This window comes from Urocampus carinirostris, chromosome 3 (genome assembly GCF_059441175.1).
Source record: "Urocampus carinirostris isolate Australia breed hairy pipefish chromosome 3, RoL_Ucar_1.0, whole genome shotgun sequence".
NCBI classification, from domain to species: domain Eukaryota; kingdom Metazoa; phylum Chordata; class Actinopteri; order Syngnathiformes; family Syngnathidae; genus Urocampus; species Urocampus carinirostris.
This window is the reverse complement of record NC_142351.1, coordinates 57768373-57912225: the sequence shown is the minus strand read 5'-3', so window position 1 is coordinate 57912225 and position 143853 is coordinate 57768373. Positions and strand designations below refer to the sequence as shown.

Here is a 143853-nt window from a genome sequence, read left to right as displayed (position 1 = left end):
AGGGACGCCAAAAACTCGCTACTGCTGATAGTTTTCCTCCGTGTTTTATTTTGAAAGGCATAACGCGCACATTCCCACTTGACATTCAAATCATTGCAAAGTTGTGTGGGTCGTAAGATGCATTCATAACGATTTAATTTTAACCGCATGTGTTAAAAACGACATAGATTTACACACAGCGTAGACTAACATACCCGGCTTCCAAAATTTCATCGTGGACCGGATGCCCGCCATCTTGAATTGGGCGTCACAGTGTGTGTGCTTGTGTGTAATGACGTCCCGTGTTTTGCTTCCGTTTGAATATCGCCTGCTGTCGTTTCATGAATAAATGAATGAATGAATGAATACAAAAATTATTTCGAACATGAGCAAAGAGAACAAAATAAAACAAAAACAAGATTAATGTAGCATGTCCGAAAAGGAGTCGGATGAAGTGCAAGCGTATTTACTTCGACCCCTTTAACTTCCTTAATACTTACTCAAATTAGCTTTTCTGGGTATTTACATATAACAACAAATACGTTGATCTATTGTCACATAGGTTCTTCGTACAAGACACTTGGAAAATAATAATAATGATAATAGAGAGTAATGAATGTATATCCCGCTCTGAGCAAAAAGTAGACAAAATAAAAATAAAAACAAATAAATAGTAATCACATAAAGGAATGTGAAAAAAATAGCACGAGAGGGGAGTGGGTCGCAGTTATGCTTTTTTTGGTCCCACCCCTTTTCAGTTTTATAATTAGTGGATGCATTCACTTCATCATCATCATTATTGTCACCACCACATTGTTTGCCCCCACTGTCATAAATATTATCATTGCTGGCCCATCCATCCATCAATTATCTGCACCGCTTATCCTCAGTAGGCTTGCCGGGGTGCTGAAGCCCATCCGAGGTGTCTTCGGTCTTTAGGGCAGTGGGCAAGGGTCACCCTCAACTGGTTGCCAGCTAGTCTCAGGGCACACAGAGACAGACAAGTCACTCACTCAGTCACACCTAGGGACAATTTTTGACCGCCAAATGAACCTGACATGCATTTTTTAGAATGTGGGAGGAAACCGGAGTGCCCAGAGGAAAACCACACAAGCACGGGGAGAACATGCAAAAACCACACGAGGAGGCTGAATCCTGAACCTCTGAACCGTGGGGCTTCGCGTTAACCACCCAGCCGCCGTGTAACCCATTGCTGACCCATCATATATAAATAGAATATCTATTATAATATTGTCCGGTCCAAATTGTCCCAAAGGGGGTGAATGAGCCAGTGAGTTGTCTGTCTCTGTGTGCCATGCGACTGGCTGGCAACTGGTTCAGGGTGTCCGCTGCCCACTGCCCGAGGATAGCTGGGCTGGGCTCCAGCACCCCTGCAACTCTAGTGATGATAAGCGGTGCAGATTAGTAATGAATGAATCTATAATAATAATAATAATAATTTTCTTTGGTGCTTTTGGTAACAACTGACAGTTTTGTTTTTTGTGTTGACCATCAAACAAGGTATCCTTGACCCTCTGCTAGAGGGGAGGCCTCACCAATGCAGCAGGATTACCCATTTCTAAGTGTCCATGTTCTGTGCTTTACAAAGACAAGACATGGGAGCTTGAGCCAGATACCTCCAGAATAAAGCTCCCACTTGTCAGCCCTAACTGTGAGCCGTCTGATAAATGTTTGTTTTGAATTCTTATTAAAAGTTATCTCTATGTGAATGTGTTCCCATTAGTTTAGTTTTTGTTAAGTTTTTACCATCACCAGCATATTCAGTCACCTCGTATAGGTCTAAAATGGAATTAATTTGCATAATAAAATGGTGACAGCAATTTAATAACAATAACTGCGTTCAAAAACTACAGTAATAATAAACATATAGTTGGTACTAATAACAAAAAAGATAGTAAAAATCAAACGACAGAATAATAGCTATAATAATTGAACATTTCTAACCGTTTGTATTGCCTAACAATTAAATTCAATAAAAAAAAGTAAGCTGCAAGCCTAGGGACAGACTGATGGTATGATGAAAATTCGTAAAATGACGCATATAGTTCAGTGAACCCAATTAACATATATCGTGCAACAAAATTGGATAAATAAAGCAATATTTTCAGATTGCTCTCTATTTGCTATCTTTAATGTTAATTAGGTACAATAGACAAATATCCTTCATAAAGAAAACCCCATTACATAAACGTTAAATAAAAGAAACCTGTCATGGTCGCCTTGGCGACCGGTCTGCCCCGCCCCCTGGGCACCAGCTGAAGCAGTTCAACTAATTGCGTGTCTGCTATTTAAGGCTGGATTGTGGGTTTTGCGGGTGCTGGCTCATTATATACCTTTTCTGTTCTGTCATGCCTTGTCCTGTTTAGTTGAGTTGGAAGAAACCCTGTCATGCCTTGTCCTGTTTAGTTGAGTTGGAAGAAACCTGTTTTTGCACGTTTTTGTTATAGCCTGTTTGTTCTGTCTTGTCCCATTTTGGTAAATAAAAGTTTTTGATCGTCACGCAATTGAGTTCTCCCTTCCTGCCTCCGGTCCGGTCCGGTCACCTCTTCCACCCCGTGACAAAACCAGTACCATCGGTAGCCTATATTTTAGCAAAAGGGGGCTAAAATCAATTCTAAGAAAAAAAAATGCTATTTTATATTATTCACTAAATTATAGTAAAATAAAGCGCAAGAAGTAACATACTGCAAAACTAAAATACAAACATTCCTGTACTAGGATACTGTAACGTCTTATATTTGTAACTGTTGTTCCTGTTCACTCATGGTCCCTTTAAGAAAGGCCGTGTCGCGAGAGAGGGGGGAGGCGAGGTAAACGGTGTGAGTTCGACCAACAGTAGCACTTGTGTGAATGTTTATACCGCCTGTAATTTTGTTATCAAATTGTCGACGAGACTTAATCAGCGACTCAGTGCATCATTGATCACACAGAGAGGCATTACAATGCAATAATCAAGATCATCTCAGGGGCCGAAGAAAACATTCTCAGTGGCCGGTTGTTGCCCGCATTTTATTCTCTATACCAGGGATCGGGAACCCGATGGACCCAAATTTGGAGCCACAAAAGCAAATATATATATTTTTTTAATTGTTGTTCTTGAGAGGGAGACACACTGTATATTATAAGACAAAATGTAAGAAAATTAAACAGAATCACCAAACCTGTTCGCCGGAAAAAAAGCTAATTGTTCAGCACATTTGATTCCACTGTGTGACATTTGATGATCTGTTAAAATCTAAGAAAAACTAATACTGCCTGAGTCTGTGTCCCTTGTAGATATAAATATGCTGCTCAAAATTTGTCTCCCTCCCACAGTAACTTAAGAGTGTTGAAGCTCATTTTTACTATTTTTCCCAAAATAATAATTTCAAAAAAGGTGCAGTTATTTTGTAAAAATGTCACAAAATACAGCAAATGAAGAAAGCAACATATTTACCTTTAAGTGCAGATGGCCCTGGGCGAGAGGGAGGAGTGTGTGCGTGTGTTTTGTGTATAGCTCCGCCCATTCCTATCACTGATCCAATCAAATTACTCAAGGTGTTTTTCTAGTTTTGCATGTTTACAAGTTATTCTAAGGCTTTTAATTGTAAAGTGTTTCAACAATAAACATTTATTGCCTGATTAGCTTCCATAAAAAAAGATTAACGTATGCTATATATTATTAATATACAGCAAAAACAGTTTGGTGTGACACTTTGTAAACTGTAGTTGAGACCGTGGCCGATATATACACTGGACTGAACCTTTTAAATGGTCAAGTCAAGTCAAGTCAAGTCATTTTTATTTGTATAGCCCTTAATCACAATAAGTCTCTAAGGGCTTCACAGATTAGTACACTATGTTACACAGACTATTTTTCAGCCGACAAGAAGAGTAGGTTATTATTCATATGCAATGGAGTAGAAGTGAGTTTTAAGTTTAGATTTAAACATTTCCACTGAGGTTGCAGATCGGATCTCAGGGGGAAGAGCATTCCACAGCACCGGTGCCCGAATGGAGAACGCTCTCGAACCAGCAGAACACTTCTTTGCTCTCGGGATCACCAGAAGACCGGCACTCTCAGATCGTAGGCTTCGGACCGGGACATAGGGGCAGATCAGATCTGAAAGATAAGAGGGAGCAAGTCCATGTATGATTTTGTACAATACTAAGAGAACCTTGAAGTCACATCTTTGGCTAACTGGGAGCCAGTGCAAGTTAGCCAAAATCTGTGTTATGTGATCGTACTTTTTTGTCCTAGTTAAAAGCCTCGCTGCAGCATTTTGTACTAGCTGAAGAGACTTGATTCTGGACTTCGGGAGACCGGAGAGTAGTGCATTACAGTAATCGAGACGGGAGGTAACAAATGCATGAATTATAGTTTCCGCATCAGACTGAGACAGTATTGACCGGATTTTGGCAATGTTACGAAGATGGAAGAAAGCGGTTCTAGTAATTTTCTTTACATGCATCTCAAAGGTTAGATCAGGGTCAAATATGACACCTAAATTTTTAACTGAGTCACTCTGTGTGATGTGACATTTGTCAATGTTCACAGCAGTTTTTGAGAATAAGTCACGGCATTTAGATGGACCAATGACTAACATTTCGGTCTTTTCAGAGTTAAGACGCAAGAAATTGAGTGACATCCACTCTTTTATCTCAGTGAGGCAGGCCTCCAAATTTCCACAGTTTAGTGTGGAAGATTCCTCCAACGGAAGATAGAGTTGAGTGTCGTCTGCGTAGCAGTGGAAGCTGATATTGTACTTGCGAATAATGTCACCTAATGGAAGCATGTAAATGTTGAAAAGAAGGGGGCCAAGCACTGAACCCTGCGGAACACCGCAGGTAACATTAAAGGGCTCAGATGTCATTTCACCATATTTAACACAGAGCGTCCTATCTGAGAGGTAGGATCTGAACCACGAGAGGACGGTTCCTGAGAGACCAATCCATTTTTCCAACCGTTCTAGTAGGATATTGTGGCGCACTGTGTCAAAAGCAGCACTAAGATCCAGCAGCAGCAAAAGTGATGAAGCGCCAGAATCCATTGACATTAGGAGATCATTTGTTACCTTGATCAGAACTGTCTCAGTAGAGTGGTTAGCCCTGAATCCTGATTGCATGGATTCAAAAAGGTTATTCTCGGATATGAAAGCATTCAGCTGCTGTGCCACTACTTTTTCGAGTACTTTAGAGAGGAAAGGTAGGTTTGACACAGGTCTGTAATTACTTAATATTTCTGGATCAAGGTTGGGTCGTTTCAGTGTGGGTTTAATAACGGCGGACTTAAAAGCTGCTGGAACTACACCTGAGGAGAGTGATATGTTTATAATATTTAGAACTGAAGGTCCAAGGACGCCAAAAAGACTTTTAATAAGTGAACCTGGGAGCGGGTCGAACTGGCAAATTGTCGGTTTGGCCGCATTTACCACCTGTTTGAGATCATCAAGTGACAGTTCACTAAAACCGGCCATTTTCCCAAGGCTCTGTTACAGTTAAGGCTCTGTCGTGCATCTGTAAATTTCAGTCCTTTAATATGTGTGGTATTAATAATTTCTTTAGCAATTTCTTCCTGTATGCATTGAATCTTCTTAGTAAAGAAGACCATTAAGTCCTGAGCAGAGTGTGTCGAACTATCTGCGATAGTCTGTTGCCTTGTAAGCGATGCTACAGTGTCAAAAAGGGCTTTGGGGTTGTTCTTTTGAGACGCAATCACCTTCGAAAGGTAGGCCGATTTTGCAGAGGCAAGGGCCGCTTTATACTTTAACAAGCTGTCACACCAGGTTTGATGGAAAACCTCAAGCTTGGTAGCGCGCCATTTTCTTTCCAATTTCCTGCATTCTTGTTTAAGGGTTCTAGTTTCATCAGTAAACCAAGGCGTGCGTCTTTTAGGACGTGATTTTAGTTTTATGGGCGCTATTGAATCCAGCACACTAGTCAGGGTGGTATTGAACTCATTCATGAGTGAGTCAATCGAGCCATTGTATGTAGGAAAGGACGCAACTGCTCCAGGAAGGAGTTCAAAGAGCTCAGAAACTGTGCCAGTGCTTATATTGCGTCCGCTAAATACTTCATCTTTTTTAACACTACTCTTAGCTTAGCTAGCACCTCAAATGTAACTAAATAATGATCCGAGATAACGGTAGTATACGGTAACACCATAATGTTTGAGGTTAAAACTCCTCGAGTCAGAATCAAGTCTAGCGTGTTCCCATTTTTATGGGTTGGCAAATCAACCAGTTGATTAAAGCCAAATGCATCAATTAGAGACCTAAACGCAATAGTAAGTGAATTGAGTGGGGAGTTCATATGAATGTTAAAGTCTCCCATAATTATAATTTTGTCTGCATAGGTTACTTGTTCAGACAAAAGTTCAGCAAATTCGTCTAAGAAAGTTGTGTATGGCCCAGGTGCACGATAGATAGTTATTACATAAATTAATAGAGAGGACCGCATCACAAGAGCCTCAAACGCCTTGTAATTATTAGAGGTACGTGGATTAAATTTGAGCGATTTTTCAGAAATTAGCGCAACACCACCACCCCTTTTCAACGTGCGTGCTATATGGCTACTCTCGTAGTCTGGGGGAGAAGCATAATTTAGCGCTAAGTACTCATCCGGGCGTAACCAAGTTTCACAAAGACCCATACAGTTAAGTTTATAATCACGAATAATGTTATCAACAAGTAAAGCTTTTGGAGCAAGCGATCTAATATTTAACAGACCAAATTTCAGCTTTGCTGAATCATTTGACTTAGCTGAACTCTTTGTAGTCTTTGTCGAAATCTTCAAAAGCTGCCGCTCTTGTGGCTTTTCGTGTGGGTTGTCCGGCGAGGGATGAATGGTGGAATTAGTTACATCCTCGCGTCCTTCCTCGCGTCCATCTTGCTGCTTAGACTTCGCACGCTTCACACATCTACCTGCACGGCAACCACGCTTCTGTTTTCTGTCCTTACGGCGCCGTTGACGTCGTTTATTAAGCGGAATAGCCGTCCACAAGGATGACGGGTCTCTTTGAAGTTTGCTCGGTATATCATAGGCGGTATAAAAAGTGCCCGAAAAGTCGAAATTTAGACGCCCACCCAACCGAATAAGTTCGTCCCTACTGTAAGTATTTTTGGCCACACATGTGTCCAAAAGTTGTCAGTGTTGTCTCAGTTGCGCAAAAGCACAATCTGCTCCTCATTAAATAATGCAGTAAATCAATGGGCAATTTTTATTTGATCTCCGAGCCACATGTAATGAAAAGAGCCATATATGGCTTGTGAGCCATAAGTTCCCGACCCCTGCTGTATACCATTTGAGGTTTTTGGGAAATATCAGATCCTATGAAATCAATAGTATTTTTTTTTCCTCTTCTTCATGGCAGAGTAAAAAGATCAGAGAAACATACTTTTTTTTTATTTTGTTTTAAATAAAAAGAACAATGTCATTAAAAAGTGTGGCCAAACGTAGCTCAATGATTCCAAAAAGATGTAATAAGAGAAAAGAAGTGATCTTTTCAAGCACAATTTGCATATTCGGACAAAAATCTCATTCCATCACACCAGGTTTGTGGGAACTGACAAGAAAAGTTCCTGCTTAGAAAATACTTGAACAATGTTTCATTGTGCACGACATAACGCCAGTTCATACATTTGGGCTTGACAACAAGTTCATTAAAAATAATTCTTCACTTTGATTTCAAACAAGAGGTAAGACTCTGATCTGGAAACTACATTATTTCTACCCTCTTTTACTAGTTAATATATACAAACAGTTTGCTGTGTTCACAGGCTAAATTAGGCGTACATTTTTCAATGTTTTCCCCCCTCACTGGATGGACAGATGATTGAATTCCATATATTGGATTACAGAAAATATTTAAATCCACACATTTTTAGACTGAAACACACTGGAAGCAGAAATTAGAAAATATCATCGTTGAATTAAAAATTTTGTATGATTCTAATGGATGTTTTGTTTCAATGAAAAACATACATAGACATTAAAATGCAAGTATGAGGGGTTTCTGTTCTGGTGTCACTGAAGCGTTCAAAGCATCATCACATCTTCTGTAACACCAGTCCACATCTCTTGCCAATGCACGTTGTATGACAGACATCAACAGTATTAACACTAATTTTGTGCGACGACTGTGATTCATACTATAAATAAATCGTGCCAACGCTCCCAAAAGAGCTGTCAGGTAAAAAAATGAGATGAGTTGTGTCTTGAAACTTGAGGGAAGAGCTCAGGAGTCGTACTGCTCACATACATATTCTTAGCACATCTGGATGGCATAGCATCCGCACTCCCGCGTCCTATATTTGACTCATTTCAAACAAAACCTGAACCAGCGTACTATATTTACTAGTGTTTTGTCAGACATGTTGATAGACACATGGGAGGGAGAATGACAAACAGTAAAACAATTGTCACCCTTCAAAAGCAGCCCTGGAAAGAGACAGACGGAAGTCTATTCCCACTCTAACACATAACGGGGAGTCATACTATTTATGGGTGGCTGGTCGGGACCTTTTAAGCCATTGAGTTCCTGCTTAATCGCACAAATGTTCGTAAAAAGTGTTAGGTGGAATCCTATCAGTCAAAGTGTAGGGCTGTGTAAAAGATGATCCAAACCACCTGAAAGAGATGACAAATAAACAGGTATTAGCAATTGAGCCAAGTACAATGACAGTCATTGACAGATGAGGCATTTACACACAGAAGAAAAATGCACTCTCTCTAACAAATATTTCTATTTTAATATACTGTAATACCTCGCTACTTCGGGCTTTGTACTTTACAGCCTCAATGGATCACTGGGTAAAATATAATCCACAATTCTCCATTTCAGTGTGTATCGGCAGAGTGCATATTTGTCAGGTTTGGTGACCATTTTATCCACCGTCCCTTATTGCTGCAAAAGTAGACCAGCAGAGCTCATTTTCGTCTGACTTTGTTTTCAATTATTTTCACCTAAAATTAACTTCACTTGTGCGGCTGCAATCCCTTATCCTCAATTCTGTAATGCTGCAGGCGCAAACCAGTGAAAGGAACTTTTGTTGAGAAGCATGTCATTTTGGCCTACTTAAAATGAAATGCACTGTTAAGGTTGGGGTCCATTATCCCGGTTAACCATTGCCAAGAGCAGGGGCAGAGTGCTTTTTTTCGGTCTGGGACATTTAAATGTGCACTCTGGCTGGCCAAATATAAAATGACGGTTTTGCCTGCGAACAATTATCCCAGTTCAACTATTGCCCGGAGCAGGGCTCAAAGGGAGCAAATTTATTGTCATAAATGACGGCCCTATTTTTGTTGTGCTGAAACTATTTACACCCCTTTTCATAATCAGTAGTGCAATGAAGCAGGAATTCATTTTATTTTAAAAATTATTATTTCACAGTTTGTAAAAATAAATTCACAAAGTTCAGTACTTTTATTTGTTGTTTAGAATGTTCTATTTGTATTAACATTTTTACACCACATTATCGTTCCCCAATAACGTGCACATAATCACGACAAAATATCCTCTTAAGTAAAAAAGTGGTGTCCTAAAGAAATGTCAACTCCTTTTCTGAATAAGTAGAGAAATATAACAGCAAGATGGTTTTTAAAATTTTAGTTGACAGTACAGAATTTGTCAGAAAAAAACCTTTATAAAGTACAGTACTTTTTATTTGTTAAATGATTGGTGTTTTTTGTTTTAATGTGTAATAATTAATGAACAATGGCTTGTAATTTGCAAATTTTTACTATCTCGAGTTCTTTTTGGAACGCAACAAAACAAGAGATTACAGTATGACTTCATTAGAACGAATATTTTTTTCAAAGAGTCACATCACAAAAATATCTTCTTACCAGAAAGAGCGCAAAAGATGTCATGAAGCCTTCCTTTGTGAGTTCCCACGTTCCACCATACTCTTCCTCGTCGATCTGCTGAAAGCTGCTGAAGTAAAGGTAAAGGACGCCGGCGTTGATGACGCAGAATCTAACCAGTCAAAAACAACATGAGGTCAGCAAGTGCTAGGCCGCAATGATCAAGAACCAGGTTAAACAATACGTACATGGCGAGTCCAAGAAATCCTTTCAGCGGGGCCACACCCCAAATGACCCCAAGGATTACCGCAATGATTTGCCGGAGCCAGTAAATCACATCTAAAAATTCGTCCTGGAAATATAAAAAAAAAAACCCACACATTTCATTACCGAAACACTGCATTTTAAAGATCTGCATAACATATTGTCCATTTGTAATTGTTTGCGTCCATCAGTTTATAAAAACACCTTTTTTTTAGAATTCACCCATATCAGAAAGTGGCAGCAGATTACTATTTATTTTTATAAATTGTCTGCAAACAAGATAGAACAGGGAAATATATTTAATACATTATTTTTGTGGATGAAACTGTTAAAGATTAGACTGAAAAAAATAAAAGTAAAAACTCTTGGACATAATTTTTATTTTTATATACTGTTAAAAAAACTGAAAACAGTAACAACGTTAAAAAACTGTTCCAAGGAACATCATTTTTACTCATTTTGAGTATTATCTCTGTTCTTTTTGTACAAAAAAAGATAAAGATAGAACTTGAAAATCATAAACATAAAAACATGAACATATGAAAGCAAAATAGATAAGACAAGTTACCCCCTGAGCAATTTTCCGCGGGTCTGAGCGTTCACACAAAGTCGTTGAGCAACGCTTGAAACAACAGCAATCCCAAGTGTGGCAACTAATCCATTATCAAACATGTCCAAAACTTGACATCAAGTTACATTTTGCTGAGTTTCCGGCAATGCAAAATTATTTTTCACTTTTGAATGAATTGACTAATGTACTATTGCAAAGGTTGTACGGCCTGCAAATGTCATTTGTTTTTACAATTCTTTCACAAGATTTAATACTAATATTGTGGGGGGCTTATTTAGTCGCACGATACAGAACTGTATTTAATCACATTTTTCAGTGGAAGTACAATTTTGGCAACAAGATTGACTTGATATAATTGGAAATTATTTGAATGCAATAAACTTTTTCCTCCTTTACCCTGTTTTTTTCTCCTTTTAAAAAAAATCTCATTGTGTTTATTTTTTTCTAGCTGTTACTTTTTTCTTGCTTTTTTGTTCTTCATTACCCCTTTTCCCTATATTTGCTTCTTTCTTTTTTTCTGGCTTTTTTTCTGAAATTTTCCTGCTCTTTTTTTCTATTTTTCTCTCAGTATTTCACTACTTCTTCATTTTGGTATTTTTTCCATCCCCCCTTCCTTTAAGTCATTTTGTGCACAATTTTACATAATATTTGGTCGTGTAAGGATTAAAGAAGCAAAATCAACCTGAAGAGCCGTTTGGGACCCGAAAGAGCCGGTTCTTTTTAGTGAGCCGAGCCGAAGAAGGCGGTTCTCGAAAAATATTGACTTTACTCAACTTCGTTTTACTTCGACATTGACTTCAAAATACCGCATTTGGAACACAGCGTCAGGGGAACCAGTGTATTTTTACCTTCATGCACTGTAACTTTGACTTAATTCGCTTCTTAATTAGCAATTTTGAGCCCTCATTTTTGAGAGCTGGCTAGATTTTCTTGTGCGCCGAGAATGTGGGGGCAGTGCGCAATTGCACACGCGCGCAGCTAAGAGGGAACATTGCCCTTGAGCCTCAGTGAGCACAAATTATAAACTTAAGAACGGGGGCATCAAACTCATTTTAGCCCGAGGGCCACACAGTAGAAAAGCCTACTCAGAGTCCAGACTGGTAAATTAATGGCATAAAAAGTGTGCTTTGGCTGGAAGGCAGAGATTCTGTTTGGAAGCTCACAATTAGATTATGATTAAGACACGTAAGATTTGAACATAAAACGATTGAGTGTTTTCTTCCCCTCAATATTTGTTTTCCATCCTGTGTTTTTCCTTCTCCAAGCTTTAATTTCCACTATAGACAATAGCTAGAGCATATACAGCTACAGTGGGTGCTTTCTGAGGAGCAGCTGATTTTGGTAACATCCAGTGGACAGGTTCAAAACTGCACGTCATTGCTTGATGCAGCACATGTTTCTCTTGTGCTTCTCAGCATGGTCTCACATGCTCCAAAAAATGAAGTGCCGGGCCACATTTGGCTGACAGCCCTTGAGTTTAACACATGCCATTTACGGAAAAATGATAATTTAAGTTTAAAGAAAAAAAGAAGAGCATGAAACTGGTCCTGGGAATTAGTTATTAAACATCCTCGAATGTGTTCCTGGAGAGATTTTTAATAGGGGGACAAGGTGGGCTTTGGTTCAAAAAAAGGTTGTGAAACACTATTAGCGTCTAAAAAGAATATGCAACCTGCTGCCACCTGCTGATATGACGACTGATCATTGGAGGAAACAAAAGATACAGTACTTAACGACACACTGCAGTTATAAAACTGGGTACATTCATGCAACACACTAGTTGAAAAATAATGACTTACTACACGTTGTATGTCAGTGTTTTATCACCGCAAGATATACAGACTTATAAGGGGCTTAACTTAAAGTGAAGCTGCAGACTAGCTGGCATCTCTGCTCGGTTTTGATTGTTTTTAATCCGTCCTATTTCAAGTCGATTGTGAAGTGCGATGTGCAAAATCAAAATGCCGTTTTTTACCAAAACTAAATATGGCAACTTCAGGGTTTTATTTGAAGAGCGCTGCAGACTGACCTTCTCCTCCCAGACCGCGTTTCCGTTGAACACTTTGCTCCATGTGGGCTGTTTGACAGCCCCATTCGCCAGATGACTTTCTTCTTTCCGTTTCAAACTGCTCGTCATTATTCCCGCTTCCTTCCAGCGAACGCGTCAACAACGAAAAATAGCCACCTTACGTAAATTGACGCAATCTACAATGAGCGAATGGAATGAGTTGTGTCGCAGAACGCGGAGTATTAACTGTATGGATAGTCCGCTGATCTGACAGAATCCGGACCCTGGCCTCGAAAGGAAGACTGCGCATGCGCTTGATCGTTTGACCCCGGCTAAAATTAGCCAATCAGAGAGTGCGACGTCCTCGTGTCTTTTTCGGGTAGAAAAGTTTAGAAAAGATGCAGCGACATTAAGTGGCCAGTATTTGTAATGACAGCCCCAAGATTAGTGATGGAGATGATGGCTTTTTTTTTTAGAGAAACGGGTTTTTTTGCTCGGCTCACAAAGAGCCGGCCTTTTCGGATATAAACGGTTATACAAATGTATTTGTCATTTTAATCCACATAATAACAAGTACAGTATTGTGTGTCATTATGCAATAAATGGTTTGGAACAGGGTAAAATAAGGCATAAAAGAGAAAATAGAGACAAAGGGGAAAAAATAAAAAAGGAAATCATATTATATATATAAATATATATTATATGCTTACTTTTTTTTACTTATTAATCATTTGTATTTTTGTTTTTATTTATTGCATGTGGAGTAAGTAGTAATTTAATCTATGCTGCATGATGTGCATATAGCATATTTGACAATAAAGTTTACAAGTGAGAACAAAAAGAGACCAATAATCAATAACCAATATTTGACTAAAATGTAATAATTGGGAAATGGCGTTTAATTTTTCATAGTTTAAACATATTTAAATTTGGAATATTTATACTAAACTTACTATACTTAAGGCCAGGCAACTCAGAATCTCATCGCAAAAACAAAGAAACTATGTAATATAACAATAAACTTTACATTTTTTGAATAAAAAGCTGTGAAACACATTACCTCTGAAAACCACAATAAATTCAAAATCAAAATATTTACAGAGCTATCGATTTAAAGATAAAATAGAAAACAATTTAACTTTTTATATACACAGCAATTTAAAGTCGACAACACAGAATCCATGAAAAATAATATTGACCAATCAATCACATGAGAATAAAAACGTCTAGAAGGGAAACGGCTCTTTTTTGGTGGGAAGCTGACTTTAAGCAGGCCCGTTCGTGAACGACAAGTAACTGCTCAAGACCATATATGAGCTATGGTTACTTTTTTCAATTACACACACAAAAGGATTTCCATTTTCTTTTTTAAAAAGGAACATTTTGGGTAGAAATGTTTGCATCTGTTCCCTAAGTTGTACACAAATCACTGCTGATTGTAATGAGGCTGTTGAATAAGTTACCTTCACCTTGTGAGTAAAAGTCAGCGACACGTCAGCTATCTAAATGTTTAAAGGAAAAAAAAAATCAGCAACTTGATGCTTTTCATACATAAGAATTAAGTGACCCACCTGTAATATGCCATTTTTGTGTGTACTACGAAAGTGTCTCGATCCTGTAAGTTGCCCTCTGATTACCCTCACCTGCGCTCACTATTTCAGCCCCAGCGGCCACTTGTGTACTAATTATCCTTCTCCCTCTTTAAGTGCTTCCTCTCCGGTCACTCTTGGGGAGTCTGTCAGCGAACTTTAGCACATGCAAGGCAAGCACTTTTGACTCCCGGTTTGATTCCCACCTGTTATTGCATCCTGCGACCTGCTTGCCCACCTCATCTTCCTGCCTGTTTCCTTCCCCTGATTTCTGTTATCGGTCCCCTGCCCTTGGCTTCCAGATTGTCTCCGGTTCCCTGACATGCTTCCGTTCCCCGACCAAACTATGTTCTCCTGTCCCAGCTACCTGACTTGCTCCGATCCACGATCACGCTCTGCACTCTGGCCCCGGCTGTTAGCCTCACCTCTTGTCACCGGCCACGGGGGCTTCCTGTTTCACCCGTCCAGCGAGCACCAGATCGCTGTTTTTTCCTCTCTCCCTGATCCCCCCAGATTCCTTAATAAAGTGTTGTGTGAAACGTTACACATTTGGGTCCACTGTTATGGTCGTGACGGATACCCAACCTAAAAATACATAACACTAAGAATTGTCTTGTCTTGTGACAACAACTTAGGGAATATTGTTTACAACAGGATTATAGTTTCCACTCTAGGATAAACATGTAATAAAAGACCTAAAATAGAATAGGACTAAAGTAAAATGTTAGGATAAATAAGCAAATATTTAAGAGTCTGGCCTGTCATTAGAACAATAGTGGAATGGCATTAGCAGCAACATAATCGCATAGTAGTAGTTGAGAAATGCAATGCATGTTCATTCTTCTATACCTATATATATTTTTCGCCTTTTTACTTATTTTTTCAGTGATTTGTAGCTCTGCTAGAGGTCAGCGAGTCAACGAGGTGGTGTCCTGGGTGATAGGATTCCTTTAAAAAGTTGGTGGTATAGCGTGCCAGCAATATCTTCCAGACTGGGCTGAGAGCAGCTGATGATTTTCTGGGCTGTGTTGATGAGTTTCTTATTCTCTTTATTGCATATGATTAGAAAGAGAACAACAACAGTGCTGTTATTTAAAATACGTTTTGAAAGACTTTAGGGGAGAAAAAGGCTCAAAGTTCAACAACGATTAGAAAACCAACAAAAAATATATTTTAACTTGATTCAACCAGTTAAGGCATGCAATTGTTCCTGAAAGTGAAAGTTAGGCAATGTAAATATGAACCCAAACACAATGTATAGTGGTTTTATATTTCTAAATAAGATTACAGCATCCCATGACACAATGTGTGACGGGAATCATATATTAAAAAACACATCAATTTGTTTTTAACTGAAAGACATTCAAGTACTTTGTAAATGAAGGGATTGATGAATCTCGTAAGGGTGACAGTGTGGTGGTTTATACGGTAAGTAGAAAGAAAAGTACAGAGATTGATTTCATTGGTTTTCACGGTCAATGAGGACCAGAACCTCTCGCGAAAAGTGAATCAGCGAAGTACTGTCGCACTTTTTTTTGTGCGGCCTTCATTAGAATGGACTTGCAGAGAGAGAGAGAGAAAGAGAAAGAGAAAGAGACCTAAATTAAACTTGGTACCTATTTAAAATTAGTGGCTTTTTTGGTTGGGGCGGGGAGGGTGCACTGATCAAAGCCCTATGAAAATAAAGTCAAGCGAGAATGGAGAGTGAGAAAAAGAGAGGGAGAACAAAGGTCGACATGACAAGGGAGCAGGAAATAAAATCTTAAGAGAGATGCAGGAGAACACACATCAGGTGTCTGGTCACACCTGACACTATGATATGAATTGGCATTGGAGAGCTCAAGTTAAGGGGGTTCTGGCCGATTGGCTTGAATCTTGTACAGCTTTTAGTATATTTGAAGGATTATGTGTCAGTCGTGGTGAAGGGAGTGCTGGAGCCCATCCCAGCTGTCTTTAGGCAGTGGGCAGGGGACACCCTGAACTGGTTTCCAGCCAGTCGCAGGGCAAACAAAGAAAACTAACTCACTCATCCACACCTAAGGACAATTTAGACAGACAACTTAAAATGACTTGCATGTTTTTGGAATGTCGGAGGAAACCGGAGGAAATTGGAGAGCCCGGAGGAAACCCACGCAATCACGGGGAGAACATGCAAACTCCGCACAGGAAGGCTGATAGCTGGATATGATCCCATGACCTCAGACCACTCAGCAGCCATGCCGCCCGAGTCACATTTACAAAAAAATAACCAACATCTAATTTATCATTTGATTGAGAGAGAAAGAAAGCAATATATAAACTGTAGGGAAGAGTCTATTACCTTACCTTAACTTATACATTAAGTCTACCCAGCCCTCTTTCGGAATAAAGGCATCAAAAGACAGGTAATCTTTCTTTATTTAAAAAAAAAAAAAGTCCATGCAACGAGAAAAAAAAATAAAGACGGATGGCTTGTTTTACTGTTAAGTTTCTAAAGGGGTGGGTGGGTGTATTCCTTAACCACAAGGGTGAAAGGGGCATGATTTTCTGTGGTGTCTTGGGCAAGTGAAGCCTGGTGGCGCCCATCCCTCACCAGGCCAACAGCATGCTAATACGGTCTCTAATTCTAATGTTTAGGGCTGAGATGTACGTTAATAAACCTTGAATTTAGTATCGCTCTCTGCCATGTGACAAGAGAATTGCGTGCCTCACTCTGCATCTGCAGATGCTTAGCACAGTAATAACTTACATACTAAATGAATTAATAGTATTCATAATGTGAAAACTTTTTAAAAGACAATGCTAAAGTTGTGAAGTTAAACGATAAATAATAGTAACACTAAATAAATATAATCATTTAATATATTTTTATCCTTAATTTCCATGAGCAACGGTTGAGGCAAAGCCTCTCCAGCCTCCCTTGACTGAACGTGACTGATATGTGTGTACAGATGTAGCTTTCCATCAGTTGCAACAAGAAAGAAGTAAATATTAGAATTGCATTAGCCTATGTTTATCTTAAGTTTAGGCAAACGGGCTGTTTGAATAAGCAATGAGTGGAAGACTGCCTAAAACAATCAAGTTTTCAGTACAATCTCTGTTTAAATTGACCCACCCAAAAGCTAAACTATAAGAAAGCTATTTCGAAAATTAAATATATTGTAGGTGTTCTGATTCATTTTACCTTATATTGTTTAGAATTGAATTTCTGGGCAGGGAGTGTCTTACTTATCGTACCAACAGAGGAGAGCAGGGATTCACCGCAATGATTAGTTTTGCAGAGGAAATCTAAATTCAATAATCCATCCATTATCTGCACCGCTTATCCTCAGTAGGGTCGCGGGGGTGCTGGAGCCCATCTCAGTTGTCTTCGGGCAGTGGGCAGGGGACACCCTGAACTGGTTGCCAGCCAGTCAGAGGGCACAGAGGGACAATTTGGACCGGCAAATTAACCTGACATGCATGTTTTTGGAATAAGGGAAAAAACCGGAGTGCCCGGAGGAATCCCACGCAGGCACGGGGAGAACATGCAAACTCCACACGGGAAGGCTGCGGTAACTGGAATTGAACCCTGAACCTCTGACCAGTGGGGTTGCGTGCAACCCGTTGCTGACCCATTATATATAAATAGAATATCTATTATAATGACAATAATAATTGTCTTTGGTGCTTTTGGTAATAACTGACAGTTTTGTTGTTAGTGTTGACCATCAAACAAGGTATCCTTGGACCTCTGCTTTAGGGGAAGCCTCCCCAAGGCAGTGGATTATCCATTTCTAAGTGTCCATGATCTGTGCTTTAGTCTCGTAATCTGAAGGGCATAACCCAGTACATTCATTTGTATTTTTACTTTGAATTATCAATTTTGCAGTTCAATAATTTTAATAGATAATATTAATCCTAAGAAAATTTTAAACATACAGCAGCATACATTGCTTAATCTAACAAGTGTTTGGATTTTTTTGCACAATAATTCAATAATAAAACATTTCAAAAAGACCAACTCACCACATTTTTAAGAAAAATGGTCAAATTTGGAAGGAAGAGGTGATGGTTTACATTGGGGATATACTGTGGAAGTTGAGCCAATAAACAAATGTAATGATCACTGATTTTCTATGGCATGTTCAAATCATATGGCCCTCAGCACAAAAAGGCAGTTGTGCATTTTTTTCTTATTTCCTTAAGAGGACAGTGTTGGATTCAGGGTAGTTGAGACTCTCTCTTTCCCTCTTCTGTGTGGTGGTCAAGCTAGAGAGAGCAAAATAGAAGAAACAACTGGTAAACTACTGCTACTACTGCTAAAGTACTTGAAAAAGTAGTGGCAGCATCTGAATGATTTCATATCTGAGAACAATCTTTTTGAATCAATGCAATCAGGATTCAGGGCTAACCACTCGACTGAGACAGCTCTGATTATGGTAACCAATAATCTCCTACTGGCAATGGACTCTGGCGCTTCATCACTTTTGCTGCTGCTGGACCTTAGTGCTGCTTTTGACACAGTGGACCATAATATCTTACTAGAACGGTTGGAAAAATGGATTGGTCTCTCAGGAACCGTCCTCTCATGGTTCAGATCCTACCTCTCAGATAGAACGCACTGTGTCAATTATGGCGAAATTACATCTGAGCCCTTTAGCGTTACCTGTGGTGTTCCGCAGGGTTCAGTGCTTGGCCCCCTTCTTTTCAGCATTTACATGCTTCCATTAGGTGATATTATTATTATAATATCAGTTTTCATTGCTACGCAGATGACACTCAACTATATCTTACGTTGGAGGAATCTGCCACACTAAACTGTGGAAATTTGGAGCCCTGCCACACTGAGATAAAAGAGTGGATGTCACTCAATTTTTTGTGTCTTAACTCTGATAAGACCGAAATGTTAGTTATTGGTCCATCTAAATGCCGTGACTTATTCTCAAAAACTGCTGTGAACATGGACTACTCTCCGGTCTCCCGAAGTCCAGAATCAAGAGTCTTCAGCTGGTACAAAATGCTGCAGCGAGGCTTTCCACTAAGACAAGAAAGTTTGATCACATTTCCCCGATTTTGGCTAACCTGCATTGGCTCCCTGTTAGCCTAAGATGTGATTTCAAGGTTCTCTTAGTATTATATAAAATCATACATGGACTTGCTCCCTCATATCTTTCAGATCTGATTTCCCCCGATGTTCCGGTCCGACGCCTTCGGTCTTCTGGTGATCCCAAGAGCCAACAAGTGTTCCGCTGGTTCGAGAGCGTTCTCCATCCGGGCCCCGGTGCTGTAGAATGCTCTTCCCCCTTGAGAGCCGATCTGCCACCTCAGTGGAAATGTTTAAATCTAAGCTTAAAACACACTTCTACTCTATAGCATATGAATAACCTATACTTTTCGTGGACAATGTCTCTGTATTATTTGTGATTGCAACATCCTTTGCTGTCCTGAAAGGGGGATGCCACATGTGCGGTCCCATCTCAAGGTTTCTTAATTTTCCTCATGTTGAGGTTTTTAGGTTTTTCTTTGCCTTCATGTTAGTTCCAGATCAGGGCATGGAGTAATAATAGTCTGAAAAAATAGTCTGTGTAATAACCTGTGAAGCCCTTTGAGACTTTTTGTGATTAAGGGCTATACAAATAAAAATGACTTGACTTGACTTGGTGGGTAAGCAAAACCGATTGCGGCTCAGAGTCCAGGAAAAGAAAGCGAGGCAGACTTTGCCACCACCTTTCATATGCTTTGTGACACCATATACGACCAGAAACGTGTCTTTGGACATTGTTACATGAGTTTTCCCTAAGGTACTGGAGAATAAACAGAATAAAGCATCTTTATTATCAATCTGTAGAGGCTGGAACCGAAAATGTCGTCCGTGAGCAAACTTGCAGACACTTTTTGAAGCTTTCCGTCACGGGCGTGGGGAGAATGGCGTAGAGACTGTATTGCGACTCAGTTCATTGCGAGTGCGACGAGACTAACGTGGGGAGACGGCGCCGGTGGTTCACTTCTTTGCGGTTGTGGAGACTGGCGTGGGGAGACTTGCGTGGCAAGGCAGCTGTAATTCTGTCCATTCCGGGTGTAGGTCCTTCATCAGGCGGTCGAGATGGTCCAATAATCCGAGAAAGGGGGTGTCTTGGCGGAAGAATGCAGAGTCTTTCAACGTTCCTTCCTTTTGACAGAGTCTGTAGCTGGAAATAGGGAGTTGTATTTGAAGCAAAGGGGTTCATTCAGGGGCAGCACGGCGGCGCAGTGGTTAGCGCGTGTGCGGCACAGTTCTAAGGTTTTTGGAACCACCTGTGTGGGTTCAAATCCTGCTACCAGACTTCCTGTGCGGAGTTTGTATGTTCCGTGCTTGCGTAGGTTTCCTCCAGGCACTCCGGTTTCCTCCCACATTCCAAAGACATGCATTTTCAGGTGGATTGGCCGGTCCAAATTGTCCCTAGGTGTGAATGAGCGAGCGAGCTGTCCATCTCTGTGTGCCCTGCGATTGGCTGGCAACCAGATCAGGGTGTCCCATGCCCACTGCCCGATGATTGCTGGGATGGGCTCCAGCACCCCCGCGACCCTACTGTGAGGATAAGCGGTGCAGCTAATGAGAGAGAGGGTTCATTCAACAATCTTAAACAAAATGTTCTGTCAGGTTCTATGTGAGCTCTTTTTGAATACAACAGAATCCCTCACAAACACCAAAACCTGTTCACCGTTTGCCTCTTTGTATGAGTTGTGTTTTCTTTCTAAGTTTTGCATGAAATGTTTCCCCTCACGCATTCAAGGTGCATAGGCTACGTGCTTAACGATTCCATTACATTCCCCCGAAAATTAGATACGAAGATATTTTAGGAACGTTCCCAGCGCATGCAGGAGTGGTAGTTGGGTAAATTTCCGGCACAACACAGACAAGCATGTAAGTGTGCGTATTAAAAAATACAGTGGTGGCAAAACTAACTTTGGTTGTGGTTCATTTAAGTATTCATTACAAAGTAAAACACACAGATAAAAATGTGTTTTCAGCTTCCTCCAACTTGAGAACCTTCGATTCATTAATCTTCAATACTATTGCGGCAACTGCGCGGTTGCCATGTTTTTGCGCCAAGCGAAGGAATCAACTGACAGGGTGGATAAAACCACAGAAAGCATTCAATGGAGGGAAAGTGAGCTTTTGAATTTCATTCATTTTGGGGGGGACAACTCTCTTCAGCCTTCGCTAGCACAATAACTTTCAAATTGCTAGATACGCTACAGCATTAGCATCCATGAGCACCTCCGCTAACATTGCATTGCGTTTGACGTCACGCGTCCTGTTCTACGCAAGCCGAATATGATGTTAGTTTTATTTTTTTCTATAATAATGGGCCCCAAGAAGGTTCCTGATGAGGGGAAGGACAGGTGGAAAACAGTGACAACAACGATCAAGTCAAAGAAGTAAACAATTGCAAAGTATGAAAATGGTGTACAAGTGTTTGCATTAAAGTGCTGCTTGAAAATTGAGTAAATGGTTCAAAAATGTTCTTTTTTTAGCTTTTTGCCAATATTTTAATATATATCATTGTCCCAAATAATTATCATCGTCCAGATACACATTTTTTAAATATTTTGGGTAGAAACTTCCATTAGTATGGGGCTATTTTAAAGCAGTTTTGGGTGGTTGCTCTTCTGAAAGTTTATACAGTACTTGAAGTCATTTTGTTTTTTTGAAAAGTGTAGGGAATTAAATATCAAAATGTACCGTTTACCAAATTGTTCGAATTAGTTATCTAACTCCATTAACCAAACACAACCTACATTCACCATACAATTTATGCACGCTCGTTTCCTGAGGGAAAATATGAACAGGAAGCCGACATTTCCACACGGGGGCAGATTTATTTTCCCTATCAGTTCAACTAAGTGTACTCCATCGTAAACGGCCGAATTAGCGACGTTGGAGTCTCTGGGAAGCCTTTTACTCAAGTCCTTTAGCTTTCTCCTATTGGCCATCTTCTCCCCGCATAATGACGTGCCAATTCCTCACATAGGCGCGCCAAGGAAGCCCCCTGGGCTTCACCATCTCGTAGAAGAGTCCCAATGTCTGGGGTACTCAAAAAAACATCGAGCGTTTCTACGTCATCAGGGCCTTTCTTCGTCACCAGCGTCTGGATGTGCTGATTATCAGCTGTACCTGTAAACAACATTTTCCACCAGGGTGCCCTGACCTCGCACCACAGCCCAGTCGGTGAATATATTTTGCATTAAATGTAATTTGTATTCAATCGTATAAAATCCTTTGTAGTCCAATGTATAAAATTCTTCAAAAGTCATAGCAGTTGAGAACCACCACTTTAAACTTTTAGAACTGCTAACAGTTATTTGAGGCAATAACCTCTGAGAAAGAGCTCCTTTAAAAGGACACCACTTGTACCCCTTTCACTAAACAGTCAGCAAAACACATAACTAACATTGGTGTTTTGGAACAAATACGCAACTGGTTCTGTGTCTTTAAATGAGGTCACCTGGGGCGACAGGTGCGTTCATGGCGTTTTAGTGCAGTGTTAGATATTACCTGCTGATTGGAGGCTCAGCCGATTTTGAGGGTTCCAATGGGGCAACAGTACCCGTTCCCTCTCACTGAGGGTGGTTCGGTTGGCTTCTTTCACGCTCTCACGCCAACTCCACCGTCACTGACGTCAGCGTCACGTGGTCGCTTCTTTCCCTCTCGACGTCCGCCGTATTTTTCCTCCCCTCTCGCCGGAACCACTCGAGATACAGCCAACGGGTCCGAACCGAACTGGAGCGGGGGTCTCGGGGCGCTTTGGGGTGTTTCGACAAGCGGCTGATGGACGGAGGAGCAGCTGGCACCTTTGAAGTTGCCATCAATGAGACGCAGACCTCCCGTCGGCGTCCTGGTTCCGCTGAGCTGCTGCCATTGAAAACTTTTTTGGGGGTGTGCGTTTGTTTTGTTGGCCGCGCACGACATCGCGAGGTGAGTGTTGTTTTCCTGCTTCGCATTTCGCTCCGGTTCGGTTGAGCCCAACTTCGCGCCCACATTCGCCGGGCAGCTGCACCGTACGTCGCCTGCTTAAAATGGCGACAGCCGACGGGCGGGGTGGAGAAGGTTGTTGGAGAGCCGGGGACTCGTCTCGCTTCTTTTATTCTTCCCCAACACGAAGGTTCGAACACGAAGGTTCGAACACGCGTGGTACCGAAAGGTTCTTGTGCACGAAGTTGGCAATCACTCCGCCTGCAAGTTGAGCGGACGGAAGATCAGCACGCATCGTAATGGGAAATGAGTGATGATGACGTCCACGTTCGGCGGCTGGAATTTATTTTATAGATTTTTTTAAATATGAAACGCAAGTAAAATACTGGGCCATTTCAACGGTTTGATATCCGTTAATAATTTATATATTTTATATTAAGTGAATACTAAGTGTCATATCAAGACATCTGTAATGGGACACTTATTCATTTTTTTTTGCATTCAGCCTAATCAACTATAATTCTTAATACATACCTGTCAACCTCCACGGCTGCGTGCCCTTACAAACTGTCGTATTTTCCCTTACAAAATACAAAATAATCTTACACCATTTTTTTCCCCAAATGTGTTTATTTGTATAGTTTAACATGTTATATTGTATATGTGTTTCGTTATACCATATATATATATTGTTAATTAACATATTGTTGCTCGACATGAATGAGGTTTATTGTATAAAAGTTCAAAAATGAAGTAGCTTGGACGTTCACTGTCGAAGGAAAAATACATGCAAATATAATTAACTAGACTAATACATTTTCTTATTCAAATTATGAATTCATTTTCTGCATTAAATTATTGTTGGTAATATCAGTATATTAAAGGGATAACCACAAACCTGTCTTTTTTTTCATTTTCTCATTTTATACTTCCTTTTTTTCTTACCTTCTTTATACAACATAATAATTCGTAATATAACGCATCAAAGCAAAAGAGCCGTTTGAGAGCCGTCTCTCTTTAATGAGTTGAGCCGAAAAAGCCTGTTCTCTAAAAAAAAGAGACTGACTTCCTTTCACTACATCAAACCGCTCGCTTCGTTTGCAACAAAAAAAAAACGATGCCGAGATAGAGGCTACCGCGGCGAACTCGTTTGACGTGATTGATTTGCCGTTTGGTGATAGACTGTATACCGGATGGTACCCATAATTGACAAATTTTCTTTTTTCCGTACTGATTTTCTCATACGTCATACACGTCTTAAAATGCTAATAATAATAATAATAAACGTACTTTGTACGGCAAAACCATATAGGTTGAGGCAAAACTTATAATTTTCGTAGCTCACACTTGAGTTTGTATAGCATGGTGTGTTGATTAATGTGTAAAGATGCATTCAATAAAGAATAAACCAATCATAACACATTCAAGGCCAAGCACTAAAATATTTTTCCCCATTCTTTGTGAATAAATGTGTTGTGATTAGAAAAGATATTTGAGTGATAAATCATAATCATGGAAAAACCTAAGAATCTGGAGTTGAAATTCTTTTAATGACCGTCTAAGAACAGAAAGAACGTGTGTAACTGGCCCCAGAACCAAACTAACGTTGACATCCCTGATTTAAAAGGATAGTCTGTTAAGTGGCTCCTAGTGGTTAAAAACTCCATTAAAAATAACTATTGATTTAAATCAGCGGTCACCAGCCTTTTTTTTTTTTTTTAGCTAAGAGCTACTTTTTGTTACTGACTGGCACGATGGGCCACCAGTTTGATATGCATTTCCAAACTGACTATGTTACTATATTACTATGTTGTTAACAGGTTGTAATTATTAGCAGTCTAGTTATAATAGGCTTAGTCAGTCACTAAAACATCATGCAGGTTAGAAATTAAATTTCCTGGAAAATCACAAAGACCCAAAACTCGTGAGCTATTTTCTAAACCTGTCAGTGGGGTACTTATGTGTCCTTTGGGGGTTAGCTGGTGTTTCAATAAAGAATTTTCCCTCTCAAACATCAGTACATACTAATGAGAAAATAATCTACTCAATGATTTGATGAAAATGTATTTATCAATAAAGTTAAAAAAAAACATGAACCAAATTATTTAAAAATAATCAAATATGTGTTGTGTGTTTCATAAACACAAACCATAAAAATGTCTCTTAAATGTTCAGTACATGAAAACACTAGAGATTTTTTAATGTATTGTTGAGCTGCGAATCTTTAAATTTAAAAGAACACATTTTCTATTTCCGTACATATCTTGCAAAAAGACTTCCCACCTAATTGTTTTCTAATTATCTTTTATTTTCCATTAGATATGTTTTTTATTCTTTAAATGTATTAATAAATGCAATTCCTAAGTGTATTATATTGTGGTGTGCTATTTTTAGCAATTTAGAATTGTCTTTATTGTCAATGATAACAACATAGTGAACATTGTTTACAACGAGATGAGACATGGCACTCCATGGTAAGCATGTAATAAAGACGTAAAAGAATAAGCTAAAAATAATGTAAGGATAAGAGGCATAAAGGTGGACATGGTAGTGCTTGGAGATTCACAACATCACATGCAATAATATTTAGCAGCAAAAAACAAAGAGGTGGTGACTTTGTTGAGAGAAGTCCTTTATAATGTTGTTAGCTCTGTTGTGGTAATGCAACGTGGCAATGTGCTCCAGACTGTACAGAGATCAATCAGCCTGGACCTGTATGGATTCGGAGGAGCTAGAAAGAACACTGTGTTTTCTTGCCAATGTCTAAAAACTGCTTTTGCTATGGAATGACCATTTAATACAGATGTTGCTGTTAAACCTGATAATATTGGAGGAAAACGTTTTGCCCTGCAGTATAGTTGATAAATTTATTTAAATTACTCTTTTCTTTTTAAATTGTAGGTAAACACATATATGAGTATACTTGTCACGTTTAAGGCCTTGAATCAGAATAAATATTGCATCGTGCCTGCTTTATTGTGATATGCATGTTATTGTGAGATTGTTTGTTTGCAAAACCCAGTCTTTGTTTGATTAATCCCTGTTCCAGTCACAATGACACACATGGAATAGCCTTTTCTGTATCTGGCACTTACTGATGTCGACCATGTTTTTGTTCCCTCCATAATGTTCATATTTTGCCTCTGATGAAATGTTTAACTCCAAGAAGCTCGACTGTTGATTGTGATGTCTATTTACCAACAGCGGGACAGCATGCAGGCACTGCTGTGAAGGCCAAAGGCAGCGGCATCTGAGATGCACTTTAAGCCTGCTTCGTTTCTTTTATTAACTTTGCACGAAATTCACTGCGGTCGACTTGACACCTTTCCAACTTGCTTTATGGGTTAAAATTTCACCTTGTGGATGAAACAAATTAGAAACTTTTCTTTTACCCATTTATTCTTCAAATTGTATCTTCAGTCCTCACTTTCGAGGCGTGATTTCAGCACACAGTGACGTCACGGCACGCTCTCTCCCCGCTGTCATGGCGACTACATATTCGCATATCCCCCACCAGGCGTTAACTGCACGCAGAGAGTCTTTCTCGATCTTGGTGCAACTGTGTCGATTCATTTCAGCTTCGGGCCGCACCACTGACCCTGGTCCTGCGTTTCGCTGTGAAGAATTGACTGCTTGTGATGTCAGCCATTTTAGGTTGGGCTGCATGGAGCACGAGGCGTCAACCATTTTTTCTTCTCTCTACCCTCTCACTACTTGTTTGTCGCTCCCTATTCAGCAGCCCGGTTCTGCATGCCCCGGCAGAGGCCACAGCAATGCGGCCCTTTTGCAACCCACACAGCCATCTGCTGTGTGACCTGAGAGTCACTCGGAGAGGATGGGCCAGCCCAGTAGGAAACTGACGCGGAATGTTCTGCTGTTGGCAATGTCAAGCTAGAGTCCCAGTCGAATGAACAGACTCCTTCAGATGTTTGAATGTCCGCAAAGGAGTAACTGATCATAACCTCTGAGGGTCGTCAGATTAGGTCTTTAAAGTTTTTTTGTGCCTTACTAGGCTTCGGCGCAATACCTGTATACCTGTGCAAACTAAGCCAAAGACAGACAATTAATGCACCCCCTAAGGGGAGAGTAACCAAGGCCGATGCCTGAAAGCCCACTCGGTGCCATATGGTTGACTCAAAGAATCATTATCTCCAACCATAACTTTCAAGGTGACCACACCTATCTGGGAAACACTAAAATTGTCAGTCTGAGCAGGCGGTTCAAACTCAATTTACTTGGGCACGCCGGTAAAAAAAGATTCTATCGGGTTTGCCAAAAGATTAAAAAAAAATCCTCTATTCTCAAATATCTTTTTTTTACACAAATCAAGAGATAAAAAGTAACCATATTAAAAAATAATAAGAAAATAAATCAGCAACCAGTAAATAATAATAATAATAATAATGATGATAGGCAACATAGTGAAAATGAATACAGTATGTGAGTACAAAAATAAAACTAGTAAGAATGTGCATGTGCTCTCGCTCTCGCTCGCTCTCTCGCTCTCTCTCTCGCTCTCGCTCTCTCATGCTTTTGATGGGAACAGCCAGCAAAGTAAAATGACTTTCAAATACCATTTTTAAAGCACACCGCGGACAGAAGTTTCATTATCCTACGTGCACTGTATTGTTGACTGCATTTGGGAGTGAACTGTGCCCGATTTTGAGCCCTGCCTAACTAATAACAATGGAGGTAGCATCCATAATCAATCTTGCGCAGGCTACGCCAAAATTAAACATTCATATTAAAGCAGGGGCCTTAAACTATCATCATGTGTGCTGCAAATGGCCCGTCGGCCATGAGTTAGAGACCCTTGGTCTGAAGTGCAAAGTGCAAGCAAAGAGTATATAGCCATTTAACAAAGGGACACGGATGGCATGAAGTAGTTTGAGCACATTTAGTGTTTGTCTGGTGTGGAAGCCAGCGTTTGGGGTGAAGGGGTAGGAGGTGGTTGCCATGGGGACAGTAACACACCAGTGGCGCTGCCGACCTGTCTCCCTTGGCCAAGCATGCTATGAGAAGGAGTGGGAAGAACGGTGGGAAAGAGGGAGGGCCAGAGGGGAAGTAGAGGTTGGGGGTGTATCTGATTGACGTAAAAGGACAAGCAAGGAAACTCCAAAACCGAGTAAACAAGCAACGAACGTGCGTACGCGCGCCTCTAGAACGCTGCTTTGTCATTAGTGACTTGTGTTTTGTGTTGCTCAGCCTTCATCTGAGCTGGGCCTGCACAGTGTGCTATTATTGGCCTAGACTCTGTGGATCAGGCCGGGGCCTGTGCTAAAGTCAGGCAGCGCTATGAAAAGAGGTCATGTTGTGCAGAACCGTCAAACAGGCATTGAATGACCGGCAGAACAAAAACATCTTTCAGTCGCCATTAAGAAAAATGAGCTGTCTGGGTAGCGCTGCTAAACAGCTTTCGCATGCATTCTCTGGGATGCAAGCAGCCAGCCCCACACCCCACACACAGACAAATGTAAGCACATATGTTCCTAGCTCACCTGGCTAGCGCACCCTCTGCCCTGCAGTTCATTTGCTTCGCTCTACATCTCACAGGAAACCCAAACATGCAAATGCTGGGGAGCAGAAACCAACTCGCCATTGCTGCAAGATGTAAGATACAAATAGATGGCCTTCAATTCATACTCTGTGAGTCAACAGGGCGCCTGGGTGTGGTGCAGCCAGGACAGGGCTTTGTTTGCAATGCATCTTTTCCTGATTGAGGCCCACACTATGCTAGTTTTTAGGTATTGGATACTCTTGCAAGGTGCCAACCTCAGTCACTAGTACTTAGTGGTAGGGTGCATCGCTTAAGGTGTCCTTAAAAGGTTGAAAGTAGAATATTTTCTCTGTTAAATATGTGTTTAAAATGCCCAACTGAATTAAAGGAGCCCTTAATTTTTTTCTCCCACTGCACCTTTATGCTTTTATCAAAGCTTGGTAGGACATTGTTGTCATGCTTGTTGTTTATTTATTTATATTTGTTTGTATTTGTTAATGTAACATGGAAATGATGAAAGTAAAGAAAGGCCTGTTTCACATGGCCTGTTTCACATAGAAGCCAAAAAACAAGAGTTTGTGCACTTACTTGCATTGCATTTGTTGTAGTAGTGGCTCTGCGTCTTTGACAAACTTTTGACAATTTGGTCAATCAGTATCTCTGCTTCACTATGGTTTTTTTGGGGCACAGTGATAAATGTATTAGATGCCTTCAGATTAATTGCCTTCCAATTATAATTTGCCAATTATGGCCATTAAAGTATTCGCCTGGGTCATTAGATTTGGTTTTAAAATCTCAAAATATAACTAATTTTAGAAAACCAAAATACTTAGATGGTGAAATTACTTTGAGAGCACTGTTTTGCTTGTATAGGACCCTCTTAAAAACTACTTTTTTGATTCTGTTATCACTATGAGCATCAGTTAGACACTACTACAGGATTTCCAGTCAGTATCAGCTAATATTGAAGCAGGAACATTGTATGGCCGATTATCTGCCTATAAGTGGTATCGAACATCAACATTTAGCAAATCGTACTCGGTGAAAACTTTGTACTGACTTTGATCTGATGAAAGTAGTATTAAACAAACAAAAATCAATTGAGTGTATGGCGACTGACTGAGGAGAGCTCCTTGCGTCGGAACATTCCAGTCTGAGCAAGCACAGCAAGAACGGAAGGGGGGGGTGCTTGGGCGACGCGGTGTAGCACGGGGCAAAAGGAACGGGGGTGGAAAGGGTGTGGCACTTGGAGGATTGAAGGGGGATCGAGTTGGGAAAATTCCTCTCCGAAACACCTCGCCGCTTCCTCTACGACAGTTAACACCCCTAAGCGGCTTCCCCACCCCCCACGTCTCACCCGACATGGCCGAGTAATGGATGACTGGGACTGTCCACCCAGAAGCTTTTGTTTCAGTCACGTGACTGGTCCTTCTTGGCAGAACTGTGCCTCCTGATACAGAACTGAATTGCAGAGAAGTAGGAGGGGTGTGGAAGCCCAAGACGAGGGCAGCAACTCCTCCCGGGGGGTGTTTGATGGAACAGGGGGCATCACGTTCCTTCAACAGTGGCCCATCGTCATTTTTCGCACTAATGGTCTAAGTCATGGGGGTAAAAAATTTCACATTTCTATTAAGTTGAGGCTTATTTAGTTTTCAATCACCTTGAGTGTTGCGAAAGTAAATTTTAGCATTTCAATGAACTAAGGTTTGTGTATGGGCTCTCTAGTGTGAGCTCGAGTCTGAGACTGACGTAGCATGACCTTTTTTTTTTTTTTTTTTTTTTCAAGTAAACCTTTTGGTTGTTTACCTGTAGACTCAAAAGAGAGCGAGAAGGAAAGCCATGACCGTTTTTGGAGAAGGGCTGGTTTGTGCTCTGGCTAATGGTATAATTTGCCATATCTACCGGCAGAATTTCCTTGTGTAGCAATAGAATAGAATATACCTTTATTGTCATTGTTACAAAATGGGTTTACATATTGTGACAACGAAATTGGGCATGACACTCCAGTTTCACACGTTCACAGTGAGGTAAAAAAGCCAAGAAGATAAAGGAACAGAGAAGAAAAGGTTATAAAACAAGGAGGATAAGGTTATAGTTATAATTTACACAATATTTACACAAGAAATGTCGGCATGTAGGATGTTACATAGAGTTTGATATCGTATCGTCGTGTACTTTTAAGAATATTTAAATATTCAAGGAGAAAAAATGTTTTGATAACTGAGGAAGACTGAGACATTTAACACGAAGCAAAGTTGAGCAAAAATTAGCTCAGGAGATAGAGCGCCCGTCTTAAAATCAAGAGGTCGCTGGTTCGATTCCCGGCTTCTCCGTGTTGTATGTCGAATTGTCTTTGGGCAAGACACTGAATCCCTAATGCCCCCGATAGCAGGTAGTTGCGAATAAAGGAGGACTGTCTGATCTCTCCCTAATAAAAAACTTCATTACAATATTCCATTTGAGATGTAATCCAGGCATAGTTTACCATTTGTAAGTGATGATGGCGGCAAAGGAGAGGCTTCACTTTACAAGGCTCACCAATTCGACAAACTTACCCAAGAAATATGACGAAATTTGGAGTGCGTAAGGCTAATATAATTGAATCAGGTCATACAACAGTGTGTTGGGTTTTTCCCTCAAGTTTTTGAAAAAACAACATTAAATGTGTGTTACCAATTTTGTGCTGGCAATCAACTCCCCCTAAAAGGTTTCCCCACTAGTGCTATGAGTGGGGTATGAGGAACAAATTTTCTTGACAATTTTTTAGAATCATGTTCCAATTTCAGACCCTAGTTCAAGACTTTTTATATATTATTAAGATTTAGATTCAACAGGTTACGATGAACAAGGCCCACTGGGGGAGCGACCAAACACATTCTCTTGTTCAATAAGTCTTGTCTCATCTAGGTTTGAATTTAATTTTTCAGTATACGCTTATGTAAGGATATTATAGTTTAAGAAAGTGCCATTATTCAAGATTAAGTCACTCCTGGACTTTTTTGCTGTTCTATTCACCTCTCCTTCTCACGCCGCCAGGGGAAAGTTGGGAGGAATGGTGAAACTCCTCCCCAGGAGCCTCGCCATTTTGTTTGTAGAAGCCGTAAAATTCACTGATTCGTATTACCAGATAGGTTACAACCAATGTCAAGTTGAACTGTAACATGTCACCTTTTATTATTAAGGTGTGCAAGGGTTTACCTTGTCTCCTCTTGTATACGTTTACCCTGAGTTGGGGGAGGGGGTATTGAAGGTGGATAAGTGAGACATAACGGCGCGGGGGTGGGGAAAGGAGGGGATCAGACAGGAGCACTCCAAAATGGCTTTGGCAAGGAAGCCAAGCTGGTTTCAAAAAAGGATTTCTTTCAGTTTCCTCGTAATCATATTTAGATACTTGATGGGTTTTAGTTATGAATGAACCTTCACATAATAATTGCTGCTATCCTCTTTCTCACGCAATACCTTTGCCTACCTAAAGGCTGGAACAAGTTGCTAGTGTACTTTTCCTTTATCACTTTATCACCAAATGTTTTGTTTTTGGCATATTTCCTCTCCAGGCCACCATGCAAGCTCCAAGCGGACGTACAGACGTGCTATGCGTGGGCTCTCCCTCTGCAGCTGGCCTATAAGCTGCCAGAAAGCAACCATCCTCCTGGTCACACCCCCTCACACTTCATTTGAGTGACGCTCCCCACCGTGTGGCCACAACATGGCCAGCAAGAGGAAGTCCACTATTCCCTGTATGATCCCAAGCAAAATCATTCCCCAATTTGTGGACGTCGACACAGACATTCCGGTACTTAAGCGTCAGACTGCAATTTCCGGCAGCGGCAGCGGGAAGAACAGCCCGCCAGAACTGTCCGTCACTCTTAAACCGGAAGCAGCGGAGCCTATCGCAGATGATGCGGGGAACTACATCTGCAAGCCTTGCAACTTTGAGACCTATGACCTCAACTTGTTCTTAGACCATGTGTACGCCGGGCACCCGGAGTTCCGCTTGGATCCGAGCTTTCTCTGTGTGAATTGCGGCTTTTCAGCGTTGAAATTTGAAGGCCTGGCCCTTCATAACGCCAGGATTCACCCCAGCACCTTTAACTGCCCGCTTCAGTTGAGAAGGAGGGACCGAAAGGCAGTGGTGGAGCAGTTGATAGTAACGGGCTCAGATGAAGGCACTGATAACGAGATCTCCATCAGCAAAACCCCAATAATGAAGCTACTGAAGGGCAAATCAGAACTCAAACGGATCATGATGTCACAGCCGCCCTCCGACTCCCATTTCTTAGCTGGCTGTAAGGACCCTGAAAGTAAGGAGACTGTGGCATCCGCACGCACACCCACTACTGTCCAAAAAGGACCAACCAAGGTCACGTTACCTTCAGCCATTCAGATTGTCAATGGGTCAGGAACTTTACCTATGCTCAAGTCCCCCGTCACACAGGTAACTTTATTTTTTAAGTCGTATGTGCAGCTTAAAGTAATATTTGTTATCAATACAGATTTTATTAGTTGAATCTTTTGTCACAACTTAAATTTCCAGTCTTATAAAGCAAAACAATCCACTTTATACCAAAAAGTTATTACAATAATATTAATAATCCTAATTTAGTACTCAAAACTCCTCCCACATTTTGGAATTGACCACAAAGGCCTTAGTTTCTTGAAGTAGGGTTTTTACTTTTAGGCCCTAATTTTGACTCTGGGAGCTCTTTTCCTTTCGGTTAAATCACAAAGATGTTTTAGAAGACTGCAAATATTTGAAAAAATGGCCGGGATTGAAACGTTCCTAAATTGGAACACGGTTTTAAAAATGGCAATCATACTGCTGGGATTGAAACGTTCCTCAATTGGAACATGGTCTTGAAAACTGCAATCATATTAGTAATTTCAAAAGTTGCTCATTTTATCCAATGTATGTGTAGGTGCTGTCTGTTCAGACCAAAAACCAGCATCAGTCCACCGCAACAGACGTTCCCAAGGATGCTTTGGCTTCCGAAAATCTCCCAAAAGTAAAAGTTTTAATCATAGCTCCTTTAACAGTCTGTTGTTTGCTTGTAAAGGTCCTGCTCATTTTTCCAACTGTTCCTATCCAGGTAATGATTCCTCTGAGTAGCATCCCTATCTACAATGCCTCCATGGACTCTTCATCCTTTTTGAAGACTTCCTTCAGCAAATTCCCGTATCCGACCAAGGCAGAGCTCTGCTACCTTACTGTGGTCACCAAGTTCCCAGAGGAGCAGATCAAAATCTGGTTCACAGCTCAGAGACTTAAACAAGGGATCAGCTGGTCTCCTGAGGAAATTGAGGAGGCCAGGAGGAAAATGTTCAATACCATCATTCAAACCGCATCTGCCAGCAACCCCAACCAGGTGCAGAGTTCTATGCCTCACACAATCACAGTCCTCGGGCCCACTGGTATTCCGCAAATTCTACAGGGCTCACTGGTTGGCCAAAGCGGGGTCCTGGTCACGCAGCCATTGATGGCCAATGGTATTCAGGTCAATGGTACCCCTGTCGCTCTGGCAGTCACTCCAAAGCCGCAAGCCGCGGCCTGGCCTATGATGCAGGCACGACCCGCCGCAGCCTCTGCTGCCGATAAGGAAACTGGCATGTTGGTAGGCTTGGCAGCCAGCAGCAGTTCAGAAAACTGCGTAATTGACAGCAGTAAGAGTAGTAAAAGTGGAGGAAGGGTCATGAATAATGTTATTAGTAGTGGAAGTCAAGTTAGTGCTATTAACCTTACTCTGGGAAGCAACAATCAGGGCAATTCAAAAGTGGGCGGGACCAATGGGAAAAGCAACAGTACTCCTCACGGCAAGGGCAAAAGTGATGTCAGTAAAAGTGCAGACCTACCCAAAGTCAACGCAGAGAGCAAGCCTTCAAATAGCAGCAACACAGTTGACAACAACGGACAAAAGAGCGCACAAGCGGACACGAGCGCCGACAAGATTAAAAATGTCGCCACCAGCGCGGATTTGGATGACACAGACAAGAGCGCAAACAACTCTATCAAAAAGGATGAGGCGTCATCCCCTTCCTCCAAGTCACTGTCGCCGTCTCCTGTGGCTACTGTCTCCCTGAGCTCCCGTGGCATTAACACCTTCCTGGACCCTGGTTTTTGCAAGGGCAAGAAGTCCCAAGAGCAGCTTGGCACTCTCAAGGACAGTTTTCTGAAAAACGCATACCCCGACCAAGAGGAGGTAGACCGCCTCATCTCACTAACGGGACTCACAGTGCGTGAAGTACGCAAATGGTTCAGTGATCGACGCTACCATCTCCGCAACCTCAAAGGCCCGCGCTCCGGTTCCGCAGTGGCAAACAAGTCATCGGCAGGAAGCAGTGTGCCCGCTGCCAATGAGGGGAGTCCCGGGCCCATAGACTTGTCTGAAACCAGCAGCGGCAACTCTAGCACCAAAACGCCACAGCACACTGTAGCTCCTCTGAGCCCAACTCCGACGCACACGCCCACGTCTCCCTCCACGCCCATGCGAAGATTGCCCCGATCACCTTCTCCAGATTTTACACTCGTCCGTTACAAGGAGAGAGAACCTCATCAGGTAAGTGTATTGACAGGGCAACAGTACTCAAACAAAACCAAAACGCTTCCTGACACAACTGTCAATCAGAAGCAAGAACATTGTCATTCAAATTTCACTTGTTTAATACACGAAAAGAAGTTTAATTATTTTATCTTTGGCAAAAGCCTGAATAAGCACAGTTTTGCTTGAATGTGCCGCAGTCCCAAAACTTTGATCACAGACACACATTTGCTGCCTACATGCAATCTAAATTGACTAGTCTCGCGGAGTACTTCTGCCTATTACTGTAAAAATCTTGTGCTAAGACCATACACAATTTGTCTGTACAAGAGATAAATGCCGACATGACATACAATTGCCAGTAAAATAGTCTAATTTTTTATTTTCATTCCTCATTTTCAAGATCAAAGCTTTAGAGGCCAGCTTTGCACTGGCTGCCGAACCCTCGGGAGAAGAGGTGGACCGACTCCGAAGTGAAACTAAGATGACCCGAAGGGAGATCCACAACTGGTTCACTGAGAGGAGGAAAAAAGCAGCAGTGGCTGAAAAACTGAAAGAGGAGGCCACACGTGCGTCAGGGATTGGGACAGACGCTGACGAAGAGGATGGGCTAAACGAGGACTCTTCCGGGGAACTCAAAGTCAACCCAATTAAAATCAATCTAAAAATGCTGAAGGTGACTGAAGCCAACGGGAAACCGGAGGACGAAGCACCGGACTCTGTCAGCATGAGCGCTCAATCCTGCACAAATGCCAGCCCCGCGCTACTTGTCGCTAAAGCTGCCAGCCTGCGAGGTAAAAAGACGGCGGAGCAGCTTCACCTGCTCAAGCGAATTTACGCACGAACGCAGTGGCCAAGCCCTGCTCAGTACGACGAGCTCATTTCTGGCACGGGGCTGCCACGGCCGGATGTGGTGCGCTGGTTCGGGGACTGTCGGTACATGCAAAAGAACAGCCAGCTCAAGTGGTTGGAGGCTTACCAGAACACGGCCCTGGAGGAGGAACTCAACAAGGACAACGAACGCTTCCTTCAGGCTCACCTCGATAGCAGCGGCGGTCAGGAAGAGTTGCAGGTACTGACCACAAACACATCAGCCCAAAAAGCAAGGATCTTTCAAAGAGGCAGGCAATAATATCTAAAAATAAAAGATTAGAGACTACTCGTTTTGAGGCTTCAAAAATGTTAAATACCCCGCCTTTGTTTTTGTGCAAGATTTAATGGAAACGTTAAAAAGAAATACAAAAAGGCCACATTTTAGACTTTTAACACATTTGAAGCCCGAGCCCGACCCCCATTTCAGGACAAGTTGAGCTTGAAATGTCAATCATTGTGTTCAGGCCAGGCTTCTCTCTTGCTTGTTTTGTTTTTTATCTTACGCAGCCTTTGTTGTTCTTTGTCTCTCTGCCTCTTTCTCTCTCTCTTTTAAAGTGCCACGCTAGCTTCTTAAGGACGTACTGGTTTATGGCCCAATTTTCAACAGTTTAAAATGCCTTAAAATTTGCTGGTAAACTTTCTTGGTAAAATTGTGGTTTAATGTAACCTCTGCAAACTCAAAAATATCCTCTCAAATAAAATATGAAAGGTCATGTTTTTTATAATTGCAGACACGTGGGGTGGGACTAGATTTTTTTTAGGCCCAAGCTTACCACCTGAAAAGGATGGCTTTGAGATAGTCGAAAATGTTTTTTTAAAAAATCAGGAAAGCAAAGATGAAAAAAACGTTGTCTTCTAGTTATTATTGTCCCCTTTTTTGTCAGGAGAAGCATATAATGAATCACTTCAAACTCAAAAAGAACGGTTAGCGAGTATAGGTTTCCCCTCTTTGTTTTGATGACAAGGGTTTTCTCTAACCTATTCTCAAGTATCGCACTAATATCAAAGATACTAGGAATTTAGAATATTTTGATAGTTTATTATTTTCTGTGAAGCACCTAAATCACCAAACAGTTCATACTTTCTGATTCATTACAAATCCATGAAACTTTGGCAGGCCTTTTATTGTTTCATTATTGGTGATTATGGCTAACAGACTACTAGCATACTTTTTAATGTTATTTTGATATTTAAGATGGATTATTTGTGTTTTTGCAATAATCTGTAATATTAAAATAATAAAAGACTTGCAATATTTCCGTTTATTTTTAATGAGTTTAGACTGTATGATATTTTTACCTTTTTTATTTGCATTAGGGGAAAACAAAGACGTATCACAATACTTCAATTTTATTCTGTTGTAAAACTCCCATATTTCCTGCACTATAAGGTGTCACCAAAAATAGTCTTTTGTCAAACAGCTTAATATATAAGGCGCGTGTAATCAAATATACAGTAAGAGCTTCCTTCTTTATCAGTGTATGGACTTTGCACAGTATATATATTGGTGCCAGCATTTATTGAGTCAATAAATGTCTCTGACCCAAATCTCAAATCATTATATGCAACGGGTCGCGGCGGTGAGAGGGCTAAAATTTAACCAGTGGACAACCATTGATACAAATGACATATGAAAAGGCCTAAGATTTTATCCCATTGATACACTCTTTTTACTCACCATGCCAGACAGTGCCAGAAACAAATCATAGAGAATGGATCAAACACAAGGTCGTCATGAAAGATATAAATAAACTAATCACTGGTGGGCTACTTAGGTTAGCTTACAGCGCTCTCTTCATTGCAACCTGGGTTCGATTCCCTTTGCTGACAGTGTTTTACGATTGATCAGGTTATAAATGCTGCTGAACAAAACAATTGTATCCACCGTGATTGCCGATACATAAGGCGCTCTTACACATCTTTGGCCAATTTGGGTTTTTATGTGCACCTTTTAGTACGCAAAATAAAGTGCATTCAAAAATATAAGATTTTTGATATTTTGTACAAACTCTCATTGAAATGAGCAACAACAAATACTGGTTCTTCCTGTTGCAGTTACAGGAACTGGCAAAGACGACCTGTTTGACAACAGATCTGGTGAGACACTGGTTCGCTACGAGGGCCTCGGTGCCTCAACCAGAGCAAGCGTCTGCCCCAAAACCAGAAGCGGCGACAGCTGAGCCGCTTCTGTCCTTGTCTTACTCCTCCCCAGTTGAGCCACACCCGAAAGGAAGCAACGAAAAAATTGAACAGTCGCTGTGTGGCCAAGGAGAGAGCAACACAACCAAGTCTACTAAAGGTACTAGATTTGCCACACTATAAAGCCCCCCTAGATTAAAGGACACCTCCAAAAAATATTCTTGTCATATAATGTATCATATATATATATATATGTGTGTGTAATGTGAACTGGACTATTAGACTCAGGGAATTAAAATTATAGTAAGAACTACTGTATTTATTCGGGTATAGCTGTTGCATATTTTAAACACTTACTCTATATATTAGTGCAATAACCAAGAAGTCCAAAAATGACTCTGGCCAAAATCGCAAAAAATTGGATGCAATGGGAATCGCACCCGGGTCGGAGCAGTGAGAGAGCCGTAGCCGAACCACTAGATCGCTCGTAATACAGATGACTTACAAAAAGATATAGATTTTATTTCATCGTCACACTATTTTTACCAAAAATAAATGTTAGAGAATGCAGAAAACCGAAAGACGTCCTGAAAGATCTAAATAACAACGCTTTGGTGTATCTGGTGATAAACCAAACTTTGCGTTTATTTATATCTTTCAGGACAACTTTTGGTTTCCTCAATTCTCTAACATTTGTTTCAGGCACAGTGAGTTAAGATAGTGTGATAATGTGATAAACCCTAGAGCATTTTCATATGTAATCTGTAACACTTGCGGCCCAGTCGATAAGTGTCTCTCACCGCCATGACCCGGGAATCAATCCCGCAGCATACAACCACTTTCTGCAATGCTTATCCTCACCAGGGTTGCAGGGGTGCTAGAGCCAATTCCAGCTGTAGCCCAGACAACTCACTCACTCATTCACACCTAGGGACAATTTGGACCGGCCCATTAACCTGACATGCATGTTTTTGGAATTTGGGAGGAAACTGGAGTGCACGGAGGAAACCCACCCACGCAGGCAGGGGGGAACATGCAAACTCTGTGCCACCCTCCTGTTGTATAATGTGTTTTGTGAGTTTGGTCAGCAATGCTTTTCTATTGATCAATCATTGCACAATTATGGTAGCATACGGTAAAACCTTGTACACATACATATGCTGTTTGCATTTTCAATCTTATCCACCGTATTTTGCAGTGTATACAAGACGATATGGTTATAAGGCATACTTTTTAAATTTTTGGCCAATGTGGGGTTTTAAGGTGATCCTTATTGACCAGAAAATGTCTGTGAGTCAAATTGGAAATGTTCCAATCTAATTTTGTGTCTTGTTTGACTCACTGCAGGAGCTCCGCAGATCGACAAATGTGACAGGATTACTGCAAGTGACGGACCTTGAAGTTAAACCTCCAGGACCATTTTCTTTACGACACTCAAATAATGGATAGAAAAAAAGGACATCAGTTAAATAAAAGAACGGTGGGTTGGAGTAGGCTCATTCACAATGGACGGCAATTGTTGCTGGATGTGTTTCCTGAAGTCATAACTGTCAAACTTGCCCAAGAATTGAGCAGTTGCTACTGAAGTACAAGATAATCTTCAACATCACAAGTGAAAAATGTATGTTTTTCAGATTTTTCGTTCGTCTGTACATTGTGAATAAAAGTATTAAGGATGGGATGTATTCATCCTCAGAGCAGAAGTCAGCAACAAATGATGGCAAAAGTTGAACGTTTTGTTTGTATCGTAGAAATCAGGTAATCTTTGACATCCTCGAAACGAATGAACAATTGTATTTGAGTGCAGCAGTTACATGATGTAAATTTGACTGTAAAACACAACTTCTGCAGGGTTTCTCTCTTGGGTTAAGTATATTCTTTTTACATTTGCCTTTGCAGAATAAACTGAATGTCAAACTTTCAATCATTCCAAATGAACATGTCGCCAAATGCCACCGAGCAGGGGATAGTCCCATTCAGAATCCGGCTTTTGGAGCAATCTGAATAATTTGTTCCAAGTGATTTACGTTACATTCGGTTACGCGGTATTCCAGAACAATCTATTTGGAAGGAACAAAGCACGAGCGACGTTTAGTCTGTTTTTAAAGAAACTGTGTTATTATTTACCCTAGCCATCACCAATGGAGAAAGCCATCCAGAGTTGCGTCCTCAGCGGTGGCCCAACGACCAAGGTGGTTATCTGTGAACCATGAATAATTTCAATCAAAATTGTATTTTTTTTTTTTTTTATCAGAAGTAGGAACTATCACATTAACATGCATTTTTACAATACGTTTAGATCGAGAAATTTATTTTACTTATGGTTCCCGCAGATCTGTGAAAAGTCTTAAAAGGCATTGAATTAATGATTTTTAAAATCAGGCCACAATTGCCATTAAAATGTCTTAAATGCAATATTTGAAAGTCTTAAAAATGTGAACACCTTATTAAGAATGATATTTGTTTGAACTATAAAGATTTAAAAGCCTTTATCAATTGACATTTTTTAATAAGTTACCGATTTTACTTTCGGGGCAACGTCACGTGACCACAATAGCGGCACTATCAAAACAGTGATGTGGTTTCAGTTGGGCCTTTTAAAGCAGACTCCATGTCTTGGGTCTACCCACAATAGACATAGTAACTACAGACAGAAACGTTTACTTTGGACCATGCCTGGAAAGTGGGCATTTAATCAGTAAAAAAGTATTGAATTTAACTTGCTTCAAGCTGTAATAACCCTGTACATAATGGGAGTCTAAAGGGAGCTGACATAATGGTCCGCCAGATTGCTGCTAAGGGTACCCAAAAAACCTCATAAGGGCTGATCGTATAAATAAGAAGTAAAACGGTGAGTTTTGGTCGCTTTGCATCTCTGTAGGTTTATTAATATTTATATTAATGTCCTTAAAACAATTGAGTAGCGTAGATGTATCATCCTCGCTTCAAAATGTGCCTCGGTTCTGCAACTTGTGTTTACAGGTTGTGCTTGTATGTTGATTGCAATAAGCATGGACTTAAGTGAATGAATGGCCTTAATTGTCATTACGTGTAAGGAAATTGAGGGTGGGAGATTTCTTATCAGCACAAATAAAACTAGTCAAAATGTGCAAATTTATATATTTTGTAACTTCTTTCTAACGTTTAAAAACTATGATACATACAATGTGACATGTTTGCCATCTGGACAGGGGAAAAAAGTATATATAGCCGAGGAAATCAAGTATGCACATAAGCTCATCAACCAAATGTGTTTACCTGGATCAGTGTTACGTTTATTAACAAAATAATCCATCCTCTAGTTGTAAAAATGATCACATAAATGCTGAAAAGAAGGGAACCAAGTACTGTACTGAGCTCTTCGGAACGCCTCAGGTAACACTAAAAGGCTTTCAGGCCGTCATCACCGTATCTAACACAATACGTCCTATCTAAGAGGTAGTATTTGAACCATTAGGGAAGAACAAAACCATATTCAGATCAGTTTCTGTGTGTGTTTACGTTGCTTTACAAAAGTCAAATATTGGTAATGTTCTGATTGAAATCTGCCCATTCAGTGTATGTAACTGCATCGTCACTGCAAAACAAATATGCAATAATAGTATTGTATGAGATGTTCTTATGATGAAGTTGCAAAAACAAAACTACTGAGCATCCATTACCTGCCGCTTATCCTCAGTAGGGTCGCGGGGTTTCTGGAGCCTATCCCAGCTGTCTTGGGGCAGTGGGCAAAGGACACTCTGAAACCGGTTGCCAGACAGTCGCAGGGCACACAGAGACGGAGAATTTGCTCGCTCATTCAAACCTAGGGAAAATTTGGACGGGCCAATGAACCTGACACGCATGTTTTTGGAATGTGGGAGGGAACCGGAGTGCCAGGGGGACACCCACGCAAGCACGAGGAGAACATGCAAACTCCACACAGGTACGCTGTTTTCTGGATTTGATCCCATGACATCAGAACTGTGCCGCGGACGCGCTAACCACTAATCCGCCGTCCCGCTACCATTGAACTCATAGTACCTTTTAGAACCAGCAATTCTGTGGTGTAGTAAGTTTTTACACTGTCTAAGGACGACTCACCTACAACGTCCCGCCCCTTCTGCACCTCGGGAAATAAATTAAAGATGAAATTACTGTGTACCAGGAATTAACATACTGTAAAATAACTTCAAATGTACATTTAATCACCCACCAAATTAGAGTTCCAAATGGTGTGCCAAATGTGACCTTCTTTTATCGCTATCCAAACCTTTATTACGTTTGACTTTTTTATGACGTGATGGGCAACGCGAAACTTCCTGACTTGTGTTGCCCATTTAAGTTGTCATTGTTCTCCATTTGGAATCTTGTTTAGCCACATTTTATCCAGCAAATACTGTGTTTTCTTTGTGCATTTCTTGTTCATCTTCATTAGGTATTTCCATAACTTTATTCATTTTCTGTTCATCTTTATTGGGTATTTCCATAAATTTATTAATTTCTTGTTCATTTTCATTTTGCATTTCCATAACTTTAGTCATTTCATTGTTTTTGTCGTCTTTTTTCATTTCATTGTCTTTGTTGCATATATTAATTTCATTATCTATGGTTTCTGACATCATTTCATTGACATCAAATATCCCAACAATTTCCTAAAATAAAAAATCTAGCCACACAATCTTTGCAAGGGATCAAAACATCTGCAATTACTCCATTTAAAAAGCAATTCCGAGCCACCTCATATGTCTCCTCTCCTCAGAGCCGAGCCTCACAGCCGGAGCACACTTGTGTGCCGTGAGAAATTGCCCAATTTTATCCTTGCAAAAAACATTGCCATTATTCTTCTTTCCTTAATGCATCGGACTTGCAGATGTTTTGATCCCTTGCAAAGATTGTGTGGCTAGATTTTTTATTTTAGGAAATTGTTGGGATTTTTTTCCGAGGCTCACTCAATTGGCCGTGCGCGTGCGAAGGGAATTCCCTTCCGCGGAGTCCTGCCATGGCCGGGCGTTATGCCAACGGGCGGAGACATAGTTGCGTGCGATTCTTATTCAAAGATGTAGGAATGTCAAGACTTGATTTTATGAACAAGTTTCTTGATAAAATTCTGAAGTTTAAAATGGAGGACTTGCATTGCGTCATAACTTTGACTTCTGGCAAGGGCTTTGATGTAAGTTTTGTAACGGCGGCTCTTTATCAAGAGTTTTGGAATCGTTTTGAGGGGGTGAGGCCCCAGTTTTCTGGTTTTATAGTGGAGAAGCTGTCTGATAATGCCAACAAGATAGTTATTGTCAGGATGTTTAATGAAATGGTGAATGCTGAGGACATATGTTTTTTGTTGAGTAGATATTGCTTGATAAAAGGACCGGCTATGAAGGTGAGGGATGAGAAAGGCGTTTGGAATTGTGCCTGGAGGATACCCATCCAGCAATTGCAAGATCCTCAGGGCTTTCAGGGACTGAAACAGCTCCCGTCGACTATATTCCTGGGGGAAAACCGTGGCTTTGTCCACTATCAAGGTCAACCGAAACTCTGTCGCAAATGTGGTGAGCATGGACATCTAGCTGAGGTATGTGATCGAGTTTTTTGTGGAAAGTGCAGGACAATTGGACATTCCTTTGAAGAATGCACCAATAGCAGAAAATGTAATCTCTGTGGAGAAACGAACCACCTCTATAGGAACTGCCCAAAGTCGTTTGCTAACAAGTTGAAAGCTAGGAAGGCAGTTAACAAAGACAACAAAGACAATGAAATGATGTCAGAAGACAATGAAATGATGTCAGAAACCATAGATAATGAAATTAATATATGCAACAAAGACAATGAAATGAAAAAAGACAACAAAAACAATGAAATGACTAAAGTTATGGAAATGCAAAATGAAAATGAACAAGAAATTAATAAATTTATGGAAATACCCAATAAATATGAACAGAAAATGAATAAAGTTATGGAAATACCTAATGAAGATGAACAAGAAATGCACAAAGAAAATGAACAAGACAAACAAATTGAAAATACACCTCAAACCTCTGGAGGAGAGACCAAAGAATCAATTTTGAGTCAGGAAGGAACTGAAAATTCTAATTCGATTTTTCATCAAATACCTGAATTTGGACAAGACAAACTAATAGAAAAGACAACACATATTAATCAGGAAGGGCCTGGAAGACAGTCCAAAATAACAAAATGTTTTACTACGCCACTACCGGAATTTGAAAAAGACAAAAAAATTGAAAAGGTGAACGACTCTCCAAAAACCCCTACAGGCACTGGAAAGAGGGGTAAAAGTAAGACAAAATTGGGGGTGGTGAAAACACCGGAAACAAAGGGAAGAGATTTAGAAGAAAGCCGATTGCCGATAAAAAAGCCCACAAGGGAATTGTATGAAGTTGAGATGGAGGAAGTCGGGGAGGGAAAAAATCTGCCCCTTTGTGGGCAGGGAAGTAAAAGACCCCTTGATAGGTCCTCTGGCTCACCCCCTAACCCAGAAAAAAGGGGAAGACATGGAACCACAGACAGAGAGTCAGAGGATTCCAGAGTTTTCCCCGGTGAGTCTCCAAATGAAGTACTACTCTTAAGTGATATGTCTGACACAGGTGACACTCTTGATGATCACCAAAGAATGGACTCAGATCCCCCGGTTTTGTCTAACTAGTTTAAATACTTTAACCACAATTATGAACATTACATTCTCTACTATCAATGTGAGAAGTGTGAGATCAAAGATTAAGGCTCACAGTGTTTTATCGTTCTTAAAAACTATCAGAACAGATGTGTTTTTACTACAAGAATGCTGCATCCCCTTTCTAAAAAATTATAAACAGTGGGAAGAGATTTGGCCATATCCTTCATTATGGAGTGGCTCGAATGAAAACCGTAACGATGGGGTAGCCATTTTAATAAACAACCCTCAACTCATCATAAAGGGGAGTACTGTGATGAGAGAAGGACGCGCAATCTTAGCAAAACTTTCTTATATAGGGAATGATTTTAACCTAATTAACATATACGGCCATGCCGACAGACATCTCAGGTACGAACTTTTAGAGGACATCCAGTCGCATATGCTAGGCCATCAACCACTAATCGTGGGAGGAGATTTTAATTGCATCCTAAGTCGGAAGGATAGAAAGAGGACCGATGAGGAGTTTAAAGTAGATAAAACATCAACTTTATTACAAGACATTTGCCGGACATTTAAACTGGTGGACTGTTTTAAATCCATACATCCAGGAGAAGAGGGCTTCACCTGGTTCAGTAGTGACAATGCCAGAGCCTCTCGAATAGACTACATATTTACAAGGGGTTTAGCACAGAGTGATGCAAGATTAATTCCTGTTTTTTTTCGGATCACTTGCTATTGTCCTGCTCTCTCTCATTCTCTTCAGGTATGACTGTTGGGAAGGGTTTGTGGAAGTTAAACTGCTCTTTGCTGGAGGATGAGGCTATAGTCACACAATACAGAGAGCTTTACAAAGACTGGCAGACCCTTCAAGACTCGTATGATTCACGAGCAGAATGGTGGGAAGTGACAAAGAAACGAACACAGACCTTTTTTAAAAATGCAGGGAAAAACAAGAAACTTAAAGAGATGAAACGCATGTCGGGTCTACAAAGAAGACTCCAACGCTATTTCATCCTAACAGAAAAGGGGATGGACTTTAATGATGAAATCAAAGAGACCAAACAAGAACTAAACGCTTTGGCGGAAATAAAGAGTAAAGGCATCATAATAAGAAGCAGAGAAAGAGAAATAGAAGAAGGGGAAAAATGTACACGCTACTTTTTAAAAAAAATTATGAGCAAAAATGAGGGGCTTTTTAAACTTCAAAACGAAAACGGGCAAATAACAAAGGAAAGTAGTGAAATAACCAGATTGGTCGAAGACTACTACAAAAAATTATTTGAAAAGAAAGAAACACATGAGAATGAAATGGGGCATGTACTGGATCATATTTCAAGATCAGTGCGTCAAGACCCCTTTTTAACGTCAGACTTTATCCAAGAACAACTGAATGATTGCATAAAAGCTATGAAAAAAGGCAAATCACCTGGGGAGGACGGACTCAACCTCGAATTTTACCGGACTTTTTGGGATATTTTAGCACCAGATCTGATTACGGTTTTTAACGAATTTTCCAGTCGAGACAATATGCCAGACAGTTTCAGAATAGGGATAGTTACTCTATTGCACAAAAAAGGAGACAAAATTGACTTAAAAAACTGGCGACCTATAACACTTTTAAATGTGGACTGTAAAATTTTCAGCAAGCTTCTAGCGACACGAATGTCTGTAGTCTTGGGAGACTTGGTTGATCCAGACCAAACCTGTGCCATTGTGGGAAGGAAGATCAACGACAGTCGCATGCTGATCCGTGACACCATTTGTTATGCGAGAGACAGAAACATGCGACTAGCGGTCCTAAACCTAGACTTTGAAAAAGCCTTTGATCGAGTCTCGCACCAATACCTCTTCAGGGTATTGCAAAAATGTGGTTTTCCCCAAAAATACATCAAGTGGGTAGGACTGCTATACCGAGACATCTTCAGCAAATTCATGATTAACGGGAATTTATCGGAAGCAATCGAGGTCAACTGCGGTGTACGTCAAGGTTGCCCTATGTCTCCGCTTCTCTATGTTCTTTGCATTGAACCTTTGGCACAAATGTTAAGAAAAGATAGATTTGTCGAAGGGATCAATATCCCAGGAAGTGGGGGACAAATTATCAAGTGTGTTTTGTACATGGATGATTTTAATATTTTATGTACTGACCGCGCATCTGTTGGAAGAGCCCTTGACTTGACTGACCTGTTTGGAAGGGCGTCTGGGTCAAGGCTAAATAGAGAAAAATCACAAGTAAAGTTTTATGGAATGTGGAAAGAGACAGAAAAGGCAGGACTCCCGCTGACGGTATTAAAGACAGACCAGAAAATCCTAGGGATAAAATTCAATGCGGATGGAGGAGGCGAGACCAACTGGGATGACATGACAAGGAAAGTTAAGCAAAGACTTGTTTTTTGGTCACTGAGAAAACTGACAATAGAGGGGAAGGTCCTTATCATCAAAGCGATCATCCTACCAATGCTTTTGTCAATCAGTTTAGTTTTTATGCCCAAAAGAAACGTGCTATTACAACTGGACCGAGCCATCTTTCGCTTTGTCTGGGGATCAAAGTGGGAAAGGATAAAAAGAGATACAATGAAAAAGAAAAAGGAAAAAGGGGGAAAAGGAGTACCTGACCTCCAGCTTTTCCTGGGAAACAAATACAGTAAACCTCGGATAAGTCGGATCCAGATGGACCGGTCATTTTCATCCGACTTATCCGAGGATCCGACTTATCCGAGGTCGCAAAATTTCGAACTAAGAAGAAATTTAACTCTTAGAAAAGTGCATACTTGTATATGTAAAATGAAATCATTCCAAACTTCGCCGCGATGTCTTTTTGCTTCATGTGCTGATTCTTTTCTTGGAATTCAATGATAGCGAGCTTTTCTTCATACGTTCTAGTCTTGAGACTCCTGCCTTTGGTTTTAGAACTTGAGGCCATCGCCACACCGTAGACCGCACAGACCGCAAGGAAGTCCAAAGAAATTCACACAAATTCAATTTGAATGCTAGCACTACTGTAATAAGAAACAATGGGATTATGATTACGAGGCTTTGTTCTATGACCGCGTGCTGTGATTGAGAGTGCTATCATTCAACACTGAGGAGGAGTTTGATGAATAGCCTCTGCCAATCACGGAACGCCACGTCACATCAAGAAATCTTCCCGGAAAATCTGGGAGGGGTGAAAATCTTCCCGGAAAATCTGTGAGGAGTGAAAATCTTCCCGGAAAATTCCATCGCTTACTGCCACTGGAGGCTGAAATTTAGAGCATTTGGGAGATGTCCTAGGCGACCTGATACCGATCCGACTTATCAGAGGCGAAAACCATTAAAAAGGGTCAATTGTACGGAAAAATCCATCCGACTTAGGCGAGGATCCGACTTATAAAATCCGACTTATGCGAGGTGTAATACTACAGAAAAGCCTAGAGAACAAACGTTCCACGCAATTTGTCCGACTTATCCGAGAATCCGACTTATGCGAGTCCGACTTATCCGAGGTTTACTGTATGTCTCTCTCCACTTCCAAAACGCTGTGGGCCCACCCAACAACCCGAAAAGTCAAGCAATGACCCGGTTTTGGATGGGCTCATATTTGCGGAAGCTAAAGCTTGTACCAAACAATCGTTTGATTCCAGTTTCATTTAACTTGCCACCAACACATCTCTTTATTAGGGATTTTTTAAAGAAGTTTGATTTGGAAAAACAAGAATGTCACAATTTACAAAACCACAGGGCCCTTATTGCTATTGTGCAAGAGCGAGCAACAGTAAGCCCTGTGCGGGGGCTTGCGTTTGGCGAACCTACAACGGTTTGGAGAAACGTGAATCATCCTGCCCTCCCAAACAGACTAAGAGACTTGTCATGGATGGTGGCTCATGAAGTTCTCCCAGTCAGAGCCGTAATGCACCACCGAGGTATGTCGGCGACTTCGACGTGCCCTCGACCTGGCTGTGGCGCCCAGGAATCGGTGAGGCACCTTTTTTGTGAGTGCAGCGCTGCCGAGGTCTTGTGGACAATGGCCGACCAACTAGGAAAGTTCCCGGACTTGCCAGCAGGGGAGGTCCCTGATGCACAGTACGTGCTTTACGGGGTGAGTCGGTCGATGAGGTCTCAGAACGACTTTGCCAGGGACTGGCTCACTCTCGCAGCCATCAAGGACGCCATCTGGACCTCCAGAAACCTGTTGGTATGGAGGTGCAGGCAGATCCCCCCCCGTGGCTGTGCTACAAATGGCTGCGGATACCATACAATCTGCGAGCGGCGGGGCTAGGACGCAGCCATAAAGAAGACTCGTCTGCACCCACCCAGAGGTAGGAACCGGAACTACACTGTGGGAGTCCCGGCAGCAACGGGAGATATACTGTGGAAGTCCCGGCAGCAACGGCCTGAGAGGACCCACTGTGGGAGTCCCGACAGCAACGGAAGCTACACTGTGGGAGTCCCGGCAGCAACGGCCTGGAGAAGACCCACACAGAGGACTGTAAGAGTGCTGCTTGGGAGGGTGGGATGGCAGAGCTACGCCCTTGCACAATAGTATTGCCTTTTACACGCTGGTTAACTACTGTTGAAAGAAAATAACTCTGAAATTGTTTAATTGATGTCGGTTTTGTTTTTGCTGCTGTTGGTGTCGGTGGATTTTTTCAGACCAAGGACAATCAACTTTGGCCTGGACGGATCTATTGACACTAACAAAGATGTTATATAATGAAATTGTGAATATGCTTGATTGCTATTGAGTTTTTCGAGAAAGGTTGTTCAAACCTCACATTGTGTTTGTTGTTAAAATCGTCATATTGGAATATAATATTGTGAATATGCTTGATTGCTGTTGTGTTGGTCATAATTGTTTTCTGTTGTTGGTGATCTATTGACACTAACAAAGATGTCATATAATGAAATTGTGAATATGTTTGATTGCTAATAGGATTTTCGAGAAGGGTTGTTCAAATCCTCACTATGTGTTTGCTGGTAATAACATCATATTGGAACATAATATTATGAATGTGCTTGATTGCTGTTGTGATTGTCATGATTGTTTTATTTTAATATTAGTGTCAATAAATTTGTTCAAACCAAAAAAAAAAAAAATACTGTATAATAAAACCAGTATCCGACTCCCTGCAAAATCCTCCGTGAACGCGCATTCCGCTGCGCTTCCGACAAAAGCGATCGTATTCTATATAATGAGTTAATTGAAAACAAAGCGAGCAAATTAAAACAATTAAGCGATCGTAATCCATATAACGCGTTTATTAAAACAATAAAGCGCGACCGTGTTCTATTAAATGCGTTTGTTGACGCAGATGCAAAAGTGACCAACACCGGAGACGAAACAATGAACGCTACGATATCCACGATCACAACTAATTGTACATGAATAGCCTTTATTTGATGTCCTATAATCGCGATATGTAATTTATTTTTATCCTGAGTGAAACCCCTGTTGCATTGGATCCTGCGGTGTAAACAAATTGTTTTTTTTTATTTATTTAAAATTGGACTTCCCTGCCAATACTGTTGGCAAAGTAAGACACAACTTTAAACCTATTGTGTTTTTTTGGCTTTGGGATCCAACTACAGCGGAATGCCCCCACTTTGTGATGTGTTACTGAATAGGTGTTCGACAAATCTAGTTCGTTTTTATTACTATTATTGTTAATAGTAATATTATGAGAAACATATGAAATACTTCAAAATTACTGTGCTGACATGTTGACGTCATCGAAGGTTAATCTAGAACAGGGGTAGGGAACCTATGGCTCGGGAGCCATATATGGCTCTTTTCATGAGTACGTATGGCTCCAAAATAAAATGTAACTATTGCACATCTCTCTGTGGCCTTCCAAAGTCAAGTGATTTCATCCCGATTTTGGTCCATATAAAGCCGAAGCAACTTAATGCAGAAGTTCGATAAGAAACCATTCAAACTGATAAATAATAACGCTGGCAAACGACATTGATTGGGTGACCAGTATGTAACGGGACACAGGTGGATGGTCTAGCTCCAGCTGGTGTTACACATTTGTTTTAGATATTTTTGGGGGGTCTTTTTTTGGTTATTGTTGTTTTACCTGCAAAATAGATGGTAAATGTCAGTCTCACACGGCACCATTTACTTGTTGACATTAAGAGTGATTTATTGAACAAGTCTCATTAAATCACGTGAGGTCCCGTTTAACATATAAATACAAAATATCATTGCCATCAAATGGTACTTTTCAAGAATCATTTAACAAAAACACCATAACTGTACCTTCCAAAACAACTCACTTTGTGTTATATGTGTAACGGGTGTAATAATAACTTTTGTTTTATTGAAATTCCTGCTGAAATATGAGTATAGTTTTTGGTAAGTGTTCTGCAATGATGAGTCCAACAGTGCCACCTGTTGGTATGGGGTAGGGTTTGTTTTGGCTTTTGACATGTGACCGGAAGGCAGGGTTTTGTTGGCAGTCTACAGAGCGACCTGCCAACGGTAAGACACATCTTTTGGTGCTCCAAAAAAAAGTTAATTTTAAACACTATAACCACAGCTGACAAATCTCTCAACATGCACAGTAATGTGATTGATGTTGACAAGCTGTTTGGATTTATTTTTGTTTTGTTTCTGTTGTGCTAAAATGTTAATTCCCCTTGTAGAGATCAAAGAGATCAAAGCCAGCAGAGAAGCTAATCACGTGTTGTGACTCATTTCATTTGCAGGTAAATTGTACCCGTTTTTATACTCATTATTGTTCTTATTTCTATTTTCTCATATATAAAAAAGGATGATGTTGGTTGAAATTCAGACTAAAGAAAAATATGTTGAATTCATTGTAAACGTTAAAAAAACACTATATGATCTTTTGTTAAAAGTATCTTGTTAAAATGGATGTAAAAATGTATTGTGATATTCTAAAATGTATTTTATGTAAATTGAAAAGAAAGCTCTTTGATATGCTTTGGGCAGTCTACAGAGTGAGCTGCCAACAAGATTAAAGAGATCAAAGCCAGCAGAGAAGCTAATCACGTGTTGTGACTCATTTCATTTGCAGAAACTGTAATAAAAACCTCATCATCCAGTCCAGCGTGAATGTGGATCTTTGGTGGGACAGGTACACCGCGGTTACATATGGGAACCAAATATACATATTAACATCACAGTACACTCTTAACCCATTCCCGCATAACGTAGCATACCTCACTCTGTTGCTTATGCTAACGGACGACTCACTCTTACTATTTCACTTTTTGTAAACTTTACATCGCAAACATTCTTTACAAACATATTTTCACATATTATCCTCCTCACAGTAAGTGTGTTACCAGTATAAACACCTCACCTGCAAATTAGATGGTAAATGTCAGTCTCACACGACACCATTTACTTGTTGACATTAAGAGTGATTTATTGAACAAGTATCATTAAATCACGTGAGGTCCCGTGAGACTTGGCCCAAGCACCCTTCTCTGACTTGTGAGACTATGCCATTTAGTGCTGACATACTGGTACTTCACTTTTTCTTCTTTACAAAACAACATAAAAATCCCAAAATATAACATTTTAACCAGTCAGCAACCCTTGTTGCGCCACAAGTACAGGAGGGCAGAACCCTGCACACAGCGCAAGGCACTTCCTTCTCTCTCTCTCGCTCAATGCAGTCTACACCAAAAGTGAGTATGACGATACGCTCATCGTTTGCAGTAATTTGTTTTGAAACCGTCATTAAGGACAAATTTCAAGGAAAAAATTGCCTCAACACTTTTAACTGAAGGTGGAAGACAAATTGGCATATTTACATTGGTTTGGGACACAGGATTTGGCATTATTATCATTTAATACATTTGATTAAATCATCAAATGACACACAGTGAAATAAAATGTGCTGAAGAATTAGCTTTTGTCTAGAGAGCGTGTTTGGCAGTTTTTTTCAATTTTGTCTGAAAATATATGATGTGGCTCTCTCAATTTCTTTTTAAAACATTTTTTGCTTTAATTGCTCTTTGGGTCAAAAAGGTTCCTGACCCCTGATCTAGAAGTTACAAGTCTGTATCTCTAACAGGGTCCATTTTAGCAGGGGGGTCAGATTTTGGCAGGTAAAATCCCTGCCAAAATTCTCCCCCCACCCCAACTCCTGAATAAAAATTCCGAATAACCCCAAAATCACTGTGCTGACATATTGACGTCACAGGTTACCGTAGAAGCCACGAGTCTGTATCTCGAACCCTTCGAATAATATTGATATTTGTTTTCAGTTGGATCCTCTGCAGTTCAAATACATCTTTGGGATCATCAATGAGAACAATCATTTCATTCATGCCGACCGTAATGATAAATATTACCTCGTTCATAAATAACCATTCTTCATTAATTCTCCTACTGTATCCAGTGCTGTCTACATTCCATTGTAAATAAGTATTTTTGTGTCTACAGTGAAGAAAATAAGTATTTGAACACACTGCTATTTCTCCCACTTAGAAATCATGGAGGAGTCTAAAATTTTCATTGTAGGTGCATGTCCACTGTGAAAGAGATAAACTAAAAAGAAAAATCCAGAAATCACAATGCATGATTTTTTAACGCTTCATTTGTGTGATAAAGCTTCAAATAAGTATTTGAACACCTGTGTATCATCTAGAATTCTGGCCCTGAAAAACCTGTCCGCCCATTAGAAGTCCACCCGCACTCCATGTATCGGATTTTGGCACTACACCAACATTAATTGTTGGATAGAGACCCATCCGCCATATTCTTTTGTTATCTTTCTTCACGTTCATCCCACTACATAAAGTTTTTTATTTACTAAAAGCTTTCAATGGGGAAGATAATGGGCACAACACGTGTTAGACTACCTATCCTTTTTATCTAACTATTGCTGTATTCCCCCCCCCCCCTGTTGTTTGGTTTAACTTTGTTCATCCATGTCTGTAAACAGGCAAAACAATATTTTTCACGCTGTTGTTCAATATACGTCAAGGGGCTCTGGTGCACAGCAAAATCCACTGACCTCAAAGAAAGTTCAAAAATTTCGTGTTTTTTAAAACGCCGATGGCCGTTTGAGGCTGTTATTTAAGGCTATACGGTACAAAAAAACAAACGACTTGTCCATGGTAGTCGAGTACGCACACACGACAGTGTCGTCCGGGATTAGTGTACATTACGTCATACTGGAACAAACTACGTAAGTAACTCCGCTTATTCCTTTCCATTGTCTAAGACAGGGACAAAAACGACACCGTATTAAGTAGTATTTTATTCTCGTATTTGAATATGTTTCTTATGAAAGGCAAATCTAAAATGAACAAACTCCCTCTCCATGGCTTAGGCACATTACAGAAAGGCAACAAGACTGTCAGTGAGCATTTATTAAAAAAAAAAAAAAAGACACCGAGGGGCCCAGCGCGCAGATCCAAACAAATTTGGTGAGATGCTGCATGAATTTGTCAAAAAAAGGCATTCAGCCAATAACACGCACAAATAAAAGGCCAGGGGACATTACATCAGTCAAAACAAGTGAATATACCCTGACTGCAGGTAAATGCTGTGGGCATGTAGGCAGACGGTACTGCAACATCAACGAAAGTTGGGTTTAAAGATTGAACTGATAAAAACATGTTTACTATGCAAAGTTGCCGTTTTCAACTCCTGCTCTTCATGGTACCTTTATGGCTTGGGGAAACACTGTGCCCAAACACGGAAGTACAATACTGAAGTTACATCATGACAGAAACCAAATGAGCAGATTTGGACAAAAACTCCAAACGGAACCACGCAAGGCCCCTTGATGTTCATTCCAAAGAGCTGCACCCGCCCGCTTTGTGTTTACAGACGTCTACAGTCAAATTTGCTTGTTGACATTTTAATCTAAGCACAACGGTAGTGCAACTTGAAATCTCAAATATGCATGATGGCAGTTAAGTCAATGAAAACCTTTCTTTAAATATGGCATCCTTTACATTCCTACAGGTTAATTACCCCTAAAAACGAGCAATATAACATGTTAACAATAACAGAGTACTTTGCGATCATTATATTGCGTTCCGTTTAAGCTGGATACCACAAATGGACTTGGCCAAACAAAAACGTGATTCAGCAGACAAGTTGGGCAAATCAACGGGAAAAAAAAAATCCAAGCAGTGTGACTGACCACAAAAACGCAATCGTGTGCAAGTTTATGATATCGGAATGTAACAAAAAAAAACAGCTGGCTACATCTGCTGCCTCACCAGCTATGACTTATTCCTGATGTCTTTCACAAAAATAAGATAAATATGTGAGGAAGTGGATAATACACTCCAATACACAGAAAGACATTTAAAAACAGTCACAGAGCCCTCGTGTTTTACACATATACATAGGAGAAAACAGAGAGATCACATTTTGAATTTTTAAATAAGTGAAATCATTAAAATCACGGGAGATGGGAGCTCTTTAAGAGCAGGTTGGGGTGCCGCTGTCCTCTCGCTGACAGCATAGCAGGAATAAATACGTTAAATTCAGAAATGGAGATGAGTGAACAGCCAGCGACAGGAAACACAAAATTTTCATGGAGCGTCTTTTTTTCTTCTTCCTGTGTACAGCGATTGGCTTCCTCTCTGGTGTCGTGGCTGCTCCCTATCAGACGATGAGTGGGCTGGGAGGACAGGGTGGTTGGTTTTGTGATGTAAAGGTCCTTTAAACTGCCTGAAATGTAGGCCAAAGCGGCGCTGTGTGTTTCCAGGGAAACAGTGTTCATAGCAGTCAGTGACATCATCAGTACGGGCAGAGGCGTGTGGATTGAAGGGGGGAGGGGGGGGGGTTTGTCCAGATTTGGGGTGGTCTTTTGGATTCAGACACGGTTTTCTCCGCCTACTCTAGTCCGCCGCAGCATCCTAGGACACAAGAGACCAAGAACCGTCACATCTAGAATGTTCAAATATTACTGGAATTGTTTTTTTTTTCGATTTGCCCGATGCTCTCAGAAACAGGTGCTGAGATAATGCATTGTTTACATCTCAATTACTGTAATGTATTACTTCCTGCTCTCCCGATGTCTAGCATCAAAAGTTTGCAGCTGGTTAAAATATGGCAGTGAGACTTTGGACTAAGAGAAGTAAGTTTGATCATATCACCCCAATTTCAGCTGACTTGCGCTGTCTCTCTGTCTGATTAAGATATGACTTTAAGTCAAGTACGAGTATTTGTATAGCCCTTAATCACAGGAAGTGTCAAAGGGATGTACAGATCACAATGAGACCATCCCCTGATGAAAAACTTACATGAAGGCAAGGAAAAACTCAAAATCTCCGGATGAGTAAATGGTGAAACCTTGAAGGGGCCACGCATGAGGTAATTCCCCCTTCCAGAACAACCAGGCTGCAACGGATGTTGCAAGGGCATCAACAGACAATACACAGACATCATCGACATGAAATAATAGGTTATAGCAAAATGTCCAGTTGATAGCTTCCAGAGGTTAACGTTATTCATAAGGTTCTGTTACTAACAAACATACAAAAGTTTTCATGGACTTGCCCTCTCTTATTGTTTTTATTTGGTTGTGCCCTATATTCCTGTTTGGAGCCTCAGCTCTAGAAAAATGCTGTACTACTTGTAACTCCAAGAACCAAAAAGAAATCTGCAAGCTCGAGAGCCTTCTCCATTCAGGCCTTGCTGCTGTGGAATGCCCTCACCCCTGAAACAAGATTTGTAACCTCAGTGGAACAAGAAACCCCTCTATTTTATAGCTTAAGATTGATGCCGACATCACACTTTTGTTTTCATGTTCTTCCCGGCTGGTGTGAGCGGACCAGCACCTGGACCTGAGACATGTCATCATCTGCATTGACGAGCTAAGACGGGAATGTGATTGGAAGCTGCTTCATCGCTATCTTGGAGTTCCTGAACAATTTTAGTACCTATGTTTATTGTTGATGTTGACTATTGCAGTCTGGTCATCCATTAGAGGAATTATATCATGTGGCCTGTTCAAGCTTTCTTATTTACATTCATGCTGAGGTTTTAGACTTTTTCCCTTGTTGACATGTGACATTAAAGCCTCCCCCAACCAGGGGACACGACGCACGCACCTTCTGTTTTGTGGGTCCATGTGGTCGAGCAGCACTTCCTGCGACACCCTGAAGTCATCCAGTGGCGACTGATAGCGAGAGTCAAAGGAGTCTTCCCGACCCCTGCAGGCTGCCACGGCTTGGCTGGGGGACTGGGGCACGAGCGCCGCACTGGAACTGGCCGACGAAACCGAGCCCTGCTCTCCAAAACGTTCCCGTCCGGCAGTGGATGAGGACACACTGGCCAACGTCACGGCAAACGGGTGCGACATGTCGCCGTTTTCGCTCTGCAGAGGGACACATTGGTTATGTTGCGTGCGAGGCCAAAGCAAACTCCTGGGGGCGGGGTGGGATCATAGGTCAACATTTTTCACCAAGCATATATTGACAAAGAATTTCCCAGGAAAAAAAACTTTAAGCAAAATCCCATTTAGACTGATACAGAGATCTGGATTGCAGGACCATGGCAAATACTTGAATTTATAAGCAAAATGTCGCAACCATGAGAAACAGTCATTTCCACAAGCATCTCTTGTTTACATTCAATGACCTGTCATCTTACAAAATAAAGTCACTTCAAAAGGCTATTGTATATTTATCTTCCTTGTCAACTTTGTTTTTCTCCCCTGCTGCAGAAACTTAATTGGTCAAGTAGCAGGACAATGTGCCGCTTCCCTCTTGTGGCAAATGGTGACGTTCCAATAAGCACGCATTAAATGAGTGGCACGGGAGAGGACATTAAATGGCTTGAATTTATACAGCGCTTTTCAAGTCACTCAAGACCTCCCAAAGCGCTTTACAATGAGCTTGACAATAACCCATTCATATACACACTTGGCCAGACATAAATTGATCATCGGGCAAACTTGAGACCAGGGTTTGCTAACCTTTGTGAAACAGAGCTACTTTTTTGTAACTGATTAAGAGAAAAGGGGTCCCAATTTGAGATGCATTTCTAAAATAGCAACTTGGTATTAATGTGTTGTTATGTTATAATTATTTTACGCCAGAATGTAGTTATTATAAGTATGGTTAACATTAAAACAATCAACCACGAAAACATTGTTTTTAAAGACGCTGATCAAGTCAAGTCGAAATGTATAGACAACAAATTGCAAATCATGTCATGTCGACGAGTTCTCATTCCAGTTATAAATCAACTTTCCAAAAAAGTCTCTATGACCCATCACTGGCGAACTATTTTCAGAATCAGTTTGTGGGCTACTCAGATCCTCTATGGGGGCTACCTGGTGCACAGGCACCGCGTTGGACACCCCTGCCTTAGTTTGTTCTATAACCCGGAATGTTAGTCAATGAAGCCTACGTTGCCTGAACATGAATGAGTTTAAATTTAGATTTGTGTCTTATGTGAAAAAAAATAGCTCAATATAAACATATAAATGCTTACTCTTCCTCTGATGACGTTCATGTGGACCAACAACGAGGCCAATTCCAGATCCTCGTTGAAGCTGTTCTTTAGTGGGACTGACCGATAACCTAGAACATTGAACAAATAAATGTACAGTGTAAGTCAGGTTTCCTTACCAGAGTGGTTTATGGCCACGAAATTAATGATAATATTCAGTGTACCCGTTTTCAGGCTGTGAATGGGGAACGTGGCCTGAGCCAGGAAGTTCTGGTCACTGAACATGTCGATCTCATAGACCACAAATCGCAGAAAAGCAAAGGTCGAGTTGCTCACTACGAACTGGAATGGTTTCCTGGGCCACGTTGGGTTCAGGCCATTATCAGCTGAAACAGGAAAGGGAGACAAGGTGCAGTGAAAATGAGCAATATTTGCATGAGTTGTGATGGCGGATAATGTGTCAGACAAGCAAAACGTTTTTATATTTCTCATTCAGTTTTGTTTTGGACAAGGAAGTCATATTTGTACAAAATCAAAATATTCAGCAAAACCAAGTACAGCCTCCAAAAACTAACAAAAAGAGGGACGATTATGTGACACAATAACTGTCCAAGAGTGAAAGGAAAATAATGTCCATTTGTCTAGCCAAGAACATAACAACTGGTTAAGTGTTGCGAGTCATTTCTCACCTTCTGAATCCGTTTTTTGCTTGGCACTATCATACTCTGCCCCACAGACCTCAATCTCTATCAAGGGGCAAACAATGCCACGCCCGTGTTTAGGAAGGTGTCTTGCACCCAACACCTTGAAGAAAAAAGATTTAGTGTTAAAATTGAACATTTGCGATAAAAAAAGGGATAGAATGCTTAAGATGGTTGAAATCATTAGGATGGGTAAATGCATACCAGAGAGAATATCAAAAGTAAACTTGTTTTATCTCATTCAAATAATCCCAAAAGGGTAAAACCAAACCTATTATAGTTTACTGTATTGAAATGATGTGCAATTGTTGATAGTGATGGTTCACAGATCTTGTAACCATTTCTGTCGTATGAGCACCACTTCCTGTGGTGTGTCTTGGGCAATTACAGCATGGCAGTGCCCACCCCTCTCTGGGCTGTTTTTGGGATAGGGGTTTGCTCCCCCACACGAAACAGATGGTAAACATGGAACCCAGTACTAATAACAGGAGAAGCCTCCTGATCTGATTCAGACAAAGCACCTTCATCGTCTGGTTGCTGTTCTTGTTCATGTTATAACATATATAATATTCATTTATTCAATACCTATACTAGATCAGTGAAGTAATATCATATCGGACAATACGTTTTAGGTTAAATATTCAATCATTTATAACCTTCTTGAAATTTTTAATCTTAAAATAGGCCTAGTGCATCATGTCACCTCAACAAGACATTATCCAAAAGATGTTCCCCAGAACATTTAAATATTCTAGAGATGTAGATGTGTTTTCTTTAGCAGCAAAAATGATTAAAAAAATCAATACCCTCACACAAGTGCCATTATGTACATGTTGTAATTGGTAATAGGATTTTTTTTTAAATGATATATTTTTTACAGCTAAATAAGTGGGGGTCACTTACATTCACTAAAATAAATTTAAATGAGCAAGCTGAGACTTATTTATTGGAGAATTAACTTAAAAATATGTCAGCAATGATATGGGTGGTATGCCTACTGCCCCAACAAAGGATTTAGATTCATTCATATTGGATAAAAATTGGGCAGCAAAATCAGTTCTTCAAACACAATACAGGTGAGATGTGATTGATTATGACCGGAGTCCTGAGCAACAGTGATTTTTAGTTGACACTACATAGCAAAATGGCCGTCTCCTGAGATTGATCTTTAAAAATGTTTTTCCATAAAGGCCATAGTACAGTCATCAGAATACTGCATTTATACTAGCTGGGCTGAAAAATGCATACACTTGGGAATAAAATGTTTGTTTTGATTGTCCTTTGAAAGTTCAGTTAAACTAGGTTTCTTGTGGGAATAAAAAGCAAAAACAAATAACCCAGTCTGACTAAAACCTCTGTCCTGGTTATTTTTCCCTCAGCTTTCAACAAAAGCTGCTCTTTGTTGAAAGAGGAGCGAATCCTTTAATTTCTAGGAAAAATACTGCGAGGTTATCTCAGCAAATCACAGGACACAACAGGCAATATCATGACACCAGTTAAAAGAGGATGAGGTTGCCTCACAATTTGAGTAGGTTTAGGAGTATCGATGAGTTGAAAAATAGAAGGACCTCGTCATGGTTTTAATAAAAACGCACGATTGTCCAGATTAATATCAACAGAAGTTTTCTCCAACCCAACTGGAAATTGATAAAACAAATACCTGTGTGAAGACAAAAACGAAGTGGCATCTCACAGGACGACCTACCTCGATCTGGAGAGTGACTTCCTCAAGGCCTCGTACTGTGTGTCTGTCAAAGGGATCAAAGTTGTCATCCCTCATGACGGGGGGCTGGAGGACATAGCCGCTCCTTCCATTCAGCATGAACAAGGCCTGGTTCATCTGCATGGGCTTGTCTGGACAAAAAAGAAAAAAACAAGCTGAGAGCATTAATCACTCGTTTTGGCTGGAAAACACATTATCGACTTAAAAGATCAATTGGATCTGGGCAGGTCTGCGGCGATAGAGCTCAAAATGGGAACGTACCGGCCGTCTGGAAGTTAAGTGCTACAAGTTGGGAGCCGCAGAGCCACATGGGCAAAGGGTCGTAGTTGGAGGAGTCCAGTCTCTGGCCTCGCGGGTAGATCCTGGACAGCTGCCGCCGATTGTACTGGAGGAACCTTTTCCCCTTTATCTTATTGACATATTTCTCCGCTTTTGTCTCTGGAAAGGAGGACATGTCCCGGAAACAAGCACGCTCCGTGCCAATCTCTGGAGGATGCGGAAAAACAGGTATATGGTTAACTCACCTGGACTAAATTGTCTAGACTCAGCCTTGCTATAGATCAAAGAAAAACTGACCACAATATTGACACCGACGAAATATCTATTGGAATTGCTCGTTTTGATAAAAGGGACACATTTTGCTGCATAGGGGGTTGCCGTTTTAGAGGTTTTCTACCTCAAAGAATGGTGTGCCACTCACAATCATGGCTAAACTAAGCCACCTCTAATATGTAGGGAAAACTTAATTTTATCACTCTTTTCATTGATTCTTAAATCCATTGATTGTTTTGTCGAACAATCGATAAAGCCAGTAAAAATAACCATGCATTTGAAAACAGGCCAAAAAAGTAAAAGAATATCAAACGGAAACGGGTCGATATTTTCTACCTAATTGATACGATTATTCTGTTTTTAATATCGAACACTTGCAAAGCTGAATTCTTAGGTTGCCAGTTCGTTATGTTGACTATCATAGCACAGTGTTCCAATCTGCTTTTGTAGACTAGGAGATTCAGAAAAAAATAAAAGGCTCAGTGGAGTACCAACTTTCTTCCTTAGACTTATCTGAAGGTTTCACTCCCTGTCCTCATTTGCAAGCTCAAAATCATTTGATGTCTTCTCTCAAATTTGCATGTCAACTAAACCTTAACCCCTGAACATTCCTGCACAATTGGCCTAAAATCCCAGCACAAGATGCACCCAAAGTAAATTGAATGCTCTTCTTGTACCATTTGGAAAATATGGACGTTTGGGTCTTTTTTGAAAGGCAAGTTTTGTCCCAACTGAAATAATTACCGCAAGTGCTAGTAAACGTGAGTAATCTAAGTTGGAACACACAGAAATAGGTTTCTATTCTCGCCTGCCTTTTTTTTTTTTTTGGAACTAAATGTTGCAGATGAGTATAGCATAGGCATCTTAGCTGGAAAACAGGTGAGACAACAGCTTGAAGTCTTATCTGGTAGCTTGTCATATCTGATCAAAATCTGAAAAACTAAACATTGTATTTTACACATTTTTCTAAGGGTAGGGTTTTTGTGGACGACCACTTTACTACAATAAAATCTTTGCAAATTGTTATTTTACTTTGGTCAGTTTTTAGACATTGTGAAAGAGTTACAGATGTTTTACTTCTCATTCCAGAAATCAATGATTGTGCACAAGTGCGCATACTAATGGTGCATAAAATGATTCACAGATTGCTTTGTGCACGGTTAATTTCGGCTCTGATTTAAATAGACAACAAAGAATTGTATACATTTATGTTAAAAAATTTTGTTGGCTAAACAATGTGTCCATCATCATTTACATTGTTTACTACTGGCTGAAGATATTCTGACCCATTGGAGGCAATATCAAGTTTTATCTAACTGGCCCGTATAGGCTAATGCGGGTTGTGGACTGTGAAGAAAAGCCTGCTATTGGCCAAGAAAGGTGTCAATCAAAAGGGGAGAGGCTAAGTACCATATTGGGAATAATTATAAGAGTCTGATTATTTTTAAAGGGGTGCTTTCAGGCAGATTTCTAATCATCTGTCAGCATTATAGTGTGTTTTGGAGTAAATATTTTCAACGGTTTTATTTTATGGATTGTCCTTGATGTATCAAACCATTTTCGAGGACATCCAAAGAATTTGATGACGGGGGACAAAATTAGTGAGTTACGTCGGCTTTATAGTATTCGGGTACCTTGTTTCAGACTAATCGTGATGTTTCTGTGATGAATGTATTTTTAAATGGTCATATTTTGAATACCAAGAGTAGCTTTCCAATGATATGTGGCATGACAAATTTCAGTGAGTGGTGACATAGTACAGCCACCAATTTGTTAATAAAAAGTCCAGCGGCCGTCGAGCAAATAAGGGGTTAAACTTATCACTAAACCACACAAAAAAATTTGCAAGACTAAAATAGGTTGCTCGCTCGGACACGTACCTTGCATTTTTAAATTGTTATACGTTTCAATTCTTTAGGCTGACCAGTCACAGATTTATGAAAAATAAAATACTATGAATTAGAAGTTTTTGTTTTGACGTAATCATATTTAGATTCCACTCAAAGATAGTGTTTTATCAATCAAGGACAAAACTGAGCAAAACATATTTATGGTTGAAATGATGAAATCTTGTGGATTTTTCATAAACACAACATTAGGGGGTAGTCACTTACTGTCTTCATCAAACGGCACAGGTCTACAGTAAACCACTAGGTCAGATAACTCCAGTGCAATCTTCTTTCTTCTCTCCATCATCTTCCCCTCCTCCAGCTGCATAGAAAAATAGACAAAACATGAAAACAATGTAACACAAAGTGTGAACAAACCAAAACTAAAAGACAGACCAAGCGCAAAAAGAGCATCTCATTAACTCAAGGGCGTGTGACACGTACCTTAGCTTCCGAGGTCATCGCCACATCCCGTATCTTGAAAACCCATTCCTTCAGTTCCTCTTGAGTATTGGCGGCAACCTCCAGCACTGGTCCCGTCCGCATGGCTGTGGTCGGTACGAGGGAGAAAACGTGCGGCCTGCTTCCTTTCCCATCAGGTCTCACAACTGTTTTGAAAACATCAGGTCAAAATTAGAACAGCTAACTTGTCCTTACCTCTGCAATTAATGTATTTTCAGTTCTTTTCCACAAGTATATCTTAAACACTGAAATCTCTAAAAGTGATTAAAACATGTTGCCGGACAAAAATGCAAAGCCATTAAAGGGCGAGACAAAACATAATCAAGATAAAGACAGCCAACAAAAGGTGGACAACTGAATTATAACCCCAAACTCTAGTTCCAATTCCTACATTTTCATTTGAATTCAAAAATAGGGATAGAGGAAAAGATGTTGCTTGCCATTGAACCAGAAGTACAATTGAAAACCACAAAGTGTTTAAAGATAAATAAATAAATTGACAAAATGTCGACCCTAAATCTTACAGTAGAGAGACAAATGCCCATATAAAAATAGTTTTCATTTCTAGTAACAGCTAGCTGTAGTGAAAGTAATATGCATAAGTTTTAAATACATTGACTAAAAAGCACACAAAAAAATATATAAAGATACAAAATACATTCAGTTCCAAAATGTAATTGAAAACTGTTAATACTAACAAATAATCCATTCATCCATTATCTAAACCGATTATCCTCAGTAGAGTCCCAGGGGTGCTTGAGCCCATCCCAGCTAGCTTCGTGCAGTGGTCAGAGGACACTCTGAATAGGTCGTAAGCGAGGCACAGGGCACACAGAGACACACAACTCACACCGGGGGACAATTTTGACCACCCAATTAACCTGACAATGTTTTTGGTATGTGGGAGGAAACCCACGCAAGCAATGGGAGAACACGCAAACTCCGCACATGAAGGCTGGTAGCTGCATTTGATCCCATGACCTCAGAACTGTGCCGCAAATAATATATATTCAAATTTCGAATATGGGTAGCTCGGCAGCGCAGTGGTTAGCGCGTGTGCGGCACAGTTCTGAGGTCATGAGATGGAACCTTCCTGTGTGGAGTTTGCTTGTTTTCCCCATGCTTGCGTGAGTTTCCTCCGGGCACTTTGGTTTCCTCCCACATTCCATACAACAAAAACAGCCTTTTGTAATACCACAGCAGAAATCAACAATTCAAAAGCAGCATTAATAGGAAAAAAAAACAAAAAAAAAAACTTTAATCTTGGAGGAAAGCAAGCAGACAACATTGGTGTTGCAGCATCCCACAGCTAAACGGGAAGTGGAATGTAGATTGGGGGAGCTCACCAATTTGACAGGACGAGACGTCCACACTTCCTCTAAGCAGATCTCCCAGGGGACTGTTTTCTGTCATCTCCTGCTGGACAGGGAAGAAGAGCGCGAGTGAATAATCGGGTGAAACCGAGGAAGCACAAAGCACTGCGTGGATTTGATGCTCACACTTCTGTCTGGCTCCGATTCAGACGGAATGATCTCCTCCACGTAGTTTGCAGGAAACCACAGTTGCTTTTTCCCTCCGCAGTCTCCCTTCCACCTGGAATAAGTATGCCATTGACGCACGACCAAACATATACAAAATGGATTTCAAACTCACCATCCCCCTTCCTGCTTGTCGACGTTGGAGATGGTGGCATTTTTCGTGAAAGAGAGTTCATCATCTCGTTGGGCTTTATACTCATACATGGCTCTTACCGTACACTGTGAGGAGCACACAGGAAGTTATAGTAATGCCGTAAGAAATGTAACCAGCAGTTTTCACAGCTGACACTCACCTTAAAGGTAGGCATTTGATTGGCTTCCACATAAAAACCAGGATTTCTGCCCTCATACAGTGACCCATAGTCAGGCTCCTGTCAGATAGGACATGGTCTCTTAATCTAACTGTTATTATAGCATCATTAAATAGCCACATAGAAACTTTCCTCCCAAAATTGTTTATTCCTAGTTACTTAAGAGTCTTGACAGACACATCACTAACATTTCTAACTCAAGATTGATATTCATGACAATGTTTAAAAATGAAAACCAATTTAGATAGATTGAGTAAATGCCAAATACTTTAGAAAGACATTAAAATCTGATTGCCTTAAAGAACAGAATGCAGATACATAATTGAATAAAATGATCAAACAAAATGTTAAAACAAAAAAAATGGAAATGTGCAAAATCATAATCTCATATGCAAATAAGACCTAAATTGTCAGTAATAATACAATTACTAAGAAAGTAGAATAAGAGTAAAGTATACAGGAAGGGACCAATTAAAAAAAACTGCAGACTGTTTATTTGCATCTTGGCATATTAGGGACAGTGGTGTGCACTTTTGAGAATGCATGTTATACACGACTACAACGAAAAGAGCTTGATAAGGATTTATTACACTGATTTATCAACCTATGCCTTTCCACATTAGTGTATGAATTCATTTTTATTTTTTCATTGAGATTAAATTTGAGAAACAGATGCATACATTTATTAGCATGTAAATTATCTTGTAATGACAAGATGCAGAGACAAATTAGTAAGGTATTAGAACATGCTGCTTATAAATATCTCTCCAAGCATGGTAAAATTCCTTTGTCAACACTTTCCAAACAGTCCTAAGCGATACTCACAGCAGTGCCGATTTTTTCCAGTGTGTCTTCATTGATGGGATATCGCAGTTTCATTTTGCGATACAGGGGGTGCTTCTCATAGTAACTGATGAGATCCACGAGGCTGTCAAACTCTGAAGTGCCCAGAACCACAGTCTGACCCTCTTGCTGGACACGACAGTGCTTAATCTTGCCCTCAGCCCTGTACGGGAAAAATAGGACAACAGTAAGTAACTAACCTCACTTATGCTTTACACTTTCACACTGTAGTCATGAAATCGTAGTTACTTGCCTGAATGAAATGGCAAAGGAATTGGATTCAGTCCTTTTTCTGACAAGGAAAGCCCCGTCTCTAGGAACCCTCATCAGCATGTTCTCAGCATGGCTCCTGGATAGGTTTGCATGGTACCACCTGAAATGGATTAAAAAACAAAACAAAAAAAACAGAACAGGTACATTTCTTTGCAAATGACAGAACAGTGGATGCAGCCAAACTCATGGTAAAAAAAAATCTTTTAAGAAATATATTTTTTTAAATATCGGAGTGTGACTCACTCTTTGCTCTCATGGGCATTGGTCTGTGGCACCGGCTCAGTCAATTTCATCTCAAATTCATTGCAGCGCAACGCCACCTGTTGGTAATGGTTGATGAGGGCAAAAAGCGTATCAAAAACCAGGTTGTCAGTCAGGTAGAATTTGGGGCTGCCAGCTTCTTGACGGGAATGAATGCGACAGTGCTGCACTCGTCCTGACCGCCTGGAAAAGAGAGATCAAATTGTGACATTGTGAATTGTCTTCTATCCACTCAAGTTTTCTGACAGACTTTCTGACTTTCTTGATCATGAGGTGTATAAAGTTTGATCCCACATGTACTTTTTATTCCACCTTTTGAGGGTATCTTTAAAGCCTTATAAAAGATGTTTAAAATATTTTGTTCAATGTTGATTTGTCCTGGAAACCTCTGAGCATATACATTTAATCCATTACTTTCATTGATCGCTGCATTCATGACTGTATCTATTCCAAATCAATGCGATGGCAGACAAAGGGAATGATCCAAACATGACTTTAAATCCGTTAAATCCATGCACTGGCTGAATTAGCACCTCGTTTGATGTCCCATTTACGAAACCTAAGTTAAAAAAATTTTTTTTTTAAAAAACATTTCATATTAAAAATTACTATTAGTTAATGAGTGATTCATCATGGGAATGTGAATGGTGTGCAATAGCGAGGAATGCAAAAAAACATTTTACCGGAAACACAAAATTCAGAATGCAGAACTCACCAAAAAGACAGTGTGTAATCCCCCACAAAAGTCTCACTCTCTCGAACCAGGAAAGAGCCATCCGGTGCTCCGGTTTCCAGGCAGTATTCTGACAACAGCCGCTCGGCTATCTGTCGCCCATCCCGCCCTGCGCCCAACTTTCCGTGAAACCACTTTTCTGTCACGTGCTGATCCATTCCATTGGAAACCTGCCGATGAGCACGAGAGACTCATTAAACAATCTAAATCACCTCAAACAGGAAACACTTGAGGCCAAATATTTGAACTGATACAAAGGTCTCGCCTTGGGACGGGTGTGGTCATTAATCATGCAAAGCGAGGTCCACTAACCTCTCTGTGCTCTTCCTCCTCATCGTTGCCCTGATTACTCGAGGTCTCCTCAGAGTAGTAGATCTTAGTGCTTGTCAGGACAAAGAAATGAGGATACCACTCCTGCAGCCACAGGGATAGGAAATGAGGGGGCAGATTGCATGAGTGACATTAATTATTTAGAACATCCATGTGTTGCACAGAAATGTGATCACCATTCTACAATGAAAAGGAGTTTTATAATATGTTTCCAATCAGGATACCATTGCACAACACTAAATAAACAGACCTTGCAAATGTGTTCAGTTTAAAAGGTCTTTGAAATGTATTTACATGATTGATTGGGTCCTCCAAATACAGGATTCCATTTTTGATGGAGTTGCTGATGTCGTTCTCGGAGTAGGGCGTTGAGGTAGAGACCTCCTCGTAGGCACTGCCCTCAGCAAGCTTCTTGTGCTGCCGCGCAAAAAAGTAGAACATTAAAATCGATGGTTACTAATCACGTGATCTGCATTCAGGCAACCAAAGTAGTGGTGGCTATGATGGATAAAAACATTAGTACGTCTGTATATTTAGATCAGGGGTCTCAAACTCAATTTACCTGGGGGCAGCCGGAGCTAGGGTCTGGGTAAGGTTGGGTTGAATCAGGTGGTGCAATTTTACCTCATTATTGTCATTAACCTAGAAGTATGACGGTCAAAGCTATAGTTTGCCGTCATTACACAAACCTTCCAGGCTAAGTTACAACAACAAATGTTCACTGATGTACAGACATGACCAATATGCACTAGAGAAAACCTTGTGATTAACCCATTAGCAATCCTGTAAAATTTGCCTAATATCTCAATCCAAGACGCACCCAAAGTAAATTCAATGCCGTATTTGAATCGTTTGGAGAATATGGACAGCTTTGGTCTCTTTTGAAAGCCCACGCTCTGAAATGTCCCAAACTGAAATAATCACTGCAAGTGCTACAAATATTAGTAATCTAAGTTGGAAAACACAGAAATACTAAGTTTTTATTATCTCCTGAATGATTTTTTTTTTGCAGTCACATGCTTTAAAAAGAGCATAGGCATATCGGCTGGAAAACAGCTGGAAAAATGACATGAGTACAAATCGCAAATATGAATACATTTATGTTGGAAATTTCATTAGCTAACAAATTTGTCAATCATCATTTTAATTGGCCACTTACAACTTAAGATTTTGGAAGCCAAAGTAGGTCATGTGTGTGTTCCCAGGCATTCATTGGCTATGGCAGGCTAAAGGACCGTAAAACGAAGCTTGCAATTGGCTGAGAGCTGTGCCAATCAAAAATGTAGACGCTAACAGCCATAATGGGAATCAGTTTGTTTACTTTTAAAAAGGACATGGCCTCATGAATGTTCAAAGATCTACGGGAACCCTGAGGAAATTATGAGGCGAAACAAAAGGATTACAACAAGAAACGTCAATCGATGCAGAAAGGCCTTAGGCGGATTTTTTTTTTTACTCTGTCGGCACTATTGTGTGTTTTAGAGTAAATATATTACACGATTGGATTCACTGGACTGTACTGAATTTAACAAAACCGTGTATGCGGGGAATCGTTTCATCAGCTATCAGTGAGCTACCCTGGCTTTATAGTTTTTGGGTGTCATCGACGTTCCTGTAACGAGTACATTTCAAAGTGGTCATCATATCTTGAATCCAGAGAGTTTAACTTTAGCTTTCCAATGAGATGTGGCATGACTCTTTTCAGTGACTGGTGACATACTGAAGACACGTCCTTGTTCATCAACAGCCTGACAGCCCAAATGCCAACCCAAAAAAGATGAAAAACTAAGTTTATTCGAGCGCTTCAAACATGTGCAACAATAGGAGCTGCAATGATGATTTCAGCCAGAAGGTGGCGTCAGCACGTAAAATATTTTTGAAGTTACATACTCCACTTTTAAGTTAGCGTTGCGGGTTTTTTTTAATTACCTTGATATAAAAAGGAGTTTCCATTAATGTATTTATATCAACAAATGTTAATATGAATATATATGAATCAAATAAAATAGTATCTGAGTTTTGTTGAGTTAAATACTCGTGAATTGGAAATGATTCAGATTAGTATCATAACATAACTCAAAGAGAAATTTGGCACAATCAACTGTAACTAACTGGGCATGAAAATGTAATAAGCTAAAATATGTTAGTGAGAGCTCAATTATGAAAAAATGCAATGAGGAGCCTAACCTTAATGAGAATCTTCTTTTTGAGCTGGTTGGGTGAAGGCAGCCCATCTGCAGCAATATCCACCGCCTTGGTCAACAACATGTCTCCAAACAGTTTCTTAAAGTGGGTAGCCATGTTTCTCTGCTGGACAATGCTGCAGTGGTCCTCGATGGATAAGATAATAGGAAAGCTGCGGGAAAGATTACAAATTGGGAAGTTCCCCTTTCACTGCACTTAAGTGCCACCACTTCTTATCTTGTTTTTTTTTCACACACTACAATTTACTTAAGCTACTTGGTTTCCAAATTTGTGTGTAAAACTTTCCAAAAATGCATCAAGCATGCCACTGAACACAGGCTGAGAGTCTCGAGGAACTCACTCTGACGTAACAAATGCATGCTCTTTGATGGTGGTCAACACGTCACAAAACTTGATCTTTGTTGTGAGGGTGTGCCCGTGGTAAATGACTGGCATTCCATCTGGACCATCCCAGCAGTCCACTGCAACAACAAGACATATCTAGCTAACTACATAAAACAACTTTGCTCCAATTCAAAGAAACCAGCATGACCAGCTACCTTATGAGTAAATGTACAGTGCTCACAAAACAACTTAGTGTGCGCGTCTGCGTGTACATGTGAGGGTGTGGCGGTTAGAGTTGCATTGGAACAGAACGACCAGTCATTACTTACATTCAATACAGCGACAACCCATCCTTAAACAGCGAGCATAGGCCTCCAGAGACGACTCACTGGAAAACTGGTCTCCAGTCAGATATCTAAAATAAGCATGTGAAAAGTCAACGCATGCACAACACTTTCTCGTGCTGACCTTTTTCCAATGTTGACCTGAACAAACGCCCATTTGAAATGCTGTCAAAGTGACATCGGAAGCTGTCATTCCACTTTTTTCAATGAGTATTGTTAGGCAACCAGCATAGAAACTTGACTTTTGAACAACGTTTCTCACACTTTTCAATTGAAGGAAAACCTTTTCCAGACAAAATGTAAGAGGCTACCTATATCCTGGAATTGAGTTATTGACTTCTCCACTTGTGTCTGATTGGCAATAAAAGCTGTGTCTAAGTCTCCCACCAAGATGTTAGCTAATCTCCTGACCTAAAAAAGTACACAAATGCAGACATAAACAACCAAAGAGCCTTACGTGTTGTGTGAAGACGAGATCCAGTAATGGGATAGAGGATTGTTCATATTTTCCGGACATACTTGGTCCAAGGAAGAATCCCAGACGGTGTTCTCTTTGGAGAATAGGTACGTCAGGAACTACATGGGTTGAACCAAAGTAACAACAGCAATTTATTAATAATAAAGTATAAATATTAATTATTCTATATTGGCTGATTTATTAAAATACAAAATGTTAACCTCTGTTTCATAGAAATTTGACAAAACTCCATCAACTCCCTAGCAATCCTGTAAAATGTGACTAAAATCCCAATCCAAGACATATCCAAAGAAATTTGAATGCTGTTCTTGAACCGTGTGGAGAATATGGACGGTTTTGGTCTCTTTAGAAAAGTAACACTTTGAAGTTTGAGTCTGTTTATTCTTAAAAGGGAATAATGAAGAGAAACAAACGGAAGACAACAAGAATCGTCAAATGATTGCGGAATGCTTTTAGCCGTGTTTTTTTAATTTATAATATGTCGGCATTATCGTGTGTTTTGGATTAAACAATTTACACAGTTGGATTCACTGGACCTTCGTGAATGTAACGAGACCATGTTTGCGGAGAATCGTGTCATCAGTTTACTATCAGAACACGTTATTGGTGAGCTCTACCGGCTTTCTAGTTTACGGGTATTTTGTTTTAACTGATCGTGATGTTTTTGTGATTTGTACATTTTAAAATGGTTTTTGAATCATAAGAGTTTAAGCTTCCCAATGATAGGTGGCTTGACATATTTCAGTCACTGGTGTCATTGTGAAGACACGTCTTTGCTTCTCAACAGTAACAGCCCGCTGGCGGGCTGGCGAAACAATAAGGAGTTGAAAGGGTATGAAGCAGGGGTCGGCAACCTATGGCTTGCGAGCCAGCAGTCGCACGCGAGCGCACGGCTAAATAATAATGATTTTTTTTTTAAGCGCATTTACCTGCTAAAAACACCACCACTGAAGCTATCTAACAAATTGCTCACTGAATAGCAAAGCACGGAAAACCATTTACTGATGGCGAATATTTTAAAGAAGCGTGTGTGTGCGTGCGCGTGCCTTCTGCATTGCTGCTGTTATTTCATGTTTTGATATTTTCTGCAACAAGATATCATTGATGAATGGTATAGTAGCTGACCATATTACTTGTTTTTTTGATTGTAGTTTATAGTTGATGAAGAATGGTTGATTCTGGTTAATTTTTGTGGTAAAAAGTTGAAGACAGAATGGCCACAGACCTTTCCACATGTTGTTCACATTCATATGTTAATTGATGAACAAGAATAGTGGAAGATAAATAGGTCAGTTATACCAGTGTGCCGCTTAAATTTTATCTTTCCAAATATTAAGGCCATTATTCACTATTTTTGCACTCTTCAGACGAGGAACTAATAGTCATCCATATCAGTAGGTGGCAGTAGATTTTTATATACTTTTTGTACTAATTAGCCCTTGAAGTAGCACAGTACATTTAATAACTTAACTTGTTTAACAAAGCGGTTTAAGATTGTACTGTAAAAAATAAAAACAAAGCACATCCTTCTTTTTTATATGAAGTATTATTTTCTTTTTTTATATACTAATTATCTGCTTATAAGGTAGTACAGTGAAATAATTGACATAACTTCATTTTCAAACATTTTTGACGGACAGTGTGCCACTGAACTTTTTTTATAAATAAAGGTGTACCTTGGTTCAAAAAGGGTTGAAAAACACTGAGTTATACGATTAAAATGTCTATCCATGTTGTATATTTGGACTGGTGTAAAATGACAGCTCTGTTGGATATTAAAAAAATGATGTGCGAGTCATTAATCTTGGTGTGGCACACCGATTTACAAGGAAATTTGAAAGTGGCAGTCCGCACCGAAAATGTTGCTGACCCCTGGTATAAAGTAATACATCAAAATCTTTTAAATATCTCATGTACCACATGACTAAAATAATATCACAAATCAATATTTTTTTTCCTGAATGATAGTTTTGTTGTACCACCAAGAGGCACTAGACATTACACACTGTCCCTTTAACCCAAAGATATTTTGGAAATTGTTGAAAAACTTTCAGAGACTTAAGTTCTTGCTGTAGTGTTAGTATCCCAGTGCCCTTTTGTGCAAGCAGAGACAGTACCAACGCCTACAGGCCGCTTTACATAAGTGCTCAGTTTTCTGTTGTTTAGTCAATCGTTGCATTATGGCAACCACAGAGAGCACTTACTGCAAACGACTCTAAAGACTCTGCAGCCAACAGTTACAAATAAATAATTTTGTTGGCTATGGATGTTTAATTACCGAGATTTGACTTGTATTGTATCATACTGAATTTGCTAGGCACAGAATATTAATTTTATTCAAAACTATTAGCATTAGGCTAATTAATGATGTTAAGGTTAAGTGATCACTATCTCATGGACCTGAAAGATCTTTCGATCTTCTATAGTAGTAAACCCTAACCACCGGGCCACAGCCTGGGTCATTTGGTAACAAAATCGGGATCCACTGGCTTATAGGGCCTAATCTAGCATTTAGAGTAGCCCCCAGCCTGGTTTCTGTCCTACACAGCAGCTGACCTTTAAAATTCACAGGCATTGCTTCTAGCAAAGGGTTCCTAGCCAATGAACCTGAAACAAAAGGTTGTATGATATTGTATCAGATCATGTTGTACCATATTGTATTGTATTGCATTCCATATTTATTACTACAGTCATGTAAAAAATACATTAAAAAATATCATACAGTTTTCTCAATTTATACGTTTTTTTCTCTTATTTGGTCTAATTCTCAATAACACGGGGCAGAGGTGTGTGCACATGGCCATTGCAGCATTGATCTTGAACGTCGCGAAGGATTCAAAATCGTTTTCTACACACATAAAGATGGCAGAAAAAGCATATCTATTTCTGTGAAAGAAAACTGTGTGTGTCTTATTTGGGGCGTGACTGTGGTTGCGGCAAAGCGGCACAACGTGGAGCGCTATTTCAGCACTTGTCACATAAGCTTCCATGCTACACAAATCAAAAAATTATAAAAATCACGTTTACCTCATCTTGGAGAAAATAAGGCTGTTCCACTTCTCGAAGAGGGTCCTTCAAGTAGCCGAACATAAACTCCTGAACTTTGCTGTCATCTGTGGCCCACATATCCTGCATGTACACGGAGTGTGTTGAAACCAAGATATTCAAGTTAAAAGGGGGAAATCAATCTGCAACAACACACAGAAATGATTACCTTTTGAGAATCCAACAGGAAGCTTTTAAAGTCCTCGAGGGAGATCCTCTGTTCTGGTCTGTCAATGAACCTAGCAGAGAAAGTAATGTGTGAGTAAGCACACAAACGGGATGTGGCTGAGCACTGCCTTATTTGTTTGGCTTAGGCCTACCTCTGCAAAAATGGGAACTCGAGCTGAAAGTAGTAAAGATGGAAAAAACATCCATTAATTGGGCAGCTGAGAATAGGCACAAAATGATGTCTTATGTGTGTGGTTTATCATTGCAGACATTGAAATAGTCTATTATAAATACACGCCAACCGGCCTCATCTATGTCAGCATGTTTATGTGTGTCTAATGGCCCCTGGCAGAGAACCTCATGAGTTTTGAACTGGGCAATTATTGATCTGGCTGCCATTTGAGAAGAGACAGATGGGGCAGATGCATGCCTGGGCAACAGCATCGGACTGTGGGGGTGGATTGTCAAGCAATAAAACTCAGACTCTCTTCTGTTAATGCTGACATGTGACAAGAAGCGCCATATCAACTTACATTTTTTTGAGCATCAAACATGAGGTTGCGGTAAAGTTGTGAAAACTGGCCAAAAGATACTTCTCCATTCCTCCACTCGGAGTCCTGGGAGACAAAAAAGACAATAAATAAGAGCTGTCATCTTTGAGCTCAAGTGCTACACGAGATAAAACACAAACAGGAAAGCTTCAGAAACGCAAGCCAGATAGTTAAGCATATTGAGGTTACCGGAAGTTTTTCTCGGAGGAACCTCATGTTGGGCACCCTGTAGTTGACTTGGCTTAGCATATTCTTCAGATCCTTACAGGATATCCTAGACAAGAGCACACATAGGGTTTAGAAAATTAAACACAAGTATAAAAGTGCACGTAGTTTCAGGTCTTCTAAACAGAAGAGACAACAAAAAAAACATGGACTTTCTTTGTAATTTAAGATTCAAAAAACAACTAAAGTGCTGCACATATTCTTTTCTGTGGCAGGAAAACGTACTAGTGTAGCTTAAAGTGCTTACCGGTCTTCTCTGTTACGGTCAACGGCATAGAACTGTTTCCGTAACCACCTAAATAAGAACAATTATTATGCATTAAAAACATTGTGCAAAAGCCAAGGTGTTGCAACTTCCTTACCTCTCTATTTGAAGTGGTGTTGGGGACTTCAGTGTGTCGGCAACAAGCCAGTTTAAACCTTTTACCCACATGCTCATCTCCTCATCAGACGTCGCTGTTATTTGGTCAAGCAAAAAAGGAACAAAGCATATCTGTTGTTAGAGCGCCGTAAAAAAGTATTTGCCCCTTTCCTGATTTCTGTGTTTTTTTGCATATTTATCACTCACAAATGTTTTAGACCACCAAATACAAAATGCAGTTTTTAAGTGTTGATTCCATTTACTAAGAACCAAAAAATCAAAACCTATCTGGCCCAATGTAATATATTAATTGATCTCTGGACCTGATCGTGAGCTGGCCAACCTTTGGCAAAAATCAAACGTTTACGATAATTGGTATTAAGACTTTCATAACAGTGTGAAGGAATTTGGATCCATTCTTCTTTGTAAAACTGTTTCAAATTTGCCAAATTGAAGGATTTTCTAACATTAACTGCCTGTTTAAGGTAACACAACAGCATCTCAATTGGATTTAAATCCGGATTTTGACTTGGCCACTCCAGAACCTTCATTTGGTTTTATCTTAGCCATTCATTAATTTTGAGGGCACAAACTAATGGCCGGACGTTTTCCTTCAGGATCGTCTGGTTAACACAAGAATTCGCTATTCTGTCCAGCACAGAAAATAGTCCTGGTCCTGAGGTGTCAAAGCAGCCCCAGACCATCACACTGCCACGACTATGCTTGACTGTTGGCATCATGTTCTTGTCAAATGCTGTGCCATTTTTATACCAGATGTGGACTACACACCTTCTAAAAAGTACAAGTTTTGACTTATCAGTACAGAATGTTTCTCTACAAGTGTTGTGGATAATTTCTTTTTCACATAAGGCCAAATAGGCCTACATTTTTAGTGCCTCAATGAAGGGAAACTATTTAAAAACCGCATATTGTATTTCCTTCAGTTGTCATTGTGTGATTAAAATTTGTTTGATTATCTGAAACCTTTGTGAGTGATAAATATGCAAACACTTTTTCCACATCACTGTATGCTGTCTTAGTTTCTACGATTAAACATCGTTTGAAATATACCTGCGAGGCTAAGTGATTTCAGGCGGAATTCTGCCCCATAAAGAATGACAAAACAGTGGGCTTGATCCAGCCTGGCAGCAGAATCCTCCATGTAGCGCTCAAAGTCCCGGGACTTCTGACCGGGCCGGATCTCTTTGATCTCTCGAATGTCAACTGGTGAGACGGATTACAAATGACAAAATCTCAATACATCATCCTAAACCGGGGGTCGGCAATACGCGGTTCAGGAGCCGTATGCAGCTCTTTAGAGCTGCCGAGTGGCTCCCTGGCGCTTTACCAAAGATGTTTACACATTGAAAAAGATTGGGGAGGATTTTTTAAATTTTATTTCAAAATGGTTTCTGTAGGAGGAAAAACCTGTGGAACAGATTTTCAGGAGCTGGTACGAGTTCACGAGCGATTGTGCTGCATTGCTTCACTACTTTACTCTCTCTTTCCACTGTTCCTTGGGGTCCAAGCTACGCTCATTTTAAAGGGGAAGCGACAATAGCGAGGCAGGCGGCTGGTTTCAAAAAAATCGGCTTGTGTTAATGTTCGCGTATGGACACTTAAGATAGATGTGGCGTTAGAGAAGAGGGAGGTCACTGGTGCAAAAGTTTGGTTCCTTTAGTCAGTCAGTTTGTAGCACGGATGAACGTGAGCTGCAGCCATCAGTAGCTCCTGTTTGAATGTGTTTTAACGCTTGTTATTATGTTATTAAATCAGCCATCTGACTTATTTAGCAACTGTATGTCTTGACCAAACGTAAGAGCATTACATAGTGATGTGCTTCTCGGGACAAATCCCTGAAGCATGTGTCGAGTAATTTAGATGAGTGGCCCATTAACCGCAAGTTTGAAACCTTGCAGCGCGGGTGTACCACGTGACTGATTCAGGAAATGATTCGCTGGGTTTGGTTGCAGTTCGAGATAAAACAGCAAAGAAACACTTTGGATTCCCCTCAACTTTACATGTGTCTAAAATCTTTAGAAAAAACGTTTGACATTGAATGAATTAAAAAATATATTTTTAAAAACAATAAGCACTTTATGATCCCTCCTTATTTCACATTTTCCCTTGTTGCATAAGTAAAAACAGACAAAGTAACACAAAACAATTCATGTTAAAATTTTACACACACACACATTTTATATATATATATATATATATATATATATATATATATATATATATATACATACATATATATACATATATACATATATACATATATACATATATATATATATATATACATATATATATACCGTATTTTCCGCACTATAAGGCGCACCTAAAAGCCTTTGTTTTTTTCAAAAGCTGACCAGGCGCCTTATAATACAGTGCGCCTTATTTATGGATCAATTTTAAAATTGCAAAGTTTTCTAACTAACTTGCAGCCGCCGACTCGATTTTCCCCCGAACGCCAAGTAGTACGCGGTGTATGCTGGGACTTATTTACCGGCGTTTCATTGGCTAACCAATGTGTCAATCATCATTTGAATCGATCACTATTGGCTAAAGTTATTCGGAGGTCAAGAGGCGGATCCTTTTTATCATTTACAGGCTGGCATTGGCTTAAACGGCAACACAAAGCCTGCAATTGGCCAAAACAACGGTGTATGCTGGGATTTATTTACCGGCGTTTCATTGGCTAACCAATGTGTCAATCATCATTTGAATTGATCACTATTGGCTAAAGTTATTCGGAGGTCAAGGGGCGGATCCTTTTTATCATTTACAGGCTGGCATTGGCTTAAACGGCAACACAAAGCCTGCAATTGGCCAAAACAACGGTGTATGCTGGGATTTATTTACCGGCGTTTCATTGGCTAACCAATGTGTCAATCATCATTTGAATTGATCACTATTGGCTAAAGTTATTCGGAGGTCAAGGGGCGGATCCTTTTTATCATTTACAGGCTGGCATTGGCTTAAACGGCAACACAAAGCCTGCAATTGGCCAAAACAACGGTGTATGCTGGGATTTATTTACCGGCGTTTCATTGGCTAACCAATGTGTCAATCATCATTTGAATCGATCACTATTGGCTAAAGTTATTCGGAGGTCAAGAGGCGGATCCTTTTTATCATTTACAGGCTGGCATTGGTTTAAACGGCAACGCAAAGCCTGCAATTGGCCAAAAAAGATGAATGTTTATGGCACGTGGCTGACGGCATAGAGAAAGCATTTTTTCCTATTCTGTATTTGAAATTATTTTATTCTCCTGGATTTACTACCCTCACGGATATAAGAGGGCATTGGCTGCACATTATTATGAACACAACGACTTCGGTGAGCTACTTCGGGTTTTATATTGTCCCTGTATCTTGTTTCAGACTGAACTCGATGTTTCTGTGATAAGCGGTGCAGATAATGGATGGAATGGAGTGTCTATTTTTAAATTAAACTCAATTCCAAGTGTTTATTGTCATATGCACAGTAAAGTTGCGAGCGAAAAAGAAAATAGAAACTCAGGAATGGTTGGCATTTCTTGAATCCCAAGACTTGAACCTTCCGAATGATGGAACAATGCATTTAAGTGACATCGTACGGACACCGCATCTGCACGTGTTCTCGACACGTATTTGCGTCTTTGCAAGCTTTGGGAATGTTAAGGGGGTAATAAGTTGGACTTAACTCTCTGACTGTTTTGTCCACGTTCCCATTGTAGCGCCTTATAATCCGGTGCGTCTTATCTCTGTCAAAAATCGGACCAAAAACTATTTTTTTGGGGTGCGCCATATAACCCAGTGCGCCTTATAGTGCGGAAAATACGGTACATATATATATATTTAGAGCATGATTTACACAACATTTCATTGCATGCACAAAGCATGTTATATGTTGTGTTGTTCTGTCCATATGATGGCATAGTTGAGGAAATGAATCATTTAGAATCATTTTGTGTGTGTGTGTGTGTGTGTGTGTGTGTGTGAAGCGTTTCGCTCCAGGGCTTCACTGGTTTATGGGGCTTCATTTTGACATCACTAGCATAACAGTATGAAGAGAAATATAAAAGAGGAAGGCTGATGATTCAACATGTCTTGGAGAAAATTATTTGCGTTCATTGCCAGAATTTTTACCCCAAGTGCGCAGCGTGGCTGCTTGGGACCGGAAAAACATGGCAGAGACATAAGTGGGGATTTCACTGTGTAAAAGAAATACAAATTTACTGACTATGATTTGTATAAATAATAACATTGGAATGATAGTTCATGTACTTTTGCTTAGTATTCAAATCAATGTTTTTATGTTTACTGAATGAAAGTTTCTGGTACCACTAAGAGGCACTAAATATTACACACTGGCTCTTCAAGAAGTGGATTGCATCTTCAAACTACACTACTGTGGCGGGTTTTGTTGCAACCCTGGAGATTAATAAGTGGGAAAACATGAAGAAGTCATTAATCAAGATATCAGAACACTTATTAGCAGACTTCAAAAACGAAAGTTAAATAGTGCACAAAATTGAAGACATGTCTCTCTCAAGACAGTGAAGGTAAGGGCCAATAAAATGGCAAATCAAGGACATTCAGCGCCAAAATACTCAATAACCTGTGATGAATCGTGTAATGTGATGGATTTCTTCATAGCATTTCTTTAATTATGTCAAGGCAAAAAAAAACAACTGTAATTCAATAATATTGTCATGAAGTTTAACTTGAGGCGGTATCCTACAACAGAGTAGACACGTGGTGAATCATTATCAAGAGTACGATATGGGCCAGAAACTACTGTAGTTCAGACCATTGAACAACTAATCCAATGCCAACAGTGTGGTACTCATCAATGGTATCATTGGAGCCTGGTTTCGAACCACAGTCGGTGTGAGACTAGGCTAAATTCTCTCTCCAAGGTTATTTTTTTTTTTTGCAGAGGATCATGTCCAAAGCTCTGGAGAAACATAAAGGTACAGTCAGTATGTATTTGGTGACATAATATCACTAACCTCCATTTTGCAGATGATATTGCCGGAGACGAACAGAAACTCCTGTCAATCGCCTGGACAAAGCATCAACCAATTATGGGATGGAAATCAGCACGGAAAAAAAACAGAGGTATTGACCAACAAACCCCAAGGTATAACCACAAACATCACCATCAACCACAGAGAGGTAGAACCTTTCACCAAATTTAACTATCTTGGAGCTGTCATATCAGAAGAGGGGTCAGAATGAGAAATCATGGCCAGGATAGCTTAAACAAAACTCAGAATTGCGAGACCTAAAGCCATCTGGAGGGACAAGCCCATAGCAGTGAAATCAAAGATCACGCTCATGCAAGCGCTGGAACGCTCATGCAGGCGCTGGTTACTTCCATTCTCCCCTATGCTTGCAAGACATGGACACTCACAGTAAAACTGGAAAAGAGAATCCAGGCAATGGAGATGCGATGCTACATGAAATTTCTAGGCATCAGCTATTCAGCCCAAGTGACATACAAAACTGTGCGCAACACCATCAGAGGGCATATTGGACCCTACAAAGAAATGTTGTCAACTGTGCACAGGCAGAAACTTCAGTGGTATGGTCACGTCACGCGATGATCAGGAATGACCAAGATAGTTCTCCAGGACAAAGAACAAGGGGGGCAGGAGGAGAGGAAGACCGAAAAAATAATGGACTAGTGCCAACCTTGCCACGACCCTAGAACAAGCTTTTAACAGTGGAACAGGTTGTCCAGAGTTGCGTCCGAATTGGTGCCCTAAAGAACCAAGCGGTTAAGGGATCCATGAACCGTGGAAAAAAAAAACAACAACAACACACAATACCAAAATACACAAAAGATTAATAGGGTTAAAGTTGCAGTTTGAACAAAACAACCAAAGAAATGACAAATTGGACATTGAATCTGCAAATCAAGTATAAAAAAAGCTTATTGGAGAACATTACTATCCACCACAGCCCGGCAAAAAACATGCTGCAAGCTATGTGCTTTTAATTTTTGTGTCGCTAACAATTAGACTTGGCTGAGTTACAAAAACAAAGATGATCTCTACCAGGCAAATGTGCTGGCTGCTAACCAACTTGAAATAAACTTTTACATTGACTGATGTGTTATAAATTAAAGCTGTTGAATGGTGGTTTTGGAACCTGCATTTTGTAAATGAGCAGACAGAGTTTACACATGAGGTGGCTCAAAAGCTTGGGAAGCAAACGTTTTCTCCTGTGAACACACGCATACAGACAAACAGCTCCTGCCACTCTTCCTGCTCCTACAACACACTTCCTGTGCTTTTGTCGCCTACACACCACATCTGCTTTTGTTAATGTGCACATATCGTTTTTCTGAAACAAAATTTACAAAAAGACTTTACTTGCAAAGAAAAAATATCTAAGCTAGTAAGCAGGCTTTACATGGGTTTTAACTTGCAGTGTGTCACATATTCCAGTCACAACTGTTTGATGATAAAGTAACAGACAACAGCCAGATTGGATGTAGCACCTGCATGACAGCCACCTCAAAGCTACCATTCACCCGCATGAGCTGTGTGTTGCTGTACTGTTCACCACATGTGCAAATAGACTTACGCAAAATATTGTGTTAAAGTGAGGGGCCGACTTGAGCAGATGCCGGAAATAAGACGGTAGCCTGAGGTATAACCTCATTAAAGGAGATGAGAGGATGTAGCCTGCAGCAGCACACTCCCACGCTTCCGTCATCTCTCCGTCCTGCTTCCCTCAAGCACTTTGAATGTCCACAGCCAGGATATACGTAGTATGTATATAATATTTAAAACCACCCATCCATCCATCACATATTTGAACTTTTTTTAAAAATTCATGCATCTCGCACGGTTTCAAAGGAACACAATTTACAGAATGCAATGACCTTATCAAGAATTGTCTCATGACAATGACAAGTACTTATTTTAGTAGGCTACTCCAGTAGGCCCAGACTCACCACAGCTATAATCAGTTAAGAAAACTCATAAGTTTGTTAATTCTAAGGCCATAATCAGTGTAACATACAGTATGGAAGAAAATGTCTAAAGTAGGGCTGCACGATCAACCAAAATCTATTCGATATCGCAATGTGACATAGTGCGATAGTGTAACCACAAAACCCTGAAGTGATTTAAGGATATATAGTTCCAGTTTCTTATTTGAGTGATGGAGTGTTTGGCCAACAGGAATTCTCACATTTTGGGGTTTTACAGCGCCGGCCATTCAGAAGCGAGTTTTGATGGCACCGGCCAATAAAGGCGAACCAAAGTTTGCAAGATGTCTGTGCACGACTTTGTTGGGCTTGTGTAAGAGCTTACTTAAAGAGCCGGGCGCACAACTGGCCACCAAAACAAACATGACAGCTCGTAAATCTAGCGGCTCGTTACATTGAAAACGAAATGTTCAATTTCATCGGACTCTGAGGAAAGTCAGAGAAGCCCAAAGAAAAACTGATCACCAGCGGGTGCTCCCTGGATTTTTAGCTAGTCCGGGAATTGACTGAGAGGGCATCTGAAGGGAAAGCTAACAGCCTGGCTAAAAACTCTTTTCTACCACTGCCAAACGTGGCTAGTCACCAATGCCATATCCATTATGCATGAAACGGACAACTTGGAGCACCCAACTTGTTGAAAACCGCTACATTTGTGACTCTTGTATTTTAATCATCACAAAGACCTTGCAGACATCACAAAGACCTTGCAGAAGTCGCGGTTTCCCGTCATTAGCATGTAGCTAGCCATCTGCTCTCTAAATCTATTTTTTTTTACATTGAAAGGAGTAGCCCTCCGGTTTTGTTGTACTTTTGTATAATGAGAATAAAGACCATTGCTTCAACTGCAATTCTGGTTTTATTTGTGGATCTATAATTGTTATTTTGTTACAGTCGTATACTCTCAGAATCAAAGGAGGTCATCTCGAGGTAAGTTTGAATGTCACTGTTTAAGTCCTCCCAATAACAAAACGTGCACAGAAATGCACTATTTACTTTTGAAATCGAAAATCGCATCGAAATTGCAATACGGGTCTGAAAAATCGCAATTAGGTTTTTTTTTCCTAAATCGTGCAGCCTTAGTCTAGAGTTATTTTGTTGATAACCGGATTAAAAAATATACATATAACTTATTTTAATACAGTGGTACCAAGTTTTACGATGAACCCATCTTTCAGATGTTTCAGTAACCTAAGTTCGCATCTGACTAAAATCTTCCTCGTGATACGATCAATTTTCCAGCATCCGAAACTAGTGGCGCTACCGCTAAAGGTTTGCGCAGGTACTCACCAACAGCATCCTGCATGGTTTATCAGCTAGGTGAGACCTTTGCAACCCCCCTGCGTTTAATTGACAAATGGTTTAGTCGGTGGCAACTGGTATCACGTTTTATCAAGCCGGAGGACGGCAATAAATGAAAATATGGAAAAGCTTCTTATTATTCGGCTACAAGTTGAAGACCTCCCTCGGGACACAAATCATGTTATCAACAGCAGAAATTAAGGCAAATTTCGCACCTTGGGAAAAGACTGCAGGCTTTTATCACAAAAAGACATCCCGAAAAAGCCAAAAGCGGACAGTCAATGGAGATGTTTGATTAAAAAGGTCCTGAAACATTTAAAAATATTCTAAGATCTAGAAAGAAACAACAATCACTGGATCGTGAGTCCAGCAACCAAACCAGCACAATAAAAAAGCCCAAGCAAATAAATGATCCTCCAAATTGAAATATGTGTATTAGTCAACAAAACGTTACATTTTGATTCAACAAAAAAAGATAATTACTAATATTTTTATGATTTGAATTGCTCAATAAAAAAAACATTGGTTAATCAAAAGATTAATTGGTGATGAATTTTCAGTTAATGTTTTCTGAATATTTTGCGACGACTATTCATGTGGATAAGCCAAAACAAATTTTGATTGAGGTTTTACAGTACAGCTGGAATACCAGTACAATTCGTGCGTTACATAGCAAATTGTTTTACAATCATTAACAACTAACAATAATTGTTGAACTGTAGCATGCAACTTTGTCAGTCAAACAGATTGCTAAACGGAAGCAGATATTAAAATATGACTGGAATGGCTAAATTTACTGTATTTCTATCATTGAAGGCATAATGAAAACAAAGAAGTTTCCGACAGGACTCAAGCAAACACAGATACACAATTATTCACCCACACATTTTACTTCAGCTGAGTGAGTAAATAGTTTCCGAATCGGGCGTGTGACTATTGATATGACATCACACCTGTAACATGCTCGGAAAGAAAAATATTGTGAAGTAAACACCGAGCAGGTCAAACGGGTAAAATTGAGTTCAAAAGGTGATTATCTTGATATTTACATTCCTGAATTGGTCACAGCCAGGCCTTAACCGGAGTTCCATTTTGCATTAACATGATTCCAAAATAAACACAAACGCCTATCTTTAGCTCATTGAAGATGTAGCATGTCACCACACAAGCCCACTCAGGGAATCAAACGTTCTTTTTTGTCAACCAGCAAATTTTTGCATTATTGCACTTTCTATTTTAATGGATAGCTAGAATATTTAAAAAAATATAATATTTTCTTCTTGTGTTATTTCCAAGAATCAACAAGAGAACAGGTCAATTTTCAACACAAATGACAACCCACAATTATTGCATAAACCAAACAACATACTGCATTACAAAAATTAGAGAAAAGACGAACCTTCGGAATGAGCAAGGACTGTGTCATAAGTTTACTGACTGGTCCAGTTAGTTTTGCGTCGCATGAGAGCAACCAGAGAAGACTGACGAATATCAATCGTGTCCACATGCCCAAGAATCCATCATACAAGTGCCCTGAGGGCGAACAACTGTGTCGACAAAAAAATTACAGCCCAGGGATTTTCCTGCATGTGACTCTGGAAGCAGCTCCCTCTGCCAAATTTCGAGGCTTTCTCAACAGATTTTCTTTTATGCTTCGGTAATGTGTGAACAAATTGGTGTTAGTTTTGAAGCAGACTTTAGTAAAATAACAATAAAATATGCTTGTAACCCTTTTCTGCAACTAACTAGATTTCATCCCCCATAGCCCATGGTTTGAATAGACAAAATCTGGATAGATTTACCTGACTGATGCATACTATAGAATCCATCAAGCCTTAATGTAACACAATGTATCAGATTCGTTGCGGCCCGAGGCAGCAGCTGCTTGCCGCTGCCCATGAAACGGCCTCTGACAAACTACAGGCTCAATGTATTATATTACATTATCAGCATTGCAATGTTAAACCAGGAGTTGATGATGTTAGCCATGTCAGCCACTATTAAATAAAACATTTGATTACATTTGTTTAAAATGAATAAAAATTCATGTTGTCATTTTTGACAAACCATTGGTGAGTAAAAGTACTTGTAAGCGTTGGGACTGGACAATTAACCGAAATCTAGTCTATATCGCCCGTTTTTTTTTCTAAAGATTTTGTAGTTTGTTAATTGATTGAAAGGAGTGTTTGAACAACTAGAACGGAGCTCTTCTCGCATGCCCCTTCTTCACTTGCTATTCGGGTTAAATGTTTTATTAGTTAATTAACATGTTTCGTATCTGCTGTCTGGCCAGGTGGCATTGGCAGAACGGGTGAGGGGATGCTGGAGTTGTATCAATACAAATGATTGCAATGTGTTGCTTTTTGTCCTCTCACGCGATTTTTTTCAGTTAATCGGTTGATTGGCTGATAAAAATGTTATTTTTCTCTCCGCTGCGCTCCTATGTTCCTTTAAAGGGGGTGGGTTGTTGAATGATGCAATCCCCATGGCGTTATTTTTCAATCTACAGTGAACTTTTACCCATTGGGTTGCTCAAGTACCCCAAAATTCAACCCAAGCACCTCCAAAAATTATAGCATTTTTAAAAGTCTTATTCCTAATAAAGAACGGGATGGGCCCAAATATGATGAAAAACACTAGATAAAAAATAAAAACAATTAGCTCATGTTAAGCAAAGGGCAAAATTCTTGGGAAACAAGTTTTTTTTTTTTTAAATATCATAGTTTGTGTGTTTTGGACTGTCTTTTAAATCAACAGTTCTTTTTTATATAGGATTTTTTTCTACCACCAAATGGCGTTAAATAAAATAACTGTCCCTTTAAACATTCATATTACTGTGTCAAACATCACCCCGCGGGCCATAAATTCTATGGGAAACACTGCTCACTTTTTCTCACAATTAAGTATTCACAAAAAAAAAACAGCACAGAAAATGCACTTTTTTTAAGTCGAAAACGCATGGAAATTTTAATCCTGGTCTGACAAATCACAATTTAGTTAGTTTTCCAAAATTGTACAGCGTGAGTAAGCTTCTTGAAAAGATGTGAGTTTTTCAAGAAGGTTACATTGTAATATCTCATGCTTTCAATTTGGAATTATTTTTGGCCCAGAATAACAATAATTTTCCCTCGAAATTGTTATTCAGTGGGTTTTGGAGTATTATTTTGTCATGATAGATGCAGCCGTAATGCTGATCTTTTCCCAACGTTTTGACAGCTTATCCAGTGTAATATTATCCATAAATTTACCTTGACCAAAAAAGGAAATACCAGTACAATTTTACAACATAAAAAACTTCGGCAATGCGAGGTTTATTTTTGCAACATTATTAAATAATGCATCACTAATATAATAAAAGCTTTTCTTTCAAATGATTCATCATTGGTTTGATGAATATTTTAGGTATCCATTCAAATGCTATCGGAAACTATCCATAGTGCATCCGTGCATAACTAAATCAAACATTAATAGTTTAAATTTAGATGCTCTTTATTCTACATGTCAAATTGGGATTTTTTTGTATTCTATATCTCTTATTATTATATATATTATCTTTTAACATGAGGATACTGCTGCAAATGTGAATTTCCCTACGGGGATGAATAAAGTATCCAACTATCTATCTAGTTTCTTGTGTGCAAATGTGAATTTCCCTACGGGGATGAATAAAGTATCCAACTATCTATCTAGTTTCTTGTATTGGAAGTTGTGTAGTAAATGGATATTTATTCGGGGTGGGACAACAACAGAAATATGTTCATGTATGTATCGTGATTTTATTTTACTGTAGTTGTATTATTGTAGTTTCAGTTGTCCTATTTCTGTGATAGTATTTTTGTATTCTAGTAATACTGTAGTATTCTTTTTGTATTATTTCAATAGTATTTTTAAATCTACAGAATGAAAGCAAAATAATATAATAGGTCCTTATTTTTTGCCTGTTTCTTTTTAGGAAAGAACATTCAATTGCAATAATCAAATATATCGAACCACAATACTTGTACATTCGCAATTATCGGGAATCTGGATATAAATCGAATCTGCAACACAATCGAATCGTGACTAACGCATATCGTCCCACCCCTAGTATTTATACAAGGGTTTATGAGACATTAGTAGCATTTTCTTACAAAACAGAAAACATTTTGCATAATTTTACTACTCTAATAAGTATTGCCAGTATTTGCAAGAGAAAATGCTGTAAACAACCCAGGCTCAATTAATAAAATGCTTATAAAACAGGCCATGGGTTAACACTAGTGTACTAAATATCAGTGTGAAAAAATGCACCATGATAGCCTAAAGAGAAAAAAAAGGATAAAACATGTTCCAAAGTAGTGCCCTGTGACTTGCTAGCAACCGTTTCAGGGTGCCCACTGCTGGAAGATAGCTGGGATGGAATCCAGCACCCCCGCGGCCCTATTGAGGATAAGCGGTGCAGATAACGGATGGATGGATGTTCCAAAGTAGCATAGGAGTGCAGAAACAAAATCATTATCAATTCCTGTTAACAAATGAAGTTTAATAGGATTATACTAGAAAAAAAACTGAACCATTTGTTTCTCTTTTCATTTTTTTTTGCGCCTGTGAGCAAGCTGCATGCGGAGAGAAGTGCAGCTGTGCACATGGCATCCTGCTACCAATGAAATAGACTTGCAACTAAACAGTTCAGTCAAAGAAGGTGTGTCCCAAGATAAGTGCAGCCGCAACAGGCCAAAACAAAAGGATCTTCCTCAAATGATGCCATCAAAAAGTTTTTCGTAAAAATTGAGTAACTACAAGCAGGGATTCATACACACAAACAATAGTATTAGAACCCCAAAAATTTTAAACTGCTAACTTCATGTATGTTGGCAGTCCGATCAATGCAGAATACAATGGAAATTCCTATTATGGTTGCATAGTGTACACCAACCTTTTTACAGCTGGGCGCTCCTTTTTTGTCACAAATTATTGCCAAGAGCTAACAGTTTGATTTGCATTTGTAAAAATAACAACTTATCATACCATTACTATGTTGTTATTATTATGGTAGTATCAGATTCTCTTTAATAAATGTAGGCTTAAAATAGGATTAGTCAACCACAATTAATCTGCCTTGTAGTACGGCACTAACTCATTTACATATTACTGTTAATGTCATTTTTAAAAATCTATTTGGAAGATTTGATCATGCATTTAAAAACACTTATCATGGAAATGATATTTCATGCCTTTTCATCATCTATAATCCTAGAAAATCATTATGGCCGTTCACTAATGAGGTACTTTCAGAACTGCTGTTCTTTAGGGGTGCCCAAGGGCATAACGTAGGTGACCCCTGCTGACAGGTGCTACAAAAGTAAAAGAATAATAATAAAACACTGCTGTGTAATTTTAGTACATGGGATGCATATACATGCACATGTAAATTGTCCAAGTCTCATGGTTGCTATAGAACTGTTTAGCAGTGTACTTGTAACATTAGTAAACAGATGCCGAGTCTTCTAAAAATGCTGCAAAAATCTAATTTGTTTCCTCCAAAAAGTTGAAGTAATACTACAATCAAACATCAAAATGAGGTGCGTGAGGTGAGTGGTGATGAAAACAGAAAGTTCTACATAAGGATGGGTACTCACTCTCGCCCTCTATTTTGTCTGTGCCCCGGGTCCAAATAATTGTTCTGGTCTCCAACTTGACTTGGAAAGTTCTCCTCTCTGGCCTCTGGGATTTCTTGGAATAAAAGAGCGTCAGCACTGTGCCCAATTCCAGGTCTCTGTAGAGGTTGTTCATCTCTGCTTCGTTGTCAATCCATGCCACGGGCCCATTGGAAAAGAATCCCGAGATCCCAGCCATGTTCACTTCCCTTGTTTGTTATCCGTTTCCTTTCAGAACAATACCATCAGCCCAGGCCTAGTAGACTGGGATACCTAAACCAGAGGGAGGAGGAGGAGGAGGAGTAAGGCCTGTGAAACAACAATTCCATGTGTGTAAGACCAGTACATACATTCTGCCAATTTTGGGGTAACCAAAAGACACTTTCGGCAGCTGAGAAAGTACTTAAAATTTCACATTCTTATCAAAACTTGTAAATGCAAGGTCGTACCTGTAGCGACATGGAGGATGCAATTAGTGATCAACGTGCAATAAATTTAGTGAAAAAGGAACCAGTGCTGTAACAAACTACGATTCCAATATTTTCATTCATCTATTATTTTCAATAATTGGATAAACCGAAACATTGATTTCAATATAAAATAAAATAAATAAAAAAGTATATAGAGAAAACATTTATTCGTGATTATTTAATTAGTAGTTTTGTTCATACTGTTTCAGAAAATACGTAAGGTTTATCTTTTTTTACCAGAGCAAAATAAAATTTCTGGTGTCGGGGTTATAAGCATCAATCTCCAAAATAATCTTTAACAAAACTCCCCAATTAATCAATAACGTGTAAATTAATAAACAAATAAATAAATAAAACAACTTCGGTTTTGGGGTGAAATAAATTGATAACTAATCGCCGACTAATCAATTAAATGTTGCTCCCCTGCAGCAAAGCAATTTAATAGAGATACCACATTTTTCAAGACGGAGTCGACATTGCCCACCGAACTGGTTGAAAAAGAGTTGAAAAGACCTCCAGGTTCTGTCCAAAAGATGTCTTTGTTTGGTTGTAAAGTAAAATTTGAAAAAAAATATATTGAAAACCCTTGAAAAGACTTTTTTGGAAGGCCTAAATTAAAAAAATAAAATTGGTCCACATTATGTGGTCTAAACACACTATTTTCTTATGTCTAAACCAAATCAGATTTGACGTCCGGTGCTGTGTGGATGATATCGATACCATATACTGATACCATTAATGCATAAAAAATAATCTATATGTAATATAGATTTTTTTTAAACCAATACCTTTAATTCCAAATATATATTTTTCTTATTATTGTGTTTATTTGCAATTTACCATCCTGTTAATTCCAAACTGATAGATGGCCTGGAAGGCACCCAAGTACCACTACCTTAGAAAAATGTCTGTGATCGGGAGCAACACCGATACTTGGTATCAATATTCACTCATTATTCCTATTATTATTCATCAGGGACGTACTGAAATTTTGGCACTAAAAACGTTTCAGTCGAAAATGACCAAGAGTGCATTTTAGACTCCTGTTGATAAAGGGCTACACAAATAAACATGACTTGACATTTGCGGTTTTGTCTAAAAGAAAAAAAGAAAACTGAAATAAAGCTTTCGAAATAATGACATTGTAATCACGTCATGGCAAACCATGATTAGCTGGCTTACACTAGGTGAGGAGTCTGTGCACAATGCGGCTTCTTATTTCTTTAATTTGCTCTTGAAAAGGAAGGAAATGGAGGACACGGTCAAAACAGGAGCTCTGCCAATTTTTTACCAACAAGACATTTTCTCATAGGTTTGTTTTTTTTCTGTGCTTCCATGTTTTTAGGACTTGGCCACGTACCGGCTAATATTTACATTGTAAAACTATAGAGCTAAATATCAACAATTCATGAGTTTATCCAAGCACTAAAACCCTTTTAAAATAAATGTATGTAATATTTAGCGCCTGCTAGAGGTAAAAAGAATCGTTAAAAATGTGACAACATTGATTTTTAAAAAAAGCACATACAAAAAAAATATGCTTTAAACCTGTATTTTTTGAATACGCTTAGGTTGAGAAATTTGCATTCATTTTACCTAACATACATACAACAACATCACCGAGAAGGAACTCAAATAATTGTGTGCCATCTTGCTGCTAAGGGTATCCAAAAACAAAAACCATGCAAAAGGATTGGCAAAAAAAAAATCAGAAGAAAAATGTGCGGTTTGGTAACTTTGAGTCTTTGAAGTTTGTATTCTTCTCTGAGCCCGTTTGTTCTTGTTTTAAAAGGAACACTGTGTAAAAGTTGATCACTAGATGGCACTTTATTGTTTAATGTGAACGAAAACTAGTGGCAAATCAGCACAGAGTAGCAGTAAGATACCCCTTTAATAGACCTATAGCATCTGCCAGAGGGAAGCAGGTCAAAGAGGTTGTCGCCAGGGTGAGAGGGGTTTTGGGGTTTTTAAGGGTTATTGATCTATCTTCGTTATTCATTATCCATTATCCGTTATCGGTCAGTTCATAATACGCTACAAAGCCTAGGAGCCGGGACACTTACTCTCAGCCAAAAGGCCAAGCTAAGGTCCTAGCCCTAAAGCCTTGCTGCGATCATTGCGAATGCACCGTTCCCGGAGGTACTGCAATACCGGGCCGATGCGTGGAGTGGACAGAGCAAGCTCGTATTCCATCTCCGAAATGCAAAAATCATGGCCAAGCAGGCCAAGCTAAGGCCAAGCTAAGGACCTTAGCATGACCAGACATGTTTTACTAGTTATGTGGCGCAGAGATTCTTAGCCACTAGACCACTCAGAGAGGAGTTCTTTATAATATTGTTGGCTGGGTAAAGTATACTTGTCAATCCATCCATCCATCCATTATCTGCACCACTTATCCTCAGTAGGGTCGCGGTTGTGCTGGAGCCCATCGCAACTATCTTCGGGCAATGGGCAGGGGACACGCTCAACTGGTTACCAGCCAGTCGCAGGGCACACAGACAACCAGTTACTCATTCACACCTAGGGACAATTTGGACCGGCCAATTAACCTAACATGCATGTTTTTGGAATGTGGAGGTTCAATCTCATGACCTCAGAACTGTGCCGCATACGCGCTCACCACTGCGCCGCCGTGCTGCCCACTTGTCAACCCTTAGTGACTAAAATGTGTACTGATCAATCAAAAAAACAGATTACTCTTTTCTTTGGTGATTTAATTAAATAAGTATAGAAATACAGACTGTAGGACAGCACCGAAAATGTTGAAACCCCTTTACTTGTCCCACCGTTTAATATTTCAGTTTATGCCAAAAACGCTGCTATTTCCTCATCTTCTCAGGCAAAACGACCACACAAACTATGGATCCATTGTACAGTCCAGATCTATACCATAACACGGCGCAGTGGACACACGTAAGGTCCAAAAGCCGTTTTGCCTTTGGTGAATTCACAGTTCATAAACAAAATAAGTAACATAACGTCAAATACGTCAGAATGTAAGAAAACATCTGGCAGAGAGGCTAAAGCGTCTTGATGCTAATCGTCCAACGTATAAAGTAACTTTCAAGACACGCCACTTTTAAATATCGTCGCACTTTCGCAACAGCCATTGCGCGTTTCGGTATACGGGGTTTATTCGAGAGAACATTTGCAATGGGTAAAGTGTGCCAGCAAGCGTCGTCTGACCATTTCCTCGGCGTGCGATCGCGGCCGCTGGGAGCTTAGCATGTTTGTCGGGCCACAGACTTCGCTTCAAGACCTCGAATGGGTTCAGGTAGGAGAAGCTACTCCTCGTTTCGAATGTTTCTTGTAAAATGGATGGGGTGGAAATATCCGCGTGGGGGTGGCTAACGTGGCAGTGGATTTTGTGCTGTGTTGTGCCGAACTTACCGCCGCAATCTCGGCCTGAGAGCACATCCCTAACGACTGCTGGCTTGGTCCTCTCCCGTATTCTTGCCCTTTTCCTTGTGCTTTCCGCCCGCTTGTTTTTTCTTTACCGGGATTCGAGCACAGCCAAGCCCACGCGGGGAAGGCTTACTAACTCCCCTCTTCAAAACGCTCCGTTGCCTCGTCTCCCCTTCGGACGTCCATAGAGAGGTTAAGGCTGGCAAGCAGACCGAGAGGGGAGACGCGAAGGTAATCAAGTCTGCTTATTTTCCGCTCAAGTCAGTGACTGGCAAGGCTACCGATTCCCCTCCCAGCGACCACCAACGGCATCAAAATATCAGACAGAATGTCTCTTTTCCGGTGACATCTTTCACAATAAAAGCACAGCCAAGGTATAAGGTTGAGAGGTCAAATGTGTATATTACTGTAAATTTAAACGCGTATATCAGTGTGTACAATTCTATTGTATTTTGTATGGGAAAATACGACAGTTTGTACGGGCATGGAGCCGTGGAGGTTGACAGGTATGCGCTTTCTTTTATTGAAAAATATTAAGGCACGCTGTCTGTTAAAAACAAAATCCTAAATAATTCTTGGCACCTGTGTCCTGTTTTTCTAAACTAAATATGATCATGATATTGCCTAGCCGCAAAATTTTATGTGGCCCACGAAGAAATGCTGAGAGAGGCACAAGAGAAAAGCGTCATAAAATGCTTTGCAGTTTTAAATATGTCCACTGGATGTCGCCAAAGCCACGCACCACTCGCAAAGCACTCACTCCCGTGGTAGTTGCAGACTGCCATTGATCAACTAGAGCAGGGGTGGCGAACACGTGGCTCTAGAGCCCCATGCGGCTCTTGACCAAAAAGAATGCGGCTCTTTGCCTCATCATATTTTCTATATACTGTGGCTCTTTGCCTTGTTTCATGCTTAGTTTTTTTGTGTGTATTGAGGGTGGACACTTTCCTTGAAATCAACACAAGAACAATACTTGTTGTATAGATAGATAGATAGATAGATAGATACTTTATTCATCCCTGTAGGGAAATTCACACTTTCAGTAGTATCCTTGTGTTGAAAATAAAACAATAAAGTAAAAGGAATATATACATAAATACCCAATGTAACGTGTTGATATAGAGTATTTAAATATTGCTACATAAAATACAAACTGTAATAAAAATAGGCTAATGTGCAATGTGGGGGTGTGCTTTAATGTGGGCTTTTACTCCCCCGGGTGGAGTTAAAGAGCCTTATGGCATGAGGAAGAAATGATCTTTTCAGTCTGTCCGTGGAACAAGACTGTGACAGCAGTCTGTCGCTGAAGCTGCTCTTCAATTTGGAGATGATGCTGTGTAGTGGATGTGATGAATTGTCCATGATCGACCGCAGCTTTTTCAGTGCCCGTCTCTCAGCTACAGTTGTCAGGCTATCCAGCTCTGTGCCCACAACAGAGCCCGCTTTCCTACACCAGTTTATTAAGACGAGAGGCATCCTTCTTCTTGGTGCTGCCTCCCCAACACTCTGCCGCATAGAAGAGGGCGCTTGCCACAACAGTCTCATAGAACATTTGTAGGAGCTTTTTTCAGATGTTGAAGGACGCCAGCCTTCTGAGGAAATACAGTCGGCTTGACCTTTCATGCATAGAGCTTCTGTGTTGGCAGTCCAGTCCAATTTATTGTCCAGCTGCACACCCAGGTATTTGTAGGTCTGGACAAATTCTACACATTCCCCTTTGATAGTTACAGGAACCGGGAGAGTTCTAGTTCTCCTGAAGTCAACCACCATCTCCCTGGTCTTGGTGGTGTTTAGGTACAGGTGGTTAGCGTCGCTCCATTGGACAAAGTCCTGAATGAATTTCCTGTACTCCTCCTATTGTAAGGAGAGGAGTGTGTTATGGGAAATAATATGTTTTTAATCGTGTGTGTGTTTGTGTGTGTCAGTCAGTCATGGCAGGTCAGTGCGTGGTGTGGCTCTTTGACTCTCACAGTTAAGAATTTCGTCTCTATGTGTCAAACTTGTAGGCCACCCCTGAACTAGAGAATATTGAAGAAACCCATGCCAATGTCATTTTACTTAAAATAGAAGTCACTGATGTGCTGTTAAGGCAATACAAAGTTTAAGCACCTTACTATTATAGATATAAAATCCAACAGCAAATTTCCCACATTTGAGTTAACATTTTCCCCAAAAATGGAGAGCAGAAATAATTAAAAATCATTAAATCAGTCATTTAAATTAGTGTTTGTAAGCTATCTTTGTCACGGTCAGCATTAGTTTCCCCGAGTTAAATTAACTGTAGTAAAAATGATTTTTAGTGATGCAAAGTTAATAAACAGTACAAAAGATTCAATCTTAGTGAAATAAGAGAAACCCTCAACAATCATTTTGGGATCAAATTGCACATCCCTAAATCATAATTTAATTGCCAACCTCAAAAAAAGACCCTCAGCCCTTCAGCTAAGCCACCTTGTGTCATTGACAGTGTACATTTATTTTGCGGTCACTGTGTCTCAGAAGGTAGTACAGGTTGATCAGTTTTATTAATAACTTTTCTGTACTGTATATAATACAGTACACAGTTTTTAACCAAAATCCAAGTTTTACTGCATCTTGTTTTTGTATTTTTGTTTTTTAAAAACAAAATTAAACTTAAAATGAGAAAGAAAATATCTGCCACTGGATTTTTTTTTTCCTGCATTCAAACTTTTTTTTCATTTTTGTAGTAAAATCAAATAAAATCAACAATTATAGTAAAAAAAAATACATGCAAGATTTTTACTTTATTCGATTCATATTGAACGCTATCTTGAATGGCTTCTTCAAACAAAATAAGTTATTAAATATGATTTCCCATTCTACAAGTACTCATTAAACTTTTTTTGCCCGATACAATAGCAATAAAGTTAACACCACACCTTTACAGATTTTACAAAAGAGCTTTTAAAGAAAATAATATTTTCTCTACTATTAAATTGTATGCATATACTAGATACATGTCATTCTCAAGGGAATTAATCGTGTACATGTTCAGCAGCGCAGTGGTTAGCGCATGTGCGGCACAGTTCAAGTCATGGGAACCTGTCGTGGGTTCAAATCCAGCTCCAGACTTCCTGTGCGGAGTTTGTATGTTCTCCCCGTGCTTGCGTGGGTTTCCTCTGGGCACTCCGGTTTCCTCCCACATTCCAAAAACATGCATTTCAGGTGAATTGGCCGGTCCAAATTGTCCCTAGGTGTGAATGAGCGAGTGAGTTGTCTGGTCCCCGTGTGCCCTGCGATTGGCTGGCAACCAGTTCAGGGTGTCCCCTGCCCACTGCCCGATGATTGCTGGGATGGGCTCCAGCACCCCCGCGACCCTACTGAGGATAAGCGGTGCAGCTGATGAGATGTTCAGGTTAAAAAAGAAATCTAATATTACCCACAATGTATTTCTTCTTGTGGAGATTTTATTAAATGAAAGCAAAAATAAGGGAAAACCTGAACATTTAGACTTTACAAATGTCTTTAACATAGTGGAAATTATTTTTAATGAGATTAGATGTGGCACTCTAAAATGAACAAGTAATAAAGACTTTAAAAAGAAAAGATAAAAAACAAACTAAATAATATTTGTATTAATTGGCCCAAAACATTTAAAAGGTGGTGCTTGGAGACTGACCTAAGTTGTAAGTGTATCAGAACAATAGTGCAATTAAAAGGGGTGAAATGACATGTAGCTGCAACATTGTTCCAAAATATGCTATGAAATAACATTCCAACACTCGTTTTTTTATACATTGGTATAATTTATTAGGTGTAAAAATGCTGATTTTAGAACAGCACTGAAGATGTTGAAAAGTCCTTGTTCTGATTGTTTATTTGTGTCAAATTCTTACCAAAAACCGCTGCTTGTTATTTGTACTCATCGCTCAATTTCTCAAGATACTTTCCTGTTTTGCAAGATGTAGATCTACTAGTTGTATTTCTCTTCCATTCGTAATGTTCCACCACTATGTCCAAATTCAGCGCCAGAAATAATCCCAGAAACAAGCCAATGTGGACGAGCATGTAAAGTCTCGCATGGTTTACAATATTTTGTATTAATCGTCAGAGTCAAGTCAAATCAAGTCATGTTTTCTTTGTATAGCCCTTATTAGCAAAGAGTCTCAAAGGGGTGCACAGATCAAAGACTATTGCAAACTACAGACTATTATGACACCATCACCTGATCTAAAACCTACATTAGGGCAAATAATACACAGATATTGTCAATATAAAACAGGTTATTCATATGCTATAGAATAGAAGTGCGTTTTAAGCTTAGATTTAAACATTTCCACTGAGGTTGCAGATCGGATCTCAGGGGGAAGAGCATTCCACAGCACCGGGGCCCAAATGGAGAACGCTCTCGAACCTGTGGATCTCTACTTGGCTCTTGGGATCACTAGTAGACCAGCGTTTTCAGAGTGAAGGCTTCGGACCGGAACATAGGGGGAAATTAAATCTGAAAGATATGAGGGTGAAAGTCCATGTATGATTTTGTATAATACCAACAGAACCTTAAAATCACATCTTAGGCTAACAGGGAGCCGATGTAGGTTAGCTAAAATCGGCGTAATGTGATCGGACATTCTTGTCTTAGTTAAAAGCCTTGCTGCAGCATTTTGTACCAGCTGAAGGCTCTTGATTCTGGACTTCGGGAGACTGGAGAGTAGTGCATTACAGTAATCGAGAAGGAAGGTAACAAACGCGTGAATTATAATCCCTGCATCCGACTGAGACAGCATAGGGCGAATTTTAGTAATGTTGCGAAGATGGAAGAAAGCTGTTCTAGTCATATTTTTAACGTGTGTTTAAAAGAGAAAAATTACGTTGCATGAAATGAATTCCTTTTCACTTAGGCTAAAATATAATCTGTGAAATGAAAATCTTATTCATTCCGAGATATGTTAGTATTAAAAAAATTTAGCAAAATTATAAAACACTATAAGATTGCATGTCGTGCCTTCTTATGAGTCAAAATGTTTTTTCTGCCTTGACCGCTTGCTTTTCCGTTCTTCGGTCATGTTATCAAATTACAAAGTTGCTTTTACAATAAAAATCTGATTACGCTGGTTTCATTTTAATAGATAGTCATCCTAAAACGGATTGATAATCATATCAATACAGCCCAGAGAATCTTTGGTTGCTCTCCGCCCGGTCTGGAGGACATTGCCTGCTCTCGCTACCTCAGCAGAGCAGAAAACATCATCGAGGACTCTTCTCACCCCGGCCACCACCTATTTGACCTGCTGCCTTCCGACAGACACTACAGGTCACACAAAACAAAACAAACAGACTCAGAGGTAGTTTCTTCCCCAGAGCCATCACCACACTAAACACACGCTGCACAAAAAACAAACCCTCCCCAAATGCTCTTTAAGGAGGAATACCAATGCAAACACTCTACCTCACACAGATGTATAATTGCATTCATGCCTATGCTTACTTTGCACAATGTTGCCTATTTTGCACTACTGGAGTCGCTGGTTCAAGCCTCGGCCGAGTCATATCTAAGACTTACAACATTGGTACTCATTGCCTCCCTGCTTGGCGCTCGGCATTAAGGGTTGGAAATGGGGGATTTGGTCACCTATTGACTCCCAACACAGAAGTTGGGTCTAAAATGGCGGCACCCTGTTTGGCTGCGGCTGCATCGGCTCACTACAGTTTAACTGTACGGGTCAGGTGTATCGACATTTCGTTCTGTGTGCATGGTTACAAAGAATGACAATAAAAGTAAATTATATTCTATTGCATAATGCACTAATACAATACCAAAACTGTAAGTAAACACCCAATGTAAATATCTTCTGCCTCTACATGCCCACACTTTCTTGTGTAAATTTTTTTTTTTTTTATCCTTACAGTTAAATGTGTAACTGGAGTGCCATGTCCAATTCCGTTGTCACATTATGTTCAACCCATTTTGTAACAATGATAATAAAGGTATATTCTATTCTATTCTATTCTATTCTATTCTATATGTTTGCATACTATAAGTAGAACAAATGGCTAGCACATAGTAGCTATGTTTGGAATTAAAGCACAGACTCCAAAGGCCGCATACAGTTACTTATCCTCAGTTTACACAGGTTCTCAGTGTTAACAATAAAAAATATGAGTCAGTTATCAATCCAAAATGAACAATTGACAGAGTACTGAACGTGGCCAAAACAATCATGAAATATATAGTTTTGTTTTTTCCCAATAAGCTTTCAGACAGGTGTTTTTACAAGGAAACTTCACTCTGAATGTTGTTGAAAACCCCTTGCAGTAAAATATTTCATTTAGCAACTTTACTAACATGTTGGGAGTTTATAATTTTACCAACCAGACATGGCTACAAAAATATGTCGAGTCCATTACCAGTTTGTATTTGTTATTGCATTCCACTGAGGTGACAATGTCCTTGCTACAGCTGCAGGAAAGCGTATAAACACACAAGCCGGGCCACTGTCAGGTCCGAGTCTCTTTGACCTCTCGTATTTGGACTCGCACATCTCGGGCGGCATTGTATGCCGGCTTCTCATGAACCACCCTGAAAGGTGAAAGCTTTACCATCGGGGAAACATTCCTGGATCCATTGTGCTAGAGGAGGACACTCTCCAGAAATAGCATTGGGTCATTGGTTAGTGTGGGTGGACCACCTTTAGGACCCAGCAAACACCAAACAAGCCACTCCACCCTGACTTTCCCACATGGACAACACACTCTGTGTGTCGCTCCTCAGAATCAAATACTTTAATAAAGATTTGATATATATATATATATATATATATATATATATATATATATATATATATATATATATATATATACAGGGCCCCCTTTTCAGTCCTGGAGTTTTTTTTACCCACTTGGCTATGGAGGAAGAATTTGAATGAATAGAACAGGAGTGAGCTCTTATGATGCATTTTTTATTGGGAAATAATCTGGTATATTTTAATAAGTAAACAGAAAACACTCAACCATTTTAATTCAAAGAAAAAATGTCTAAATATCCTTATCTAGATGAAAACAAATTTACCTATGTACAGTATCAGTAATTTGACATCTCAATTGCATTTGCCTTCCCAACAGATTGTTAGGCTTTACACTAAACTCATGGAACTCTTGTGAAGTAGCTGTACCACGCATATTTTAAGTAGGCTACATAAAACATCAAAATCCTCCTAAGCAAAGCACTTGTCTCTGCTACTTTGCTGATGACAATGTCCTTCCCTTATCCTGTGTAATTTTACTGCTACAGAAATGAAGAGTGGTAGCCAAGCTAACTTAAAATTTGGGAGGGTAGAATCCCCCCAGATTGTAAAACTAGCCTCATAGAATAGAATAGAATAGAATATACCTTTATTGTCATTGCTACAAATGGGCCACGGACAACAAATGGACAACGAAATTGGGCATGACACTCCAGTTTTACACATTCATAGTGAGGTATGAGCAAGAAGATAAAGGAACAGAGAAGATAATGTTATAAGACAAGGGGGATAAGGCTATAGTTATAATTTACATGGTATTTACACAAGAAATGTCGGCATGTGGGATGTTACATACAGGGTTGTCGTGATAACGTTGGTATCGTAACGGTTGTGCAATATTGCATTTGGTCCAAAGTCATCATAGTGCAAAAATAGTCAGCATCTGTTTCACTGAATGTGGTCAAATAGCTGAATGAATGTATGGGTAAGGTTAGATATTGCAAGTGACAGTTACATGTTAGAATTGTTTTTGAGCCGGCCCTTTGGGAAATCTCCAGTTCTTCCCGATTATCACTCATGCATGGATATACATCATTCATGATACACAAGTTTTTAATTTTTTTTTTTAAAGAGGAATGGTTGTGATAAGTCCCCTTAAATAAAGACCAAACCAATTTTCCAATTCAAATCAGGTTTTGTCACACCAATAATTATTATCAATCTCACTTGAGGCCTTTGTTAGGATTTACTAGAGGTTAAACAAGCCTGTATAATGCATAAATGAAACATATCTGTCAGTCTTCCTGTCCTTTACTGTCTCTATGACAAATATATATTAAAGTTATGATGCGTAGTATTGAGTTCTTGGAAGGACCAAAAACTCCAAGCACTTTCTTGCAAATATTTTTGCCTATTCATCCCATTTTTTGCATATAAATGTTGGTGTCGGTGGATTTGTCCAGACCAAAAACAATCGACTTTGGCCTGGACGGATCTATTGACACTAACAAAGATGTTATATAACGAAATTGTGAATATGCTTGATTGCTATTAAGATTTTTGAGAAGGGTTGTTCAAACCTCACATTGTGTTTGCTGTTAAACGTCATATTGAAATATAATATTGTGAATGTGCTTGATTGCTGTTGAGATTGTCAAGATTGTTATCTGTTATTAGTGTCAATAAATTTGTTCAAACCCCCCAAAAAAATGTCGGAAAAATACAGCGATTTTTTTTTGTGATACATGTGTAGAGCTGCAGCATACAACCTCGGTTTTCGAACGCCTCTCGGTTCGAACAAATCGGAGTCCGACCAAAAATTTCGAGAAAAGAATGTTCCGTGCTGGTCAACACACTGAAGAAGCTTTTGTTTCTGCTGGCTAGATTTTTTTAGGGAAATTGTTGGGATATTTCTCTAAGGCTTCCTCAATTGGCTGTGCGCGTGCGAGGGGAATTCCCTTCGGCAGCCTGCTGGTGAGCGTACACGATCAATATACCGAGTCCTGCCATGGCTGGGCATAATGCCGGCGAGCGGAGACATAACTGCGTACGATTCTCGTTCAAAGATGTAGGAATGTCAAGACTTGATTTTATGAACAAGTTTCTTGAAAAAATTCTGAAGTTTAAAATGGAGGACTTGCATTGCGTCATAAACTTGCCTTCTGGCAAAGGCTTTGATGTAAGTTTTGTAACGGCGGCTCTTTATCAAGAGTTTTGGAATCGTTTTGAGGGGGTGAGGCTCCAGTTTTCTGGATTTACAGTGGAGAAGCTGACTGATAATGCTAACAAGATAAATAATAATAAATAATTTCCTTTGTATTGTCATTCTTTGTAGCGAGCCGATGCAGCCGCAGCCAACAGAGGGCGCCGCCATTTTTACCAATGTTATAAGTCTTAGGTATGACTCGGCCGAGGCGCGAACCAGCGACCTCCCAGTCTCAAAGCGGGCGCCCTACCATAGTTATTGTCAGGATGTTTTATGAAGTGGTGAATGCTGATGACATCTGTTATTTGTTGAGTAGATATTGCTCAATAAAAGGCCAGGCTATGAAGGTGAGGGATGAGAAAAACGTTTGGACTTGTGCCTGGAGGATACCCATCCAGCAATGGCAAGATCCTCAGGGCTTTTAGGGACTGAAACAACTCCCGTCGACTATATTCCTGGGGGAAAACCGTGGCTTTATCCACTATCAAGGACAATCGAAACTCTGTCGCAAATGTGGTGAGCATGGGCATCTGGCTGAGGTATGTGATCGAATTTTTTGTGGAAAGTGCAGGACAATTGGACATTCCTTTGAGGAATGTACCAATAGCAGAAAATGCAATCTCTGTGGAGAAACGAACCACCTCTATAGGAACTGCCTGAAATCGTTTGCTTACAAGTTGAAAGCTAGGAAGGCAGTTAACAAAGACAACAAAGACAATGAAATGATGTCAGACAACATAGATAATGAAATGAATATATGTAACAAAGACGATGAAAATGAATAAAGACAACAAAAACAATGAAATGAATAAAGTTATGGAAATACCAAATTAAAATGAACAAGAAATGAATAAAGTTATGGAAATACCAAATGAAGATGAACAGGAAATGAATAAAGTTATGGAAATACCCAATGAAGATGAACAAGATGAACAAGAAATGCACAAAGAAAATGGACAAGACAAACAAATTGAAAATACAGATGTCCCTCCCAAAACCTGTGGAGGAGAGACCAAAGAATCAAATTTGAGTCAGGAAGGAACTGGAAATTCTAATTCGATTTTTCATACAATACCTGAATTTGGACAAGACAAACAAATAGAAAAGGCAACCGTCACTCCAAAAACACATATTAATCAGGAAGGGCCTGGAAGAGAGTCCAAAATAACAAAATTGTTTGCTATGCCACTACCAGGATTTGAAAAAGACAAACAAATCGAAAAGGCGAACGACTCTCCAAAACCCATACTGGCACTGGAAAGAGGGGTAAAAGTAAGACAAAATTGGGGGTGGTGAAAACACCGGAAACAAAGAGAAGAGATTTAGAAGAAAGCCGATTGCCGATGAAAAAGCCCACAAGGGAACTGTATGAAGTTGAGCCGGAGGAAGTCGGGGAGGGAAAAAAATCTGACCCTTTGTGGGCAGGGAAGTAAGAGACCCCTCGATAGGTCCTCTGGCTCACCCCCTAACCTAGAAAAAAGGGGAAGACCTGGAACCACAGACAGAGAGTCAGAGGATTCCAGAGTTTTCCCCGGTGAGTCTCCAAATGAGGTACTGCTCTTAAGTGATGTGTCTGACACAGGTGACACTCTCGATGATCACCAAAGAATGGACTCGGATCCCCCGGTTTTGTCAAAGTAGTTTAAATACTTTAACAATAATAATGAACATTACATTCTCTACTATCAATGTGAGAAGTGTGAGATCAAAGGTTAAGGCTCACAGCGTTTTATCGTTCTTAAAAACTATCAGAACGGATGTGTTTTTACTACAAGAATGCTGCATCCCCTTTCTAAAAAATTATAAACAGTGGGAAGAGATTTGGCCATATCCGTCATTATGGAGTGGCTCGAATGAAAACCGTAATGATGGGGTAGCCATTTTAATAAACAACCCTCAACTCATCATAAAGGGGAGTACTGTGATGAGAGACGGACGCGCAATCTTAGCAAGACTTTCTTATATAGGGAATGATTTTAACCTAATTAACATATACGGCCATACCGACAGACAACTCAGGTACGAACTCTTAGAGGACATCCAGTCGCATATCCTAGGCCATCAACCACTAATCGTGGGAGGAGATTTTAATTGCATCCTAAGTAGGAAGGATAGAAAGAGGAACGATGAGGAGTTTAAAGTAGATAAAACATCAACTTTATTACAAGACATGTGCCGGACATTTAAACTGGAGGACTGTTTCAAATCCATACATCCAGGAGAGGAGGGCTTCACCTGGTTCAGTAGTGACAATGCCAGAGCCTCTCAAATAGACTACATATTTACAAGGGGTTTAGCACTGAATGATGCAAGAGTAATTCCTGGCTTTTTTTTCGGATCACTTGCTACTGTCCTGCTCTCTCTCTAATTTCCTTCAGGTATGACTGCTGGGAAGGGTCTGTGGAAGTTAACCTGCTCCCTGCTGGAGGATGAGGCTCTAGCCGCACAATACAGGGAGCTGTACAAAGACTGGCAGACCCTTCAAGACTCGTATGATACACGAGCACAATGGTGGGAAATGACAAAGAAACGAACACAGACCTTTTTTAAAAATGCAGGGAAAAACAAGAAAATTAAAGAGATGAAACGCATGTCGGGACTACAAAGAAGACTCCAACGCTATTTCTTCCTAACAGAAAAGGGGATGGACTTTAATGATGAAATCAAAGAGACCAAACAAGAACTAAACGCTTTGGCGGAAATAAAGAGCAAAGTCATCATAATAAGAAGCAGAGAAAGAGAAATAGAAGAAGGGGAAAAATGTACACGCTACTTTTTTAAAAAAAATATGGGCAAAAGTAAGGGGCTTTTTAAACTTCAAAACGAAAACGGGCAAATAACAAAGGAAAGTAGTGAAATAACCAAATTAGTCGAAGAGTACTACAAAAAATTATATGAAAAGAAAGAAACACATGAGAATGAAATGGGGCATGTATTAGATCATATTTCAAGATCAGTGCGTCAAGACCCCTTTTTAACATCGGACTTTACCCAAGACCAACTGAATGATTGCATAAAGACTATGAAAAAAGGCAAATCACCCGGGAAGGACAGGCTCAACCTCGAATTTTACCGGACTTTTTGGGATATTTTAGCACCAGATCTGATTACTGTTTTTAACAAATTTTCCAGTCGAGACAACATGCCAGACAGTTTCAGAATAGGGATAGTTACTCTATTGCACAAAAAAGGAGACAAAATTGACTTAAAAAACTAGGGACCCATAACGCTTTTAAACGTGGACTGTAAAATTTTCAGTGGGCTTCTAGCAACACGAATGTCTGTAGTCTTGGGAGACTTGGTTGATCCGGACCAAACCTGTGCCGTCGTGGGAAGGAAGATCAGCGACAGTCTCATGCTGATCCGTGAGACCATTTGTTATGCGACAGAAACATGCGACTAGCGGTCCTAAACCTAGACTTTGAAAAAGCCTTTGATCTTCAGGGTATTGCAAAAATGTGGTTTTCCCCAAAAATACATCAAGTGGGTGGGACTGCTATACCGAGACATCTACAGCAAATTCATGATTAACGGGAATTTATCGGAAGCAATCGAGATCAACTGCGGTGTACGTCAAGGTTGCCCTATGTCTCCCCTTCACTATGTTCTTTGCATTGAACCTTTGGCACAAATGTTAAGAAAAGATAGATTTGTCGAAGGGATCAATATCCCAGGAAGTGGGGGACAAATTACCAAGTGTGTTTTGTACATGGATGATTTTAATATTTTATGTACTGACCGCGCATCTATTGGAAGAGCCCTTGACTTGACTGACCTGTTTGGGAGGGCGTCTGGGTCAAGGCTAAATAGAGAAAAATCACAAGTGAAGTTTTATGAAACGTGGAAAGAGACAGAAAAGGCAGGACTCCCACTGACGGTGTTAAAGACAGACCAGAAAATCTTAGGGATAAAATTCAATGCGAGACCAACTGGGATGACGTGACAAGGAAAGTTAAGCAAAGACTTGTTTTTTGGTCACTAAGAAAACCGACAATAGAGGGGAAGGTCCTAATCATCAAAGCGATCATCCTCCCACTGCTTTTGTCAATCAGTTTAGTTTTTATGCCCAAAAGAAACGTGCTGTTACAACTGGACCGAGCCATCTTTCGCTTTGTCTGGGGCTCAAAGTGGGAAAGGGTAAAAAGAGATACAATGAAAAAGAAAAAGGAAAAAGGGGGGAAAGGAGTGCCTGACCTCCAGCTTTTCCTGGGAAGCAAATATGTCTCTCTCCACTTCCAAAACGCTGTAGGCCCACCCAACAACCCGAAAAGTCAAGCGATGACCCGGTTCTGGATGGGCTCATATTTGCGGAAGCTAAAGCTTGAACCAAACGATCGTTTGATTCCAGTTTCATTTAACTTGCCACCAACACATCTCTTTATTTGGGATTTTTAAAAGAAGTTTGATTTAGAAACACAAGAAAGTCACACTTTACAAAACCACAGGGCCCTTATTGCTATTGTGCAAGAGTGAGCAACAGTGAGTCCTGTGCGGGGGCTTGCGTTTGGCAAACCTACAACGGTTTGGAGCAACGTGAATCATCCTGCCCTCCCAAACAGACTACGAGACTTGTCATGGATGGTGGCTCATGAGGTTCTCCCAGTCAGAGCCGCAATGCACCACCGAGGAATGTCAGCGACTTCGACATGCCCTCGACCTGGCTGTGGCGCCCAGGAGTCGGTGAGGCACCTTTTTTGTGAGTGCAACGCTGCCGAGGACTTGTGGCCAATGGCCGACCAACTAGGAAAATTCCCGGACTTGCCAGCAGGGGAGGTCCCTGATGCACAGTACGTGCTTTACGGGGTGAGTCGGTCGAGGAGGTCTCGGAACGACTTTGCCAGGGATTGGCTCACTCTCGCCGCCATCAAGGACGCCATCTGGACCTCCAGAAACCTGCTGGTATGTAGGTGCAGGCAGATCTCCCCAGTGGCTGTGCTCCAAATGGCTGCAGATACCATACAATCTGCGAGCGGCAGGCCTAGGACGCAGCCATAAAGAAGAATCGTCTGCACCCACCCGGAAGGGGGAACCGGGGCTACACTATGGGGGTCCCGGCAGCAACGGCCTGGGTTGTGGAAAGTAGAAGTAAGAAGGGAGAGGACCCACACAGAGGACTGGAGGATGCTGCTTGGGAGGGTGGGATGGCAGAGCTATGCCCTTGCACAATAGTATTGCCCTTTACACATTAGTTAACTGCTGTTAAAAGATAATAACTCTGAAATTGTTTAATTGATGTTGAAAATGTCAGGAAAAAATGTTAAAACGTCATATCGTCACGTCATATTGTCAGATATAACAAAATTGTGAATATGCTTGATGGCTGTTGAGATTGTCGTGTTTGTTTTGCTGCAGTTGGTGTCGGTGGATTTGTTCAGACAAAAAACAATCGACTTTGGCCTGGACGGATCTATTGACACTAACAAAGATGTTATATAACGAAATTGTGAATATGCTTGATTGCTATTAAGATTTTCGAGAAGGGCTGTTCAAACCTCACATTGTGTTTGCTGTTAAACGTCATATTGAGATATAATATTGTGAATGTGCTTGATTGCTGTTGAGATTGTTTTCTGTTATTAGTGTCAATAAATTTGTTCAAACCCCCCAAAAAGTAAATGTCGGAAAAAAATGTTAAAACTTCATATTGTCAGATGTAACAAAATTGTGAATATGCTTAATTGCTGTTAAAATTGTCAAGAAAAAATGTTCAAACCTCACATTGTTTATTTGCTGTTAATAGTGTAAATAAAATTGTTCTAACCAAAAAAGTTTCTCTAGTAAGTTTTTCCTGGGGTGCAACATCTAATCTCGTTGCAAAGAATTTTCACTACATATTTATTAGTGACAATAAAGATATATTGTAATTTTAAAATAACTGTTTGAAAAAGAAAAAAAAAAAGAAAATAAGTTGAAAGTCAAAATATATTTGGCTGCTCCACTGTTCAAAACGATTTTTAGAAATTTACCAGCGTTTTTTTTTTCCTGAAACGATTTGAAGGCCACAATTGTAACCGTCGTATTAGTCTCTTTTCCGACCTCCCGCGAACGCATCAGTTAGTTTTTACTTTGTGCGTCTGCTGGAATCGAAAAATCAACGTAATTGTTTTTCTTCTTTTCGGAAGGATGCTCATCCCTTCCGAAAAACTTTTAGCGGGAGGGGGAACGCTTGGCTAACTTCAGATGCCAAGAACGTATTGATTTAAAATGCATTTTAGGATACAGGTACATCATAGCAAATAATTTGCTTTTTAGACTTTTGTTCTAAATTACTTCATTGCTGTAAGTAATCAACTTTGTATGAAACGATGGATCTTCACAGAATAAACGCGTAAGGCACGCTGTATTTCTGTTAATAAAGATGACGTTATAACTGAAAACTTCCGCTTCCTGTTCGAACCGAAAGTTTGGGCATGCGCTGACAACAGCGCTTACAATCAGCATGCAAAGGTTGTTACAGCTTCCAAAGTATTTCCTCAAATTGGCATCACAAATCATCTGGTTTCAGTCTCAATAACGGTAAAGCAGTTCACATTCTTACATACTCGTAAGAATTATTTTATTACTTTAAAGGTACATTGAGTATTTAGCGCCTCCTAAAAATACATTCTTTAAAAAAACATTGTTGTTTTACATATGCAAAATACATGGGGGGGACCTCACTTTATGTCTCTCCGTAGTATGTGCTTTGCTTCCTTTTGCTTTTTAACACTGATTTTCGTTTGCATAATACAGGGACGTCTAGTGGTCAACTAATACACACAGTACCTTTAATGCAGGGGTGTCAAACTAATTTTAACTCGGGGGCCACATGATAGAACCAACATTCTGTCGGGGGCCGGACTAGTAAATTAAAGAGAAAGAAAAAGAGAGATGAAGAAATAAGAGAAAGAGGGACAAAGAAAGAAAAAAAGAGAGAGGGAGAGAGCGTGAGAAACAGATAAAAAGTCGTGAGAGAGGAGGAAAAGAAAGGGAGAGGAAGAAAGAAATCCAAAGAGAAATCGAAAGACAGAAGGAGAGAAAAGAGAAAAGAAAGCGCGAAGGGTACGAAGAGAGAAAGAGAAATGAGAGAAAAGGAAAAAAGGAAGTTAGAGCAAAAGAGGTTAAGACACAGAGAGAGACAAAGAGCAACAAAGGAAGAGAAAAAGACACAAAGAGAGTGAAAGAGACAGCGACAGAGATTGGGAGAAAAGGGGTGGGAGAGAGAGATACACAAGTAGTGTCTTTGTTCGAGGCACCTGGCTTTGGCAACATCAAGTTGACATATTTCAACCTGCTGCTTGTTTTTCTCTTGCGCTTCTCTAAGTGTTGTCTCGCGGGCCGGATTCAATCCCTTAGCGGGCCTGATCTGGCCCGCGGGCCCCCTGTTTGACACCTGTGCTTTAATGTATAACATTTAAAAACCACTGGCTCAGTGTAGTACATTTTTTATTCTCTTTAAACAACATTTTGCAAACAGTATGCGCTCAGTTATCAGTCCAAACACAATACAGTATTTAACAAATAACTAAACAACTAACACATTTTGTCTACAATCTCACATTACAGGAAGGGAAATACATTATTATTCTTATTAAAACATTCTGTACATGATTTTCTTCCCACGGTAAAAAAAAAATTACATATATACATCAATAAAGTGGACAGCAAAATCCCAATGTAGTGATTCACAGCAGAAACGGGAAACATAAAAGTGGTCAATGCAGAGATTTGCTCCTATTTTGACTTCCTTCGCTTGGCCTGGGTGGGGCTGGCTCCAGTTTCTTTAGGAAATGAAAATAATAATGCACGTAGTAAAATTGAGAAGTGTCGGTCAATGATCGGGTTTATTACCGTAAATTGTGGACTACAAAATCTACTATATTTTTTTACGTTGTAAACACTGTGGCTTACAATATGGTGCGGTTCAATCTTTTTCTCTTGTGAGGTAGATGGTCTCAAGGGTGTCAGCTGCCCCTTCCGCAGCACGTTCATAATGCCTAGCAGCTGGGTTAAAACTGGTGCGGACAATGGAATCCGATTGTTTAATTAAAACAAAGAATTGCAAGCGCACGCCTCAGGTGATGATTCAATGTGTGCTGCAGGTGCTCTGAATGTCAAAGGAAAAAAAAAATCAACGTGGCTCCAATAAACTGCGGGAGTAATTATGACTCCCTCGGTAGCCAAATGCCTCTTCATCTGATTAATGACGAGGATGAATCGATGAACGAGATTCCTACTGTTCATATGGAGTAATATCGCGATCTTGGCAGAATTTGTGGGAAAATGTCTAGTACAGAAAAGTAACTCATTGTGCCGTGACACTCCGTTACGGACTTTTTTTAGGTGGATCTACAATTTATTTTATTACTGTCGTATACCGTCAGTCGGTAATGACGCCATCTTGGGACTGATCACGGCTTATCACGGCGTCAGTTTTAGGCCCAATAGGAGTAATATGATGCCAATATGATTAATAACGGCTACCGCGCTAGTTGATTGTGTCCGTCGCGGTCAATTTCAGTCCGCAATCCAGTATCTTATTTGAGGCACAACGTGTTACTTTTCTGTACTAGATATTTCCCCGCTGTTTTATTTTTTCACATAGGAAATGGATGTGAATAAGTTGGTTTTTATGGATGTGATGACTTAGAATCCCGTGCAACTTAAATAAAAACAAAGCTGAGTTTCAACTTTATATTTGCACGTGTGGCTTTTAATGAGGTGCACTCTGTAGTCCAGGATTTAGGGTAGTTTACTATATTAATCCACTTCTGGTTGTGTTACCTTTAACAGCAGCCACCGTTGTTCCAGGCCGCGTTGATCTCTTCCTGACGCCGCTTTCTGCAACTGGCTCTTCCTCTACCTCCTTTTCTGCTCGGGAGCTGCGTCTCATTGGCCCCTTGGATTTTTCCACAGCAGCACTGGTAAGAGCAAATACATGCCGGAAAAAGTGGAAGAATAAAACTGCATTATTAAAGTGTAGGCGAGCTTAACTCTGCTTTATTCAGATAAAATACCACGCAGGCCTTTGCTGTTTTTCCTCATCTACCACAGATACTGTCCATCTTCATCCCGAAACCTCCAATAAGTGAACACTGCTTGTGTCTTTGCAGTGCAAACATACACAAATACATACCTTGGAACTAAGTTGATGGGCGTCTTTCTTTTCTTTGCCCATCTATGATAGAAGTGGAAAAACAGCGGTAAACTATCAACTGTGCTGCACAAACATGGCTTCATTTAAAACTATATTATCACAATTCACAAAGAGATGAGGCCATGAAGGTCAGCAGAGTTAGATAAATCAAGTAGCCATTTAACTATGATTACTGTCATCATTTTTTTCAATTGTGATTAATCCTATGTTGTCATTGTTAAAATGAAGTAATTGCATATGCTTATGGATTTGGGGGTAAATAGTAGTGAATTATATAACATTTATTTTGAGTAATGGAAATATAATAACATCGCATTACCATAGGTCTGGCATAGACATTAATGACTGTGTTCCATTTATTAATTAAAAAGAAACTCACATTCTTAATACAAGTCACCTTTTGTGGCTTGAATATTTACGTTTAATGCACTTATTTACTTTTTTCCTTCTCTGATTTTTGGATGTCCGACTGCATTTGAATGAATCTTGCAACTTTTTAATGCTAGCTAAAAACGTAAGTTTTTGTGTCATTTGACCATTAAGTGTAATTCAATAGTTTATAATAGCCAAATTAAGACAGATTGAGTAACCCTGATTTATTAAAGAAGGATAATCACAGCGAATACCACTATTTCAGATTCAGATATACTTAATTGTCATTCTTGTACACGTGCATACAGAACGAAATGTCGATACATCTGAGCCGCAGTTTCCTTGAATGTACAGATATAAATAGTACATAATGTGTGCCATGACTACAAGGCTTACACATTTTGAATAGGCAAAGCAATATTAGACTCCCAATTTTTCACTCAGGTTAAAATGTTTTAAAAAGTTTTTTTTTAATTCAATTTGGTTACTCATTAGTAAGTGTCAATTCTGGTTCCTAGTAGAAACGAGACAACAGCACTCATGAACATGGTTTAAAAAATCTTACCCCTGATCAGAACTTGCTATAACCTGGTCATCTAAAAGGATAGGAAAAAAAAACAGTGTGTTACATAATTTCAAAAGAGGACTAATTAGGGCTGCACGATTAACCGAAATCTGATCGATATCGCGATGTGACGTAGTGCGATAGAGTAACTGTAAAACATTTCCAGTTTGTTTTTTGGGTGAAGTGTTTGGCCAAAAGGAATTCTCTCATTTTAGGGTCCAGCAGCGCCGCCCAATCAGAAGCCAAAAAAGGTGAGGCACAGTTTGCAAGATGTGTGTGCATGACTTAGGCTTGTGTAAGACCTTACTCAAAGAGCACAACTGGCCACCAAAACACGACAGCTTGTAACTAGCGGCTCCCTACATTGAAAATTAATTTATCAATTACATCGAACTCTGAAGAATGTCAAAAAAGTGCAAAGAAAAGCTGATCACCAGCGGGTGCTCCCTGGATTTTTATCGTTTCTGGGAATTGATTAATGCAGCATTAGAAGGGAAAGATGAAAGCGAGGCTAACAACTCTTAAGCCCACTGCTGAACGTGGCTAGTCACCAACACCTGATCCATTACCAATGAAACGGACGACTTGGAGCTACCACTTGTAGAAAACCACTACATTTGAGTCTTGCGTTTTAATCATCGCAAAGACCTTGCAGAAGTCGCAGTCACGAGTCACTAGGGTGTGACTAGCTATCTACTCTCTAAATCGCTTTCTTACACTGAAAGGAGTAGCCCTCCAATTTCGTTGTACTTTTGTATGACAATAAAGACCATTTATTCAACTGCAATTCTTTTTTTATTTGTGGATCTATAGTTGTTATTTTGTTACAGTCGTATACTCAGTCTCTAAGGACGTCATCTCGAGGTAAGTTTGCATTTCACTAGGTTTAAAATTTCCCTAAAATCAGAAGAAGCACTAATCGAAAATTGCCCAAAATCAAAAATCGCATTAAAATAGCAATACAGGTCTGGAAAAAAATTGCAGTTAGTTTTTTTTCTCCAAAATCGTGCAGCCCTATGATTCGTTTAAAAAAAGTTAAATTCTGCACTAGTCACACTTACTTATCTTCTCAACAGAAACAGGCTCTTGTGAAGCATCTTGATCAACAGATTCTGAGGGATATCATACAGTCACAACATATTTACTTGTAGATGAGTAATGGTAAGCTCAATTTTCAATAATTATTTATATAACACGTATATACCTGGAGTCTTCTGAATACTTCCAGCAGAAGCCTCTGCTTGCGTAATAATGGGCACAAAAGACACAGATCCAGTCTGAGAAGGAGATGCTCTGCTGGCACTAGCAACATACGAATTTACGGGCTGAGTCTCCTGAATCAGTCCAGTTACTGGAACAATTGGAACCACTGATGGTACTGGGTTTTGAACAGGGCTGACTGTAGAGACCATGCTCAGGGAGGAGGCTGTAGAAGTTGTGCCAACAACACTAGCAATTTGATTTTGAGACTTTGCGGGCTGGCTGAAATTTGGCACTGGGGCTTCAGTAGATGCAGTAACCTGATCAGGAAATGAAACAGAAGAGGAGACTGACGGCGCAGTTAGGTTTGGAGTAGTGATAGTGTGTTGGGACACTGCTATTTCAACCCGACTAGCAGAAGAGTGAATAGCATGCGGTGGAGCAACTGGGATCTGGGAGGTCAATGTTCCAGTGGGCACTCTGGTTCCCTGCGCCAGATTAGTTTTTGCCTGAGATATTGGAGTGGTAGACACAAGTCCCTTCTGAAGTGTGTAATTACCGCTAGGACTTGAACAGGGTGGAGACGCAATGTGAGGTTGAAAAGAGGAGGGAGTTAGACTTGAATGAGGCTGATTGATCATAGGTGAACTTGATTTTGGAGCTTCAATTAAATTTTCCATTTGAAGCGTACCATGGATCGCTTGCTGAGTTGAATGAGTTCCCATTGGGGTGGCAGAGGAGACACTGGTGACAGTCTTAATGTTTCCAACAGTGTTTTGCGTAAGCTGAGGTGAACTCACGCTCGTCCCAGAAGTCTGTGTGGTGCTTAGGGTTGTGTGAAGTTGGATGTTTGCAGTAGATACTTGAATAGGTCCCATCATAGTGACTGACTGGGAAACTACTGTGGTATTGGGCGATACAGATGTACTAGGAACTTGAAAAATTGGGTTGATGAAAACGGGGGTGGTTGTGATAAACTGAGGTGGTTGAGTTAACGGGGTCTGATGGCGGATATCTTGTGGCCGAATATTCTTGTTCGGAAGAGTCACCATTGTGGAGACCACAGATGTAGGAACTTGACTTGACGAAGCAGAAGTCCCCGGGTTAGGTGAGACAAATACAGTGATTTGGTTCTGAGGAATCGAACCGGATGAAGAAGGAATCTGTATGACAGAGTGAACACTCGGAATTGGTTTTGGGCCCATACCGGGTTTGAGCAAGACACTGGCTTGGCTTGGACTACAGCTGGTGATAGGACTGCTGCTAACAGCTAACAAATGACTGGCCTGATTGGAAGTAACAGGTATTGGGCTTACACTCTGAACAATATTGGTGTTAGTGAACGTAGAACCACGGCCAGTCGTCGTACTCACGCCAGGACTGATACCAGAGGAAGATAAAATATTTTGGTTATTGTTGGTAGTGGTATGGTAGGTCACATTAGGATGCATGCTGTGACCACTAATAGGAGTTGATACAGGAGACTTGGGTTTAGTGCCTGATTCACTGAGCCGAGCAGGAGAAGAACTGGGGACTGGAATGTCGGTACTGCGAGTAGTAAAATGAAGTGGTCTCTCTGGATCCAAGGCTGGTTTGTGGGTTTCTTTTGCCATAACGTCTCTGACGATTTTACCATGTACAGGTCGAAGTGAGTTGTTCTGGACGTCTAGAAGCTGATTAAGGGAAGTAGGAGCAGCCCTGACCACCGCTGAGTCCTGTAGTAGTCCTTTGTGCATTGTTTGTCTATCGGCAGACCCAGCATGCAACTCCATGTCTGATTTTTGCTGCTGAGGGGCAGGAAGACGCGGACTTGTCATTCTCTGAGCCGATAACTCTCGCAACGGCTGAGATCGAGATAGTTGACGTTGCTCAGATGCCATCATTATCTTACTATCTCTGATACTGTCAGACGGGTTAGCTTGTAAATTATGGAAGGGGACCAGAGTCTGTTGTGTCTCCATGCTGCCACTTAATTGCGATGACATAGATACTGGATTAGATGTTATGGATGTGGGGCTAAGCATCATTGTTTGACCATGACCATTACCCAGCTGTTGAGGTTGAGGAGGGCATGTGATGCCCATGCCCATTTTTGCCCCCTTTTGTCTTCCAGGACTTGGTGTAGTTGACTTGCGACTCGAAGCTGGGCTTGACCTACGACTATTGCTAGGGCTTATCCTCTTACTCTGTCCTCCAGTCTGCTTATCTAGTTTAGTGCCTACCCCACCATTACCAGTAGAGAAAGATTGTTGAATATTGCTTGCGTTATTTCCAACATTCCCATTGTTGCCTGTTAATGTTAAACTTGGAGGTGCCTGTCCAATGGCTTTCAAAGTTGTTGGATTAAGGCCCTGTTGGTCAAATCCTCTGTTTAAATTAGTCTGCCTAGGTGGCAGAGGAATGTTTATTTTAGGTGGAAAAAGCCCTGCAATTGAAGCATTGAGTCTTTCTGGCGAAAGATTGATTTCTGAGGGCTCAGTGCTTGGTGGACGATTTGTTGGTGTAAGGGGATGATGGTATGGCCTAGGGCTGGCCCGGTTGGGAGTTTTTGGTCTGGAACTCTGTGAGGTTGTAGGGACATTAGGGAAATGAATGTTGGACATAGAGCCTCCCTGTTGGGGTTGAGTAGGCAACTGTTGTTGGGGACTGGCTCCGGAGTGTGGAGCCACCGTTGACGAAACAGGCCCTTGCTTCATCACATGTGTTGTGGAACCTTGGTTGGCCATCATCTGTTGGCTGCCATTTCCAGACGGCATGCCCATCTCAACACCACTTGGCCTATCCTGCTTTGCCTGGATTCCAGAAGTTGTCTCATCGGAACCTGTTCCTGGGCAACCTTGCCCTTGATCAGAAAGGGGCATTCGTCGTGCTGTACCTGCAAGCTAAAAGGCATAAAAGTTGACAGAAAAGTTAGATTGCAAATTTAGACAAAACAAATGCGAGATGATACATATATGTGTACTTAACAAATTTAATAGAAAATAAACTTTTTTTAATGAGTTTCTTACGTGCTCTTACCTGAGGATTCATAATTAAAGGCATTCCTCTTGCTTTGTCAGGTGATGGCGCTAACCCTGAGTGACCTTGAAGGCTGATCATGACAGGCATGTTCCCTTGTTGCGAAACCGGAAGTCTCTCAAGTTGATTGCCAATTCCACGAGGAAGTTGTCCTCCTGGAGTCATTGCCAAGCGATTTTTTTGCTCTTGCTGCATCTTAAGCATCATCAGCATCTGTTGCTGTAATTTGAGGTTTGAAAAAGCACATCATTATATCAATGGAGGTCTTTCGTATATTGGAAAATGCCTTTATACTTGAATAAGAATTACCTGCTGTTGCAGATGTTGCGGTTGACCCTGCTGTTGTTGCAACTGGTGGTGTACCTGGGGTTGACCTTGACCTGCAGTCTGTGGTCCTGCCATGGCCTGTTGCCCTTGAGTATTCTGTATACTTTGCATCTGCAACTGTTGCATCTGTTGCATTTGCTGCTGCTGTTGCATTTGCTGCTGCTGTTGAATTTGCTGCTGCTGCTGAATTTGTTGCTGCTGTTGAATTTGTTGTTGCTGTTGAATTTGCTGCTGCTGCTGAATTTGCTGCTGCTGCTGAATTTGCTGCTGCTGCTGAATTTGCTGTTGGATGTGTTGAATCTGCTGCTGCTGTGGCGGCTGCTGTGGTGGCTGCTGCTGTTGTTGCATGAACTGCATTGGTACCTGCTGCAATACCCTTTGATCACCTGGTTGTCCAGGGAATACTTGGGGCGAACAAGATGAAACTGGATTTAGTACTAAGAACATTAAAACACCTAAACTATGAGGAAAATGAGTGGATACGTGAATTTAGCAGTGTTTTGGGTCTAACTTATTATGGAATCAAAATTGAACAAAATATGAATATGGGCAGTTCACGATACTAAACAAGGAAAACTATCCCAAATACCTGAAGGTCTGTTTGGAAAGTCAGCGAGCTTTGGGCCAGAGTTATCCAGGCCTAAACTATGTTCGCCACCAAAATTTTGCAGTTCAGAATCTTCCATTGTTCCAGTCCCATCCAGACCTCTGGAAAAATAATCTACGTTAGAAACATTGTTATAGTAAAATTTGAGTTGAAATGTGACTTTTAGCTGCCGGAAAAACTGGTTACCCAGGTCCCTCAACTTGCTGCGGCCCCTCTCCATCTTTTGACTTCTTTTTTCGAGCAGGTTTCTTCTTTTTGGGTTTAGTCTGATTGTTCCCACCTGCTTGCTTCCCCCCTGGTCCAAACTGGCTGGCTGAAATATCACTCTGCAGGAGATTCACCAGCAGTGGACTTGTCAGTGTTACATCTTTATTGACAGGAAAACCACCTGCCTGTGCACAAGGTCCTCCCATTGTAACTTGAGCTGGGAATTGGGGGTTAAAGTTTATGCCATGACCTGCAAATTGTCCATTACCCATTTGCATGTGCTGAGGGCCACCCATCATTCCCTGTACCTGCTGCACCTGCATATCTGGAACTAGCTGTTGGACGCCTGAATCACCTGTCCCACTACTGGGATCACCCAATTGATGTGGGTGTGATTGAGCTGTCTGTTGCTGCTGCAACATGATTTGTTTTTGCTGCTGCTGCTGTAAATGCTGCTGTTGCAACTGTTGTTGGATAAGAGGGTGACCAGCAGGAAGCCTCAACTGTTGCCCATGCATGCCCATGATTTGATTCGGATTGGCAGTAAGTGGAACCTGTTGAGCCTGCTGCTGATTAATCTGCTGGTTGTGGTGTTGTTGGTGTTGTTGCTGCTGCTGCTGCTGCTGCTGCTGCTGCTGAAGCTGCTGTTGTTGATGCTGCTGTTGTAACTGTTGTTGTTGGAGATGAGCCATTTGCTGCTGCTGTTGTGAGGTCATCTGCTGGGGGCCGACTTGACCCTGGAACTGAGCGATGTTACCTTGAACGTTAGGTGAAGGCCCACGGATCACCTGGCCTGGAATGACCCCAGATGTTATTTTTCCTCCAAATTGTTGCTTGTTTCCTTGCATTTGGCTTGCAACCATTTGTTCCATCATTGAATTTTGCTGCTGCTGTTGCTGCTGCTGCAGAAGCATTGCCTGATGCCCTTGGCCTCCAACCATCTGACCCTGCCCATGAATCGCCCCCTGGCCTTGCTGAGGAATCATTTGCTTGGGTGGGGTCATGCCTCCTCTCTGCCCTTGACTGATAGGCCTTGAAAGGACAGTCTGACCTCCACCCTGGCCTTGAACCATCTGGCTGGGGGAGGAAGCCACGGGTTGGGTCTGATGCTGGAGGCCCAACATTGGGGCCTGTAGGCCAGGCTGCAGCTGCTGCTGGCTCATGCTCGTCCCAGCAGCCGTTCCAGGGGACTGAACTGAGATGCCACTTTGTGTAGCCAGAACATTGGGTTGGGTGTGTATTGAATTGGGTGTGGAAGATGAAAGTTGGACTCCTAGTAAAAACAGAAATAAAAAACATTGGTCGTAGCTACACTAATTAAGAAAATCCTCTGCGTATTTGATTGTTAAATAATTCCATGAAAATGTAATTCACAATACTTAAATAATTTTAACATGTGAGCATTCAACAAGAAATAATGATTTGCATCCCACTTTGTTTGAAACCATTACATTGTGATGTTTTGTCTAAGATTACCTTAAACATAGTTGTTAATACATAATTGTTTGAAAAATAGTGATTAAAAAGACGAACTGAGAAGAATTAGAAAGTGGTATGCCAAAACTACTATTGCACTTTGTTTAGTCTCAAAACTGTAGTTTTCATTTCAGTGGTTGATGGAGGCATTTTACCAGTATGAGTGAGCATTTGGCTGCTCTGCAGCTGCTGACCAGGAGTTCCTGCCGTGGTCGTGCCCACCTGACCTTGGACAAAGTTTGGGGTTGCAAAGCCCAGTGGCCGCTTTGGTATACCTATGATAAAAATTAATTCACTTGTCATTACATATTGAGAAATGCCAACTATTTATTATAGTATATAATAGTATATCAGTGTATTTGTATATAAAAAAAAAACAATATTAACCCACAGAAGAACTCTACCGACCTGGATGAGCTTGCGCTCCAGGTTGTCCATGTTGGGGCATCCCTATAAATCCTTGCTGCATATTACCTTGTTGGTTTAGGGCGGCTCTTCCCGGTGAGCCAACCCCCTGTGGAAACCCTTGTGGAGTTGTAGGTCTCTGAGCCATCATTGGGGGAGTTCCAGGGGAACTTTGTTGAAAAGGGGATGACGAGGACCCGGGGGATTTGGCAGTGAGATTCCCCTGCGGGCCACTTGAGGCTGGAATGGGTGGAGGTGGTCTAGGTGGTCCAGCTGCACCACCAGGGCCAACCTGTGGACCTTTAGGCTGGGGTGCTGTAAACTGTCCCATGGCCATCTGTTGTTGCTGCTGTAATTGTCCTTGTCCCATAGCATTATATACTTGGCCAGCCTGCTGGCTACCAAATGGATAAGGTGGTGGAGGGTGACTAGGTGTCTGAACTGTACTAAGGGAAGGTGGTCGTGGAACCATTTGTGCATGAGGTGGAGGCTTTCTCCAGGCAGGGCCTCCTTGGGTGCCTGTGTTTTGGAGAACTCCAGGAGGGTTCCAGCCCGGAGGCATTGCCATTTGGCCCTGTGGGATGAAAGGAGGTCTAGCTCCAAGCTGAGACAGTTGTGCTTGCTGTTGGGCCTGCTGCTGTTGGTGATGTTGTTGCTGCAGCTGATGTAAAGCAGCGGGGTTGATTGGTCTACCAGCCTGCAAAGCCTGCATGTGATGGACAGCCTGGGGAGGAATGGGTCCATGGGGACCAGCCTGTTGATGTTGAAGTTGTTGTTGCTGAACAGACATGCCTGGCATCATTGGATCCATGACTTCTGCGACACAAGTTGATATATACATGACAGTTTTGTTACGGTCCATAAATGTGCTTTACAAAAGATCGTAAAGTGCATGCATTTAGGAAAGTAAAAGTTAAAAACCTGTCTGTGAAGATGGTCTGGCAAGCCGTGGATGCATCTGTCCACTGTTGCCTGGTGGAATCGTTTGACCTGACATGGCTGAGCCTGGGGGGACCATTGAAGGATTTGCCATTCTCACACCTGTGGGTAGAAAACAGTATAAACAAAATAACATATTCACAGTTATGCATGATCCTGATTTTTAATCAACAACAAAAAAACAATTCACACAATTTTTAAATGGAAGATTATCAGATTCGGATTCATAGTAAATACATAGTACATAGTAAATCTAAACTGCTGCTAATCTGTACATCTGTTGGTTTTGTTTGACTTTTTGCACTACTGGCAGTTCTTTATAGCTAGCCACTCCTTGCACATCTGTTTCTCTGCACTATTGTACTTACAGTGTTATTGTTACTGTTTACCTGACTTGTTTACCTGACTGCCCATTTTGCACATCTGGTTAGCTGCTCCTCTTGCACTATTTGTGCTACTGTAAAATACTATACATAGCCATAATTATTTAGTATATTATTAGTACTCAATACTCCAACTCAATACAACATTTTATTTATATCTGTACATTCAAGGAAACTGTGCGGGTCAGATGTATCGACATTTCGTTCTGTATACACGTGCACTAGAATGACAATAAAGTAGATCTGAATCTGATTATACCACTGTCTATGGGACCAAGGAACAATACCTGGACCAGGGTGATTAGGAAACCCGACATCCATTCTCATCTGGCCAACTGCTCCAATTGGTCCATTAATTCTGACTTCTTGTCCTCGATTTGGTCCCCCTGCAATATTGATGGCTCCCTCACCTAATGAAATGAGAAAGCATTCATTAACCTTTATTGTTATTCCTTTTTGAACGGTTAGCTGTAGTATCCTGAACCCCGCTGTACAATCTTCATAAAATAAGATCTTCAGTACACGACTGACCTTCGATTTGCACAGAGAGAATTCCCAAGTCCCTGAGTTGCTGCTGATTGTTCTGAGCTAGAAGCCTCAGCCGTTCAGCAGCATCCCGTGGAATGTTGAAAGTAACGCGAACGCTGTTCCATGGCTCGACATGCTGGGGCTGTAGAGTCTTTGAATCTACAAGAGGGACAGATAAATAATTTGAACTTGGACCGCAAAAACAACAACCAAAAATCCACATCCTTCGTTTAAAAAAAACTAATACTAAAAAGCCAATACTACTCTAAAGATGATTGATTCTACCTGTGATTTACATTCTAATTCTCTTACACTAGACCCCTGGTGCAATTTTATCTTAGCTATTAGTTCTTAGAAGCATTGTCCCTGACTGCCAAAATGTAAATATGTTTTTTTCTTAAATGTAAAAAACAAAAAAACTATTGCAAAGTGTTTGCCGCAGGTCATCCGTGAGTATCAAGCTTAGGGGAATGATTTCCATCTGAAAAATCAACATGACAGGAATGGCTTTGATTAGATCTTTGTCCACACATCTGGGGAGCCCACACTTTCTAGCGTTGCTTCCTATTCCGGCAAATGAGAGTGTCCGAGTGGCCCCAGTGTGGTGAAAGAACAGAGCTTATCACTTTCAAAAAAAAAAAAAAGACGAAGTCCCATTGTCAGGTCAGAGAGGGATGAAGTTTCGTGCACTAACGAGGGAATGTAATTGCGATGGTGACCAAAATTGTGGAATCACTTCACTGGAAAAATCGGGCATTCAGTGTTCATGCAATAAAACAAGCAAACTGCCCTTGTGTTTATGGAAACCATTGTTTAGAAGGATTAGGTATCACAAAAAGTTCTAGAAAACATATTTTCAAGAAACTTACTGTAGCTGTTAGCACTGTCATTTACTTAACAATGGTACAAGCTAGAACATACTTTTTAGTAATGAAACTATGAGGATTAAAGCCTTCCTATATAGCTAAAAAAACATTTTTTCTTTAGGCCTTCAAACATGAGTTAAAATGGAAAAAAATGAGCGAACATTGAACATCAGCGAACATCGGACATTGGATGAGTTCATATGGAAGCAAACCTCCAAAGATCTAAATAGCCAGGGCCCACTTACGACAAAAACATTGACCAAACAAGTTTTAAAAGTGCATACTAACCCATATCAAGCATGTTTGGTATGCCACAAAGAACCGTATCCAGTTTATTTGTGAAGTCGGCGTCGTCCATGTTTCCTTGAAAGGCAACAAACACAGTAAAATGTGCTCCTGCCTCACTGTTGCCTTCTATGGCATGTTGATGGTGGTCTTCAGTATCAGGACTCGTGTAGCAACTTTCAACCTCATCACCAAGGCCAGAATCCCAGTCAGAGTCACTGTCAGGCTCTGATCCATCTTTCGGTTGGGTAAATTCAGGCGGTGTGCCTTGATGAGCCATTCTCCTCGTTGTTTGGGAGCGGCGCTGGAACCGTTTCATACTAAAGATTACACATGAGAAACACAACATGGTTACCATTTTTAAATACAGAGAGGAATCAGCAGACGTTATCCTGAGATTTAATTTTGGTTAACGTAAATTCAACAAACATGGTCCAAATTCTTTTTTTCCTTTGGATTATTGCAAGGGGACAAACAGTATTTTATTTAACAGTGGTGTAACTTAGGCGCAACTGAAGGGAAAAAAATCCCTGAAATTCCGGTTACATTGTCAATGCCTTGTTGACTATTACTTATTTCAGGTTCAAGTTTACTAACTACTTTGATTTGTACATACTGCACACCCGATTCAGCGAACAGATGGACCCACTCAAATGTCTGTCATTTGCATAAGTGACATTTCTTCATTTTTTTCTGAACGTGATATTCATTGTTGCACTGTATTAACGTGAGCGATTAAGTACATTCTTGTACGATTGTCAAAACATAACTGTTTACGTCATTGTCCAATATAGCGGTTGTTTAATAAAATACAATAGCTCGACTGGATATCATGTCGGCCTTGTGCAGCGGGCCTTAGCACAATGGGTCGGTGCACGTAGGAAACACCAAGAAGAAATTAAGTCCTGCATAAATCTAGAATTTATTTGCAATCATAATAGGCGGTTGTTGCAAATATTTGTTAGAGCACAGAACAGACAAATTGTACGACCAAACGGATTCTTGAGACATCCGAGCAAGCCTCGATTAGCAAACGCTAGCGGCGAGCAGGTAATTCGCATCGGATGCTTTAAAATGGCACATAATAGCTTCTCAATTCTTTTTGAGTTATAGCACATAAGCTACGTGAAATTTATGACACGTTAGTCAATAATGAGAAAACATCTTACCGCACATTGTTTTGTGGAGATTTACGCGACTGGACGACATCAGCTAGCTAAATTAGCCAACAAGACAGTGATAACTACAACTACTGCTCTAAGCACGATCAACGTTTCCGCTGAGAGTTTTCAAAATAAATCGAAGTTTCAATGGACAGAAAACAGACGCTAACACCAATCTGAAGGAAATCTGTCAATACTGTATAGATTTGACTAAGAATTCGAAAATGTGTATACTGTATACATAAAATATAGGAGTCTTCAGTCGCATTTCATATTTATTTGTATGGAAAACAAATCACATACAATCATTCACATATTTAAATGTGTGAATGGGTGCACTACAGACGAAACAAGCAGGAGAGACATATTGCACATTTTTAGATTTAATTGTCCCCTGCATACATCCAAAAGGAACCTGTTTTTCAGCCGTTCAGAGCTTTGTGTGCACAAAACAAAATAACTCCACCACACTTGAAAAAAGACATGTACAAACAATAAGTATTATGAATTACATTTTCATGGTAACCATCAGTCACAGAAACATTTAAGCAAAGTGTCGCAGCAACAGTAACGTGCTTATTACAATTATTGCTAATGTTATTCGATGTACGGTGAACCATTTTTCCTTGTGTGTTTTGGTAGTAATGATAACGTGTTATACCATGAAGCCAAATACCTCTAAACAAAAGTAAATAAATACTTGTCTCATTTCATTTAAAGGGAGCCTTAGACAGCAGCATTTTTGTATATTGGCAGCAGATCATACAGTTCGCAAACCAATCATTTTCTTCAATAGCAAATCATTGCAAATGAAAAATGATCTGATGGAATTGAAATTCATAAATATTTGGATGTAGTATCATGTTTCTATGTAGAAAACACTGGAAGAGAATGGTGTTTGGTGGGGAAGAACAGATAAGAACAAACTCGCTATCTTATGAGTTTCATTTGGCCAGAAACAGTTCATTGCCATTCAGATTTTTTCAGTATCCTAAACAGTGTCATAACCAATGGTGCATTCAGACAAAACAACTAAATCCTGGACATTGCAAGGGCTGAGGCATCAGAACTACGGGGGTCTGTCACTCCGACGATAAGGTCATTAGTTCTCTGGGTGCCCTCAACCACAGACAGAACCTCAATCCTTTCAACCTTGTGACCTTTCGCCTGGAGCAGCTGAACATCTTCATCACGAAATTCAGCTGTAAGAGAAAACGTATAACATTGTGATGTTTTTAAACACTAAGTGTTTAAAAACCACAAAAAAAAAAGAACTTACAGTCTACAAGTAACGTGTCTGGCTCGAGCTGCGGATGGAGTCTACCATACGCTAATGTGTCTGTCATGTTTTTACGTGAGGATAAAACACTGAGCAGCACCTTTGATGAAAGATAAATGTTATTTACAGCATGAAGATATTACGAGAACTGACAATACTGTAATCCCTCGTTTATCGCGTTAATGGAGACAGGAACACTATGAATTGTGCTTCCCCCATTTTTTACATGTGATCTGCAAGCCCTCAACAGAATCAATCGTCGACCAGGGATAATGGATTGCTGCCATACAAGTGCTGTTCATTATACTTGAAAAAAAGGGGGAGGGGGAAGCCGCATATATGACACAAATTTGCTCTCTCGTCCCTCGCTCTGAGCAATAGTTGACTGGGGAAAATGGATTGCGGCTAAACATTGCAGTTAATTTCAGGCAGGTCACAATAAATTACTCCAGTAGCCCAAACCAAAATAGAATGTGCTCTGCCCTGTTAGGTTGAAAGAAAGGGGAAACAAAGCATTACCACACATTACACAAATTTGCTTGCTCGGCCCCTCCTCTCAACAATAGTCGACTGAGAATAATGGATCACAACCAAAACAGAGCAGTTCGTTTTAGGCAGAAATAATGTCAAAAAAAGCTGACAAGCATGAAAAAAGTGCTCTCGGCCGGTCACCTCTCGCAGCAATATGCGATTGGGTTTACTTGACCGCAGACTAATTTTTAACCCAGGATGCACTAAGCTGGGAAATATGAAGCGCGACATAACGAGGGATTACATGATGTATTCTTCTGGGTTTGAAATACCAGTTTACTGTCAAAATTCAAAATTGTACCTGTGTGATGCCACTGAGAGCTTTTGCTCCATTGGAGGATCCAAGTGCAACATATGTACCGCACATGCCATTGGAAGGCCTCACTGCAGTGGGCATCAGGAAAGACAGTGGTCGCTTTCCAGGCTGGGGGCTGTTATGCTAAAGATCATCAACCGTGTTTCAGAAAACAAGACACAGACTCGACATTTGAAACCACAGCAATGTCTCTGGATACTGGTTACTTCACTTCTGATTTTTGAAACGTGAACAGTCCTTAAGCTGTTTTGTATTTGCCTTGACTTGTGAACGAAAACTTAACATTTGAGCACTCGGCAGTTTAACTGAGCTAAAACTTTGTTGCCCTGCCCTATACAAGAGCAGAGGAAAACAACACAGAGGTCTGGGTTGAAGAAAAAAAAACAAAAAAACACAGGTGACAATTGCAGGTCGGTTTTGGATTCAAAATGTTGATGGACCAATGGCAAAGGATTTGACCAACCATGGACAAGAAAAATATTGTAAAATTTTGCAAAATTGAAGACAAAACATCCTTGGACCATCTCTCTTTGCCTGTTTTCTGATGTGGCCAAAGTGGGCACAGCTGTTTGAGAGCACTCAAGTGGGACAAAAGTGAAAGTTTTCATTAAGGTTCTTTGCTTTTGTTGAACAGAATTTAACTTCAATCTGTTGGTATTTTGAGCGAAACTCAACAAATAGAACTGTTTTTAAAAAAATATATACTTACAGGGTTAGGGGTGGAGCTTTGGGTTTTATTAGGCCAAGAGAAGGCCAATACTTGGCTGTTCAAAATGATTCCTGACGGAGTCACTATCCGACTGCCAAATGGTTTATTTAGGGAGCTAAAAAAATCAGAACATATCAAAATACTATTTTCTGTTCAAAAATAAGCAAAACAAACTAATGTTGTTTGAAACGTACCTTACGACTGAGACTATGTGGTCATCTGGGCCCATGACCAGGACCTGAGCAGCTGTTGCATCATGTTCCAAACTGAATGAGGGTGTGTAGTGGCTGGCAGGAAAAGCCTGAGAGTCGCTGATCATTTGGCGAAGCAAGGTTGCCTGAGCTTTGCTTTAAGATTAGACACAGAAGCTTTGTAAAGTACAATCTTGACAACATATATTTCAATTTATCAGTGCAATGCGATGTGTACCTCAAGATTTTGCTGACCGTCTTTGAGATTGAAGTGTCAAACATGGGGTCCCCTAGGCCACTAACCAGGGCCAAGGCTATTTTCAGTGACTGGAGGGGGAAAAAAAAGTTTGATGAATAAGTGTACCACAAAACATCAATTTAAGAAAACAAGGTTTGGCAGACTCAACAGTTTTAACTGGGAACAAATAATGTGCAATCCAGTAAACTCCTTCTCCCTCTTTTGTACTGTATAGATGTCAACATCCTTGTCCGAAATTGGCCACGGTGACAAATTATTTAACATTTTTTTACAACCATGTTGAGACAAAGAAACAACAATCTTGAATCAGCTAGGGCAGACGCGTCAAAGTCAAACGGACGGAAGGTCCAAATATAATTTTAAAAAACTACAAGCCGAAGCCAGAATGATTGAGTGTTGAAAAGTTTTTAAAATGACGCATATAGTCTATTGAACCAAATTCAACCTACTGAAAACCTAACAAGTATACAAACGTTCCCCTACTTACGACCATTCGACTTACGAAAAACGGTAGATGCGAACATATTTTTCGGAATGTCGAAAAATATCCGGACATTGCTGTAAGTTAGATTTTGTATAGTGCACCTTTTTCCGAGTAGAGGACATTACTGTAGTGCTTCTTTGCACCACTACCGGCGTGTGGTGGCGCTGTGAGAGGTCATCCAGTATCCACCCAGAAGAAAAAAATCCGCTTCCTCTTCCTAGTTCGTGTGTAAACATTCTGTACTGTCTATACCAGGGGGTCAGCAACCCTTTTGTCCTTGTAAATCAATGTACCACACCAAGATTAATGACTCGCATAACATTTTTTTAATACCCAACAGAGCTGTCATTTTACACCAGTCCAAATATACCACATGGATGTACATTTTAATCGTATAACTCAGTATTTTTCAAACCCTTTTGGACCAAGGTACACTTTTATTTATAATAAAAAATCAGAGGCACACCCTCTGTCGAAAATGTTTGAAAATGAAGTTATGTCAAATATTTCACTGTACTACCTCATAAGCAGATAAGTATGAAATGAAATGATCTGCAATTATATAGCGCTTTTCAAGTCAAGACTTCCCAAAGCGCTTTACAGTGTGCTTCACATTTCCAAATAGCGGCCGTGCAGCCATGTAAGGCGCTAACCTGCTTATTGGGGGTATTTGGGGTTCAGTGTCTTACCCAAGGACAATTCGACATGTAACGCGAAGGAGCCGGGATTCGAACTGCGATCTCTTGATCCCAAGACGAGCGCTCTACGTCCTGAGCCTGGGCCTTGAATTCATGTTAATGTTTTCAACGTTTAACACTTGATGCGCGAGGTACAACGCTCTTGGGGCATAATGAACAAAACAGCGCGGTCATTTTTTGATCTGTCCACGCTGGCTGGAAAGAACGTTATGTTTTCACTCGAGAAGCAGCCATGATTCGTTCATTTATCGTGCGCGTGTGTTTCGTTGGCTGGGTTAAGACATGTATCTCTCCTCAGCAAGGCGCTGCGCAAACACACACTGACACAAAACCCACCTAAATCCCAACGTAAAGCCTCTAAATAACACGGCGCACAAATGAAAATGTCTAAATTTCAGGAAAAAATACGCACTTTTAAAGTATAACCATTACTATTGTGCCGTGCGCTCGCGTGCCACTGCTAGCACGAGTATCATAGGTTGCCGACCCTTGGTCTATACTATGTCTACTATATCGTGCATCTATTCAATGTTGTTGGTGTAAAGTGTAAAGAAGAGGCGAGCTGTTTCTTTGGAAACAAAAGTGGGATAAGAAAGCTTGATGCAGTTGAGAAAATGGTTGGATTGCTTTGTTTTCATCCACATCCTACCACAGAAGGAGGCACTTTTGATGCTTATCTTTCAAAATTAAGTTACACTTAACTTTATTTATCTTTATAGAGCATATTATTTTATTAAACTTTCGTTTTCAGTACAAAACTATACAGGTTACTTATACAAGCCTTAAACATACTTATATAAACACACAAAATCGAGCACTGACGCAACTTACGAACACATTTGACTTACGAACGATCGTCCAGAATCTCGTTCGTAAGTTGGGCAGCGTCTATATTCAAATATGATCAGATAAATAAAGCAATATTTTCTCATGGCTCTGTCAGTAAACTTTAAATTTCAACGGACACAAAAGACAAATTTCCTTGATATATAATCCCCATTAGGGCAGCACGACGGCGCAGTGGTTAGCACGTGTGCGGCAGAGTTCTGGGCTCATGAGATCGAACTTTCCTGTGGAGAGTTTGCATGTTCTCCCTGTGCTTGCGTGGGTTTCCTCCGAGCGCTACGGTTTGCTCCCACATTCCAACATGCATGTCAGGTTAATTGGCCGGTCCAAATTGTCCCTAGGTGTGAATGAGCAAGTGAGTTGTCTGTCTCTGTGTGCCCTCCGACTGGCTGGCAAGCAGTTCAGGGTGTCCCGTGCCCACTGCCTGGAGATAGCTGGGATAAGCTCCAGCACCCCCGCGACCTTACTGAGGATAAGTTGTACGGATAATGGATGGATGGATAATCCCCATTACATGAACATTAAGTAAAAGTAGCTGGCATTCTTCGGGCACCATCAGTAGCCAAAATAAAATATTGTAGGAAAAGTGGGCTAAAATCACTCCACAGAAAAATTCTTTACGATTTTATATCGTTCCCTCCAACAATAAAAAAGCATGGAGAAGTAACATAAAGTGAAAAATAGTTCTTGATCCCAAGTGTATGATAAAATAATAAAAGAATATCGTCTCAGGGGCCCAAGAAAACCTTCTCAGGGTCCGTAAGTGGGCCTTGGGCCTTAACTTTGAAATCAGTCGGCTACAGGTTCTAAATTTTAAGTAAGCTTTTAAAAAACGGTCCTTACTACCTCTGCAGTCCAGTGATGCGTTTTGTTCCTGGGCACTTGGGCGGTAATGTTGTAACCTTCCAGGATGTTGAGGGCTGCAATCAGACCCACCCCTGCGTGCGGCGCTGGAGCCACCATCACATGGTATCCTTTACACATATTCAGCAAAAACAACATGTCAATCGTGCTTATTGGTCAAAGAAAATGCAAAAGGAGAACAATTCCGACACTCACCTTGATAGTTAATGTGTGCTGGCTGCTGAAGGACTGTGCTATAGTTGCCAAAGTCTTCCTCTGTGAGCACCCCACCACTTGCTTGCACCTTTAAAAGTTAGAAAGACAGAGAAGAGCAACAGCCAAGGCCGTTTGTGAGCCAGGCCACCAAATTCCATACTGTGCAGTCAATAAAAATCATGACTCGCTTATTGCAGTCCACAATATTACTGTCGAGTAGTTACTTAAAAGGGACAGTGTGTATTATTTGGCACTTCCTAGTTGTGAAAACAAATCATTCATTAAAAAAAAAAAATCAACAATATTGGTTTGAGTAATAGGCATAAGTACATGAACCATGAGATGAACATGCATTTTTAACTTACCAGACTGTCGAGAAAATTGCATTTATTTTACACTAAAAGAGTTGTTTATAGAGGGCGCTGACATATTTTTGTACACATGCCCAAAAACCTTGCTAAATCTGGGCAAAAATATTTGAAGAAAAGGGTGCCGTTTGGTCACTTTGAATCCAATTAGTTTTATTCCTCTTTGGGCTTTGAGCACTAGTTTTCTGTTGAACCAGACAATACGGCGACATCTAGTGGTCAAATATTACATGCACTCCTTTCAAATGTAGCTCCATAAAGCTGTTTACTGTATTTAGTTGCTGCCAATGAAGAGGTCATACATCTGCGGACAAGTAAACCCAATCGCATATTGCTGCGAGAGGTGACCGGCCGAGCGCACTTTTGTCGGGCTTGGCAGCTTTTTTTGGCATTATTTCTGTCCAAAACAAACTGCTCTGTTTTGGTTGTGATCCATTATTCTCAGTCGACTATTGTTGAGAGGAGGGGCCGAGCAAGCAAATTTGTGTAATGTCTGGTAATCATTTTTTCCTTTCTTTCAAACTAACAAGGAAGAGCACATTCAATTTTGGTTTGGGCCACTGGGGTGTGCTATTGTGACCTGCCTGAAATTAACTGCAATGTTTAGCAGTGATCCATTTTCCCCAGTCAACTATTGCTGAGAACGAGGGACGAAAGAGCAATTTTGTGTCATATATACGGCTTCCCCCCCCCTTTTTTTTTCAAGTAAAATGAACAGCACTTTTACGGCTGCAATCCATTATCCCTGGTCGACGATTGTTTCTGTTGAGGGCTTGCAGATCACATGTAAAAAATGGGGGAGCGTAATTTATAGAGGGTTCCTGTCTCCATTAACACAATAAACGAGGGATTACAGTATTGTCAGTTTAAGATTTTAGGGTAGTGCTAGGCCTCTGAGTATTGGAAGAAATAATTTATTATCATATAATCCTACATAGAATAGACATTAGTAAAAGTATTTACCACAGAAGCAATCTCTTGCGTCAGGTTACCATTGTAGAACTCTGATATCTCTTTAACTGCAATAGCATCCAAGACATTGGCCAAATCCAGTCGTCTGCTCAATAACCCAGAGAGGGGAGCTTGGCCATTAGGAAGGAAAAGGTCCCGAAATGCATCCGAAATGTTCTGCTCCTTAATTTTAGCAAGTGCCTCAGCTAGAGAAAAAAATCATGCAATACATCAAATGTTATTTGTAATAATTTTAACTCCACATTATGATTACCAACCAAACTCGTGTGTAACATTGAATCCATTTCTCGCCACATCTGCTGCCATAGAAACCACTTCTTTCCAAGGTAATCTGGAAAGTTTAGAACACCCATCATTGGTTTAGCTGAAAAATACTTTAACAACTTAAATAAATAAAAAAGAACGCCGACGGTGAAATTTAGAGGGAACAACTTATCAAGCATAGAGTTAAAATTAAAAAGGAAATATACCGTATTTACACGACCATCAGGCGCACCATGTGAAAGGGCGCAGTCTCCGTAACTGGTTTCTATTTATGTATTTAAGACTACAGGAGGCACAACAGCGCAATAGGGCGTGGGTGCCCTTGGCTTGCATAAAATGTTTCCCCTTGCACATACAAGGTGCAAATGCGCTGTGTTTAACTGTTCTATCACATTCTCCCAAAAATTAGATACAATCTCGTTTTAGTAACGTTTGCGAGATGGGGGACATTTCATGCAAGGGGGGGGGATTTTTCGGCACAACACCACTTTACAACACAGAAGAGAATACAAAATTGGGGTAGCAAATATAGCGGTAGCAAAACTGAGTTACGTTGGGTTTAATTGAAGTATTAATTACATAGTAAAACACACGGATAAAACTTGTTTTTCAGCTTTCTCTAACCGTAAACCTTCAATTTACTAATCTTTAATTCGCTCGCACCTGATCGGTTTCCATTTTCTTCCCCATAGCGGAGAAATTAACAAACCATTGGGGACGAAAACCTAGGGAGCATTTAATAGAGGAAAAGTGAGGTTTTGAACTTAATTTATAATTAGCGGGGACAACTGTGTTCAGCCTCCGGTAGCCCAATAACTTTCAAATTGCTATATACACTACGATGATAGAATCCAAAGTTCTTCTTTAAACAATGCATTGCATATAACTTCAGGTGTCCTCTTCTGAGCAAGCAGGATATGATGGTGTTGGGTATGGAGACGCATTTAGTTAGAAATCGAACAATATCACAAAAACATCAGATTTCACCCCCCCAAAAAGTCGGACTTGAGCATTTAGCATTGCAGTGTGAACGACAGCCTCATCATGTCCTCAGCTTTATATGACACAAAAGGCACGCCGCACAATTTGAAGAAAATCTGAGACGTTTATGTGCGCCTAATGGTCCTGGAAATACAGTATGTGATTACATACCTGCCATAAAGTTGATGTGACTGATGCATTCCACTGAGCATTCCTGGTACTCCCACAAGAAGCCCGGGCTGAAAGGTAGATTAATCATTTCATTACAAAATTGTAAAATAATGCCTTGTGTATCATCTCAACTCCTCACATTGTGATCAAGGTTTGTCTGGAGCAACTCTTCCTGAATTGCAGCCGGCGCAGTTTCTCGGAAGTCAATAATTCGCGTATCGTTTTTCCTTATATTATGCACCAACATCACGCCCCCCCTAAGAGAAAAATAAAACGCAACAGGTTTCTCCTCAGTGCACAGAGGATTTGTTTTCCCAAGACAGCAACTCACCCCCCCAAACCAGAGGTGTGAGGGTGGACAATGCCCAAACAGAGGGCAGCCGCGATTGCAGCATCAACACTGGATCCCTGCTTGGCCAAAACCTCAAATCCGAGCGAGGTGCACCGACCCACATCAGTGACCACCGCTCCCTGATGAAAGACCTAGCGAGGAAAAAACGAGTATTAGTATTACTTAGATATGCGTATTTTACTTATCTATAAAGTTGGGGAAAATGTACTTAGACAATCAGCAATTGCGCAAGTTCTCCTGCATAAAAATACGAATACTGGCTGCAATATGCTGCGGGCAACAACGTTGCAAAAAAAAATCAGCGAATGCATTGTGGAGTTATAGTGATTGTTGAATGATGTGTATTTTAAAACCAAAACAATTTCCTTCCAAAATGACCATTGAAATAAGATCCCTATAACGGTTAATAATCAAAAAAACGACACTCCATCCCAGTTGATTTTAACCAGTGAGACCTTGTCTTGTGTGGCACGAGAAATTGCCAAATGATATCCTTGCATAAATAGCATACCATTGCTCAATATCGTTGCTTTCTTCCCGTGATCAACAGAGTAACTAACATTCCTCCCTACTAGTGGGTGGCAGCAGATTACTTTGTCTTTTTCTTTTTATAAAACATATTTTCCAGTCCATAAGGCGCACACATGAGTCTCTGATTTCATTCAAAAAGTGAGCCGCGCCCTATAATACAGCGTGCCTTTTTGGAGGACGTAACAGAGGACAGCAGTGAGGGATTCCCTGCGAAAATTTGAATTGTGGGTTTTGCCGCTAAAATGTTTAAATCAAGGGCGTTGCCTCTATTGTTTCCGCTATCGTATACAAACAAGCAAACAAAAAGGGCTGGATGGACGAAGGCCTGATGAAAGAATGGATGATGCTTGTTTATGTCGGAGGACCAGATGTTTTTTTCATGCAACTCCGTCACTCAATTAGTGACTCTATGCGTGCCTATCTGACAGCCGATTAGAAAGAAGCAAGTGAAGCAAATGAACTCCGTCTTTACTATCATCCCGGTGGGGCTGACGAAGGAGCTACAACCGGGCCGGTTTCGCCGCAATTTGTGAATGGATGGAGGACGTATGGACTGGCGGTTCTGCTCAGACTGTCGTTCAATCATTTTCAAAAGCCGGCATAATTCCCGAAGGGCCACACGGCATGGAAAGTGACCCGGAAAATGAAGCTTTGGAGCAGCTTTTCATGTCCGAGACGAAAAGTTTGAGGGCTTTGTGTAAAAATGTGAATGCCAAACTGTTTGATCTTTTGTTTATTTACAATTTTGGTTTATTCTGTTTTTTTTTGTAATAAATACTTAATAAACCACATTCAAATTCAATTTTGTTCCCGGTGCTTTATCTTTTTCGATACACACACTTGTCGTGGTATTCAAGGAAGTTGCGTGACACTCGTGTCTAATAAGCCAGTGCGTCATATGAACAGACCCAAAAAAATAAAATAAAAATAAAAAAAATAAAACCAAGCAGAGTGCGTCCTTGGAAACAGTGCGTCTAATGGATGTGCGAATACGGTACCGCTGATCTGTGTCTTTATAATTTATTTTGTTTGATGAAGCTGTTTAAGATGGGTGGGTTACTGCAAAAAAAACCAAAACAAAATAATACTCCTGCATATGATTTTGCTGAGTTTAGTTATTATTTTTTACTAAAAAAGTCAATAGAAGTAAACTTTAGCAAAGTTGTTCTACTGGCAGAAATGTTTTTGCTTATTTTAAGTATTATTCTTTTTCTAGAAAAACGACCACAAATACGATGAAAACAACTTTATAATGCAAAGTCAGGCTACATGAAGATTTATGGCATTAATATTTCGATAGACAGTGCGCTACAGGATTTTCTAATGAAAAGTGTGCCTTAACTCCCATAAGGTTGGGAAAAATGGCCCTCATGTACATCAAATGTGAAATTTAGCCAATTGGGAGAATATGTGACACACAAAAGGTATATAAAAAGTAATTGGTCATTAAAAAATACAGCAATTCTTCTGGAGTTGCCTATGATCAGTTGTTTCGACACTAATTCTTTGGTGGCAAAAGGTGGTTCTCATCACAAATATTTGGGGTTGAAAATGCTTTCTTTTGTTATATTTTTACATGAGATAACTGCTCAAAAACATGTTTCACTCTGCATTGAAATAAGCATTCCTGTTCATACCTGGGGGTCTCCAAAGTAAATTTGCATGATGAGGGCGACCGTGACACCCATGGCGAAGGTAAAACAGGCCGTGATGATGACCTTCAACCCGTCGCGCTGGCAGGCGCAGTCTTGCGTAAAAGGGTCTTGGTCAGTCTCCCTCAAAGACACGGCATCGTGGTAAGCAAGGTCAGACGCTGAGGACGGGAGGCGCTGGAGACGGGCAGACCCCAAAAACAAATCAGGGTCTGAAATGAAAAATAGGACACGTTTACTGATACTTTGCTGAAATACTTGTCAGTGCAAAAGCCAAACATTACATTTTTTAAGCTGTAAACGGGAACATTCTACTATTAGGGTCCGTTTGCCATTTTCATGGCCTAATTCAAGTACATTCATTAGAACTTTAAAGGCCAAAATTTCCAATTACTCCAGTACCATTAAAATAAGAAATCCGGTGGGAATCCTGTATTTTGCAGAGGCAAAAATATATGTGACCCGCTCTACCGAAATGGGTCGCAAGTAGCAACGTTCTATTTTAAGCTACAGGCTGATTACTGGGGAAAAATAAGAAAAATCATGAAAAATGTCATTTTCTACATTTTTTGCTACTTTGTAAGATATGACACACAAAAATACTTTCCTCTAGTTTCATAAGCTTCATAAATACGGAAACAAAAAAAACGATTAAAGTTAAATATTTCAGAATTTGGAAAACAAAATCAAAGTTCTTTTAATGTGTATTTAAAAACATATGTGCTAAAAAAGTCGTTCAGTCTGGTCTAATTCTTTTTGTATGTGTACAAATGCCTTTGTTGAAATCAAACTTGAAAATTAGACCATCCCTATCAACTGTTAAAACATTTGAATGACATTACACCAAATGGGTAGAGAAAACTTTAAATGTGATTTTCTCAGGTTTTTGATTAGAACAAGGTTGATGGAAGGCCATATCTTAAATAGTTAATTATAAAACTTTGACTATGGTATAGATTTAAAGCTCATTTCTCATACAGGCCATTGATACCAAAATCCCCAATTTTGCCTCACTGCAACTCATTTTGGTAGATCAGGTCCCATATTTTTATTCTTGCCTGTTGATTAATCAAGACATGCTTTTTCTTGAGTAAATCATGGATAAATTTGTCTTTGAGACCATCTCTCCTCATATAGTTGAGTAAAAATGACAGTAATATGCAGCATACATTTTCAGTTGCAGAAAGTTCTTTCCATTACAATTTACCACTGGGAAATGCTATCTTAAAGGGATCCAAAAGACAATTTTTTTCCCAATTTGGCACTGAAGGTGTGGTGTTCCTCCCCACAATCATGCAGACATGTTCCAAAATATTCCAGAAGCCATGGATCTCGATGAATTCATCATCAAAGTTGACAGTTTAATCTCGTATCCAACTAGAGTTATGACGTCATTGGAAGACAACGAGAAGCAAAGCCAACAGTGCGTCCCGTTGAAAAACAGACGGTGATTGAAGTGATCAGCGAATGCCTAACGCTCATACTCCCCTGACGGACTTCTGATTGTAGAATCCGAGACGCTTACTTTGACTATCTCAAGCTACATCCAGCAAGTCTACCCATTACTCATAGGTATGTGATTTAGACATTTCCCTCCATTTTCGCCGCGTGTTTTGCAATCAATATAATATTGTCCAGATAGCGCCCCGTTGGTGTGTGGGCTTTTTTTTTTTGCCAGTTCGCCCCATTTTGGCTGCTCTCCATTTGTTGTACAATTGCTGCACCCATCTGCAACACAACACCTAGGCATTCTCTGCAAAAACTAACAAAACCATTTAGCCTAGTTAACATGTAAACCAAAAGGGTGGCTGGCTTGCTAGGATGCTTCACATGACGTCAGAGCTCAGGAAGTCAAAGACGAGACAGACCGTCTTGAAAATGCATCATCTCGGAAAATAATTGGAATATACCAATGACATTTATATATACAGTTCAGTATATATATATTTATTATGCAAACAACGTGTACTATTTTCTCACTTTTGTATGTTATTGAATTTGGGAAACCGCTTAATTTTTGCATGTTCCATAATAAGTGTCCATAATGCATATCTAATCCTTCCACTAATGCACATTTTGCAGTTTCCTGTTTCGGTGTTGCATGCACCGGTCTGTTTGGACGCAACCCGCAGGGGGCGATGACGCCTCATATGACAATGCCATACAAACTAATGCAAGCTTCTGCTGATCACAAGGGAAGAGGAAATTCAATGACAAAGCGGAGCCACCAGAGAGCAGTGTAGATGTCATTTTAAAGCAGCATTGTTGAGAATTATGGCAACCAATTTCAAGCATTCACAGGCACTTCACCCAAAATCCAAGCACTAATCAATCCTTAAAAACAACATTGAAAAAAATCAAGCATTTTCAAGGATTTCAAGCACCCGTACAAACCCTGTACTAACCTGTCTCCGGATCAGCTAGTGTGTTGTCTTCATCTTTGCGAAATTTTAAAGCATTGTCCCCTTGCATCTGTTCCTCCTCTGGCAGCCTGGGGAAGCTTGTGATGCTCATGTAGTCCACCGGAGAGTAGGCACTCCCCAGCGTCGTCTCTGGATTATCATTTTTAGCCACCATAAATCCGTCTGGGTACTGTGCCACCAGTTCAGGGGATGAATTGTGCATGGCTATTCTCCTGGATTGGGGTTTGGTCAAGCAGGCTTCTCTTTACGCTAAACGTTTAAATGACGAGACAGTCATAATTTGAGTTCTTCTTTGGGTTTTGGATGGAGACTCTCGATTCGATACACACTTTTATTTTCTAAACGTATCTCACTGTTGGATAATGTTCAAGGATTTCCTGCCAAGAAATGGGTGTGCGACACGGATGTCGATGCATTCAGGAACCTGCACAACAAAGCAGTCGGTCAATAACCAAACGTTCCCGACAACATTGTAAGAAATGACATGGTCCAGACACACAATGAGCCGTGGTTTCAAATTACTAACCTCACCTTTCGAGTTTCCCCGTGCACTCATTGTGACGCTTAGGTTAGCTAACAAAGCTCGGGCTAATTCCATTAAACTACGGCTAAGACACGCAAACGAACTCTATTTAATGGGGCCGATTAATGAATTAACAGGTGTTTTGATGAGTCGATTTACTGTGAATATAGTCGTGGCTGCGTCGTCCCACGATGTTTGTTAACATGAAAAATGCGGCCAAGCAAGAGGGACGAGTTTGGAACAATTCTTGACCGCAGGGGATAAATAGGAAGAGAATATTTTTTGGGGAATAAACAAATAGATGTGTCCAAGAACACAGGAATGTGAGTACAGTATCGTCTCACTTACTGCGACATCTTTGTTGATAGGCCAAGCCAGCCATGGTACCATTGTATATCTCCTCAAGGTTGCATCTTCTTTTGTAAAAAAAAAAAGAGGAAAGAATAAATGTTACCCGTCGCAAAGCTGGTGAAGCAAGAAAACTGCATGTAGAATCTGAGACGATTACCTGCTCTGGTGACGTCACATCTTGAAACAGTCACCCTCACTCTCCTCCCACATAACCGTGCCGTTTCATTTTTAATTTTTTTTGCCAACTAACTTTTGAAAATTTTTGAAAACATATGCTCGAACAATAAGAATAAATACAACAAAATCCATTACATTGAAGTCAAATCGAATGCTTTCTTACAATCACTTTCGTCGTCAATTATGGAAAGCATACCTGTCAAGCTCCACGGCTCCATGCCCCTACAAACTGTCGTATTTTCCCTTACAAAATACAAAATAATCTTACACCATATTTTTTTTCGGAATGATGCATGATGGGAAATCCTAAGGCTGCAGACGCATGCGCACAGTAGCATCAAACCGCTCGCTTCGTTTGCAACGGAAAAAAAGCATACCGACGCGGCGAACTCGTTTGACTTGATTCATTTGCCGCTTCGTGATAGTCGGTGTATACCGGATGGTACTCATAATTGACAAATTTGCGTTTTTCCGTACAGATTTTCTTGTACGTCGTACACCTCTTGAAATGCATAATAAACGTACTTTGTACGGCAAAAACGTACAGGTTGACAGGTATGGGAAAGCCATTTAGCCAGGTGTATAGATATATATATATTAGTATTTATTTATTTTATTAATTTTATTGTCGTTGATAACAACATAGTTAGAAAGGGCACTCTCCAAGGTAAACATCTAAAAAAGACGTAGAACTTGAATAGACACATTTTTTTTACAATGTAGTGCTTGGACTAAGTTACAATAGAAATAGTGCAATCGACAAACTAGTGCATCGCAACAATAGTACGATGAAAGTTAGTGCAATAACATTTAGCAGCAATAAAAAATCCTAAATAACTTGCAAGAGTCCAGATTGTCCCTAGGTGTGAATGAGCGAGCGACTTGTCTGTTCCTGTGTGCCCTGCGACTGGCTGGCAACAAGTTCAGGGTGTCCCCTGCCCACTTCCCGAAGATGGCTGGCATTGGCTCCAGCTCCCCCGCGACCCTACTGAGGACAAGCGGTGCAGATAATGGATGGATATATATATATATATATATATATATATATATGTATATTACTGTATTTTTCAGTTTTGTGCGCTTCTTTACTGTAGGTTGGTGATGGCCCTGGGAAAGAAACTCTCTGAGCTTGTTTGTCCGTGTTTTAAGGAACCTGTAGGGCCTAACAAAAGTCAACAAGCCAAAGAGGTCATGGTGATATAAATGGTAAATGGTCTGCATTTATATAGCGCTTTTCAAGTCAATGAAGACCTCCCAAAGCGCTTTAGAATGTGCTTCACACTTACCCATTCACACACACACTCACACACCAATAGCAGCCATGCAAGGCGCCGACCTGCTTATTGGGGTCATTAGGGATTCAGTGTCTTGCCCAAGGACACTTGGACATATAACACGGAGGAGCCGGGAATCGGACCTGCGATCTCTTGATCCCAAGACAAGCGCTCTACCTCCTGAGAGATGAGTCCTTTTTAATGTTGATGGCTTTGCTGTGTTATCTCAAGCTGGTAAGGTCATTTAGACTGGGCAGAGAGCCACCAATGATCTTCTGGATTGTGTTGATTATTCTCTCTATGATTTTTCTGTACACTGCCGTGCTACCAATATACCACACTGTGACGGTGTATGCCAGACTGCTTTTCACTGTTCCTTTGTAGACTGACACTTGCAGCTTCAGTTTTTATCATGTGGTTATAATGAAATGTTTCACTGGATATATAGTCATGACTGTATTGAGTTTTCAGCTACAAACTTTTAAATTATTATTTCAGTCATTTATATATCTTTCATTTATTTAGAGGTTATCAATGTACCTTATTATTATCCATATTTTTAAATTTAGTTATTTACTCATTCGACGTCACAATGCATCTATTCATCTAGTCGTTATCTCTAGTTCAACTGTCGTTCTGATAACTGTTGGAAGGACCTTGCCTTGAGTCTAATCAAAATACCTGCAGGATCCAGTCTGGACAGAGAACTGGTGTGAAGCTGGGATTTGGGGAATTTTCCACTGACTTATGTTTCGTTTTTTTGTTTTCACATTAATGATTGTCAGCCATTTTGAAAGCAGACTTGTAAAACCGTTACAGCCATTCTCTGTACTCACAAGCCCATTTATTCTAATAAAAACCTAAACAGAACTGCTTCACTCCAGCGTTTGTTTTTCCCATCGAGTCTCGCAACGTTAAATGAGGGAAGGTAGAAGAAAAGTCCGGCAATAATCGCTTTCAATGCTGCAAAATGGAACAACGGTTACTATGCTTGGACAGAAATGTGCAATAATGACGAGGTATGACTCAGTTCTTTATTTTATGATTTAATATTACGTATTTTCATATTATATTAAACTGTAGTATTTCATCTTGTAAATGTTCTTGCACCATTAGAATGGCACTTTTTAATTTTGTTGTGAATTTCACATGTTACAATGACAATAGATTCTATTCTGTTCAATTCTGTTCCATACTGCTTCAAATGCAAAAGGCCTTTTTGCAAAAGTGATTTAAACAATTGTGAGGGTGAATTTACTGACTTACTGTCCACGGATCCAGTACACCAATCAATCATGGTCTATTCCAAACAGGTGCATTTTGGGTGCCCCATTCATATTCCAAAAATGAAACATTAATCTGAATGTTGCAATGAGAGTAGAGGGTACCGATAAAACATTAGTGTACATACAATTTTAGGGTTTGTGTCAGAACCAGAACAAATGGTAGACCCAATCGCGTAACGATTTCAAGATTATCATTGCATCAAAATTCACATCAATAACTAAACAGCCATCAAACTGAAAAGACTGAGAGTATATACAATTGATGCATTAATGTCCAGGTAACTGGATAATTGTAGTTATATTCTCACTGGACTTCCTCAGAAGAGCATCAGGATCCTGCTGGGTTCTCACCAGAATAAAAGGTAAATGGTAAATGGTCTGCATTCATATAGCGCGTTTCAAGTCAATGAAGACCTCCCAAAGCGCTTTACAATGCCCTTCACACTTACCCATTCACACACACACTCACACACCAATAGGGAGTCAGCCATGCAAGGCACCTACCTGCTTATTGGGGGCATTAGGGATTCAGTGTCTTGCCCAAGGATACCAGATCATAGGACACCGGTTCTTTAAAGAAATCATCTTGAAATACAGGCCCAGCAGGGTTCTGATGTCAGCAGTCAGAGGAGCATCAAGTTCAGAGTAAAAATGATGTATAAGCAAATTAGCTGTAAATTCTTTGAAATAAGAGCTCATAGAAATGGTTACCTCTACAATAGCTATGAATGGCATACATTTGTATTTCTTCTCTTTGCTTTGGATTTAAACATCTTCATTTGTTTCCATTTGTCATTCAATGTTCCACATCTTTTCAAACCGACACTCTAATATTTGACCATTTGCTGAATTGTATACTTTGGGTGAGCTTCATGTAAAATCATGGACATTTACATGATAGTTCATCTATTTTTTGATTGCAATTAAAATTATGTTTTTTTTTAATGAATAACGTTCTTTACCACAAGGAGGAACTCAATAATACGCATTGTCTATTTAAAGATATTTTGTTCATGAAATGTACTATAGAAATATAATCTACTGGACTGTCTCAGAAAATTAGAATATTGTGATAAAGTTCTTTATTTTCTGTAATGCAATTAAAAAAACAAAAATGTCATACATTCTGGATTCATTACACATTAACTGAACTATTTCAAGCCTTTTATTATTTTAATATTGCTGAATTTGGCTTACAGCTTAAGAAAACTCAAAAATCCTATCTCAAAATATTAGAATATCATGAAAAAGTATACAAGTAGGCTATTCAACTAATCACCTGAATCATTTAATTAACTCGAAACACCTTGCGAGGGTTTCCTGAGCCTTAAAAACACTCAGCTTGGTTCAGTAAACTAAATCACTGCTGATCTGACTGCTGTCCAGAGGACCATCATTGATACCCTCCATCAGGAGGGTAAGACACAAAAAGAAATTTCTCAAAGAGCAGGCTGTTCACAGAGTGCAGTTTCAAAGCATATCCACAAAAAGTCTGTTGGAAGGGAAAAATGTGGCCGGAAACGCTGCACAACCAAGAGAGATGACCGCAGCCTTAACAAAATTGTGAAGAAGAGCCGCTTCCAGAATTTGAGGGAGCTTCAAAGACAGTGGGCTGAAGCTGGAGTCCAGGTATCAAAAGCCACAGTTCACAGACGTGTCCGGGAAATGGGCTACAATAGCCGTATTCCCATGGTCAAGCCACTTCTGAACTCAAGACAACGGAAGAAGCGTCTGACTTGGGCTATGGAGAAGAAGCACTGGACAGTTGCATAGGTGTCCAAAGTCCTCTTTTCAGACGAAAGCAAGTTTTGCATTTCATTTGGAAGTCAAGGCGCCAAAGTCTGGAGAAAGGCTGGAGAGGAGCAAAATCCAAGTTGCTTGAAATCCAGTGTGAAGTTCCCACAGTCAGCAATGGTTTGGGGAGCCATGTCAGCTGCTGGTGTTGGTCCACTGTGTTTCATCAAGTCCAGAGTAAATGCAACTGTGTACCAAGAGATTTTAGAGCACTACATGCTTCCATCTGCTGAAAAGCCCTATGGAGATGAGTATTTCATTTTCCAGCATGATCTGGCACCTGCCCACAGTGCCAAAACCACCAGTAACTGGTGCACTGACCATGGCATCACTGTCCTTGATTGGCCTGCTAATTCCCCTGACCTGAACCCCATTGAGAATTTGTGGGGTATAGTTACGAAGAAGATGAAAGACACCAGACCTACAAATGCAAATGAGCTGAAGGCCTCTATCGAAGCATCCTGGGCATCAATAACACCTCAGCAATACCACAGGCTGATTGCCTCCATGCCACGCCGGATTGATGCAGTAATCCGTGCAAAAGGATTCCCAACCAAGTACTGAGTGCATCAATGGACATTTTCAAATGTTTGATTTAGTTTTGCTGTTATAAAATTATTTTTTTTACTTGGTCTGAGGAAGTATTCTAATATTTTGAGATAGGATTTTTGAGTTTTTTTCAGCTGTAA

At 40.2% G+C, this 143853-nt stretch overlaps 6 protein-coding genes, 1 long non-coding RNA gene and 1 pseudogene across 14 annotated transcripts in view; 2 read left to right on the top strand and 6 right to left on the bottom strand.

Annotated features, from left to right (window-relative positions):
* The window catches only part of dhx35 (DEAH-box helicase 35), a 26236-nt gene extending 25926 nt beyond the window's left edge, over positions 1–310 (bottom strand). The window contains exon 1 of the mRNA XM_088332722.1: positions 195–310. Coding sequence (XP_088188848.1) covers positions 195–234 — 40 coding nt within the window. The 5' untranslated portion in view covers positions 235–310. The remainder of the gene's footprint in view (positions 1–194) is intronic.
* A 7051-nt stretch (positions 311–7361) lies between these two features.
* rab5if (RAB5 interacting factor) lies at positions 7362–12940 on the bottom strand. Its single transcript, XM_088332721.1, has 4 exons — positions 12648–12940; positions 10032–10135; positions 9826–9955; positions 7362–8607 (listed from the first exon to the last, which is right to left on the bottom strand). Exons 1-4 carry the CDS (start codon positions 12753–12755, stop codon positions 8566–8568), a joined length of 384 nt encoding a protein of 127 aa, XP_088188847.1. The 5' UTR covers positions 12756–12940; the 3' UTR covers positions 7362–8565.
* A 9804-nt stretch (positions 12941–22744) lies between these two features.
* Positions 22745–40098, top strand: zhx3b (zinc fingers and homeoboxes 3b). The gene is made up of 7 exons (XM_088332718.1): positions 22745–23135; positions 32184–33064; positions 33546–33632; positions 33717–35180; positions 35566–36234; positions 38091–38334; positions 39522–40098. The coding sequence occupies exons 2-7, from the start codon at positions 32336–32338 to the stop codon at positions 39572–39574; spliced, it is 3246 nt and encodes a 1081-aa protein (XP_088188844.1). The 5' UTR covers positions 22745–23135; positions 32184–32335; the 3' UTR covers positions 39575–40098.
* A 13892-nt stretch (positions 40099–53990) lies between these two features.
* plcg1 (phospholipase C, gamma 1) lies at positions 53991–93594 on the bottom strand. Of its 3 annotated transcripts, none has more exons than XM_088332711.1 (33): positions 93272–93594; positions 89394–89720; positions 76554–76706; positions 75484–75577; positions 75369–75416; positions 75086–75170; positions 74879–74962; positions 74498–74520; positions 74347–74416; positions 74160–74261; positions 71112–71230; positions 70640–70725; positions 70327–70447; positions 69969–70137; positions 68076–68198; positions 67764–67865; positions 67434–67621; positions 66701–66901; positions 66438–66557; positions 66167–66347; positions 65324–65401; positions 65146–65249; positions 64992–65085; positions 64839–64911; positions 63475–63638; positions 63256–63352; positions 60851–61075; positions 60572–60720; positions 58855–58969; positions 58390–58551; positions 58208–58296; positions 56821–57086; positions 53991–55623 (listed from the first exon to the last, which is right to left on the bottom strand). In XM_088332711.1, the coding sequence occupies exons 2-33, from the start codon at positions 89608–89610 to the stop codon at positions 55581–55583; spliced, it is 3945 nt and encodes a 1314-aa protein (XP_088188837.1). In that variant the 5' UTR covers positions 89611–89720; positions 93272–93594; the 3' UTR covers positions 53991–55580. The 3 variants fall into 3 exon arrangements, with proteins under 3 accessions (XP_088188837.1, XP_088188836.1, XP_088188838.1); XM_088332710.1 differs by having other exon boundaries at positions 89394–89684; XM_088332712.1 differs by having other exon boundaries at positions 64839–64908; positions 89394–89684.
* Positions 91999–92204, bottom strand: LOC148370253 (U2 spliceosomal RNA; annotated as a pseudogene).
* Positions 92894–112972, top strand: LOC148370251 (uncharacterized). Its single transcript, XR_015850099.1, has 3 exons — positions 92894–93155; positions 110969–111099; positions 112485–112972. It is a non-coding gene; the product is annotated as an uncharacterized LOC148370251 (long non-coding RNA).
* ncoa6 (nuclear receptor coactivator 6) lies at positions 109605–123751 on the bottom strand. 2 transcript variants are annotated; one of them, XM_088332708.1, is made up of 17 exons: positions 123680–123751; positions 122514–122830; positions 121363–121518; positions 121119–121241; positions 120431–120550; positions 119513–120325; positions 119260–119379; positions 117608–118901; positions 117404–117522; positions 116797–117218; positions 116488–116706; positions 113474–116351; positions 113331–113381; positions 112270–112300; positions 111312–111353; positions 110960–111096; positions 109605–109956 (listed from the first exon to the last, which is right to left on the bottom strand). In XM_088332708.1, the coding sequence occupies exons 2-17, from the start codon at positions 122827–122829 to the stop codon at positions 109910–109912; spliced, it is 6888 nt and encodes a 2295-aa protein (XP_088188834.1). In that variant the 5' UTR covers position 122830; positions 123680–123751; the 3' UTR covers positions 109605–109909. The 2 variants fall into 2 exon arrangements, with proteins under 2 accessions (XP_088188834.1, XP_088188835.1); XM_088332709.1 differs by lacking the exon at positions 111312–111353.
* A 184-nt stretch (positions 123752–123935) lies between these two features.
* On the bottom strand, positions 123936–139043 carry ggt7 (gamma-glutamyltransferase 7). Of its 5 annotated transcripts, none has more exons than XM_088332715.1 (17): positions 138791–139043; positions 138631–138698; positions 137742–138183; positions 135322–135548; positions 133133–133284; positions 132941–133058; positions 132802–132869; positions 131643–131716; positions 131377–131570; positions 130046–130133; positions 129833–129960; positions 126938–127026; positions 126703–126855; positions 126509–126623; positions 125785–125922; positions 124953–125052; positions 123936–124875 (listed from the first exon to the last, which is right to left on the bottom strand). In XM_088332715.1, exons 3-17 carry the CDS (start codon positions 137959–137961, stop codon positions 124706–124708), a joined length of 2034 nt encoding a protein of 677 aa, XP_088188841.1. In that variant the 5' UTR covers positions 137962–138183; positions 138631–138698; positions 138791–139043; the 3' UTR covers positions 123936–124705. The 5 variants fall into 5 exon arrangements, with proteins under 5 accessions (XP_088188841.1, XP_088188840.1, XP_088188843.1 ...); XM_088332714.1 differs by lacking the exon at positions 138791–139043 and having other exon boundaries at positions 137742–138008; positions 138089–138183; positions 138631–138782; XM_088332717.1 differs by lacking the exons at positions 138631–138698; positions 138791–139043 and adding an exon at positions 138291–138565 and having other exon boundaries at positions 137742–138008; positions 138089–138183.
* Between the last annotated feature and the right edge of the window lie 4810 nt (positions 139044–143853).

What these genes read in the sequence shown, in the direction of transcription:
- rab5if (XM_088332721.1), bottom strand. Translation starts at nt 12,755, where the DNA reads ATGACGAGCAGTTTGAAACGGAAAGAAGAAAGTCATCTGGCGAATGGG. An exon ending in ACGCGGTCTGGGAGGAGAAG is followed by an intron (nt 10,136 to 12,647) that starts GTCAGTCTGCAG and finishes TTATATTTCCAG; the next exon opens with GACGAATTTTTAGATGTGAT. An exon ending in CATCTTTTGCGCTCTTTCTG is followed by an intron (nt 8,608 to 9,825) that starts GTAAGAAGATAT and finishes CATCTCTTTCAG; the next exon opens with GTGGTTTGGATCATCTTTTA.
- zhx3b (XM_088332718.1), top strand. Translation starts at nt 32,336, where the DNA reads ATGGCCAGCAAGAGGAAGTCCACTATTCCCTGTATGATCCCAAGCAAA. An exon ending in CTTCCGAAAATCTCCCAAAA is followed by an intron (nt 33,633 to 33,716) that starts GTAAAAGTTTTA and finishes GTTCCTATCCAG; the next exon opens with GTAATGATTCCTCTGAGTAG. An exon ending in AGGAGAGAGAACCTCATCAG is followed by an intron (nt 35,181 to 35,565) that starts GTAAGTGTATTG and finishes CTCATTTTCAAG; the next exon opens with ATCAAAGCTTTAGAGGCCAG.
- plcg1 (XM_088332711.1), bottom strand. Translation starts at nt 89,610, where the DNA reads ATGGCTGGGATCTCGGGATTCTTTTCCAATGGGCCCGTGGCATGGATT. An exon ending in CATGCATTTGTTACGTCAGA is followed by an intron (nt 70,138 to 70,326) that starts GTGAGTTCCTCG and finishes TCTTTCCCGCAG; the next exon opens with CTTTCCTATTATCTTATCCA. An exon ending in TGAACGTCATCAGAGGAAGA is followed by an intron (nt 57,087 to 58,207) that starts GTAAGCATTTAT and finishes GTCCCTCTGCAG; the next exon opens with AGCGAAAACGGCGACATGTC.
- ncoa6 (XM_088332708.1), bottom strand. Translation starts at nt 122,829, where the DNA reads ATGAAACGGTTCCAGCGCCGCTCCCAAACAACGAGGAGAATGGCTCAT. An exon ending in CAGACCATCTTCACAGACAG is followed by an intron (nt 120,326 to 120,430) that starts GTTTTTAACTTT and finishes CTTGTGTCGCAG; the next exon opens with AAGTCATGGATCCAATGATG. An exon ending in TGGAGCGCAAGCTCATCCAG is followed by an intron (nt 119,380 to 119,512) that starts GTCGGTAGAGTT and finishes TTTTTATCATAG; the next exon opens with GTATACCAAAGCGGCCACTG.
- ggt7 (XM_088332715.1), bottom strand. Translation starts at nt 137,961, where the DNA reads ATGCACAATTCATCCCCTGAACTGGTGGCACAGTACCCAGACGGATTT. An exon ending in TCACATCAACTTTATGGCAG is followed by an intron (nt 131,717 to 132,801) that starts GTATGTAATCAC and finishes TAAACTTTCCAG; the next exon opens with ATTACCTTGGAAAGAAGTGG. An exon ending in CGCAAGAGATTGCTTCTGTG is followed by an intron (nt 130,134 to 131,376) that starts GTAAATACTTTT and finishes TAACTTTTAAAG; the next exon opens with GTGCAAGCAAGTGGTGGGGT.